This window comes from Phyllobates terribilis, unplaced genomic scaffold (genome assembly GCF_046119375.1).
Source record: "Phyllobates terribilis strain yellow unplaced genomic scaffold, ASM4611937v1 Scaffold_2__4_contigs__length_985480577, whole genome shotgun sequence".
Classification (NCBI taxonomy): Eukaryota; Metazoa; Chordata; class Amphibia; order Anura; family Dendrobatidae; genus Phyllobates; species Phyllobates terribilis.
Window position 1 is genome coordinate 259,865,609 of NW_027362762.1, and position 144,179 is coordinate 260,009,787.

Sequence of the window (144,179 nt, forward strand, 5' to 3'; positions counted from 1 at the left end):
TGCATCTACCGCTGTTACATCGCCGCTCAGTTTGACTCCCTGGGCACGGACCGGGTCACCGCCACGAGACTACAACCCTCAAGAGATCCGGCTCCGGGTAAGCTCCCGCGTGCGCAACGCAGCGCGACACAGGCCCAGGGGCGCGTCATACACACCACAGTATATTCAAGGTAGCGATGTACCTATGCGGGCAAATGTGGATCCTGATGATTTTATTCATTTTGATACATAGTAAATATCATGTATATTTTACTCAATTAATGGACTTTTGAATCGGCGTTTTTCTTTGTTTAGGTTTCATGTTTATTGTACATACCAACCTGTCCAATTGGTGCTGCATTGTCCAATATTGTACATATATCTCACGTGTTAGACTTTTCTATGTACTTAATGCAAATTCCCATGCATTGAAATATATATTTTTTCTTTTGTTCTCTCTGTCATGTGCATGTATGTAGTGGGTAGGTCTTTATATGCTCATCTTCTCTGGGATCCAGTGCCATTCTGCTCCTCTTCTCAGTGATGTCACTACTCTTCAGTCTAGCCGGTTCACTCCATGCTCTGTGTGTGCAGGAAATCTCTTTTACAGTGTACATCTTTGTAGCCTCATTCTGTTGCACCATAGAGGATCGCAGAGCAGTGCAACAGGTATACTGACTGGCACTGCTGATTTACAGGCAAGCAGGCACTGGCAGATACTGCAGGTATACAGGCAGGCAGGTGCTGGCGGGCACGGCTGATATACAGGCAGGTGCTGGCAGGCACAGCTGATATACAGGCAGGCAGGTGCTGGCGGGCACAGCTGATATACAGGCAGGCAGGTGCTGGCGGGCACAGCTGATATACAGGCAGGCTGGTGCTGGTGGGCACAGCTGATATACAGGCAGGCAGGTGCTGGCGGGCACAGCTGATATACAGGCAGGCAGGTGCTGGCCGGCACGGCTGATATATAGGCAGGTAGGTGCTGACGGGCACAGCTGATATACAGGCAGGCAGGTGCTGGCGGGCACGGCTGATATACAGGCAGGCAGGTGCTGGCAGGCACGGCTGATATACAGGCAGGTAGGTGCTGGCGAGCACGGCTGATATACAGGAACGGGTAGGATCCAGTTCAGACTGGGCGAACAGGAACAGCTTCAGGAAGAACTAGGTCTCTGGCAGTGGAGGTACTTAACTGCAGGTGTGGACAGGCAGGGAACTGCAGGTGCGGACAGGTAGTGAATCGCAGAGTCTGTAATGGTAGTTCTTTTTGCACCACTCTACAGGTCCCTCCCATGTTACCATGGAGGTAGGGTATCGCTGGTGCGGACAGGCAGGGAACCGCAGGTGTGGACAAGAAGGGAACTGCAGGTGCAAACAATCAGGGAACCGCAGGTTCCCACAGGAGAAGCAGGACTTTGTTCGCATGCAACAGACAGGGTCAGGTTAGCACAGGACAATTACAAGTACACACCGGACAGACAGAGCCAAGTTCACACAGGGTACTTACAATGAAGTAGCAAATATACACACTAATCACTAATGTTACACAGCGACAACAGATAGAGATAGGTGCTGATTTAGACTCCTCTGGTTTAGGAAAGGGAGCTGCTACAGCAGGTTAAGAATAGGGACTACTGCAGACAACAGGTTTGGAGGAAGAAACTGAATCAGACACAGCTGGTGTGGAAACAGGTGCTGATTTAGACGCTGAAGGATACAGAGACAGGTTCAGATACTGGCAATACATACAGGGAAAGATATAAACAGGATAAGGGTCAGGTCCTAATTCCCACTACATCAGACACAGGTACAGATTCATGGTTTAGGCCTGACTATACAGCCCCCAGGGTGGCAGACTCAAACTAGATCAGACATGGGTTCAGGGTTCAGGGTTCAGAGCTGGGCATACAGACCCAGGGAAACAGGTTCGGGCAAGGAGTGGATCTAACAATGGACTTAGCAGCTTACAGGCAAGCTAGACACTAAAGGCCATGATGTTGAACAGGCACCTCCCAATGGGGGGTGCCTTAAGTACCAGATTCCTCCCAGGTATTGGCTGGGGACATCAAAGGAGAGCACACGCTACCCCTTTAAGAACCAGGAAGTGCACTTATGTGCGGCCTAAGCATGCTGCCAGGAAACTTGCACAGCAAGCAGAGGACAAGGAACTCACTCACCAACCCTGGCCGTGCAGTAAGTCAGTGTCCCTGCATGGGAAGCCATGCAGGGACACAGGCAGTGACGTTACAATTTACTTACAAAATCTTTTACACAGTAGCTCCTGGAATGGATAGAACTAAAAGGAAAAAGGAGATGTTTGCTGGGAGTCAAGAGGGAAATTTTCATACCCTTCTAACCTGATCAATTGGACAACTAGTAAACGCTATAACTTCTTTAATAAAGATAATGTTTTCCATAGAACAGAAAATATATTAAATTGGGAAGCAGAAAATATTCTTACAGAACTCACATCAAAAATTCTAAAATAGATGGCCTTCATGTAGGGGCATACATAGAAATCATGGGGCCCCATAGCAAAAGTTTGAATCAGGGCCCCTTACAAAAGTATTAGGAGGGGTCATGGTGCATACATGTATATGCAGATGGCCCCACTTACCAACTTTTAAACACAGGAAGAGGGACATGTGCTTTGGCACTTATACAGAAATAGTGCTTCTGCTGAAACCGCATAGTGTTCATGCCCACTGTGATACCCTTCCATAGCTTCCCTAGAATATGATGCCCCCCAAAATGCCCCACACTATGATTTCCCCACAATATGATGTGCCAACAGTTCCCCTCACACAGTATGAATTTTCCAAAGTTCCCCCACACAGTATGATGCACCCATAATTCCCCTATCACAGTGCCCACACAATTGTTATGTTACAACAGCCCCACACATAGTATGATGGATCCAACAGCCCTCCACACAGTATGATGCCCCCACAATCTCACACATAGTATTATGGATCCTACAGCCACCACAGTCCGATGGATCCCACAACCCCCCCATACAATATGATGGCTCCCTCAGGCCCCATACAGTATGATGGGCCCTACAGTCCACATACAATATGATGTCTCCTATAGCTCCCCACATGATATGATAGCATCCACAATCCCCATACAATATGATGGTCGCTATTATACCACACACTGTATGATTGCCCCATAGCCACCCGCATAGTATGCTGGTACGTGCTGCCCCCATATAGTATGACATTTAATTAAAACGTACCAAAAAGGGAAGGGAAGCGAGGGGTGGTGCTAACTCACTGATCCCATTGAGGCCACGTGGTCTGCCACTATGGGCGGTATGTCAATGTCTCCATAGAATTCCCTCTACCCATAATCCCTAATTTATACGGCTATATAATTCTGTTTTCTTTCTCAAATTTACATAGGTACGGAACAAGTTTATTCTGTAGTAAGCACAAAGCAATTATTTTTACTGCTATGGTTATTATTGTATATTTGTTTCCTCCCGCTCCCTCCCACTATCCCCTTACCCTACCTTTTACCCATCCTTCCTCTTCCTTCTTATAAAATTACAACAAAAACCTATTAGAACTAAAGGGAAATGTTGGCGTTTGTGGTGTTTTTTTCCCATAGGCTTCCTTTTCTTTTCCGCATGTGTTAATGTGCATTGTGTTTTTGATACAATTTTTCTCATCTTCTTGACGTTACGAATTATGTGATTTCAAGAGGAAACTTGGAGTCATTTGGTCTATAATTCTCATATTAATCATATTTAAGGTTTCATGTTGAAATGTACAAGCCTTTTTGGCTTTTTTTTCCCATTTTCTGTCTGTTTTTGACATTTTTAACATGTGGAAATAAAGTTAGACCAGTTTATTAACAAAACTACAGAGTTATGCTGGACCTTTTTTTAATGTTACAAATATCACAAGGTAAAAAAGCCCGACCCAAAAGTGAATTTTTTTTTATAAGCTATAACGCTATGAAAATGCTTAAAATTTATTAACAATGTAAATGATGATAACTACATAAAAAAATATGTAAAAAGGAGGGCTTACATAAATAGTTTTATTAGGAGTCCTCATAAACTCTATCACATTTTCTCAGTAAATATATGGTCTATTACAGTAATAAATGACTTTTTAAAACAGGAGACCATGAGTCACACTCAAACTTTATCTCATCCTATTTACTTTACATTACCGCGCTCATGTATTAGATTGTTTAAATGAAGATGTTAATCAAGCATTCTCATTTTCTTAATAATATCTTCAGAGCATGACCCCCCGTGATTATTTACCCAGTCTTTCTGAATATTGCTCAGTCCATTAGGCTGGAATATTAAATACTGCACTCGTCTATGCTGTTTGCTCACCATTATTGACTGTTTAAAAACAGCTTTGTAGCAAAGCAAATTGTTCTTTATCCACCTTATTGTTATTTGTCCCCTGGTGAATGAATGGAATCAACCATGCAGCCAGAACAGGTTCATCAACTAGACTGTAGACATGGATTAACTGTCTGCATACTAGTGTCTGTTAAAAACGCTGGCATTAAAGGAGATGGGTGGGGAAAGACATAAAATTCATTCTATTTTGTACTTTAGGAAGCCTTATTTTAGTTGCATGTACATAAATGTAATAAAATAATATATTGCACTGTGCTTAACTCTCTCGCTTTTACAGAGACCAAGTTTATCAAAATTTTATATTAACCCCTTAACGACATATGGCGTACATGGTACATCATTTGTCGCCTCCCTGACTTTGATGTGGGCTTGCAAGCCAAGCCTGCATCTGTATCGGCAGATGATGGCTGATTTAATGAGCCATCAACTGCCTCGAACTGTTAACCTGTCAAATGCCACTGTCAATCTGTGACTGTGGCATTGACAAAATGGCGGCTAGGGGACACGCTGTTCTATGCGTCGTGGCCGTGATGTGATCGCAGGGCACCGGTGGGATGCCATGATGGCCAGGGGACTGCTGCTGCCTGTCATGACGGTACTCCTATGAAAGCCAGCCCATGACTGGCGTTCATAGGATACTGTGATTTTTGCTATATACAGCTTATATCCTTAAGGTAATACTCTCCTGAATATACACTTATGATCATTGAATACTATATGTATCTGGGAATTCATACTTGAACCTTGGTTAATCCTAGGTGTATGATATTGGGCGTACATATGCCTGTGTATACATTTATATATTTAAGTGAGCTATAAGTGGCACATTTGATGTTGTACCTTATTCTTTGCCATACTTCTCATTGTCTTAACTATATGTATCTGATTATTATGTATTATGCATTATACCTTACAATTTTTTAGATTTATTAATGTAATAATAATATTATTATTAAGATGTATTTATTTATTAATATATTAAGATTTATAAATGTGTAATATACAGTTATATGAAAAAGTTTGGGCACCCCTATTAATCTTAAGCTTAATGTTTCATAAAAATTGGTGTTTTTGCAACAGCTATTTCAGTTTGATATATGTAATAACTGTTGGACACAGTAATGTTTCTGCCTTGAAATGAGGTTTATTGTACTAACAGAAAATGTGCAATCTGCATTCAAACAAAATTTGACAGGTGCATAAGTATGGGCACCCTTATCATTTTCTTGTTTTAAATACTCCTACCTACTTTTTACTGACTTACTAAAGCACTTTTCTTGGTTTTGTAACCTCATTGAGCTTTGAACTTCATAGCCAGGTGTATGCAATCATGAGAAAAGCTACTTAAAGTGGCCACTTGCAAGTTGTTCTCCTGTTTGAATCTCCTCTGAAGAGTGGCATCATGGGCTCCTCAAAACAACTGTCAAATGATCTGAAAACAAAGATTATTCAACATAGTTGTTCAGGGCAAGGATACAAAAAGCTGTCTCAGCGATTTAACCTGTCAGTTTCCACTGTGAGGAACATAGTAAGGAAATGGAAGAACACAGGGACAGTTCTTGTTAAGGCCAGAAGTGGCAGGCCAAGAAAAACATCAGAAAGGCAGAGAAGAAGAATGGTGAGATCAGTCAAGGACAATCCTCAGACCTCCTCCATAGAGCTGCAGCATCAACTTGCTGCAGATGGTGTCACTGTGCATCGGTCAACTATACAATGCACTTTGCACAAGGAGAAGCTGTATGGGAGAGTGATGCGAAAGAAGCCGTTTCTGCAAGCACGCCACAAACAGAGTCGGCTGAGGTATGCAAAAGCACATTTGGAGAAGCCAATTTCTTTTTGAAAGAAGGTCCTGTGGACTGATGAAACCAAGATTGAGTTGTTTGGTCATACAAAAAGGCGTTATGCATGGCGGCAAAAAAACACAGCATTCCAAGAAAAACACTTGCTACCCACAGTAAAATTTGGTGGAGGTTCCATCATGCTTTGGGGCTGTGTGGCCAATGCCGGCATCGGGAATCTTGTTAAAGTTGAGGGACGCATGGATTCCACTCAGTATCAGCAAATTCTTGACAATAATGTTCAAGAATCAGTGACAAAGTTGAAGTTACGCAGGGACCTGAATATCATTGAACATCTGTGGGATCATTTGAAGAGGGCTGTCCATGCTCGGCGACCATCCAACTTAACTGAACTGGAATTGTTTTGTAAAGAGGAATGGTCAAAAATACCTTCATCCAGGATCCAGGAAATCATTAAAAGCTACAGGAAGCGACTAGAGGCTGTTATTTTTGCAAAAGGAGGATCTACTAAATATTAATGTCACTTTTCTGGTGAGGTGCCCATACTTATGCACCTGTCAAATTTTGTTTGAATGCAGATTTCACATTTTCTTTTAGTACAATAAACCTTATTTCAAGGCAGAAACATTACTGTGTCCAACAGTTATTACATATATCAAACTGAAATAGCTGTTGCAAAAACACCAATTTTTATAAAACATTAAGCTTAAGATTAATAGGGGTGCCCAAACTTTTTCATATAACTGTAGATGATCTATCATTGACCTTCAAGATTTAGGATATCATACTTATTATAATTTGAGTAGCATATTCACACACTTTTTCCAGATGTATGCATCTTTAAGTCCCATCTGTGCTATCTCATTAACTTTTTATGAAATTTGCTTATTTACATTATTGGTATAAATAAAATGATTGCATATTTTACTTGGCCTGAGCAAAAGTTTTTGCTTTATTGGAGTTATTTATAATTATGCTTTTTGTCTCATTTACATGGATTGTGGTTTTAGGTTTTTCTTTTGATTATACTATACAGTTAGGTCTAGAAATATTTGGACAGTGACACAAGTCTTGGAATTTTAGCTGTTTCCGAAAACATATTAAAGATACAGTTCTATAATCAATATGGGCTTAAAGTGCTAACTCTTAGCTTTAATTAATTACAGCGCTCTAATATGTAGCTGCCTCATTTAAAAGGGACCAAATCTAATTGGACAATTATCTCAAAAGCTCCTTAATGGGCTGAATAGGTTATACCCTCATTAATCCATCATCAGTTAAGCAGGTAAAAGGTCTGGAGTTGACTCCAGGTGTGGCATTTGCATTTGGAAGCTGTTGCTGTGAACCCACAACATGCGGTTGAAGGAGCTCTCAATCAAACAGAAACAAATTATCACTAGACTGAAAAAAAGAAGAAATCCATCAGAGAGATAGCAGAAATGTTAGGAGTGACCAAATCAACAGTTTGGTAAATTCATTGGTGAATTTGGGACCTCAAAAAGGCCTGGATGTCCACAGAAGACAACAGTGGTGAATGATCACAGAATCCTTTCCAGGGTAAAGATAACCTTCACAACATCCAAACAAGTGAATAACACTGTCCAGGAAGTAGGTGTCTACTATAAAGAGAAGAGTTCATTACAGTAAATACAGAGGGTTCACCACAAGGTGTAATCCATTAATAAGCCTAACAAATAGAAAGTACAGATTAGACTTTGCCAAAAACATCTATCTAAAGAAGCCAGCCTAGTTCTGGAAAAGCAGAATGATGGGAAGAAGAAATTATGGAGAAGACTTGGAACAGCTCATGATCCAAAGCCCACTACATCCTCTGTAAAACATGGTAGAGGCAGTGTGATGGCATGGGCATGCATGGCTTCCAATGGGACTGGGTCCCTAGTGTTTATTATTGATGTGACTGCAAACAGAAACAGACGGATGAATTGTACAGGGTGATACTTTCTGCTCACATTGAATCAAATGTAGCAAGTTTGATTGGACGGCGCTTCATAGTACAGATGGACAACGACCCTAAATATACTGCGAAAGCAACTCAGGAGTTTTTAAGGCAAAGAAATGGACTATTCTGCCATGACCAAGTCAGTCACCAGATCTCATCCCCATCCAGCATGCATTTCACATAATTAAGACAAAACTTAAGGCAGAAAGACCCGCAAACAAGCAGCAACTGAAGTCAGCTGCAGTAAAGGCCTGGCAAACATCACAAAGGAGGAAACCCAACGTTTGGTGATGACCATGGCTGTAGATTTCAGGCAGTCATTGCCTTTAGAGGATTCTCTACAAATTATTAAAAATGAACATTTTATTTATGATAAAGTTAATTTGTCCAATTACTTTTGTGCCCCTGAAATGAGGAGGCTTTGTAGAAAAATGGTTGCAATTTCTAAATGTTTCATAGAATATCTCAGTTGTTTCTTCTTAAATAAAAAATAATGGCATTCAGAGCCCAAATCACAAAGATATGGTCACTGTCCAAATATTTCTGGACATAGCTTTATACAGTACCTCAATACCACAGTATTGCAGTATATAGTTAAATTCTAGGGATGAGCTTCACAGTAATATCTAGATGGCAGTGACAGGAGCCTTCAGCTGCCCCCAGCTGCTAGGAAACCCATCAAAGCCCTGTGATAGCATCATGGGAGGCCGATGGGAGCTGCACCAGAGAGCGTTCCATATAAATGCCACTGTCATAGAATAACAGTGGCATTTAAGTGGTTAACCCCAGCGATTGGAGTTAACCTAGATGCTAGATACAGATCCTAGCCCGATTACAACAGTCTATGATTTTGAGTTAAGGGGTTAAGTAGACTTACATTTACAAACTTCACACAAAGTTGCCAGCTTTTAGACTCATAGTTTAGAGATATTTTTTCCCACTGACTTAAATAAGATGTAAAATATAGCAGGGAAAACAGGTCATTCTGACTCACCATGGCACTTGACTATGCACACTCACTATGCTAAGTCTTCACTCTGACACTCCATAGTCCATAGGCCACTGCAAAAATAAGGATCCCAATGCTGGTCACATGGACTAGTAATCCACAGAACAGTAAAAAAATAGATTTTTTTAACTGAAAATTATTGTAGAATGATTTAAATTGCTTTATGATAATAATACTAATCATTACTTACATTACTTACCACGGTGGTTCAGTGGTTAGCACTGCAGCCTTGCAGTTCTGGGGTCCTGCATTCAAATCCCACCAAGGACAACATCTGCAAGGAGTTTGTATGTTCTCCCAGTGTTTGTGTGGGTTTCCTCCGGGTTCTCTGGTTTCCTCCCACACTCCAAAAACATACTGATAGGGAATTTAGATTGTGAGCCCCAATGGGGACAGCAATAATAATGTCTGTAAAGCGCTGCGGAATATGTTGGCGCTATATACAAATAAAGATTATTATTATTATTATTATTAAAGCGCTGTGGAATTAATGGGTTATATAACTGAGTAAAATGAATGAATAAAATAAATGCTTATATAGCACTCACATATTTCGCATAACTTACAATTGGGAAAGTAGAAAACAAAAACACCCAAAACATTTGATAAGTTCAAGATGAATAATAATAATAATAATAATAATAATGTGATTGTATTAATCAATTTAAAAGACATGATATTAAGACAACAAAGACTTGTATATAAAATCGGAAACATATATAGCAATATCAGTAAAATGCTGAAGAAAAGAAAAAAGGAAATGTAGGCTACCTGCATACATATAAATAGGTTTATGTCAGTAAGACACTAATGGACCTTTAACACGTGTCCCCAATACAATGCGAGTGGCTAACAAGAGTATTACGACAAAAAATCCCTAATACGCAAGTAATGTAAATCAAGTGATGAAAGTGAAATTTCTTTTCCAGCAAGAGTGGCTGCCTGCATAGTAGGTATTTTTTGTGGTAATATTTGTGATTTTTCTTCTCTTAAAGGGAATTTGTCACCACTTTTGACTGATCTAAATTATTAATATGGGCATACAGGTTATAGACTGCTGAAGAGAGTGATACCTGTATGTCTCATATCAGATGCCTGGTTGTTGATAAATCATCTTTTATCACTCTAAATAAATGACCTCTCCAGGCTATGGGGAGGATGTTGTCTGGAAGATAACTCTGTCTCCAGAGCTTGTTTTAAATAAAAGATGGTATTACCAGTGTGATGTGTAATGGTTACCAGTGTGATGTGTAATGGTTACTAGTGTGATATGTAATGGTTACCAGTGTGATGTGTAATGGTTACCAGTGTGATGTGTAATGGTTGCCAGTGTGATGTGTAATGGTTACCAGTGTGATGTGTAATGTGTGACCAGTGTGATATGTAATGGTTACCAGTAGTGTTGAGCGAGCATGCTCGACACTGCTCGTTACTCGCCCGAGCATCTCACTACTCGGGATGTTCGGCGAGCACCGAGCATTTCCGGGTTACTCGGAAAAATAGAAGTGTGGTTTTGCAGTTGCACTGGTCAATTCTCAGCATTATCCTGCTTTTGGCATTTTTTTCCGCAAAAAAAAACTGTAATAGTGTCTCCCTGACTGGTCACACACCAATATATCTGTTTAATAGAGTCTGGTGTAGGCCAGAGAAATAGAACTGTGGTTTTGCAGTTCCACGGGTCAAATCTCTGTATTATCCTGCTTTTGGCATTTTTTGCCGTAAAAAAAAACTGTAATAGTGTCTCCCTGCCTGGTCAGACACCAATATATCTGTTTAAAAGAGTCTGGTGTAGGCCAGAGAAATAGAACTGTGGTTTTGCACTTCCACGGGTCAAATCTCTGTATTATCCTGCTTTTGGCATTTTTTGCCGTCAAAAAAAACTGTAGTAGTGTCTCCCTGCCTGGTCAGACACCAATATATCTGTTTAAAAGAGTCTGGTGTAGGCCAGAGAAATAGAACTGTGGTTTTGCAGTTCCACGGGTCAAATCTCTGTATTATCCTGCTTTTGGCATTTTTTGGCCTAAAAAAAATGTAATAGTGTCACCCTGACTGGTCAGACACCAATATATCTGTTTAAAAGAGTCTGGTGTAGGCCAGAGAAATAGAACTGTGGTTTTGCAGTTCCACGGGTCAAATCTCTGTATTATCCTGCTTTTGGCATTTTTTGCAGTCAAAAAAAGCTGTAATAGTGTCTGACTGGTCAGACACCAATATATCTGTTTAAAAGAGTCTGGTGTAGGCCAGAGAAAGAGAACTATGGTTTTGCAATTCCACTGGTCAAATCTCTGTATTATCCTGCTTTTGGCATTTTTTGCCGTCAAATAAAACTGTAATAGTGTCTCCCTACTGGTCAGACACCAATATATCTGTTTAAAAGAGTCTGGTGTAGGCCAGAGAAATAGAACTGTGGTTTTGCAGTTCCACGGGTCAAATCTCTGTTTTATCCTGCTTTTAGCATTTTTTGCCGTCAAAAAAATACTGTAATAGTGTCTCCCTGACTGGTCAGACACCAATATATCTGTTTAAAAGAGTCTGGTGTAGGCCAGAGAAAGAGAACTATGGTTTTGCAATTCCACTGGTCAAATCTCTGTATTATCCTGCTTTTGGCAGTTTTTGCCGTAAAAAAAAAACTGTAATAGTGTCTCCCTGACTGGTCAGACACCAATATATCTGTTTAAAAGAGTCTGGTGTAGGCCAGAGAAATAGAACTGTGGTTTTGCAGTTCCACGGGTCAAATCTCTGTATTATCCTGCTTTTGGCATTTTTTGGCCTAAAACAAATGTAATAGTGTCACCCTGACTGGTCAGACACCAATATATCTGTTTAAAAGAGTCTGGTGTAGGCCAGAGAAATAGAACTATGGTTTTGCAGTTCCACGGGTCAAATCTCTGTATTATCCTGCTTTTGGCATTTTTTGCAGTCAAAAAAAGCTGTAAAAGTGTCTGCCTGGTCAGACACCAATATATCTGTTTAAAAGAGTCTGGTGTAGGCCAGAGAAATAGAACTGTGGTTTTGAAGTTCCATGGGTCAAATCTCTGTATTATCCTGCTTTTGGCATTTTTGCAGTAAAAAAAACTGTAATAGTGTCTCCCTGACTGGTCAGACACCAATATATCTGTTTAAAAGAGTCTGGTGTAGGCCAGAGAAATAGAACTGTGGTTTTGCAGTTTCACTGGTCAAGTCGCTGTATTATCCTGCTTTTGGCATTTTTTGCCGTAAAAAAAACCTGTAATAGTGTCTCCCTGACTGGTCAGACACCAATATATCTGTTTAAAAGAGTCTGGTGTAGGCCAGAGAAATAGAACTGTGGTTTTGCAGTTCCACGGGTCAAATCTCTGTATTATCCTGCTTTTGGCATTTTTTGCCGTAAAAAAAACTGTAATAGTGTCTCCCTGACTGCTCAGACACCAATATATCTGTTTAAAAGAGTCTGGTATAGGCCAGAGAAATAGAATTGTGGTTTTGGAGTTCCATGGGTCAAATCTCTGTATTATCCTGCTTTTGGCATTTTTTACCGTCAAATAAAACTGTAATATTGTCTCCCTGACTAGTCAGACACCAATATATCTGTTTAAAAGAATCTGGTGTAGGCCAGAGAAATAAAACTGTGGTTTTGCAGTTCCACAGGTCAAATGTCTGTATTATCCTGCTTTTGGCATTTTTTGCCGCAAAAAAAAACTGTAATAGTGTCTCCCTGACTGGTCAGACACCAATATATCTGTTTAAAAGAGTCTGGTGTAGGCCGGAGAAATAGAACTGTGGTTTTGCAATTCCACGGGTCAAATCTCTGTATTATCCTGCCTTTGGCATTTTTTGCCGTAAAAAAAAAACTGTAATAGTGTCTCCCTGGCTGGTCAGACACCAATATATCTGTTTAAAAGAGTCTGGTGTAGGCCAGAGAAATAGAACTGTGGTTTTGCAATTCCACGGGTCAAATCTCTGTATTATCCTGCTTTTGGCATTTTTTGCCGTCAAATAAAACTGTAATAGTGTCTCCCTGACTGGTCAGACACCAATATATCTGTTTAAAAGAGTCTGGTGTTGGCCAGAGAAATTGAACTGTGGTTTTGCACTTCCACGGGTCAAATCTCTGTATTATCCTGCTTTTGGCATTTTTTGCCGTAAAAAAAAACTGTAATAGTGTCTCCCTGCCTGGTCAGACACCAATATATCTGTTTAAAAGAGTCTGGTGTAGGCCAGAGAAATAGAACTGTGGTTTTGCAGTTCCACGGGTCAAATCTCTGTATTATCCTGCTATTGGCATTTTTTGACCTAAAAAAAATGTAATAGTGTCACCCTGACTGGTCAGACACCAATATATCTGTTTAAAAGAGTCTGGTGTAGGCCCGAGGAATAGAACTGTGGTTTTGCAGTTCCACGGGTCAAATCTCTGTATTATCCTGCTTTTGGCATTTTTTGCAGTCAAAAAAAGCTGTAATAGTGTCTGACTGGTCAGACACCAATATATCTGTTTAAAAGAGTCTGGTGTAGGCCAGAGAAATAGAACTGTGGTTTTGCAGTTCCACGGGTCAAATCTCTGTATTATCCTGCTTTAGGCATTTTTTGCCATAAAAAAAAACTGTAATAGTGTCTCCCTGCCTGGTCAGACACCAATATATCTGTTTAAAAGAGTCTGGTGAAGGCCACAGAAATAGAACTGTGGTTTTGCACTTCCACGGGTCAAATCTCTGTATTATCCTGCTTTTGGCATTTTTTGACGTAAAAAAAAACTGTAATAGTGTCTCCCTGACTGGTCAGACACCAATATATCTATTTAAAAGAGTCTGGTGTAGGCCAGAGAAATAGAACTGTGGTTTTGCAGTTCCATGGGTCAAATCTCTGTATTATCCTGCTCTTGGCCTTTTTTGCCGTAAAAAAAAGACTGTAATAGCGTCTCCCTGACTGGTCAAACACCAATATATCTGTTTAAACGAGTCTGGTGTAGGCCAGGGAAATAGAACTGTGGTTTTGCAGTTCCACGGGTCAAATCTCTGTATTATCCTGCTTTTGCCATTTTTTGCCGTAAAAAAAAACTGTAATAGAGTCTCCCTGACTGGTCAGACACCAATATATGTGTTTAAAAGAGTCTGGTGTAGGCCAAAGAAATAGAACTGTGGTTTTGCAGTTCCACGGGTCAAATCTCAGTATTATCCTGCTTTTGGCATTTTTTGCCGTAAAAAAAAACTGTAATATTGTCTCCCTGACTGGTCAGACACCAATATATCTGATTAAAAGGGTGTGGTGTAGGCCAGAGAAATAGAACTGTGGTTTTGCAGTTCCACGGGTCAAATCTCTGTATTATCCTGCTTTTGACATTTTTTGCCGCAATAAATAACTGCAATAGTGTCTCCCTGACTGATCAGACACCAATATATCTGTTTAAAAGAGTCTGGTGTAGGCCAGAGAAATAGAACTGTGGTTTTGCAGTTCCATGGGTTAAATCTCTGTATTATCCTGCTTTTGGCATTTTTTGCTGTAAAAAAAGACTGTAATAGTGTCTCCCTGACTGGTCAGACACCAATATATCTGTTTAAAAGAGTCTTGTGTAGGCCAGAGAAATAGAACTGTGGTTTTGCAATTCCACGGGTCAAATCTCTGTATTATCCTGCTTTTGGCATTTTTTGCCGTCAAATAAAACTGTAATAGTGTCTCCCTGACTGGTCAGACACCAATATATCTGTTTAAAAGAGTCTGGTGTAGGCCAGAGAAATAGAACTGTGGTTTTGCAGTTCCACGGGTCAAATCTCTGTTTTATCCTGCTTTTAGCATTTTTTGCCGTCAAAAAAATACTGTAATAGTGTCTCCCTGACTGGTCAGACACCAATATATCTGTTTAAGAGAGTCTGGTGTAGGCCAGAAAAATCGAACTGTGGTTTTGCAGTTCCACGGGTCAAATCTCTGTATTATCCTGCTTTTCGAATTTTTTTCCGTAAAAAAAACCTGTAATAGTGTCTCCCTGACTGGTCAGACACCAAAATATCTGTTTAAAAGAGTCTGGTGTAGGCCAGAGAAATAGAACTGTGGTTTTGCAGTTCCACGGGTCAAATCTCAGCATTATCCTGCTTTTGGCATTTTTTGCCGTAAAAAAAAACTGTAATATTGTCTCCCTGACTGGTCAGACACCAATATATCTGATTAAAAGGGTGTGGTGTAGGCCAGAGAAATAGAACTGTGGTTTTGCAGTTCCATGGGTCAAATCTCTGTATTATCCTGCTTTTGACATTTTTTGCCGCAAAAAATAACTGCAATAGTGTCTCCCTGACTGATCAGACACCAATATATCTGTTTAAAAGAGTCTGGTGTAGACAAGAGAAATAGAACTGTGGTTTTGCAGTTCCATGGGTTAAATCTCTGTATTATCCTGCTTTTGGCATTTTTTGCTGTAAAAAAAGACTGTAATAGTGTCTCCCTGACTGGTCAGACACCAATATATCTGTTTAAAAGAGTCTTGTGTAGGCCAGAGAAATAGAACTGTGGTTTTGCAATTCCACGGGTCAAATCTCTGTATTATCCTGCTTTTGGCATTTTTTGCCGTCAAATAAAACTGTAATAGTGTCTCCCTGCCTGGTCAGACACCAATATATCTGTTTAAAAGAGTCTGGTGTAGGCCAGAGAAATAGAACTGTGGTTTTGCAGTTCCACGGGTCAAATCTCTGTTTTATCCTGCTTTTAGCATTTTTTGCCGTCAAAAAAATACTGTAATAGTGTCTCCCTGACTGTTCAGACACCAATATATCTGTTTAAGAGAGTCTGGTGTAGGCCAGAAAAATCGAACTGTGGTTTTGCAGTTCCACGGGTCAAATCTCTGTATTATCCTGCTTTTCGAATTTTTTGCTGTAAAAAAAACCTGTAATAGTGTCTCCCTGACTGGTCAGACACCAAAATATCTGTTTAAAAGAGTCTGGTGTAGGCCAGAGAAATAGAACTGTGGTTTTGCAGTTCCACGGGTCAAATCTCTGTATTATCCTGCTTTTGGCATTTTTTGCCGTAAAAAAAACCTGTAATAGTGTCTCCCTGCCTGGTCAGACACCAATATATCTGTTTAAAAGAGTCTGGTGTAGGCCAGAGAAATAGAACTGTGGTTTTGCACTTCCACGGGTCAAATCTCTGTATTATCCTGCTTTTGGCATTTTTTACCGTCAAAAAAAACTGTAGTAGTGTCTCCCTGCCTGGTCAGACACCAATATATCTGTTTAAAAGAGTCTGGTGTAGGCCAGAGAAATAGAACTGTGGTTTTGCAGTTCCACGGGTCAAATCTCTGTATTATCCTGCTTTTGGCATTTTTTGGCCTAAAAAAATGTAATAGTGTCACCCTGACTGGTCAGACACCAATATATCTGTTTAAAAGAGTCTGGTGTAGGCCAGAGAAAGAGAACTATGGTTTTGCAATTCCACTGGTCAAATCTCTGTATTATCCTGCTTTTGGCATTTTTTGCCATCAAATAAAACTGTAATAGTGTCTCCCTACTGGTCAGACACCAATATATCTGTTTAAAAGAGTCTGGTGTAGGCCAGAGAAATAGAACTGTGGTTTTGCAGTTCCACGGGTCAAATCTCTGTTTTATCCTGCTTTTAGCATTTTTTGCCGTCAAAAAAATACTGTAATAGTGTCTCCCTGACTGGTCAGACACTAATATATCTGTTTAAAAGAGTCTGGTGTAGGCCAGAGAAAGAGAACTATGGTTTTGCAATTCCACTGGTCAAATCTCTGTATTATCCTGCTTTTGGCAGTTTTTGCCATAAAAAAAAACTGTAATAGTGTCTCCCTGACTGGTCAGACACCAATATATCTGTTTAAAAGAGTCTGGTGTAGGCCAGAGAAATAGAACTGTGGTTTTGCAGTTCCACGGGTCAAATCTCTGTATTATCCTGCTTTTGGCATTTTTTGGCCTAAAAAAATGTAATAGTGTCACCCTGACTGGTCAGACACCAATATATCTGTTTAAAAGAGTCTGGTGTAGGCCAGAGAAATAGAACTGTGGTTTTGCAGTTCCACGGGTCAAATCTCTGTATTATCCTGCTTTTGGCATTTTTTGCAGTCAAAAAAAGCTGTAATACTGTCTGACTGGTCAGACACCAATATATCTGTTTAAAAGAGTCTGGTGTAGGCCAGAGAAAGAGAACTATGGTTTTGCAATTCCACTGGTCAAATCTCTGTATTATCCTGCTTTTGGCATTTTTTGCCGTCAAATAAAACTGTAATAGTGTCTCCCTACTGGTCAGACACCAATATATCTGTTTAAAAGAGTCTGGTGTAGGCCAGAGAAATAGAACTGTGGTTTTGCAGTTCCACGGGTCAAATCTCTGTTTTATCCTGCTTTTAGCATTTTTTGCCGTCAAAAAAATACTGTAATAGTGTCTCCCTGACTGGTCAGACACTAATATATCTGTTTAAAAGAGTCTGGTGTAGGCCAGAGAAAGAGAACTATGGTTTTGCAATTCCACTGGTCAAATCTCTGTATTATCCTGCTTTTGGCAGTTTTTGCCATAAAAAAAAACTGTAATAGTGTCTCCCTGACTGGTCAGACACCAATATATCTGTTTAAAAGAGTCTGGTGTAGGCCAGAGAAATAGAACTGTGGTTTTGCAGTTCCACGGGTCAAATCTCTGTATTATCCTGCTTTTGGCATTTTTTGGCCTAAAACAAATGTAATAGTGTCAACCTGACTGGTCAGACACCAATATATCTGTTTAAAAGAGTCTGGTGTAGGCCAGAGAAATAGAACTATGGTTTTGCAGTTCCACGGGTCAAATCTCTGTATTATCCTGCTTTTGGCATTTTTTGCAGTCAAAAAAAGCTGTAAAAGTGTCTGCCTGGTGAGACACCAATATATCTGTTTAAAAGAGTCTGGTGTAGGCCAGAGAAATAGAACTGTGGTTTTGAAGTTCCATGGGTCAAATCTCTGTATTATCCTGCTTTTGGCATTTTTGCAGTAAAAAAAAAACTGTAATAGTGTCTCCCTGACTGGTCAGACACCAATATATCTGTTTAAAAGAGTCTGGTGTAGGCCAGAGAAATAGAACTGTGGTTTTGCAGTTTCACTGGTCAAGTCGCTGTATTATCCTGCTTTTGGCATTTTTTGCCATAAAAAAAACCTGTAATAGTGTCTCCCTGACTGGTCAGACACCAATATATCTGTTTAAAAGAGTCTGGTGTAGGCCAGAGAAATAGAACTGTGGTTTTGCAGTTCCACGGGTCAAATCTCTGTATTATCCTGCTTTTGGCATTTTTTGCCGTAAAAAAAACTGTAATAGTGTCTCCCTGACTGCTCAGACACCAATATATCTGTTTAAAAGAGTCTGGTGTAGGCCAGAGAAATAGAATTGTGGTTTTGGAGTTCCATGGGTCAAATCTCTGTATTATCCTGCTTTTGGCATTTTTTGCCGTCAAATAAAACTGTAATATTGTCTCCCTGACTAGTCAGACACCAATATATCTGTTTAAAAGAATCTGGTGTAGGCCAGAGAAATAAAACTGTGGTTTTGCAGTTCCACAGGTCAAATGTCTGTATTATCCTGCTTTTGGCATTTTTAGCCGCAAAAAAAAACTGTAATAGTGTCTCCCTGACTGGTCAGACACCAATATATCTGTTTAAAAGAGTCTGGTGTAGGCCAGAGAAATAGAACTGTGGTTTTGCAGTTCCACGGGTCAAATCTCTGTATTATCCTGCTATTGGCATTTTTTGGCCTAAAAAAAATGTAATAGTGTCACCCTGACTGGTCAGACACCAATATATCTGTTTAAAAGAGTCTGGTGAAGGCCAGAGAAATAGAACTGTGGTTTTGCAGTTCCACGGGTCAAATCTCTGTATTATCCTGCTTTTGGCATTTTTTGCAGTCAAAAAAAGCTGTAATAGTGTCTGACTGGTCAGACACCAATATATCTGTTTAAAAGAGTCTGGTGTAGGCCAGAGAAATAGAACTGTGGTTTTGCAGTTCCACGGGTCAAATCTCTGTATTATCCTGCTTTTGGCATTTTTTGCCATAAAAAAAAACTGTAATAGTGTCTCCCTGCCTGGTCAGACACCAATATATCTGTTTAAAAGAGTCTGGTGTAGGCCAGAGAAATAGAACTGTGGTTTTGCACTTCCACGGGTCAAATCTCTGTATTATCCTGCTTTTGGCATTTTTTGCCGTCAAAAAAAACTGTAGTAGTGTCTCCCTGCCTGGTCAGACACCAATATATCTGTTTAAAAGAGTCTGGTGTAGGCCAGAGAAATAGAACTGTGGTTTTGCAGTTCCACGGGTCAAATCTCTGTATTATCCTGCTTTTGGCATTTTTTGGCCTAAAAAAAATGTAATAGTGTCACCCTGACTGGTCAGACACCAATATATCTGTTTAAAAGAGTCTGGTGTAGGCCAGAGAAATAGAACTGTGGTTTTGCAATTCCACGGGTCAAATTTCTGTATTATCCTGCTTTTGGCATTTTTTGCCTTCAAATAAAACTGTAATAGTGTCTCCCTGACTGGTCAGACACCAATATATCTGTTTAAAAGAGTCTGGTGTTGGCCAGAGAAATAGAACTGTGGTTTTGCAGTTTCACTGGTCAAATATCTGTTTTATCCTGCTTTTAGCATTTTTTGCCGTCAAAAAAAATACTGTAATAGTGTCTCCCTAACTGGTCAGACACCAATATATCTGTTTAAAAGAGTCTGGTGTAGGCCAGAGAAAAAGAACTGTGGTTTTCCTCTTCCACGGTTCTAATCTCCTTTTTATTACCCTTTTTCCATTGATAGTGCCATTGATAGAGAAATAGAACTGTGGTTTTGCAGTTCCACGGGTCAAATCTCTGTATTATTCTGCTTTTGGCATTTTTTGCTGTAAAAAAAAACTGTAATAGTGTCTCCCTGCCTGGTCAGACACCAATATATCTGTTTAAAAGAGTCTGGTGTAGGCCAGAGAAATAGAACTGTGGTTTTGCAGTTCCACGGGTCAAATCTCTGTATTATGCTGCTTTTGGCATTTTTTGGCCTAAAAAAAATGTAATAGTGTCACCCTGACTGGTCAGACACCATATATCTGTTTAAAAGAGTCTGGTGTAGGCCAGAGAAATAGAACTGTGGTTTTGCAGTTCCACGGGTCAAATCTCTGTTTTATCCTGCTTTTAGCATTTTTTGCCGTCAAAAAAATACTGTAATAGTGTCTCCCTGACTGGTCAGACACTAATATATCTGTTTAAAAGAGTCTGGTGTAGGCCAGAGAAAGAGAACTATGGTTTTGCAATTCCACTGGTCAAATCTCTGTATTATCCTGCTTTTGGCAGTTTTTGCCATAAAAAAAAACTGTAATAGTGTCTCCCTGACTGGTCAGACACCAATATATCTGTTTAAAAGAGTCTGGTGTAGGCCAGAGAAATAGAACTGTGGTTTTGCAGTTCCACGGGTCAAATCTCTGTATTATCCTGCTTTTGGCATTTTTTGGCCTAAAACAAATGTAATAGTGTCAACCTGACTGGTCAGACACCAATATATCTGTTTAAAAGAGTCTGGTGTAGGCCAGAGAAATAGAACTATGGTTTTGCAGTTCCACGGGTCAAATCTCTGTATTATCCTGCTTTTGGCATTTTTTGCAGTCAAAAAAAGCTGTAAAAGTGTCTGCCTGGTGAGACACCAATATATCTGTTTAAAAGAGTCTGGTGTAGGCCAGAGAAATAGAACTGTGGTTTTGAAGTTCCATGGGTCAAATCTCTGTATTATCCTGCTTTTGGCATTTTTGCAGTAAAAAAAAAACTGTAATAGTGTCTCCCTGACTGGTCAGACACCAATATATCTGTTTAAAAGAGTCTGGTGTAGGCCAGAGAAATAGAACTGTGGTTTTGCAGTTTCACTGGTCAAGTCGCTGTATTATCCTGCTTTTGGCATTTTTTGCCATAAAAAAAACCTGTAATAGTGTCTCCCTGACTGGTCAGACACCAATATATCTGTTTAAAAGAGTCTGGTGTAGGCCAGAGAAATAGAACTGTGGTTTTGCAGTTCCACGGGTCAAATCTCTGTATTATCCTGCTTTTGGCATTTTTTGCCGTAAAAAAAACTGTAATAGTGTCTCCCTGACTGCTCAGACACCAATATATCTGTTTAAAAGAGTCTGGTGTAGGCCAGAGAAATAGAATTGTGGTTTTGGAGTTCCATGGGTCAAATCTCTGTATTATCCTGCTTTTGGCATTTTTTGCCGTCAAATAAAACTGTAATATTGTCTCCCTGACTAGTCAGACACCAATATATCTGTTTAAAAGAATCTGGTGTAGGCCAGAGAAATAAAACTGTGGTTTTGCAGTTCCACAGGTCAAATGTCTGTATTATCCTGCTTTTGGCATTTTTAGCCGCAAAAAAAAACTGTAATAGTGTCTCCCTGACTGGTCAGACACCAATATATCTGTTTAAAAGAGTCTGGTGTAGGCCAGAGAAATAGAACTGTGGTTTTGCAGTTCCACGGGTCAAATCTCTGTATTATCCTGCTATTGGCATTTTTTGGCCTAAAAAAAATGTAATAGTGTCACCCTGACTGGTCAGACACCAATATATCTGTTTAAAAGAGTCTGGTGAAGGCCAGAGAAATAGAACTGTGGTTTTGCAGTTCCACGGGTCAAATCTCTGTATTATCCTGCTTTTGGCATTTTTTGCAGTCAAAAAAAGCTGTAATAGTGTCTGACTGGTCAGACACCAATATATCTGTTTAAAAGAGTCTGGTGTAGGCCAGAGAAATAGAACTGTGGTTTTGCAGTTCCACGGGTCAAATCTCTGTATTATCCTGCTTTTGGCATTTTTTGCCATAAAAAAAAACTGTAATAGTGTCTCCCTGCCTGGTCAGACACCAATATATCTGTTTAAAAGAGTCTGGTGTAGGCCAGAGAAATAGAACTGTGGTTTTGCACTTCCACGGGTCAAATCTCTGTATTATCCTGCTTTTGGCATTTTTTGCCGTCAAAAAAAACTGTAGTAGTGTCTCCCTGCCTGGTCAGACACCAATATATCTGTTTAAAAGAGTCTGGTGTAGGCCAGAGAAATAGAACTGTGGTTTTGCAGTTCCACGGGTCAAATCTCTGTATTATCCTGCTTTTGGCATTTTTTGGCCTAAAAAAAATGTAATAGTGTCACCCTGACTGGTCAGACACCAATATATCTGTTTAAAAGAGTCTGGTGTAGGCCAGAGAAATAGAACTGTGGTTTTGCAATTCCACGGGTCAAATTTCTGTATTATCCTGCTTTTGGCATTTTTTGCCTTCAAATAAAACTGTAATAGTGTCTCCCTGACTGGTCAGACACCAATATATCTGTTTAAAAGAGTCTGGTGTTGGCCAGAGAAATAGAACTGTGGTTTTGCAGTTTCACTGGTCAAATATCTGTTTTATCCTGCTTTTAGCATTTTTTGCCGTCAAAAAAAATACTGTAATAGTGTCTCCCTAACTGGTCAGACACCAATATATCTGTTTAAAAGAGTCTGGTGTAGGCCAGAGAAAAAGAACTGTGGTTTTCCTCTTCCACGGTTCTAATCTCCTTTTTATTACCCTTTTTCCATTGATAGTGCCATTGATAGAGAAATAGAACTGTGGTTTTGCAGTTCCACGGGTCAAATCTCTGTATTATTCTGCTTTTGGCATTTTTTGCTGTAAAAAAAAACTGTAATAGTGTCTCCCTGCCTGGTCAGACACCAATATATCTGTTTAAAAGAGTCTGGTGTAGGCCAGAGAAATAGAACTGTGGTTTTGCAGTTCCACGGGTCAAATCTCTGTATTATGCTGCTTTTGGCATTTTTTGGCCTAAAAAAAATGTAATAGTGTCACCCTGACTGGTCAGACACCATATATCTGTTTAAAAGAGTCTGGTGTAGGCCAGAGAAATAGAACTGTGGTTTTGCAGTTCCACGGGTCAAATCTCTGTATTATCCTGCTTTTGGCATTTTTTGCCGTGAAAAAAAAAACTGTAATAGTGTCTCCCTGCCTGGTCAGACACCAATATATCTGTTTAAAAGAGTCTGGTGTAGGCCAGAGAAATAGAACTGTGGTTTTGCAGTTCCACGGGTCAAATCTCTGTATTATGCTGCTTTTGGCATTTTTTGGCCTAAAAAAATGTAATAGTGTCACCCTGACTGGTCAGACACCATATATCTGTTTAAAAGAGTCTGGTGTAGGCCAGAGAAATAGAACTGTGGTTTTGCAGTTCCACGGGTCAAATCTCTGTATTATCCTGCTTTTGGCATTTTTTTTGCAGTCAAAAAAAGCTGTAATAGTGTCTGACTGGTCAGACACCAATATATCTGTTTAAAAGAGTCTGGTGTAGGCCAGAGAAAGAGAACTGTGGTTTTGCAATTCCACTGGTCAAATCTCTGTATTATCCTGCTTTTGGCATTTTTTGCCGTCAAATAAATACTGTAATAGTGTCTCCCTGACTGGTCAGACACCAATATATCTGTTTAAGAGAGTCTGGTGTAGGCCAGAAAAATCGAACTGTGGTTTTGCATTTCCACTGGTCAAATCTCTGTATTATCCTGTTTTTGGTATTTTTTGCCGTAAAAAAACCTGTGATAGTGTCTCCCTGACTGGTCAGACACCAATATATCTGTTTAAAAGAGTCTGGTGTAGGCCAGAGAAATGGAAACGTGGTTTTGCACTTCCACGGATCAAATCTCTGTATTATCCTGCTTTTGGCAGTTTTTGCCGTAAAAAAAAAACTGTAATAGTGTCTCCCTGACTGGTCAGACACCAATATATCTGTTTAAAAGAGTCTGGTGTAGGCCAGAGAAATAGAACTGTGGTTTTCAGTTCCACAGGTCAAATCTCTGTATTATCCTGCTTTTGGCATTTTTTGGCCTAAAACAAATGTAATAGTGTCACCCTGACTGGTCAGACACCAATATATCTGTTTAAAAGAGTCTGGTGTAGGCCAGAGAAATAGAACTGTGGTTTGAAGTTCCACTGGTCAAATCTCTGTATTATTCTGCTTTTGGCATTTTTTACAGTAAAAAAAAACTGTAATAGTGTCTCCCTGACTGTTCAGACACCAATATATCTGTTTAAAAGAGTCTGGTGTAGGCCAGAGAAATAGAACTGTTGTTTTACAGTTCCACGGGTCAAATCTCTGTATTATCCTGCTTTTGGCATTTTTTGCCGTAAAAAAAACTGTAATAGTGTCTCCCTGACTGGTCAGACACCAATATATCTATTTAAAAGAGTCTGGTGTAGGCCAGAGAAATAGATTTGTGGTTTTGGAGTTCCATGGGTCAAATCTCTGTATTATCCTGCTTTTGGCATTTTTTGCCGTCAAATAAAACTGTAATATTGTCTCCCTGACTAGTCAGACACCAATATATCTGTTTAAAAGATTCTGGTGTAGGCCAGAGAAATAAAACTGTGGTTTTGCAGTTCCACGGGTCAAATCTCTATATTATCCTGCTTTTGGCATTTTTTGCCGCAAAAAAAAACTGTAATAGTGTCTCCCTGACTGGTCAGACACCAATATATCTGTTTAAAAGAGTCTGGTGTAGGCCGGAGAAATAGAACTGTGGTTTTGCAATTCCATGGGTCAAATCTCTGTATTATCCTGCTTTTGGCATTTTTTGCCGTAAAAAAAAAACTGTAATAGTGTCTCCCTGACTGGTCAGACACCAATATATCTGTTTAAAAGAGTCTGGTGTAGGCCGGAGAAATAGAACTGTGGTTTTGCAGTTCCACGGGTCAAATCTCTGTATTATCCTGCTTTTGGCATTTTTTGGCCTAAAAAAATGTAATAGTGTCACCCTGACTGGTCAGACACCAATATATCTGTTTAAAAGAGTCTGGTGTAGGCCAGAGAAATAGAACTGTGGTTTTGCAGTTCCACGGGTCAAATCTCTGTATTATCCTGCTTTTGGCATTTTTTGCAGTCAAAAAAAGCTGTAATACTGTCTGACTGGTCAGACACCAATATATCTGTTTAAAAGAATCTGGTGTAGGCCAGAGAAAGAGAACTATGGTTTTGCAATTCCACTGGTCAAATCTCTGTATTATCCTGCTTTTGGCATTTTTTGCCGTCAAATAAAACTGTAATAGTGTCTCCCTGACTGGTCAGACACCAATATATCTGTTTAAAAGAGTCTGGTGTAGGCCAGAGAAATAGAACTGTGGTTTTCAGTTCCACAGGTCAAATCCCTTATTATCCTGCTTTTGGCATTTTTTGGCCTAAAACAAATGTAATAGTGTCACCCTGACTGGTCCAACACCAATATATCTGTTTAAAAGAGTCTGGTGTAGGCCAGAGAAATAGAACTGTGGTTTGAAGTTCCACTGGTCAAATCTCTGTATTATTCTGCTTTTGGCATTTTTTGCAGTAAAAAAAAACTGTAATAGTGTCTCCCTGACTGTTCAGACACCAATATATCTGTTTAAAAGAGTCTGGTGTAGGCCAGAGAAATAGAACTGTTGTTTTACAGTTCCACGGGTCAAATCTCTGTATTATCCTGCTTTTGGCATTTTTTGCCGTAAAAAAAACTGTAATAGTGTCTCCCTGACTGGTCAGACACCAATATATCTATTTAAAAGAGTCTGGTGTAGGCCAGAGAAATAGAATTGTGGTTTTGGAGTTCCATGGGTCAAATCTCTGTATTATCCTGCTTTTGGCATTTTTTGCCGTCAAATAAAACTGTAATATTGTCTCCCTGACTAGTCAGACACCAATATATCTGTTTAAAAGATTCTGGTGTAGACCAGAGAAATAAAACTGTGGTTTTGCAGTTCCACGGGTCAAATCTCTGTATTATCCTGCTTTTGGCATTTTTTGCCGCAAAAAAAAACTGTAATAGTGTCTCCCTGACTGGTCAGACACCAATATATCTGTTTAAAAGAGTCTGGTGTAGGCCGGAGAAATAGAACTGTGGTTTTGCAATTCCATGGGTCAAATCTCTGTATTATCCTGCTTTTGGCATTTTTTGCCGTTAAAAAAAAACTGTAATAGTGTCTCCCTGACTGGTCAGACACCAATATATCTGTTTAAAAGAGTCTGGTGTAGGCCGGAGAAATAGAACTGTGGTTTTGCAGTTCCACGGGTCAAATCTCTGTATTATCCTGCTTTTGGCATTTTTTGGCCTAAAAAAATGTAATAGTGTCACCCTGACTGGTCAGACACCAATATATCTGTTTAAAAGAGTCTGGTGTAGGCCAGAGAAATAGAACTGTGGTTTTGCAGTTCCACGGGTCAAATCTCTGTATTATCCTGCTTTTGGCATTTTTTGCAGTCAAAAAAAGCTGTAATACTGTCTGACTGGTCAGACACCAATATATCTGTTTAAAAGAGTCTGGTGTAGGCCAGAGAAAGAGAACTATGGTTTTGCAATTCCACTGGTCAAATCTCTGTATTATCCTGCTTTTGGCATTTTTTGCCGTCAAATAAAACTGTAATAGTGTCTCCCTACTGGTCAGACACCAATATATCTGTTTAAAAGAGTCTGGTGTAGGCCAGAGAAATAGAACTGTGGTTTTGCAGTTCCACGGGTCAAATCTCTGTTTTATCCTGCTTTTAGCATTTTTTGCCGTCAAAAAAATACTGTAATAGTGTCTCCCTGACTGGTCAGACACTAATATATCTGTTTAAAAGAGTCTGGTGTAGGCCAGAGAAAGAGAGCTATGGTTTTGCAATTCCACTGGTCAAATCTCTGTATTATCCTGCTTTTGGCAGTTTTTGCCATAAAAAAAAACTGTAATAGTGTCTCCCTGACTGGTCAGACACCAATATATCTGTTTAAAAGAGTCTGGTGTAGGCCAGAGAAATAGAACTGTGGTTTTGCAGTTCCACGGGTCAAATCTCTGTATTATCCTGCTTTTGGCATTTTTTGGCCTAAAACAAATGTAATAGTGTCACCCTGACTGGTCAGACACCAATATATCTGTTTAAAAGAGTCTGGTGTAGGCCAGAGAAATAGAACTATGGTTTTGCAGTTCCACGGGTCAAATCTCTGTATTATCCTGCTTTTGGCATTTTTTGCAGTCAAAAAAAGCTGTAAAAGTGTCTGCCTGGTCAGACACCAATATATCTGTTTAAAAGAGTCTGGTGTAGGCCAGAGAAATAGAACTGTGGTTTTGAAGTTCCATGGGTCAAATCTCTGTATTATCCTGCTTTTGGCATTTTTGCAGTAAAAAAAAAACTGTAATAGTGTCTCCCTGACTGGTCAGACACCAATATATCTGTTTAAAAGAGTCTGGTGTAGGCCAGAGAAATAGAACTGTGGTTTTGCAGTTTCACTGGTCAAGTCGCTGTATTATCCTGCTTTTGGCATTTTTTGCCGTAAAAAAAACCTGTAATAGTGTCTCCCTGACTGGTCAGACACCAATATATCTGTTTAAAAGAGCCTGGTGTAGGCCAGAGAAATAGAACTGTGGTTTTGCAGTTCCACGGGTCAAATCTCTGTATTATCCTGCTTTTGGCATTTTTTGCCGTAAAAAAAACTGTAATAGTGTCTCCCTGACTGCTCAGACACCAATATATCTGTTTAAAAGAGTCTGGTGTAGGCCAGAGAAATAGAATTGTGGTTTTGGAGTTCCATGGGTCAAATCTCTGTATTATCCTGCTTTTGGCATTTTTTGCCGTCAAATAAAACTGTAATATTGTCTCCCTGACTAGTCAGACACCAATATATCTGTTTAAAAGAATCTGGTGTAGGCCAGAGAAATAAAACTGTGGTTTTGCAGTTCCACAGGTCAAATGTCTGTATTATCCTGCTTTTGGCATTTTTAGCCGCAAAAAAAAACTGTAATAGTGTCTCCCTGACTGGTCAGACACCAATATATCTGTTTAAAAGAGTCTGGTGTAGGCCAGAGAAATAGAACTGTGGTTTTGCAGTTCCACGGGTCAAATCTCTGTATTATCCTGCTATTGGCATTTTTTGGCCTAAAAAAAATGTAATAGTGTCACCCTGACTGGTCAGACACCAATATATCTGTTTAAAAGAGTCTGGTGAAGGCCAGAGAAATAGAACTGTGGTTTTGCAGTTCCACGGGTCAAATCTCTGTATTATCCTGCTTTTGGCATTTTTTGCAGTCAAAAAAAGCTGTAATAGTGTCTGACTGGTCAGACACCAATATATCTGTTTAAAAGAGTCTGGTGTAGGCCAGAGAAATAGAACTGTGGTTTTGCAGTTCCACGGGTCAAATCTCTGTATTATCCTGCTTTTGGCATTTTTTGCCATAAAAAAAAACTGTAATAGTGTCTCCCTGCCTGGTCAGACACCAATATATCTGTTTAAAAGAGTCTGGTGTAGGCCAGAGAAATAGAACTGTGGTTTTGCACTTCCACGGGTCAAATCTCTGTATTATCCTGCTTTTGGCATTTTTTGCCGTCAAAAAAAACTGTAGTAGTGTCTCCCTGCCTGGTCAGACACCAATATATCTGTTTAAAAGAGTCTGGTGTAGGCCAGAGAAATAGAACTGTGGTTTTGCAGTTCCACGGGTCAAATCTCTGTATTATCCTGCTTTTGGCATTTTTTGGCCTAAAAAAAAATGTAATAGTGTCACCCTGACTGGTCAGACACCAATATATCTGTTTAAAAGAGTCTGGTGTAGGCCAGAGAAATAGAACTGTGGTTTTGCAATTCCACGGGTCAAATTTCTGTATTATCCTGCTTTTGGCATTTTTTGCCTTCAAATAAAACTGTAATAGTGTCTCCCTGACTGGTCAGACACCAATATATCTGTTTAAAAGAGTCTGGTGTTGGCCAGAGAAATAGAACTGTGGTTTTGCAGTTTCACTGGTCAAATATCTGTTTTATCCTGCTTTTAGCATTTTTTGCCGTCAAAAAAAATACTGTAATAGTGTCTCCCTAACTGGTCAGACACCAATATATCTGTTTAAAAGAGTCTGGTGTAGGCCAGAGAAAAGGAACTGTGGTTTTCCTCTTCCACGGTTCTAATCTCCTTTTTATTACCCTTTTTCCATTGATAGTGCCATTGATAGAGAAATAGAACTGTGGTTTTGCAGTTCCACGGGTCAAATCTCTGTATTATTCTGCTTTTGGCATTTTTTGCTGTAAAAAAAAACTGTAATAGTGTCTCCCTGCCTGGTCAGACACCAATATATCTGTTTAAAAGAGTCTGGTGTAGGCCAGAGAAATAGAACTGTGGTTTTGCAGTTCCACGGGTCAAATCTCTGTATTATGCTGCTTTTGGCATTTTTTGGCCTAAAAAAAATGTAATAGTGTCACCCTGACTGGTCAGACACCATATATCTGTTTAAAAGAGTCTGGTGTAGGCCAGAGAAATAGAACTGTGGTTTTGCAGTTCCACGGGTCAAATCTCTGTATTATCCTGCTTTTGGCATTTTTTGCCGTGAAAAAAAAAACTTTAATAGTGTCTCCCTGCCTGGTCAGACACCAATATATCTGTTTAAAAGAGTCTGGTGTAGGCCAGAGAAATAGAACTGTGGTTTTGCAGTTCCACGGGTCAAATCTCTGTATTATGCTGCATTTGGCATTTTTTGGCCTAAAAAAATGTAATAGTGTCACCCTGACTGGTCAGATACCATATATCTGTTTAAAAGAGTCTGGTGTAGGCCAGAGAAATAGAACTGTGGTTTTGCAGTTCCACGGGTCAAATCTCTGTATTATCCTGCTTTTGGCATTTTTTTTGCAGTCAAAAAAAGCTGTAATAGTGTCTGACTGGTCAGACACCAATATATCTGTTTAAAAGAGTCTGGTGTAGGCCAGAGAAAGAGAACTGTGGTTTTGCAATTCCACTGGTCAAATCTCTGTATTATCCTGCTTTTGGCATTTTTTGCCATCAAATAAAACTGTAATACTGTCTCCCTGACTGGTCAGACACCAATATATCTGTTTAAAAGAGTCTGGTGTAGGCCAGAGAAATAGAACTGTGGTTTTGCAGTTCCACGGGTCAAATCTCTGTTTTATCCTGCGTTTAGCATTTTTTGCCGTCAAAAAAATACTGTAATAGTGTCTCCCTGACTGGTCAGACACCAATATATCTGTTTAAGAGAGTCTGGTGTAGGCCAGAAAAATCGAACTGTGGTTTTGCATTTCCACTGGTCAAATCTCTGTATTATCCTGTTTTTGGTATTTTTTGCCGTAAAAAAACCTGTGATAGTGTCTCCCTGACTGGTCAGACACCAATATATCTGTTTAAAAGAGTCTGGTGTAGGCCAGAGAAATGGAACTGTGGTTTTGCACTTCCACGGATCAAATCTCTGTATTATCCTGCTTTTGGCAGTTTTTGCCGTAAAAAAAAAACTGTAATAGTGTCTCCCTGACTGGTCAGACACCAATATATCTGTTTAAAAGAGTCTGGTGTAGGCCAGAGAAATAGAACTGTGGTTTTCAGTTCCACAGGTCAAATCTCTGTATTATCCTGCTTTTGGCATTTTTTGGCCTAAAACAAATGTAATAGTGTCACCCTGACTGGTCAGACACCAATATATCTGTTTAAAAGAGTCTGGTGTAGGCCAGAGAAATAGAACTGTGGTTTGAAGTTCCACTGGTCAAATCTCTGTATTATTCTGCTTTTGGCATTTTTTGCAGTAAAAAAAAACTGTAATAGTGTCTCCCTGACTGTTCAGACACCAATATATCTGTTTAAAAGAGTCTGGTGTAGGCCAGAGAAATAGAACTGTTGTTTTACAGTTCCACGGGTCAAATCTCTGTATTATCCTGCTTTTGGCATTTTTTGCCGTAAAAAAAACTGTAATAGTGTCTCCCTGACTGGTCAGACACCAATATATCTATTTAAAAGAGTCTGGTGTAGGCCAGAGAAATAGAATTGTGGTTTTGGAGTTCCATGGGTCAAATCTCTGTATTATCCTGCTTTTGGCATTTTTTGCCGTAAAAAAAAAACTGTAATAGTGTCTCCCTGACTGGTCAGACACCAATATATCTGTTTAAAAGAGTCTGGTGTAGGCCGGAGAAATAGAACTGTGGTTTTGCAATTCCACGGGTCAAATTTCTGTATTATCCTGCTTTTGGCATTTTTTGCCGTCAAATAAAACTGTAATAGTGTCTCCCTGACTGGTCAGACACCAATATATCTGTTTAAAAGAGTCTGGTGTTGGCCAGAGAAATAGAACTGTAGTTTTGCAGTTCCACTGGTCAAATCTCTGTTTTATTCTGCTTTTAGCATTTTTTGCCGTCAAAAAAAATACTGTAGTAGTGTCTCCCTGACTGGTCAGACACCAATATATCTGTTTAAGAGAGTCTGGTGTAGGCCAGAAAAATCGAACTGTGGTTTTGCAGTTCCACGGGTCAAATCTCTGTATTATCCTGCTTTTGGCATTTTTTGCCGTAAAAAAAAACTGTAATAGTGTCTCCCTGACTGGTCAGACACCAATATATCTGTTTAAAAGAGTCTGGTGTAGGCCAGAGAAATAGAACTGTGGTTTTGCAGTTCCACGGTTCTAATCTCCTTTTTATTACCCTTTTTCCATTGATAGTGCGAGTGTAAGCTATTTTACTTCATTTACAATGGGCAAGGTGCGTGGCAAGGGACGTGGAACTGGACGTTCTGGAGATGGTACATGTAGAGGACGGGGCCGTGGCCAAGGTGAAAATGTGCCACAACCAACAGTCACATCTTCTCGCTCCCACTTCTTGACCGAATTACTAGGGAAGCACACTACAACACCAGTATTGCGAACTGATCATTGTGAACAGGTTATTAATTGGATAGCAGATAATACTTCCAGTTACCTGGGCACGACCACCTCCGGTCTGTCTTCCACACGGTCAAGCTTTAGTAGCCGTGAGTCTCGACCGCATACTCCTCCTCACCCTGATGCTCCTTCCTCCCACCATGCCGAGTGTCGTCAGACAGCAACTGATCCCACACTTGAACACTCTGAAGAGCTGTTCACTGGTCTATTTCCATATTTGTGCCCCTCGCCTGCTCCGCTTGAAGTGGTGGAAGAGGAGATCCCATGTAGCGATGCCCAAATATTTGAACAGCCACGGCCACAGGAAGTCGACGCTGGCAATTTGTCACAAGAGGTGGACGATGATGAGACACAATTGCCACGAAGTGAGGAGGAGGATCGTGGTGCGCAAGTGGAAGAGGAGGAGGTCGTGGATGATCTAGTAACTGACCCAACGTGGCAGGAGGACACGCAGAGCGAGGCCAGCAGCATACAGGGGGAGTGAGGCAGAATACCACAACAGGCTGGAAGAAGCAGTGTGGTGGCTGCACACAGAAGGCGGGCAACAGTTCCCCGTAACACCAACACCAGGGACATTACCAGTACAACCGGTAGGTCTTCCAGAGTCTGGAATTTTTTTAAAGACTCTACTGATAACCCCAAAAAGGCCATTTGTACCACCTGCCATGCCAGCATCAGCAGGGGTGACAAAACTACCAGCCTGACCACCACCAGCAAGATCAGGCACAAGGCAGTAAAGCACCCTACTTTGTGGGGCGAACCCCAGGGTCCACGACCAGTGTCATCCGGTGTCACCACTGCTTCTTCCGCTGTTGTGCGTGTAATAGAACCCCCTGTTGCACGTGCAAGGCAATCCCCTGTCCATACTGCATGCAAAGATGCCCCCTCCTCTCAGTCTTCACTTGTTATGGCAGTTTCTCAAGAAACAGCATCAACGTCCACGTCCACGTCCCACCGCAGCGTTCAATTGTCCATATCCCAGACCATTGAACGAAAGCGCAAATTCGCAGCCAACGCCCCACAGGCCACAGTCCTAAATTCGCACATTTCACGACTGCTTGCGTTGGAAATGCTGCCTTTTAGGCTGGTGGAGATGGAATCCTTCCGCAACCTTATGGCGGTGGCCGTCCCTCGGTACTCGGTCCCCAGCCGACACTATTTTACCCGGTGTGCCATCCCCGCACTACACAAGCACGTGTCCCAAAACATCTGCCGTGCCCTCAACAACGCAATTACTGGGAGAGTCCACCTGACAACGGACACGTGGACAAGTGCTTGTGGCCAGGGACGGTACATCTCCCTGACGGCACACTGGGTAAACATAGTGGAAGCCGTGACCCAGTCGGACCTTGGGACAGAACACATCCTTCCCACACCGAGCATTGCGGGCCCTATGTCAGTCAGAGTTGCCCCCACAGTGTACAGCTCCTGCGCATCATCCTCCTCCTCCTCCTCATGTTCAGCCTCCATCTCAGATATCACCACATCAGTTACAAGCTGGAAGCACTGCAGTACTGCCTCAGCCAAGCGGCAACAGGCTGTGGTGAAACTCATAAGCTTAGGTGATAAACCTCACACTGCTTGTGAGTTGTGGACAGCTGTGAAAGAGCAGGCAGATCTGTGGCTGAGACCGCTGAACCTACATCCAGGCATGGTCGTGTGAGACAATGGCCGTAACCTGGTGGCGGCTGTGAGGCGAGGCGAGATCACACACGTACCATGCCTGGCTCATGTGCTTAACCTCGTGGTTCAGCGGTTTCTTAAATCATTCCCCAAGTTGCCAGATCTGCTCTTCAAAGTACGCCGCCTGTCAGCTCATTTTCGCAAGTCAGTTACAGCTTCCGCCGCCCTTGCTGTTTTGCAGCAGCGTTTGCAGCTTCCAGCACACCGCCTGGTGTGTGATGTCCCCACACGTTGGAACTCTACCCTCCACATGTTGTAAAGGATTTGTGAGCAGAAAAGAGCTGTTGGGGAGTACCAGCTGCAACAAGGCCGTCGATATTCAGGTCAGACTCCACACATAAGACTTCAGGAGTAGACCTGGATGTCTGACATATGTACCATCCTGACAAACTTTGAGGAGTCCACCAAGATGGTGAGTGGCGATGACGCCATCATTAGTATCAGCATCCCACTTGTCTGTCTTTTGCAACGCTCTCTGCAGAGAATTAAAGAGGAGGCATTGCAGCCAGAGTATGATGTGATGGATCAAGAACCCGTAATGGGCGATTACACACAGCCCAGCCTCATCTCATCCCATCCCAACGTGCATTGGGGGACAATGAGGGAGAGGAGAAGGAGGAAGAACAGGAGCTGGTATCATGCGCTGTAGACGGTAGTACCTGTACAACTGTCATACAGTCGGTTCAGCATGTGTGTCCTGAGGACAGGGGAGGAGGAGGAGAGGATGGTCAGTCGTCATCTTGATGAGGACACGGAAGTCTTGCCCGTTACCAGTCTGGCACGCATGGCTGACTTTATGTTACGCTGCCTTAACCGTGACCCTGGCGATGTCAAAATGTTGGGTGACAGTCATTACTGGTTGGTGACACTTTTAAACCCCCGCTACAAGAAGAACTTTCACTCATCTTATTCCTGAGGTGGAGAGGTCTACAAAAATGGGGCAGTACCAGAAGGCCCTTGCTGCAGAACTGTTAAAAAAATTCCCATCTGAACACGCTAGCGGCAGAGGTCACAGTTCGTTGACCAACCAAGGCGTACAGGTGAGAGAGACGCAACTCCAATCCAGCAGAGGCAGGGGAACACTGTCAACATTCTGGGATTGTTTTCTGAGACCCGCCCAGCTTACAGGCCCTGAGGCACTCACAAGGAGTGGAAAGTTTCAAAAGATGGTGAGGGAGTACCTTGCCGACCGTACCACCGTTCTCCGTGATTCCTCTGTGCCTTTTAATTATTGGGTATCCAAGCTGGATACTTGGAATGAACTCGCTCTGTACGCCTTGGAGGTCCTGGCATGCCCTGCCGCTAGCGTGTTATCGGAGCGTGTTTTTAGTGCCGCTGGGGGAATTATAACTGATAAGCGCACTCGCCTGTCAACTGACAATGCTGACAAGCTGACCCTTATCAAAATGAACAAGGGCTGGATTGGGCCAGAATTCTCATCACCACCAAATGACAGCAGAGTAACATAAAGTCAAATCCACTGTGTTATTTCGGGAGGTGTATTCCCATGCACCGCTTCACACCCACACATGGGTATACGCTTCCTCATTTCGGCAGTATTTTGCTCTTCTCCTTATTCTCAGCCTCCACCACCACTATACCACCAGGGTGACCGTGGTCCATGTTGCCAGCATTGCAAGTTCCTCCGTCCTAATTTTTGGCAGCTTTTGCTTGGAAGGCATAGGCAAAGACTATGGGAGACCCACTCCCCAATAATGGGAATAATGTATTTAATATGCTGTACTGCATGGCTCTTGTAAGGGGCATGAAAACCATCTTGTTAAGCTACTGCGACCTCCACCACTTTTCCAAGGGGCATTGATATTGTCTTTTTATTCCACTGCAACCTCCACATCTCTTCCAAGGGGCATTGAAACCATCTTTCTAAGCTACTGCGATCTCCACCACTTTTCCAAGGGGCATTAAAACCGTCTTGTTAAGCTACTGCGACCTCTACCACTTTTCCAAGGAGCATTGATATTGTCTTTTTGTTCCACTGCGACCTCCACGTCTCTTCCAAGGGGCATTAAAACCGTCTTGTTAAGCTACTGCGACCTCCACCACTTTTCCAAGGGGCATTGAAACCGTCTTGTTAAGCTACTGCGACCTCCACGTCTCCTCCAAGGGGCATTAAAACCGTCTATTAAGCTACTGCGACCTCCACGTCTCTTCCAAGGGGCATTAAAACCGTCTTGTTAAGCTACTGCGACCTCCACCACTTTTCCAAGGGGCATTGATATTGTCTTTTTATTCCACTGGGACCTCTACCATTCTTCCAAGGGGCACTAAAACCGTCTTGTTAAGCTACTGCGACCTCCACCACTTTTCCAAGGGGCATTAACACCGTCTTGTTAAGCTACTGCGACCTCCACGTCTCTTACAAGGGGCATTAAAACCGTCCTGTTAAGCTACTGTGACCTCCTCGTCTCTTCCAAGGGGCATTAAAACCGTCTTGTTAAGCTACTGCGACCTCCACCACTTTTCCAAGGGGCATTGATATTGTCTTTTTATTCCACTGCGACCTCCACGTCTCTTCCAAGGGGCATTAAAACCATCTTGTTAAGCTACTGCACCTCCACCACTTTTCCAAGGGGAATTAAAACCATCTTGTTATGCTACTGTGACCTCCACCACTTTTCCAAGGGTCATTGATATTGTCTTTTTATTCCACTGCGATCTCCACGTCTCTTCCAAGGGGCATTAAAACCGTCTTGTTAAGCTACTGCGACCTCCACCACTTTTCCAAGGGGCATTGATATTGTCTTTTTATTCCACTGCGACCTCCACGTCTCTTCCATGGGGCATTAAAACCGTCTTGTTAAGCTACTGCGACCTCCACCACTTTTCCAAGGGGCATTGATATTGTCTTTTTATTCCACTGCGACCTCCACGTCTCTTCCATGGGGCATTAAAACCATCTTGTTAAGCTACTGCGACCTCCACCACTTTTCCAAGGGGCATTAAAACCGTCTTGTTAAGCTACTGCGACCTCCACCACTTTTCCAAGGGGCATTAAAACCGTCTTGTTAAGCTACTGCAACCTCCACGTCTCTTCCAAGGGGCATTAAAACCGTCTTGTTAAGCTACTGCGACCTCCACCACTTTTCCAAGGGGCATTGATATTGTCTTTTTATTCCACTGCGACCTCCACGTCTCTTCCATGGGGCATTAAAACCGTCTTGTTAAGCTACTGCGACCTCCACCACTTTTCCAAGGGGCATTGATATTGTCTTTTTATTCCACTGCGACCTCCACGTCTCTTCCATGGGGCATTAAAACCATCTTGTTAAGCTACTGCGACCTCCACCACTTTTCCAAGGGGCATTAAAACCATCTTGTTAAACTACTGCGACCTCCACCACTTTTCCAAGGGGCATTGATATTGTCTTTTTATTCCACTGCGACCTCCACGTCTCTTCCAAGGGGCATTAAAACTGTCTTGTTAAGCTACTGCGACCTCCACCACTTTTCCAAGGGGCATTAAAACCGTCTTGTTAAACTACTGCGACCTCCACGTCTCTTCCAAGGGGCATTAAAACCATCTTGTTAAGCTACTGCGACCTCCACGTCTCTTCCAAGGGGCATTAAAGCCGTCTTGTTAAGCTACTGCGACCTCAACCACTTTTTCAAGGGGCATTGATATTGTCTTTTTATTCCACTGCGACCTCCACCATTCTTCCAACGGGCATTGCATTTCCTCCTAATTTTAGTCAGCTTTTGCTTTTCAATGCATAGGTGAACCTAAGGGAGACCCACTCCCCAATAATTAGTAGAAGGTTTTTAGTATGCTGTAATCCACTTCTGTTTCAAGGGGCATTGCAGTTCCTCACAATTTTTGGAAAGCCTTCCATTCACTGCTTAGGCCAACAGTGCACAGGAGTCCCAGTTGCTATAAATAGAAAAAATGGTTTAGTTAAGGCCCTCTGATCTCCATGTCACTTCCAAGGGGCACTGGAGTGCCTCGAAATTTTTGGTAGGCATTGCACTCACTGCATGCCCTATAACTGTGTAGCCGAACCGCTCCTTTTGGTGCATAAACATATCCTACAAGACATGTGTGTTTGACTGGCCTGATATTGATGTGAATGGTCCCTTTTCCTCCTGCTCTTTCTCCTTTGCCACCACCTCATCCATCATTCATCACCTGAAGCTTTGTTTTAACAGGAGTCAAAGAACTGGTATAGTAGCAGGAAAACTTCCAGCAATCCTCGGAGGAGGTAGGATATGCGCCAAAACGCTGACCACCTCAGGCCTAGCCGCTACCACATACATGCGCTTTCATTCCAAGAAAACAAAGCAGATGCTAACTTCTATCATCATCATCATGCTCCTCACCTTGGCACTCTCAACTCCCCTGATGGAGAAGCCAGGGCCCGCCGGAGGAGTCTGGTTCTCTGGTGGGCTCGTCCAATGCTGCCCTAAAGCAGGCCAGGCTAAGAAAAGTGTGGGGGAAGTTCCAAGGAGAAATAGGGGCGGCTGGGGACCGTTTATGGACACCCGGCCGCCCCCTAGCGGCTGGGGACCGTGTGTGGACACCCGGCCGCGGGGTGGCTGGGGACCGAGTATGGACACCCGGCTACCCCCTGGCGGCTGGGGACCGTGCATGGACACCCGGTTGCCAGGCTGGGGACTGAGTATGGATACCTCGCTGCCGAAGCAGCCATGAGGTAGTGGCCAGCTTCGGCCTCCTTCAAACTAAAAGGCCCCATTTCAAGTGCAAGCTAGCAGTATGGTTTTGCAGCCTGGGGGTGGGTGGGTGGCAGGTTGCACACTTACGCTTGCATTGCAAGGAATGGGGGAGGTACAATTGAACACTGCCCTGGGACAAGGACTTGCACATGGATAGTTGCAAGTCTGCATCTTCTGATGCGTCAAGGATCACTTCTGATGGGCACACTTTTAGGCAGTGACCTGGGTGTCAGAGATGCTTCCAGGGGTCTTCCCCATGCTGTTCCCATGTCTTTTGTGGACTGTATGCATGTGTCACACAGCACATGGCCAGATAAGGTTGTAAAATGTTAAAATGACATTTCCCGGTGAATGCATTTGTCACGGTTGCAAGCAATACAAAAGTGCAAAAACGCATAAAAAATGCTACTTGTGAACATAGCCCAAGGTGTGGAGGAGTATTTTTGTTTTTGGTTATTTATTTTACCTTATACACAAGTCTTTACCCTGGAAAGGAAGTTCCTTAACATATTTCACAGGAAAACCGTTTCATTTTCGTTTTTGAACGTTTTATTGTGAGCCCGTAAAAGTGGCTTAATACCTCTGACCACATTGTTGACAGCAGTGACCTGGGGGTCAGAAATACTTCCTGGGGTGATGCGCATGCTGTCCCCATGTGTTTTGAGCACTGTCACTATCGTTTTGGGCACTTTTTAGGCTTTCTACCGACTGCCGGGGGTGCCGTCGCAAAAATGCTCGGGTCCCCCATAGACTAACATTGGGCTCGTTGCTCGGGTAGAGCACCCGAGTATCACGGTGAGCTCGGCCCGAGCTTCGAGCACCCGAGCATTTTAGTGCTCGCTCAACACTAGCTACCAGTGTGATGTGTAATGCTTATCAGTGTGATGTGTAATGCTTACCAGTGTGATGTGTAATGATTACCAGTGTGATATGTAATGGCCGCTCTCTGCTCTCCTGATCTCACTGCAGAGCTGTGTGTGATTATACCTGACACATCTGCAGGTTCCTCTCAGCTTCAGCCTCCAGCTCACAGGCAGACAGGGCTGTAATATTGTTGTAATACAGCAGAGCTTAGAGAGAAGCAAAAAATGTGTTTGTAAGAAGACAAAGATCATTTCTCCTGTTCTGTGTTAGTTACTTGTCTCACACTGGTAACTCCCCCTTCTATATAAAATAAGCTCCAGAGACAGTTATCTTCTAGGCAGCATCCTTCCCAGAGCCTGGAACAGATCATTTAAATATATAAAAAAAACATGGATTTCTCTGGAATAAGGTATGGGATTGCAGATATCAAGGTATCATTTTATTCAGCTTCCTATAGCCTACATGCCCATATAGACGGCTTAGGATGGCTGATCCTTCTGCAGATTCCCTTTAATGTGTGTTGTAGTCACGTTATATTGTATTGTGGACTACTCTTTTGTACATTTTGTTCAGCACCCTCTTTATCCTGTTATCCTGAATTCCCTGATTTCTTCTGAATTCGTCTGGTATTGCCTGTTATGTCTCTGATTTATATACGTTTTTTATTGTCATAATATATTTTAAATTGATTAATAAAATCAAGATTGTATTATTATTTTAAGTCTTGCACCTATCACTTTTTTTCATGATAAGTAAAAAAGAATCTAAATACTGGGGGGTTTGTTTGATTAGTGCAAAGTAAAAATCAAGTAAAATGTAAAAAAATAAGTAAAAAAAATAAAAGAACAGTGAGACAAAAGGAGAAAGGTCCCTGTCCAATGAGAGGTTATACTCTAAATATGAAATTGATTATTCATTTTTACTGCCCATTGCAATATCCCTTTACAAATGAAGTCAATGACAATGTACTCTGATACAAGAAGTAGTTTACAAGTCAAAGCAAATAGATTGAAACGGAAGTTTGGAAAGGAGGGGACGGCAGAGGAGGTAGTATTAGATCAGTCAACAGAGTAGACATGAATAAGTGTTTTGGAAACAAGCATTTTAGCTGATAAATATACATATTCGTTGTGAACTTTGTCACATGAACCTTATCTTGTAGATTTGTCCTACTGAGCTGAGCAGAGCTGATGAGTAAGGAAGATGGGCAATTTAGATAACCAACAAAGAACTGTAATGTCAATGACAAGGAGGTTTGTAGACAAAGTGAAAAAATACCACATGACCCAGTGAAAAAATAAAATAAGGCTATGTGCCCACGATGCAGAAATGCTCCGGATTTTTCGCTGAGTGTTTCTGCATCTCCCTGGCAGAAAAAACGCATGTGGATTGTACATGCGTTTTTCCTGCCAGGGACAAGCGGAAGTGAAGCGTTCTTCACATGCATTTCCGCATGCGGGTTGTCAAGCGCTTTTCAAGCGATTTTAGCATCACTTGGAAAGTGCTTGACAACTTGGTCACACTATATAAATCCATGCAACCGTCATGGATTTATATAGTGTGACCATAAAGAATGGTAAAAAATAAAAAAACAAATATATACTGTACTTACCTTCTGATGGCCCCCGGTGTGTTTATTCGATGCATCTCGGCTTGCCGGCAGCTCGCGGTACACTAAAGGACCTGCCGACGTCAGTGGTCGCGTGACCCGTCACATGACTAAATGACGTCACGGAAGGTCATTTTCAGAAAATCGCGAGCTGCCGGCAAGCCGAGACCCATCGCTAAGGACACTGGGGGCCATCAGAAGGTAAATATAATGTATATTTTTATTTTATTCTTTTTTTTACAGGTACTATGGTACCCGGGTACGGAGGAGAGTCTCCTCTTCTCCAAACCCGGGTACCATCCGCACATTGAAACGCATGGATTCCGCATCTGCAGATGCAGTGATGCGTATTCCATGCGTTCCAATGCAAGTCAATGGCAGCGAAAACGCAGCGTTTACGCAAAATAATTGTTAGTGCTACGGATTTTTCCGCAATGATAATCCGCAGCGGAAATTTCCGCAGCATGTGCACAGCACATGCGGATTATCATTGGAGAACATGGCAGACCTTCTACCAAACGTTTTTAAGCGTTTCTGCAGCGGAATTGCCGCTGCGGAAACGCTTAAAAAACGCATAGTGGGCACACAGTCTTAGACCATGTGAAAAAATAATTCTATCCCTTCTATGATTGTGAGAAGTAGACCAAGACAGGGGCTGGATATCTTCAAGACAGATATTTAATTATTTTATTTTTTTTACTAAATGGAAGTATCGGTGAATAAAAACAGCTCAACTACTAAACAAAAGACCATGAAACTCAAAGAGAAGGCCTTCAAGTGCTGAAGCACATGGTGTGTAGGAATTGCCTATGCTCTCTTGACTTACAAGTGCATCTCACTAAATTAGAATATCATCAAAAAGTTAATTTATTTCAGTTCTTCAATACAAAAAATAAAACTCCTATAATATATAGAGTCATTACAAACCGAGTGAGCTATTTCAAGTGTTTATTTCTGTTAATGTTGATGATTATGGCTTAGAGCCAATGAAAACACAAAAATCATTATCTTAGTAAATTAGAATAATTAACAAAAAACACCTGCAAAGGCTTCCTAAGCATTTAAAAAGGTCCCTTAGTCTGTTTCAGTAGGCTCCACAATCATGGGGAAGATTGCTGACTTGACAGATGTTCAGAAGGCAGTAGTGTTGAGCGAACATGCTCGACACTGCTCCGTACTCGCCCGAGCATCACACTACTCGGGATGCTCGGCGAGCACCGAGCATTTCCGGGTTACTCGGGCGGGAGCTCGGGTCTCCGCCCTGCATGTTTGGCGCTCTTTACAGAGCCAATGAACATGCAGGGATTGCCAGCCAGTCACTGTAATGCCGCAGCCATGTTGTTTGTGGGCATTACAGTGATTGGCTGGCCGCACAGCGTCACCTCGAGTATTTAAAACCGGGCGCCGCCATCTTGGACACAGTCACTCCGGATCAGACAGTGTAGGGACAGCGCTGCTGATTTAGGGAGAGATATATCCTGCAAAATAGTTAGTGTAGGGTCTGTAAAGGCTGCCAGATCAAACAAACAGTCCTTCTCAGGACTAATATCCATCCCAGGTATATCAGGCAGGCAGGCTGTATAGGAGATGCAGTGGTTATACCAGCAAACGCTGCATTACAGTCCTGTGTGCTGCTCCTGTTGCTGAAATTGCTGGACTTAGCTCCAGGTCCCGGGGGCCAGGAAAAATCTTTTTTTTTAATCTAAATCCTCTTTTTTTTTTCCTCCTTCACAATGTACAAATACCCATCTTATTAACCTTTTGGTGCCCCCCCCCCCCAAAAAAAAAGTGTGCCCCTGAATTTTCAGACACAAATACATCTGTTGAAAATAGTCTGGTGTAGGCCAGAGAAATAGAAGTGTGGTTTTTCAGTTCTATGGGCCATTTGTATCTAAAAAAAACTGTTTGAGTGTGTCGCTCAATGTTCAGCCGCAAATATATATATATTTTAAAAAGCCTGGTATACACCAGTAAATTATTACTGTGGTTTTGATGTTCCACGGTAAAACATCTCTATTATCCTGTTTTTGGCATTTTTTGCTGTATAAAAATAATAAGTGTCTCCCTGATTTTTCAGACACAAATATATCTGTTGAAAATAGTCTGGTGTAGGCCAGAGAGACAGAAGTGTGCTTTTGCTGTTCCACGGTAAAAAATCTCTATTATCCTGCTTTTTGCATTTTTTGCTGTAAAAAAAAAAAAATAGTGTCTCCCTGATTTTTCAGACACAAATATATCTGTTGAAAATAGTCTGGTGTAGGCCCGAGAAATACAAGTGTGGTTTTGCAGTTCCACGGTACAAACCTCTGTATTATCCACTTTTGGGCCATTTGTATCTAAAAAAAACAGTTTGAGTGTGTCGCTCACTGTTCAGCCGCAAATATATATATATATTTTAAAAAGCCTGGTATACACCAGTAAATTATTACTGTGGTTTTGATGTTCCACGGTAAAACATCTCTATTATCCTGTTTTTGGCATTTTTTGCTGTATAAAAATAATAATAGTGTCTCCCTGATTTTTCAGACACAAATATATCTGTTGAAAATAGTCTGGTGTAGGCCAGAGTGACAGAAGTGTGCTTTTGCTGTTCCACGGTAAAAAATCTCTATTATCCTGCTTTTTGCATTTTTTGCTGTAAAAAAAAAAAAAATAGTGTCTCCCTGATTTTTCAGACACAAATATATCTGTTGAAAATAGTCTGGTGTAGGCCCGAGAAATACAAGTGTTGTTTTGCAGTTCCACGGTACAAACCTCTGTATTATCCACTTTTGGGCCATTTGTATCTAAAAAAAACAGTTTGAGTGTGTCGCTCACTGTTCAGCCGCAAATATATATATATTTTAAAAAGCCTGGTATACACCAGTAAATTATAACTGTGGTTTTGCTGTTCCACGGTAAAAAATCTCTATTATTCAGGTTTTGGTAGTTTTTTCCGTAAAGAAAAACAGTAGTGTCTCCTGACTGTTGTGACACAAAAATATATCTGTTGAAAATAGTCTTGTGTAGGCCCGACATGCCAGTGTGGTTTCGCAGTTCCACGGGTCAAATCGCTGTACTATCCAGTTTTGGGCCTTTGGTATCTAAAAAAAAAGCAGTTTGAGTGTGTCGCTCACTGTTCAGCCGCAAATATCTCTATTTAAAAAAGTGTGGTATACCCCAGTAAACAATAACTGTGGTTTTCCTCTTCCACGGTTCTAATCTACTCTTTATTACCCTTTTTCCATTGATAGTGCAAGTGTAAGCTATTTTACTTCATTTACAATGGGCAAGGCGCGTGGCAAGGGACGTGGAAGTGGACGTTCTGGTGATGGTTCGTGCAGAGGACGGGGCTGTGGCCAAGGTGAAAATGTGCCACAACCAACAGCCACATCTTCTCGCTCCCACTTCTTGACCAAATTACTAGGGAAGCACAGAACAACACCAGTATTGAGAACTGATCAGTGTGAACAGGTTATTAATTGGATAGCAGACAATACTTCCAGTTACCTGGGCACTACCACCTCGGGTCTGTCTTCCACACGGTCAACTCTTAGTAGCCGTGAGTCTCGACCGCATACTCCTCCTCACCCTGATGCTCCTTCCTCCCACCATGCCGAGTGTCGTCAGACAGCAAGTGATCCCACACTTGGACACTCTGAAGAGCTGTTCACTGGTCCATTTCCATATTTGGGCCCCTCGCCTGATACGCTTGAAGTGGTGGAAGAGGAGATCCCATGTTGCGATGCCCAAATATTTGAACAGCCACAGCCACAGGAAGTCGACGTTGGCAATGTGTCACAAGAGGTGGACGATGACGAGACACAATTGCCAGGAAGTGAGGAGGAGGATCGTGGTGCGCAAGTGGAAGAGGAGGAGGTGGTGGATGATCTAGTAACTGACCCAACGTGGAAGGAGGACATGCAGAGTGAGGCCAGCAGCACACAGGGGGAGGGAGGCAGAGTACCCCAACAGGCAGGAAGAAGCAGTGTGGTGACCGCAGACAGAAGGCAGGCAACCGTTCCCCGTAACACCAACACGAGGGACGTTGCCAGTACAAGCGGTAGGTCTTCCAGAGTCTGGAATTTTTTTAAAGACTCTGCTGATAACCCCAAAAAGGCCATATGTTCCACCTGCCATACCAGAATCAGCAGGGGTGACAAAACTACCAGCCTGACCACCACCAGCATGATCAGGCACATGGCAGCAAAGCACCCGACTTTGTGGGGCGAAACCCAGGGTCCACGACCAGTGTCAGCGGGTGTCACCACTGCTTCTTCCACTGTTGTGCGTGCAATAGAACCCCCTGTTGTGTGTGCAAGGCAATCCCCTGTCCATACTGCATGTAAAGATGCCCCCTCCTCTCAGTCTTCACTTGTTATGGCAGTTTCTCAAGAAACAGCATCAACGTCCACGTCCCACCGCAGCGTTCAATTGTCCATATCCCAGACCTTTGAAAGAAAGCGGAAATTCGCAGCTAACGCCCCACAGGCCACAGTCCTAAATTCGCACATTTCACGACTGCTTGCATTGGAAATGCTGCCTTTTAGGCTGGTGGAGACGGAATCCTTCCGCAATCTTATGGCGGTGGCCGTCCCTCGGTACTCGGTCCCCAGCCGACACTATTTTGCCCGGTGTGCCATCCCCGCACTACACAAGCACGTGTCCCAAAGCATCTGCCGTGCCTTCAACAACGCAGTTACTGGGAGAGTCCACCTGACAACGGACACGTGGACAAGTGCTTGTGGCCAGGGACGGTACAGCTCTTTGACAGCACACTGGGTAAACATAGTGGAAGCCGGGACCCAGTCGGACCTTGGGACGGAACACATCCTCCCCACACCGAGGATTGCGGGCCCTATGTCAGTCAGAGCTGCCCCCACAGTGTACAGCTCCTGCGCATCCTCCTCCTCCTCCTCATGTTCAGCCTCCATCTCAGATATCACCACATCAGTTACAAGCTGGAAGCATTGCAGTACTGCCTCCGCCAAGCGGCAACAGGCTGTGCTGAAACTCATAAGCTTAGGTGATAAACCTCACACTGCTTGTGAGTTGTGGACAGCTGTGAAAGAGCAGGCAGCTCTGTGGCTGAGACCGCTGAACCTACATCCCGGCATGGTCGTGTGTGACAATGGCCGTAACCTGGTGGCGGCTCTGAGGCGAGGTGAGATCACACACGTACCATGCCTGGCTCATGTGCTTAACCTCGTGGTTCAGCGGTTTCTTAAATCGTACCCCGAGTTGCCAGATCTGCTCGTGAAAGAACGCCGCCTGTCAGCTCATTTTCGCAAGTCGGCTACAGCTTCCGCCGCCCTTGCTGTGTTGCAGCAGCATTTGCAGCTTCCGGCACACCGACTGGTGTGTGATGTCCCCACACGTTGGAACTCTACCCTCCACATGTTGCAAAGGATTTGTGAGCAGAAGAGAGCAGTTGTGGAGTATCAGCTGCAACAAGGCCGTCGATATTCAGGTCAGACTCCACACATAAGACCTCAGGAGTGGACCTGGATGTCTGACATATGTACCATCCTGACAAGCTTTGAGGAGGCCACCAAGATGGTGAGTGGCGATGACGCCATCATTAGTGTCAGCATCCCACTTGTCTGTCTTTTGCAACGCTCTCTGCAGAGAATTAAAGAGGAGGCATTGCAGCCAGAGTATGATGAGATGGATCAAGAAGCCATAGCGGGCGATTACACACAGCCCACCCTCATGTCATCCCAACGTGCATTGGGGGATAATGAGGGAGAGGAGGAGGAGGAGGAGGAGGAGGAAGAACAGGAGCTGCTATCATGCGTTGTAGACGGTAGTACCTGTACAAGTGTCATACCGTCAGTTCAGCGTGGGTGGCTTGAGGACAGGGGGGAGGAGGAAGAGGAGGAGGAGAGCATGGTCAGTCGTCATCTTGGTGAGGACACGGAAATCTTGCCCGTTACTAGTCTGGCACGCATGGCTGACTTTATGTTACGCTGCCTTAACCGTGACCCTCGCGTTGTCAAAATGTTGGATCACAGTCATTACTGGTTGGTGACACTTGTAGACCCCCGCTACAAGGAGAACTTTCACTCTCTTATTCCTGAGGTGGAGAGGTCTACAAAAATGGGGCAATACCAGAAGGCCCTTGCTGCAGAACTCTTAAAAAAATTCCCATCTGAACACGCTAGCGGCAGAGGTCACAGTTCGTTGCCCAACCAAGGCGTACAGGCGAGAGAGATGCAACTCCAATCCAGCAGAGGCAGGGGAACACTGTCAACGTTCTGGGACAGTTTTCTGACACCCGCCCAGCTTACAGGCCCTAAGGCGCGGGGTACTCTCACAAAGAGTGGAAAGTTTCAAAAGATGTTGAGGGAGTACCTTGCCGATCGTACCAGCGTCCTCCGTGATTCCTCTGTGCCTTTTAATTATTGGGTATCCAAACTGGACACTTGGAATGAACTCTCTCTGTACGCCTTGGAGGTCCTGGCCTGCCCTGCCGCTAGCGTGTTATCGGAGCGTGTTTTTAGTGCCGCTGGGGGAATTATAACTGATCAGCGCACTCGCCTGTCAACTGACAATAATGACAAGCTGACCCTTATCAAAATGAACAAGGGCTGGATTGGGCCAGACTTCTCATCACCACCAAATGACAGCAGAGTAACATAAAGTCAAATCCACTGTGTTATTTCGGGAGGTGTATTCACATGCACCGCTTCACACCCACACATGGGTATACGCTTCCTCGTTTCGGCTGTTTAATCTTCTTCTCCTTATCCTCAGCCTCCACCACCACTATACCACCAGGGTGCCAGCATTGCAAGTTCCTCCGTCCTAATTTTTGGCAGCTTTTGTTGGGAAAGCATAAGCAAATACCATGGGACACCCACTCCCCAATAATGGGACTTATGTTTGTAATATGCTGTACTGCATGGCTCTTGTAAGGGGCATTGCAAGTTGCTCCGTCCTAATTTTTGGCAGCTTGTGCTGGGAAAGCATAAGCAAATACTATGGGAGACCCACTCCCCAATAATGGGACTTATGTTTGTAATATGCTGTACTGCATGGCTCTTGTAAGGGGCATTGCAAGTTGCTCCGTCCTAATTTTTGGCAGCTATTGCTGGGAAAGCATAAGCAAATACCATGGGACACCCATTCACCAATAAAGGGACTTATGTTTGTAATATGCTGTACTGCATGGCTCTTGTAAGGGGCATTGCAAGTTGCTCCGTCCTAATTTTTGGCAGCTTTTGCTGGGAAAGCATAAGCAAATACTATGGGAGACCCACTCCCCAATAATGGGACTTATGTTTGTAATATGCTGTACTGCATGGCTCTTGTAAGGGGCATTGCAAGTTGCTCCGTCCTAATTTTTGGCAGCTTTTGCTTGCAAGGCATAAGCAAATACTATGGGACACCCACTCCCCAATAATGGGACTTATGTTTGTAATATGCTGTACTGCATGTGACGCGACCCCTGGGCCGTGTGTACACGTGTGTGGGATACCCGGTGCCGGGATTCTGGGGTCTGTAGTCTCCGTGGCGGTGACCCGGTCGCGTGGCTCAGGCTGGTCAAACCAGTGGCAGTCTTTCTTAGGTTTTGAGGTTAATTGTCCGACTGCGCCACCCGTGGATTGCGGTCAGGGAGTACCACCGCTGCGAGGCAGACCACTGAGGCTGGTGTTGTGTGCGCAGCAGAGAATGGGATAACTCCCCACGGGAGGAGTATAGCCTCAGGGCAGTGAGTGTGGATGATGGGGGTGATGGTGCACGAGCGCAGCAGGAACGACTCAGAGTCTTTGCAGTGCAGTTCAGGGTCTTTACTGATGATTATAAGGTAGACCCTCCCGGGAGTACTGGCTAGCATAAGAGACCTGGTCAGTCTGTGAGCAAGCAGGAGTTCCCCTGGCCAGGTGGAGTTGTAGGCCTCCCCGTCTGTCTGCACTCTTCCTGGCTACCTTGCTGTAAGCGGGAAGAAGTAGCCCACGTCCCTGAGTGTACCGTGTAGTGCTCACCCGTATGGCTGGTGACTTGGGGCCTTCTGTTAGCCTCCGCTCCACGACGGCGGTGCTGGTCCCTTGCTTGTGACTGAGCCTCTGGGCTTCTATGGCCAGAGGACTTGAAATCCCCTGCCGGCTGGTTTCTACTGCTGGATATATAAGTCCTCACAGCTTCGGACTCCTGTGTCCGGTTCCTATTGTCTTCTGCCAGGGCGAGCTCTGCTCAGCTTCCAGCGTCTGGTCTTTAGCTCCGAGCTCCTACAGAGCTCCTTGCTGTTACTTTCCCTTGCTCTCACTCTGACTCTGACTGTTCTCTGACTCACTCAACCCCGCTCCAGATCCAGTTTATAAGGGCAGAATTCTCCCCTCCCAGGACTGGGGCAGGAGGATGTTGCATGCTTAAGGGATCCTGACCAGGAAACCTCCCACTTGCTCTCCGACGTAATATCTCTATTACTGTGGTGACCAGACCCCTGGGGTGCCACACATGGCTCTTGTAAGGGGCATTGCAGTTCCTCATAATTTTTGGAAAGCCTTCCATTCACTGCTTAGGCCAACAGTGCACGGGAGACCCAGTTGCTATAAATCGAAAAAAAGGTTTAGTTAACGCCCTCTGACCTCCATGTCATTTCCAAGGGGCATTGGAGTGACTCGAAATTTTTGGTAGGCATTGCACTCACTGTATGCCCTATAACTGTGTAGCCGAACCACTCCTTTTGTTACAGAAACATATCCTACAAGACATATCTGGTTGACTGGCCTGATATTGATGTAAATGGTCCCTGTTCCTCCTGCTCTTTCTCCTTTGCCACCACCTCATCCATCATTTATCATCTGAAGCTTTGTTTTAACGGGAGTCATAGAATTGGGATAGTAGCAGGAAAACATCCAGCAATCCTCGGAGGAGGTAGGATATGCGCCAAAACGTGGACCACCTCAGGCCTAGCCGCTACTACATACATGCGATTGCATTCCAAGAAAACAAAGCAGATGCTAACTTCTATCATCATCATCATGCTCCTCACCTAGGCACTCTCAACTCCCCTGATGGAGAAGCCAGGGCCCACCGGAGGAGTCTGGTTCTCTGGTGGGCTCGTCCAATGCTGCCCTAAAGCAGGCCAGGCTAAGAAAAAAATGGGGGAAGGTGACAGGAGAAATCAGGGCGGCTGGGGACCGAGTATGGACACCTGGCCGCCACCTGGCGACTGGGGACCGAGCGTGGACACCCGGCCGCCGGGCGGCTGGGGACAGAGTATGGATACCTCGCTGCCGAAGCGGCCAAGAGGTAGTGGCCAGCTTCGGCCTCCTCCAAACTAAAAGGCCCCATTTCAAGTGAAAGCTAGCAGTATGGTATTGCAGCCTGCGGGTGGGTGGGTGGTTGGCTGCATATTTTCGCTTGCATTGCAAGGAATGGGGGAGGTACAATTGAACACTGCCCTGGGACAAGGACTTGCACGGGGATAGTTGCAAGTCTGCATCTTCTGATGCGGCAAGGAACACTTCTGATGGGCACACTTTTAGACAGTGACCTGGGGGTCAGAGATGCTTCCAGGGGTCTTCCCCATGCTGATCCCTTGTCTTTTCAGCACTGTATGCAAGTGTCACACAGCACATGGCCAGATAAGGTTGTAAAATGTAAAATGACATTTCCCGGTGAACGCATTTGTCACGGTTGAAAGCAATACAAAAGTGCAAAAACGCATGAAAAATGCTACTTGTGAACATAGCCCAAGGTGTGGAGGAGTATTTTTGTTTTTGGTTATTTATTTTACCTTATACACAAGTTTTTACCCTGGAAAGGAAATTCCTTAACATATTTCACAGGAAAACCGTTTCAGTTTCGTTTTTGAACGTTTTATTGTGAGCCCGCAAAAGTGGCTTAATATCTCTGACCACGTTGTTGACAGCAGTGACCTGGGGGTCAGAAATGCTTCCAGGGGCGATCCCCATGCTGCCCCCATGTCTTTTGAGCACTGTCACTATCGTTTTGGGCACTTTTTAGGCTTTCTACAGACTGCCGGGGGTGCTGCCGCAAAAATGCTCGGGTCTCTCATAGACTAACATTGGGCTCGTTGCTCGGGTCGAGCACCCGAGTATCACGGTAAGCTCGGCCCGAGCTTCGAGCACCCGAGCATTTTAGTGATCGCTCAACACTATCAGTCGTCATCTTGGTGAGGACACGGAAGTCTTGCCCGTTACCAGTCTGGCACCCATGGCTGACTTTATGTTACGCTGCCTTAACCGTGACCCTCGCATTGTCAAAATGTTGGGTGACAGTCATTACTGGTTGATGACACTTTTAGACCCCCTCTACAAGGAGAACTTTCACTCTCTTATTCCTGAGTTGGAGAGGTCTACAAAAATGGGGCAGTACCAGAAGGCCCTTTGTAGCATCGGCGTCTCTGCCCCGTTCTAGGCAGAGACGCCGTCCCTCTCACCTCCCCGCTCCTGGCGCGGCGTCCTCCAGCGCTGCTCTCCCCGCTGCTTCCGGCGCGCGCTCCTTCCCCGGCAGTGTGCTTAGGGCGCGCGTGCGCGCGCTCCCCCTCTCTTAAAGGGACCGCGCGCACCGTCCTAAGGAGTCCCCGGCCAATTGCCGGAGGACCTCCCATATAAAGGGCACCTCCTCCAAAATGGAGGTGCCCGAGCAATGTTGTTTGCACCTGTGTCTCACCTGTGCTTCAGCCCTCAGGTCCCGTTGCCAGTTACCTGCCAGATTCCTGCCAGCTTGCTGCCTTTGTCCTGCCTGATATCCAGTCACCTGCCTGCTAGCCTGAGGTCCGACGGTCTGCCTTCCAACTCCTGTCAGTCTGTCTATGGACCAGCTTGCCCACTCACCTGGGAGCGCACACCTGTTACCTGCCTGCTAGCCTACCTGGAGGCTCCGCCGTCATGTGCTGTGACCATCTGCCTTTTCAGAGACTCCTGCCCGCTCACCTGGGAGCGCACACCTGTTACCTGCCTGCTAGCCTACCTGGAGGCTCCGCCGTCACGTGCTGTGACCATCTGCCTTTCCAGAGACTCCTGCCCGCTCACCTGGGAGCGCCCACCTGTTACCTGCCTGCTAGCCTACCTGGAGGCTTCGCCGTCACGTGCTGTGACCACCTACCATTCCAGAGACTCTCGCTTGCTCACCTGGGAGCACACATCTACCATCTGCCTGCTAGCCTACTCGGAGGCTCTGCCATCACAGGTCGTACCTACCCTTTACCCAGAGACTGCCCCGGTCACTTGCCGTAACTCCCTGCCCGTTCATCCAGAGACTGCCCCGGTCACTTGCCGTAACTCCCTGCCCGTTCTTCCAGAGACTGCCCCGGTCACTTGCCGTGACCTCCTGCCCGTTCTTCCAGAGACTGCCCCGGTCACTTGCCGTGACCTCCAGCCCGTCCACTCAGAGACTGTCCCGGTCACCTGCTGTGACTGCCTGCCCATCATCCCTGATTGCCACCCGCTCCCTTACAAGGACCGCCCCCTTGTATAGTAGCTCAGAGGTTCCGCCTCCCAGACCCGTTACAGTTTGCTCGGGCCATGGAACCCGGTGGCACCCAAGCTCCCTCGCTCTCGGACCTGTGTCATGAACTGTCCCGCCAGAGGTCCCAACAGGAGTCCATCCTGGGTCACCTGCGGAATGTCAATTCTCGCCTGGACACTCTGACTGCTCCGCCAGCAACCTCCGCCAGCGCCATGATTCGCAATCCGACAGCTCCGCTGTCCACCAACACTATGGTATCCTACCCCGGACCCCGGCTTTCTGCACCTCCTCGCTTCGGAGGCGACTCCGCTCAGGCTCGGGGCTTCATAAATCAGTGCACCCTGCACTTTGAACTCCTGTCCCACCAGTTTAACTCCGACCGGGCCAAAATTGCCTTCATCATGTCCCATCTCACCGGAGAGGCTCTGGCCTGGCTAAATCCTCTATGGGAGAGAGGAGACCCCCTGGTGTCCAACTTGCCTGCCTTTCTCACGGCCTTCCGGAAAGTCTTCGACGAACCCGGACGGAAGACCTCATCTGCATCGTCACTGCTACGCCTCCGTCAGGGAAGCCTCACCGTGGGCCAATATGCCATACGGTTCCGTACCCTTGCCTCGGAGCTGGCCTGGGATAATGACGCTCTGGTTTCAGTCTTCTGGGAGGGTCTGTCCGGCCGTATTAAAGATGAACTTGCCGGTCGGGACATTCCTACCACCCTCGATGACCTGATAGCTCTTGCCACCCGGATTGACCTGCGGTTCCAGGAGCGTGCCAAAGAGGTCACCCGTGAGAGGAGGTTTCCACGCCTAGCTCCTACTTTTCAGCAACCCGTCACTCCCTCCGTCTCTCCTGAGCCTATGCAGGTCGACTAGACCAAGATGGTCGGTTCTCGCCAAGAATCTCGCCGAGCCGAGGGAAGCTGTTTCTATTGTGGCAGTAAGAAGCACTTCATCCGTTCCTGCCCGGAAAAGCCGGGAAACGCCAGTGTCTAGGACCACTCGGAGAGGTCGTCCTAGACAAAAGTAAGTCCTCTCCGTCTCTGACCTTACCGGTCTCTATTGCTTGGGGAGAAAACCGTCTCTTCGAACTCGCCCATCTGGATTCTGGAGCTGCTGGAAACCTCATCGCCCAGTCTCTGGTAGAGAGATACCATATTCCCACCAAGTCCCTGGCGGAGCCATTGTCAGTTGCTTCCGTGGATGGAAGACTTCTCTCGGAGACCATCCTGCTCGTCACCGAACCTATAACCCTACAGGTGGGAATGCTGCACTCTGAGGAGATCTCATTCCATGTGCTGTCCGGACTTTCTCACTCCTTGTTGCTAGGTCTACCTTGGCTCCAGACACATGAACCCGTATTGAACTGGCGGTCCGGTGAAGTACTCCGATGGGGTCCTGACTGCCATAGGACCTGCCTGGTTCCGGTCCGTCCACTTCGCCCTCAGCCTACTCCAGCTAATTTACCTGGTCTCCCGGCTCCCTACTGGCCCTATGCGGACGTCTTCGGTAAGAAGGAAGCTGAGACGTTGCCGCCCCATAGGCCATACGATTGCCCGATCGACCTGGTACCTGGCACCACTTCTCCCCGTGGGCGTATCTACCCGTTATCTGCAACCGAGACCCGAGCCATGTCTGAGTACATTGAAGAGAATCTGGCTAGGGGATTTATCCGAAAATCTACCTCCCCGGCTGGAGCCGGATTCTTCTTTGTCAAAAAGAAAGACGGCTCGCTACGTCCCTGTATTGACTACAGAGGACTCAATCTCATTACGGTAAAAAACAAATATCCCCTGCCACTCATCTCCGAATTGTTTGACCGGCTCAAGGGCGCCAGGATCTTCTCCAAGCTGGATCTTCGAGGAGCGTATAATCTGGTCCGTATCCGTCAAGGAGACGAGTGGAAGACGGCATTCAATACCCGGGACGGTCACTACGAGTACCTTGTGATGCCCTTCGGTCTCTGTAATGCTCCCGCGGTCTTTCAGGAACTAGTCAATGACATCTTCCGTGACCTCCTGTACTCCTGCGTAGTGGTATACCTGGACGATATCTTGGTCTTCTCTCCGGATCTCCCCACACACCGGAGGGATGTTCGTCAGGTCCTGCTTAGGCTTCGGCAGAACCACCTTTACGCCAAATACGAGAAGTGCCTCTTCGATCAGACCTCCCTTCCGTTCTTGGGCTATGTCATCTCCCAAACAGGTCTGCAAATGGATCCCGAGAAGCTCTCTTCCGTTCTAAAATGGCCTCGTCCTGAAGGTTTGAAGGCGATACAGCGATTCCTGGGCTTCGCTAATTATTATCGTCTTTTCATCCCACACTTTCCGTCTCGGACTGCTCCCATATCTGCACTTACCCGTAAGGGGGCTAACCCCAGGATATGGTCGCCTGAAGCCGAGGAGGCCTTCCTTTCCCTAAAGAAAGCCTTCGCCTCTGCTCCCGTCCTGCACCGTCCGGACTGTAATAAACAATTCTACCTGGAGGTTGATGCTTCCTCCTCCGGAGCCGGAGCGGTGCTCACCCAGAAGTCTTCTACCGGGAGAATGGTAACGTGCGGCTTCTTCTCCAAAATCTTCTCCTCGTCGGAGCGCAACTACTCCATTGGAGACCGGGAATTGCTAGCCATCAAATTGGCACTAGGAGAGTGGCGCTATCTGCTTGAAGGGGCTCTCTACCCGGTAATTATCTACACGGATCACAAAAACCTGGCATATCTCCAAAATGCCCAGAGGCTCAATCCTCGCCAGGCCCGGTGGTCGTTGTTTTTTGCCCGCTTCGACTTCACTCTTCATTTCCGTCCGGCGGACAAGAACGTCAAAGCTGATGCCTTGTCTCGGTCTTTCCTGTCCTCCGATCAAGAGGAGGAACCTACGCACATCATCGACTCCTCCAAGGTGATGAATGTGGCTCCCTTGGATCTAACTCGTCTTCCACCCGGTAAGACGTTCATAGCTGTGCCAGATCGGGAGAGGGTTCTTCGCTGGGGACATTCTTCTAAACTAGCTGGCCATGCTGGCCAAAAAAAGACCTTTCAACTTATTGCCCGGCATTACTGGTGGCCTACCCTACGTAAGGACGTGGTAGACTTCGTCGCGGCCTGTTCATCCTGTGCTCATAACAAAGTTCCCCGACATCTACCTGCCGGCCATCTCCTGCCCCTTCCCGTACCTGCTGCTCCTTGGCAGCACATCGCTATGGACTTTATCACCGACCTTCCAGTTTCTGCCGGTTGTACCGTCATTTGGGTTGTCGCTGACCGTTTTTCTAAGATGGCCCACTTCATTCCCCTGCCTGGTCTTCCGTCTGCACCCGAGTTGGCTAAAGACTTTATCCGCCACATCTTCCGTCTCCATGGTCTGCCCCTCCACATCGTGTCGGATCGTGGGGTTCAGTTCACCTCTCGTTTCTGGAGAGCCACTTGTAAGCTGCTGGACATTACCCTGGATTTCTCCTCCGCTTACCACCCTCAGTCCAATGGTCAAGTGGAGCGGATCAATCAGATCTTGTCCAGCTACTTCCGGCACTTCGTGGATGCTCACCACTCGGACTGGGTGGATCTTCTACCGTGGGCCGAGTTCTCTTATAACAACCATGAGAGCGAGTCCTCTTCCAAATCCCCGTTCTTTATAGTTGGTGGCCAACATCCCCGGATTCCACTTCCTGTCTCCGTTTCTGTGGACAACCCTGCTGCGGAGTCTCTTGTCAGCGAATTTTCTACTATTTGGGAGAGCACCAGGTCCGCTCTTCTTCTCTCCTCTGAGCGGATGAAGAGATATGCTGATAAGAGACGTCTGGATCCGCCCCAATTCCGTCCGGGAGACAAGGTTTGGCTCTCATCCAAACATGTGCGGCTCAAAATACCCTCCTACAAGTTGGGTCCTCGATTCATCGGCCCCTTCGAAGTCCTCAGGCAAATTAACCCTGTGGCCTACAAATTAAAACTCCCGGCCACCCTACGGATCCCCAACTCCTTCCACGTATCTCTCCTCAAACCCGTTGTCTTTAACTCTTTTTCCAAAAATCCAGGTGCCCCTCCTGCTCCGGTTTCCGCTGATGACATCTTTGAGGTAGAGAGTATTCTGGCCTCCAAGAGGGTAAGAGGAAAAACCTTTTTTCTGGTAGATTGGAAGGGGTTTGGTCCTGAGGAGAGAACTTGGGAACCCAGGGAGAACATCAACGCCCCGCTTCTCCTTGAAAAATTTCTTTCTGGCCTAAAAAAGAGGGGGCCTAAAGGGGGGAGTATTGTAGCATCGGCGTCTCTGCCACGTTCTAGGCAGAGACGCCGTCCCTCTCACCTCCCCGCTCCTGGCGCGGCGTCCTCCAGCGCTGCTCTCCCCGCTGCTTCCGGCGCGCGCTCCTTCCCCGGCAGTGTGCTTAGGGCGCGCGTGCGCTCCCCCTCTCTTAAAGGGACCGCGCGCACCGTCCTAAGGAGTCCCCGGCCAATTGCCGGAGGACCTCCCATATAAAGGGCACCTCCTCCAAAATGGAGGTGCCCGAGCAATGTTGTTTGCACCTGTGTCTCACCTGTGCTTCAGCCCTCAGGTCCCGTTGCCAGTTACCTGCCAGATTCCTGCCAGCTTGCTGCCTTTGTCCTGCCTGATATCCAGTCACCTGCCTGCTAGCCTGAGGTCCGACGGTCTGCCTTCCAACTCCTGTCAGTCTGTCTATGGACCAGCTTGCCCGCTCACCTGGGAGCGCACACCTGTTACCTGCCTGCTAGCCTACCTGGAGGCTCCGCCGTCACGTGCTGTGACCATCTGCCTTTTCAGAGACTCCTGCCCGCTCATCTGGGAGCGCACACCTGTTACCTGCCTGCTAGCCTACCTGGAGGCTCCGCCGTCACGTGCTGTGACCATCTGCCTTTCCAGAGACTCCTGCCCGCTCACCTGGGAGCGCCCACCTGTTACCTGCCTGCTAGCCTACCTGGAGGCTTCGCCGTCACGTGCTGTGACCACCTACCATTCCAGAGACTCTCGCTTGCTCACCTGGGAGCACACATCTACCATCTGCCTGCTAGCCTACCCGGAGGCTCTGCCATCACAGGTCGTACCTACCCTTTACCCAGAGACTGCCCCGGTCACTTGCCGTAACTCCCTGCCCGTTCATCCAGAGACTGCCCCGGTCACTTGCCGTAACTCCCTGCCCGTTCTTCCAGAGACTGCCCCGGTCACTTGCCGTGACCTCCTGCCCGTTCTTCCAGAGACTGCCCCGGTCACTTGCCGTGACCTCCAGCCCGTCCACTCAGAGACTGTCCCGGTCACCTGCTGTGACTGCCTGCCCGTCATCCCTGATTGCCACCCGCTCCCTTACAAGGACCGCCCCCTTGTATAGTAGCTCAGAGGTTCCGCCTCCCAGACCCGTTACACCCTTGCTGCAGAACTATTAAAAAAATTCCCATCTGAACACGGTAGCGTCAGAGGTCACAGTTCGCTGCCCAACTAAGGCATACAGGCGAGAGAGACGCAACTCCAATTCAGCAGAGGCAGGGGAACACTGTCAATGTTCTAGGACAGTTTTCTGAGACCTGCCCAGCTTACAGGCCCTGAGGCGCAGGGTACTCTCACAAGGAGTGGAAAGTTTCAATAGATGGTGAGGGAGTACCAGCGTCCTCCGTGATTCCTCTGTGCCTTTTAATTATTGGGTATCCAAGCTGGACACTTGGAATGAACTCACTCTGTATGCCTTGGAGGTCCTGGCCTGCCCTGCCGCTAGCGTGTTATCGGAGCGTGTTTTTAGTGCCGCTGGGGGAATTATAACTGATAAGCACACTCGCCTGTCAACTGACAATGCTGACAAGCTGACCCTTATCAAAATGAACAAGGGCTGGATTGGGCCAGACTTCTCATCACCACTAAATGACAGCAGAGTAACATAAAGTCAAATCCACTGTGTTATTTCGGGAGGTGTATTCCCATGCATCGCTTCACACCCACACATGGGTATACGCTTCCTGATTTCGGCTGTTTTTTGCTCTTCTCCTTATCCTCAGCCTCCACGACCACTATACCACCAGGGTGACCGTGGTCCATGTTGCCAGCATTGCAAGTTCCTCTGTCCTAATTTTTGGCAGCTTTTTCTTGGAAGGCATAGGCAAAGACTATGGGAGACCCACTCCCCAATAATGGGAATAATGTTTTTAATATGCTTTACTGCATGGCTCTTGTAAGGGACATTGCAAGTTCCCCCTTCCTAATTTTTGGCAGCTTTTGCTTGGAAGGCATAGGCAAAGACTATGGGAGACCCACTCCCCAATAATGGGAATAATGTTTTTAATATGCTGTACTGCATGGCTCTTTTAAGGGGCATTAAAATCGTCTTGTTAAGCTACTGTGACCTCCACGTCTCTTCCAAGGGTCGTTAATATTGTCTTTTTATTCCACTGCGACCTCCACCACTCTTCCAAGGGGCATTAAAAGCGTCTTGTTAAGCTACTGTGACCTCCACGTCTCTTCCACGGGGCATTGATATTGTCTTTTTATTCCACTGTAACCTCCACCACTCTTCCAAGGGGCATTAAAACTGTCTTGTTAAACCCCTCTGAACTCCACGTCTCTTCCAAGGGGCATTAAAACCATCTTGTTAAGCTACTGTGACCTCCACATCTCTTCCAAGGGGCATTAAAACTGTCTTGTTAAACCACTCTGAACTCCACGTCTCTTCTAAGGGGCACTAAAACTGTCTTGTTAAACCACTCTAACCTCCACGACTCTTGCAACGGGCATTGCATTTCCTCCTAATTTTTGTCAGCTTTTGCTTTTCAATGCATAGGCAAACACTAAGGGAGACCCACTTCCCAATAATGGGTAGAAGGTTTTTAATATGCTGTAATCCACGTCTGTTTCAAGGGGCATTGCAGTGCCTAATAATTTTTGGAAAGCCTTCCATTCCCTGCTTAGGCCAACAGTGTACAGGAGACCCAGTTGCTATAAATGGAAAAAACGGTTTAGTTAAGGCCCTCTGACCTCCATGTCACTTCCAAGGGGCATTGGAGTGCCTCGAAATTTTTGGTAGGCATTGCATTCACTGTATGCCTTATAACTGTGTAGCCGCTCCTTTTGGTACAGAAACATATCCTACAAGACATGTGTGGTTGGCTGGCCTGATATTGATGTGAATGGTCCCTGTTCCTCCTGCTCTTTCTCCTTTGCCACCACCTCATCCATCATTCATCACCTGAAGCTTTGTTTTAACGGGAGTCATAGAACTGGGATAGTAGCAGGAAAACATCCAGCAATCCTCGAAGGAGGTAGAATATGCGCCAAAACGCTGACCACCTCAGGCCTAGCTGCTACTACATACATGCGATTGCATTCCAAGGAACAGAAAGCTAAGGAGGTGGATGGCCTCATGATCATGAATAATTTACTCGTTGTGTAGAAGGCCGACCACTGCTGCTGTCTACCTTCTGAACTTTGTGTTGAAGCCTGTTTGACCCAGGACCCGCAATCCTCTATGTCTGGAGGACGTGTTGCATCCCAGTGTCCAACTGTGTCCCGGCTTCCACAATATTAACCCAGTTTGAAGGCGTCAGTGAGATGGACCATTCCTGGCCACATTCACTTGTCCACGTGTTTGTGGTTAGGCTGTCCTTCCCACTAAATGCACTGGGGAGGGCACAGGTAATGTTTTGGTATGCGCGCTTGTGTATAAGGCGCACCGGGACAAATAGGGGCGGCTGGGGACCGTTTATGGACACCCGGCCACCCCCACGCGGCTGGGGACTGTGTGTGGGCACCCGGCCGCGGGGCGGCTGGGGACTGAGTATGAATACCAGGCTACCGACGCAGCCATGACGTGGTGGCCAGATTCCACCTCCACATGCCTAAAAGGCCCAATTTCAAGTGCAAGCAAACTAGCAGTATGGTATTGCAGCCTGGGGGTGGGTGGGTGGCAGGCTGCATACTTGCGCTTGTATTGCAAGTTATGGGGGAGGTACAATTGAACACTGCCCTGGGTCAAGGACTTGCACGGGGATAGTTGCAAGTCTGCATCTTCTGATGCGGCAAGGATCACTTCTGATGGGCACACTTTTAGGCAGTGACATGGGTGTCAGAGATGCTTCCAGGGGTCTTCCCCATGCTGTTCCCATGTCTTTTTAGCACTGTATGCATGTGTCACACAGCACATGGCCAGATAAGGTTGTAAAATGTTAAAATGACATTTCCCGGTGAATGCATTTGTCACGGTTGAAAGCAATACAAACGTGCAAAAACGCATAAAAAATGCTACTTGTGAACATAGCCCAAGGTGTGGAGGAGTATTTTTGTTTTTGGTTATTTATTTTACCTTATACACAAGTCTTTACCCTGGAAAGGATGTTTCTTAACCCCTTTCCGACCTGGTCAGTAATAGTACGTACCAGGTCGGGAAGGCCGGTTCAGCGGGGGCTCCGGCGGTGAGCCCGCACTGAAGCGAGCACATGTCAGCTGATTATTGGAATTGCAATCCACCCGCGGCTGTTAACATGTTAAATCTCTGACAGTGGCATTTAACTCGCGCTTCCGGGAGTCCTAAGCCCCGCCCATCAGTGACCCCGTCACGTGATCGCGGGTCACCAATGGGTGGGCATGACAACTCAGGGTCTGCAGCAGACACCTGTGGTTGTCATGTCTCAATTGCTATGAGCGCAACCTAGTGGTCAGCGCTCATAGCAAGTGAGCATTTCTCCTGCATACAAGCGATCTGCTCATCGCTTGTATGCAGTAGAAGCAATCAGACAACTGCTGCTTCTAGTCTCCTCTGGAGACTATAGAAGCAACCAGAAAGTGTAAAAAAAAAGTTTTTAAAAAATAAAAAAAATAAAAAATATATAAAAGTTTAAGTCACCCCCCTTTCGCCCCATTCAAAATAAAATATATATATATATAAAAAAAAAAACACATACACATATTTGGTATCGCCACGTTCAGAATCGCCCGATCTATCAATATAAAAGAAGAATTAATACAATGAGTAAACGGCGTAACGAGAAAAAAATTTTAAACGGCAGAATTAAGTTTTTTTGGTCGCTACAACTTTGCAATAAAATGCTATAACGGGCGATCAAAACATCAGATCTACCCCAATATGGTATCAATAAAAACGTCAGCCCGGCACGCAAAAAATAAGCCCTCACCTGGCCCCAGATCTCGAAAAATGGAGAAGCTAAAGGTCTCGGAAAATGGCGTCATTTTTTTTTGTTTTTTTAGCAAGCTTTGGATTTTTTTTTCACCACTTAAATAAAAAAGAACCTATACATGTTTGGTGTCTATGAACTCGTAACGACCTGGAAAATAATGATGGCAGGTCAGTTTTAGCAATCTGTGAACGTGGTAAAAAAAGGACCCAAAAAACAACTGTGGAATTGCATTTTTTTTGCAGTTTCACTGCACTTGGAATTTTTTTCCCATTTTCCAGCACACGATATGGTAAAACCAGTGATAGTGTTTAAAAGTACAACTCGTCCCGCAAAAAATAAGCCCTCACATGGCCATATTGAACGAAAATTAAAAAAGTTCTGGCTCTGGGAAGAAGGGGAGCAAAAAAGGAAAACACAAAAACAGAAAGACCCATGGTCGTTAAGGGGTTAACATATTTCACAGGAAAGCACTTTCACTTTAGTTTTTGAACGTTTTATTGTGAGCCTGTAAAAGTGGCTTAATACCTCTGACCACGTTGTTGACAGCAGTGACCTGGGGGTCAGAAATGCTTCCAGGGGCGATCCCCATGCTGTCCCCATGTCATTTGAGCACTGTCACTATCGTTTTGGGCACTTTTTAGGCTTTCTACAGACTGCCGGGGGAGCCGCCACAAAAATGTTCGGGTCTCCCATAGTCTAACATTGGGCTCGTTGCTCGGGTCGAGCACCCGAGTATCACGGTGAGCTCGGCTCGAGCTTCGAGCACCCGAGCATTTTAGTGCTCGCTCAACACTAGAAGGCAGTCATTGACACACTCCACAAGGAGGGTAAGCCACAAAAGGTCATTGCTAAAGAAGATGGCTGTTCACAGAGTGCTGCATCCAAGCATATTAATGGAGGGTTGAGTGGAAGGAAAAAGTGTGGTAGAAAAAGTTGCACAAGCAACTGGGATAACTGCAGCCTTGAAAGGATTGTTAAGAAAAGGTCATTCAAAAATTTGGGGGAGATTCACAAGGAGTGGACTGCTGCTGGAGTCATTGCTTCAAGAGCCACCACACACAGACGTATCCAGAACATGGGCTACAAGTGTAACATTCCTTGTGTCAAGCCACGCATGACCAATAGACAACGCCAGAAGCGTCTTACCTGAGACAAGGAGAAAAAGACCAGGTCTGTTGCTCAGCGGTCCAAGGTGTTGTTTTCAGATGAAAGTAAATTTTGCATTTCATTTGGAAATTAGGCTATGAGCCCACGTAGCGTTCTTGTAGCGTTTTATGGGGAGTTTTTACGGCCGTGAAAATGCTTGTAAAACCGTCTGCCATGCAAAGCAATGTGAATTCGGATGTGCTGTGCACATGATGCGCTAATTAGCGCACCGAATTCGCATTGCATTGTAAAACGCAGCATGACCATTTCTACCGCGATTACACCGCAAATTCGTGGCCATTGAGGAACATTGAAACCCAGCAAACCCGCAGGTATATGTGGATTTGCTGCATTTTAATTAAATTCAATGGCCGCGAATTTGCAGCGTAATCGCAGTGTGTGTGGTACCCGGGATGAAGAGGAGACTACAACTCCTGTACATCCCGGCTACCATGCGGTGAAAAAAAGAAATAAAAAAGTTAAAAATAAAAAAAACCTGTATACTCACCTTTCCGATCTCCTCCCGGCGGCGTCCTCTCTCCTCGGCGTCCCATGGTGTACTTGCAGGACCTGCGGTGATGTCATTTAATCAGCTGATGGTCACGCGACCGCTGACGTCAGCTGATGTATTATTTATTTTTCCCAGTTTATATATTTTTCATTGTTATTTATTTTGGGATAAATATTCATCATGGATTGAGCCTATTTTGCGAATGGGGATGTATTTAATAATGCTTTTCTGTTATAATAAAATAATTAAGATTTTTTTCTATTATTTATAAAATCCAGATTTTTTGATGTGACATCAATTTTTTCTTTCTCTGTCTTGATACCCTCCTTATTGACCTTGGATTATTTTAATATTTTTTAATCATTTTGTAATGATTATATTCCATAATAATATTATATATTGTTGCATGTATTATTGAGTGATTTTGATTACTCCATTTTTAGCTCTTTTGTATATTTTCAAATTCTTGTGGGAGTGATTCACGCTGTTAATATCCCCTTGTGGATGTATATTGATGGAGGAACTATTTAGTTATCTTCCTGGCCAGGAAAAATAATTTGTGCTATGTCTATTCTATATTAGCAATACTGTAGTATTGAGCATTTTGTATAAGTGATCAAATGATAGCAGGTTCAAGTCCCTAAAGAGACAACAAAAATAAGAAAAATATAAAAATCAAATTACGCCTTCCCCACTAAAAATAAAGAAAATTAAAACATAAACATATTTGGTATTTCCACATTCTTAACCCTTTCATGCCGCAGCCCTTTTCCGTTTCTGCGCTTTCATTTTTTACACCTCTTATTCCCAGAGCCATAACTTTTTTATTTTTCCATCAATATGGCCGTGTAAGGGCTTGTTTTTTGTAGGACGAGTTGTACTTTTGAATTAGTTTTACCATATCATGTACTGGAAAACGGGAAGAAAATCCAAGTGCGGTGAAATTGCAAAAATGTGCAATTTCACAATTTTTTTTTTTTTTTACCATGTTCACTAAATGCTAAAATTGACCAGTCATTATGATTCTCCAGGTCATTATGAGCTTGTACATACCAAACATGTATAGATTCTTTTTTATCTAAGTGGTGAAAAAAAAAATCCAAAGTTTGTTAAAAAAAAAAAAAAAAGTTGCCATTTTCCGAGACCTGTAGCTTCTTCAATTTTTTGGGATCTGGGGCTGGATGAGGGCTTATTTTTTGCACGCCGAGCTGACCTTTTTATTGATACCATGTTGGGATAGATATGATGTTTTGATTGCCCGTTATTGTATTTTTTTGCAATGTTTCAACAACCGAAAAAACGTAATTCTGGCGTTTTGATTGTTTTTCTCGTTACGCCATTTACAGATCGGATTAATTATTTTTATATATTGATAGATTGGGCGTTTTTGAACACAGCGATACCAAATATGTGTATTTTTGATTTTTTTTTAAATTGTTTTATTTTGAATGGGGCGAAAGGGGGGTGATTGGAACATTTATATATTTTTAATATTTTTGAAAACTTTTCTTTTTTACTTTCCACTGGCTTCAATAGTCTACCCCATGGAAACTAGAAGCTGTGATCTTTCGATCGCTTGTGCTGCACATAGCAGAGCTTCAGCCCTACACAGTGCCAGTGCTCAATGAGCCCTATGCACTGTACAGAAACATCACGTGATTGCTGAGTGTCTGCTGGGCCTTAGCAGACTCAGATCAGCTCTGCCAGTGACTTCTATTACTCCAGTTGGCTGTTTTTCCCTGTCATTGGGGATAAAGGAGATAATGTTTTTCTCCAATAAAAGAGAAAAATGTTTCACAGAAATCTTTGATGATCTCCTTAGAGAGAAATGATGTAAAAAAAAACAATAAACCCATACATCTGCATAAAAAGTCATAATTATGTATTAAATAATAATAAAATAAAAATAATACAAAAGTAATAAAAAGTAAAGAGAAAAAAAAGAGAATTCATTCAAGAGGTTATTTGGAGTGAAACATGAACAATAGGAAATATAGAAAAAAAAAAGCTTTTTTTCTATATTTGCAAAAAAAACCCAAACATATAAATTGCACATCGATGGAAATACTTTTAAGCCTTTGTGCTCTGAAAGCTTGCAAATATAATTTTTCTGGTTAGCCAATAAAGTTATCACTCCTAGAATACTTTTGTCTTTTTTGGTCTTAAATGTATTTACTTCAATTTTTCTGGCTAATACGGAGCCACAATATATTCTCATATTGTACATCATGTAAATTACCTAGTAATTTATATGTACCCCAAAATTGTTTTAAAAACTAATGGAATTTGTCCCATTTTAAAAAGCCTCATACAGCAACATCAGTGAAATAATATGTTTTGGGGATATTTCTATGTGGTATGAGTCTTAAAATGTCCCATAAATGTCGATTGAAATTGAATTAAAGTTATGAATAACAATCATTACCATTGAAGAAAACTCATGACTGATATACCTCATTGCAACGTTCAGTGCAATAGTAACAAATGCTATAGCAATGGCAGGGTGAACTAAATACTTTAGGTTTAAAGTTTATATGGTTTTGTAATCTGCAAGCCTTTTTCAATCTTGATCTATATAATGATAGATTAAATTACATTATCCAGTGATTAGAAGGATTTACTTTAACTAATGGACAGAATGGAATGCATGTATAATAAAAACATTGCCGTCATGAATGCCAAGGGAACAGGTATTATTCATTCTGTTAATCTGATACGTGTGACATTTTATAGCATGCCACTGGAAAGCTGAAAAGCACTAAAAAAAAAACAGGAAACTGTTTTTAAAAGATTAATTTTTATTTCTAATACGTATCTTTTTGTGTAGATAACTAATGATGATATATTATGATCTCAATAACATTTAATGGTTTACACATTGAGCCATTGACTTCTTTATATCACACAACCTTTAAATCATTGAAATAAGGTATCATGCAGTCTTATAGGTTACATGGAACTAGCTATTATTGATATGTTACTTTAATGTGTATGAATCCTATTAGATATGTAGCCACTAGTGTTGAGCCACCCCCGTAGTGTTCGAGTTCGGTTCGGTTCGTCGAACACCCGTGTGTTCGCCGAACTGTTCGTCGAACTGTTCGTCGAACACCTTCGAACACCGTTAAAACCAATGGCAGGCAAACAAAAACACATAGAAACACATAGAAAACACCTTCAAAGGTGTCCAAAAGCTGACAAACTGCTCAGAAGACACAACTAACACATGGAAAAGTGACAAGTACATATAGTCATGCGAAAAGAAAAGAGGTGGAGGAGTAAAAGGAGGGGGAGACACAGATATAGGCATGTCATGCCCTTCTAAAATCCAAAAAGTGAGAAGCCGACACGTTCAGTCCGCTCCTGCCCGTGCCACCTCCGCGTCGCCGGGTTTGTGCCAGAGCCGCAGTGAACCCTGACGGCCAGCCCCCCTCTCCCAATACTGGTGCCTGTCCGCTGGTGGGTCGAGTGAGCCCCCCTGTGGTGGAGGCAGCTCTAAGCTTTTTAATTTAAATTGTCTCTCTAATTTGAATGAATACACTTTAAATCCATTTACAAGGATCTATTGGAGGGCAAGTCTCATGCCAGCAGCCACGTAATTCCAGCTCCAGTAGCATCCACTAAAGCTGCTGCAGTTAAAAAGCTTTTATAAGGATCGAGCTCGGCTGTCCACCGCAAGGCATCCTACTGCCAGTCCCAGCCCCTATGCCTTGGGGTGCCTCCTGATGCTCTTCACTGAGTATCCCGTGGTCCCGAAGTATTTCCTTTGAAAAAATTAAGTGTCCAAACTACAGGTGGTGTAGCTTGCTTAACAGCCGGGATAATCCGCTGACTAGCAGACACTGCTACTAGGCACAAAGTATTTCCTGGGCTAGATGCAGTTAAAAATTTGTAATTAGATACTCTCGTTGGATGCTGAGAAAGCATTCCATAGAGTCTCCTGGCATGCCATATATGATTCTCTTAAAAAGCTTGGGGTAGGGGTCTAGGGGACCCTTTTATAGCCAAAATCACGGCCCTGTATCGCAATACGTCACCTAGGCTGAAGATAAATGGAACTGTAGCACCCTGAGGGCTCGGTTGCTACAGAGGTATTGCACCTCACCCAGAGGTGTGATATCTCACTCTCAGGTAAGGATGTAGTGTGGATCAGGACCCGACACCTGCATGCATTACACCACATTGCCGTGGGGCAGGGCGACCAATATGCCCCTGAGATGGGCACGACAGTCCCTGTCCCTGGCTGGAGTGGGGGGAGGGAACACTGAGGAAGGGGAACCCTGTAGTGCAGGAGCAGGGAGGAAGCAGTTCCTGGGTGGAGCGGAGAAGAGGAGCGGAGAAGGCTCCAGGAACGAGGAATGAAGGGATCCCAGGGGTGCGGACGGGCGAGTCGCCACCGCACGCCCGAATCCACCTGCGTGGAGGGGTCAGGCCAAAGGGGGAGACCGGTCCCCGAAACTAGTGGAGGCAGGAAACGACCCTCAGCTAGAAACAGGAGGCTGTGACATTTTATGTGGCGCAGCCCCTCGCTACACCCGCTAGGAAGGCACCACATAGGGTCAGGGAAACTGGCGCCAAGTTTACCAAGAGGAGGCCCGAGGCAGCCGGACAGAAGGGTTGGTAAGAAAGGCCAGACAAAGGACACACAAAGGGGGTCCTGTGAAGCGCTCCAAAGTTATCTGGGAGTTGTCTGAGCCCCTCACCTGGTGAGCACAGTACGACGTGGGCAGCCGTTACCTGCAGACGTGGTCTGGATAATAAGAACTGTGAGTAAAGGCCCTGGACTGCATCACTGACTCCGTGTCGTTACTGCTGCTGCCCTGCACCATCACCCCCATCCTCCGCATACACTGCCCTGAGGCTATACTCCTCCCGTGGGGAGTTATGCTACGCTCTGCTGCACCCACAACACCAGCCTCAGCGGTCTGTCCTGGAGCGGCGGTTCACTCTGACCGCAATCCACGGGTGGCATAGTCGGACATTTAAACATCAAAACCACATAAATAGTTCCGCCACTGGTTTGACCGCCCTGAGCCACGGAACCAGGTCGCCGCCACGGAGACTACAACCACCAGCATCCACCAAAAAGGGTCCGGCTCCGGGTGTCCCAAGGCCCAGGGGGCGCGTCAGAACATTTTCATCACCTTTCACAATCACCAATGGGACAAGGCAGGGATGTTCTCTGTCCCCTCTCTTATACATCCTAGTGACGGAGCAGCTGCTCTCATCAATTCGCCATAACCCCAATATTAGGTGGATTGAGGTGGGAGGCACCGAGTACAAGTGCTCTCTATTTGCTGATGATGTCCTAGTATATATCACTCAATCACATATATCCATCCATGCTGTTATGGCTGAAATAGATCACTTTGTTACATGGTCAAATTTTAAAATCAATGCAGCGAAGTCTGAGGCCCTCGATGTCTCCCTCCCCAAATCCATATAGGATTCCATCCAGTCCAACTTTCCCTTTGCCTGGCCCTCACAGGGTATCAAATACTTAGGAATTCCTATTCATAGAGACCTCTGCCATCTATGTTATCTTAATTTTGGGCCCTTTATTGAACAACTGCATAAAGAACACGGTTGGCAAGTTAGAACTGTAAGATTCACTACGTGAACCACTGGTGTTTTGTGGAAAAGCACATGTACACTGTGTTCCAAATTATTATGCAAAAAGTGTTTAGGAGTGATAAGGGAAGAATTTGTTTGTTTGTCAGTTAAACTCATTGATGGTGATGTGTGTCAGGGCTCTTTATATCACTGTAAGCAATTGCAGACACCTGTGCTAATTAGTTTGGCAGGTGTGTCCAATGAAAGGCAAGACTACTTAAGAAGGCTGTCTCACATTATTAAGCAGCCTACATTTTCTGCCAAAATGGGAAAGAAAAAGGATGTGTCGGCTGCTGAGAAGCAACAAATTGTGGAGTGTTTAGGTCAAGGCATGACTACAATCAACATTGTGCGATGATCAGGATGAAGTGTCTTGGCAATCAAGAAGTATGTAGCTGATTCACAGTACACACGTGCTGATAAGGGCAAATTGAGGACTCTTTCCTACAGGCAATTACGTCAGGTTGAAAGAGCAGTGGCAAAAAAGCCTTGTCATAGCAGCAGACAAGTTTTTGAAGCTGCTGGTGCCTCCAACGTCCCCCGAACAACAAGATGCAGGGTCCTTCAGAGGTTTGCAGCTGTGCATACGCCATCCTGTCGACCTCCTCTATCCACTTCACACAAGCAGAAACGGCTCCAGTGGGCCAAACATTACATGAAGACTGATTTCAAAACTGTTTTGTTCACGGATGAGTGCCGTGCAGCGCTCGATGGTCCAGATGGATGGAGTGAGGATGGCTGGTTGATGGACACCCCACGCAAACACGGCTACAGCGCCAACAAGGAGGAGGTGGAGTAATGTTTTGGGCTGGAATCATGGGGAGAGAGATTGTCGGCCCCTTTAGGATCCCTGAAGGCGCTAAAGATGAACTCCATAATGTATGTGGATTTTCTCAAACAGCACTTCCTGCCATGGTTCAAGAAGAAGAACCGTGTATTTCACAGCAAGATCATTTTTTGCATGATAATGCACCATCTCATGCTGCACATAAAACATCTGCATCTCTGGCTGATATGGGCATAAAAGGGGACAAACTTATGGTGTGACCCCCATGCTCCTCTGACCTCTACCCCATTCAGAACCTTTGGAGCATCATTAAAAGGAGTGTCTATGATGGCGGGAGGCAGTTCACATCTAAGCAACAGCTCTGGGAGGGTATTCTGTCCTCATGCAAAACAATTGAAGCAGAAACCATCCAAAACCTGACAAATTCAATGGACGAGAGAGTTCAGAAGCTCCTTTCGAACAAGGGGTCCTATGTGAAAATGTAACATCACCTAGAATAAAGTTTTGAGTTGAAAACTGTTTGATTTCAGTTTCTAACAACCTGCTAATGCTTATAATTTCAAAAATGACCATTTTTTTGGTCTTTATTAAAATGAAAAGGTTAATCGAAAAGTTTTGGGGATCTAAGAGTGTGGCAACCCAGTAGTCATGATTACTTCGAATTCTGACAATATGAGGGTCATGCTGCAGGTAGTGCAGCAAGAAGGCACTTATGTGTCTTGCGCATCTCGGAGCCCCAAAATTATTTTCCGGGCTAGATGCAGCTAAAAATTATTATTAATTTTAAATCTGGTGAAGCTTTAGTATAGATGGCCTAATAGGATCAGTGCTGCACACTGCTACAAAGCCCAAATTATTTTCCAGTCAAGATACAGATAAACATGATTAGTAATTTTAAATCTGGTGGAGCTTATTATAGATGGCCTAATAGAATCAGTGCTGCACACTGCTACAAAGCCCAAATTATTTTCCAGCCAAGATACAGATAAACATGATTAGTAATTTGAAAGCTTAAAACGGTTGGTAGGGTGATTTTAACCAATCATCAAGCTTTTACTCTCCCCAGGATGACACAGGGGTAGAAAAGTCGTTTCGGATCCATGATTTGTTCATCTTTATGAACGTGAGTCTGTCTACATTATCAGTGGAGAGCCGCGTGCGCTTATGTGTCAGCACACCACCAGCAGTGCTGAACACACGTTCAGACAGAACGCTGGCTGCGGGGCATGACAAGATCTCCAAGGCGTAAGTGGCTAGCTCCGGCCATTTATCCAGATTGGAAGCCCAAAAAGAGCAAGGGTCCAGTGACACAGTCATGGCTTCAATGTTTACTTGGAGATACTCCTGTACCATCGTCTCTAGGCGTTGACTATGTGTCAGACTTCTTGTCTCCTGTGGCCTTGCAAAGGATGGGCTAAAAAAGTGGTGAAATGATTCCGCAAAATTGATGTTACCAGCAGATACTGTGGTTCTGTTACGGTTTGAGTGCTGAACACTTGACGGTCCCACGGTTGGCAAGTTGGAACTGTGAGATTCACTACGTGCACCACTGGTATTTTGTGGAAAAGCACATGTAAGATTCTGCAACAGTCTCTGCTGATACTCCTGCATGCGTGCATCCCTTTCTATGGCAGGAATAATTTCTGCAAATTTACTTTTGTACCGGGGATCTAACAGTGTGGCAACCCAGTAGTCAGGATTATTTCTAATTCTCACAATTCGAGGGTCATGTTGCAGGTAGTGCAGCAAGAAGGCACTCATGTGTGTTGCGCATCCAGGAGCACCAAGTCCCTGTTGTGTTGGTGGCGAGGTAACAATCATGCTTCCTTCCTCTGTCCTCTCCCCCCAACCTCGCACAACAGAAATGTGATCAAGGTCTCCCTCATCTGATGAGTCTTCCATCAGTTCGTCCTCCACTTCTTCCTGGGCTCCTGCACCTTCCTCACTAGTTTGGCTGCTACCATGCGCCCTGGTAAAATCATCTCCCCCACCCTCACATGCCTGCCGCCTTGGTGCTGCCGACCGTCTGGACCTTGCAGATGTTAGCCCTTCCGCATACAACTCCTCCTCCTCTACTTCCTCCACCTCCTCTTGTGCCACCACCTTACTCCGAATTCTGTTTAACATGTGCTACAGCATGTAAATCACCGGAATAGTCATGCTGATAATGGCATCGTCAGCACTAAACATCTTCGTCGCCATTTCAAAACTGTGCAGAAGGGTGCATAGGTCCCTGATCTGAAACCACTCCTCCAGCGTGATTTGCCCCACCTCTGGATCTCGTTGGCCCAGGCTATACGTCAGAACGTATTGCACCAGGGCTTGTCGGTGCTGCCACAGTCGCTGCAACATGTGCAGAGTTGAATTCCACCGGGTAGGCACATCGCATTTTAGCCGGTGAAGTGGCAGGCCCAACGACTTCTGTAGAGATGTAAGTCGCTGAGCTGGGGGATGCGAACGGCGGAAGTGAGCACACAGCGACCGTGCCCTCTGCAGAAGGCCATCTAGTCTGGGATAGTGGGCTAAAAATTGCTGGATAACCAGGTTCAACACGTGAGCCATACAAGGCACGTGTGTGACATTGCCCCGGCGAAGGGCCGCACCCAGGTTTGCAGCATTGTCGCACACGGCCTTCCCTGGTTTCAGGTCCAGTGGAGACAACCATTCATGAAATTGGTTCTCCAGAGCTGACCACAACTCCTCAGCTGTGTGACTAACATTTCCCAGACATTTCAATGTAAAAACCGCCTGATGACGTTGAGCCCTACTGCCAGCATAGTAAGGAGGTGTGCAGGATCCCTTCTGCGCAGTTAGAAAGCTTGTGGCATGACCAGACAGGCTTTGGGTGCAGGTGGAAGACCGAGAGGAGGTTGAGGAGGCAGAAGCAGTGGAGGAACTTTGACATAAAGAGGATTAACGCACAACTCGTGGGGACGGCAAGACTTGGACAGCAGCCCCTTGTCCTGCTGTCACCATAGTTACCCAGTGCCCAGTCAGCGACATGTAACGCCCCTGTCCATGCCTACTCGTCCAAGTGTCTGTGGTGAAATGCACCCTGTCACACACAGAGTTTCTCAAAGAAGCGGTGATGTTGTGTGCGACATGCTGGTGGAGCGCAGGCACACCTTTCTTTGAGAAGTAGTGCCGACTGGGCATCTGGTACTGGGGCACTGCGACGGACATAAGGTCTCGAAAATCCTCTGTGTCCACCAGGCGGAAAGGCAGCATTTCTGTAGCCAAGAGCTTGCAGATGGTGAAATTCAACCTCTTAGCTTTCTCATGGCTAGGAGGAAATGGTCTTTTACTTGTCCACATCTGAGGGACCGAGGGCTGGCTATTGTGCTTAGACGGGGTTGATAAGGGTGTCCCCGGCAAACTGCCGGTCTGTGAGGAAGATGCAGGTGGACATGTTAGGTTGCCTTGATCCAAAGGTGGTGCTATCGATGTCGGACAGCGCTCAACACCAGCTGGTGTTACCACCTCCAAAGAAAATGATGACCTGCCAATCACGCTGGCTGTTGCGGGTAAAGAGGTGGCAGGTCTGCGCCGCAAAACAGGTGTGACTGCTGTCCCCCCAGTCACAGAGGATGAAGAGGCCGCGGATGCACAAGATATGGCAGACGGTGGTTGGCCCGGCCGGCTAGGCCGCATTGTAGCACACTGAGCTTCCCACTGCAACTTATGCTTCATGTCCATGTGCCGGTTCATGCATGAAGTACTCAAACTATGTATTTTTTGGCCTCTACTTAGCTTTTGCTGACAAATGTTACAGATAACACGAGTTGGGTCATCTTTATCGATCTGAACAAATGCCCAGGCTATGCAAGGCTTAGCACCCATGCGACCTGAAGAGCCACCACGACTTGTGGTGAGAGGCAGAGTTGTGTTTGAGGATGCAGTTGTTGACGTGCTTCCAGTACTACGTTTCTGTCCAGGAAGGCGCAACCTGACCTCGTCGTCACTAGCATCTTCCTCCACCTCCTCTGCTGACCTCATCTCTTGGCTGACTGTGGGTTGACAGTAAGTGGGATCTCCAACCTCATCATCATCACCCTGTGCGTTATCACACCTGTCGTCCTCAGAGCCAACCTGTTCCTGCCCTGACAAAAAACTAAAGTTGTCGCTCCAATCAGGTATTTGAGTCTTATCATCGTCTTCCTCATTGTCTCCACCAACAGGAGTTACAGTTTGGGAATGAGGGTCTACATTATGGTCAGAACCTTCTGCGTCTGGTCCTGGATCCGACTCATAAAGATTCTGGGCATCAGTGCAGATCATTTCCTCGTCTGGATTCACAGAAGCGCTGGAGTCGACCTCTGATTCCCAGGCTATAGTATGAGTAAACAGCTCTGCAGACTCAACCATCAGTTCTACCTCATACTCAGACGGGCAGCTGGAGATTTGGGAGCTGTGAGGAAGCAAGTGCGATTGGGGTGACACCTTTGAGGACTGGAGTATTTGTGATGTTGAAGTTGATGTGGAGGAGAGCCCACTTAAAGGAGCACTTGATATCCATTGAAGCACCTGCTGTTTTTGTGCCTCATCTGGAATTTGTAGCGATTGGCGTGGCCGTAAGAAAGGGATCTTATCACATTGTCCGCTAAAAGAAGTAGACATTTTAGTTTGGCTGGAAGATGGTCTTTCTTCTGCAGATGTTACTGTTGCTTTAACACCTACCCCACGGACACAACCTTTTTTCCCCTTCCCAACACGCCTATTCCCCTTTCCACCAGCAGCAGGCCTTTTTCCACTCATTTTGTTGGTTAACTAATTCACAACTCTGGAGTTGTTTGCACAAAAAAACAATGGATGGGAACCGAGCAGAGCTGAGTGGCCAAACTGTGGTATTAGGCCAAAACTATTGGCTGGGTTAGATGCAGAAAAAAATTATATTCAATTTGCAACCTGATGGAGGTCAGTATAGATGGACTAATAGAACAAGTCCCACACACAGCTAGAAGTCCAAATATTTTTTCAGAGGTAGATGCAGAAAAATTTTTTATTCAGTTTGCAACCTGATGGAGGTCTGTATAGATGGATTAATAGAACAAGTCCCACACACAGCTACAAGCCCAATATTTTTTCAGAGGTAGATGCAGAAAAACAATATATTCAGTTTGCAACCTGATGGAGGTCAGTATAGATGGACTAATAGAGAAAGTCCCACACACTGCTAGAAGGCCAAATATTTGTTCAGAGCTAGATGCAGACAAAAAATTATTTTGAATTTGCAACCTGATGGAGGTCAGTATAGGTGGACTAATAGAACAAGTCCCACACACTGCTAGAAGGCCAAATATTTTTTCAGAGCTATATGCAGAAAAAAATTATATTCAGTTTGCAACCTGATGGAGGTCTGTATAGATGGATTAATAGAACAAGTCCCACACACAGCTAGAAGCCCAAATATTTTTTCAGAGGTAGATGCAGATAAAAATTATTTTTAATTTGCAACCTGATGGAGGTTAGTATAGATGGACTAATAGAGAAAGTCCCACACACTGCTAGAAGGCCAAATATTTCTTCAGAGCTAGATGCAGATAAAAATTATTTTTAATTTGCAACCTGATGGAGGTCAGTATAGATGGACTAATAGAGAAAGTCCCACACACTGCTAGAAGGCCAAATATTTTTTCAGAGCTAGATGCAGATAAAAATTATATTCAATTTGCAACCTGATGGAGGTCAGTATAGATGGACTAATAGAACAAGTCCCACACACAGCTAGAAGCCCAAATATTTTTTCAGAGGTACTGTAGATGCAGATAAAAATTATTTTTAATTTGCAACCTGATGGAGGCCAGTATAGATGGACTAATACAACAAGTCCCACACACAGCTAGAAGCCCAATATTTTTTCAGAGGTAGATGCAGAAAAAAATATATTCAGTTTGCAACCTGATGGAGGTCAGTATAGATGGAGTAATAGAACAAGTCCCACACACAGCTAGAAGCCCAAATATTTTTTCAGAGGTAGATGCAGATAAAAATTATTTTTAATTTGCAACCTGATGGAGGTCAGTATAGATGGACTAATAGAGAAAGTCCCACACACTGCTAGAAGGCCAAATATTTTTTCAGAGCTAGATGCAGATAAAAATTATATTCAATTTGCAACCTGATGGAGGTCAGTATAGATGGACTAATAGAGAAAGTCCCACACACTGCTAGAAGGCCAAATATTTTTTCAGAGCTAGATGCAGATAAAAATTATATTCAATTTGCAACCTGATGGAGGTCAGTATAGATGGACTAATAGAACAAGTCCCACACACAGCTAGAAGCCCAAATATTTTTTCAGAGGTACTGTAGATGCAGATAAAAATTATTTTTAATTTGTAACCTGATGGAGGTCAGTATAGATGGACTAATAGAGAAAGTCCCGCACACTGCTAGAAGGCCAAATATTTTTTCAGAGCTAGATGCAGAAAAAAATTATATTCAGTTTGCAACCTGATGGAGGTCAGTATAGATGGACTAATAGAGAAAGTCCCACACACTGCTAGAAGGCCACATATTTTTTCAGAGGTAGATGCAGAAAAAAATATATTCAGTTTTCAACCTGATGGAGGTCTGTATAGATGGATTAATAGAACAAGTCCCACACACAGCTAGAAGCCCAATATTTTTTCAGAGGTAGATGCAGAAAAAAATATATTCAGTTTGCAACCTGATGGAGGTCAGTATAGATGGACTAATACAACAAGTCCCACACACAACTAGAAGCCCAATATTTTTTCAGAGGTAGATGCAGAAAAAAATATATTCAGTTTGCAACCTGATGGAGGTCTGTATAGATGGATTAATAGAACAAGTCCCACACACAGCTAGAAGCCCAATATTTTTTCAGAGGTAGATGCAGAAAAAAATATATTCAGTTTGCAACCTGATGGAGGTCAGTATAGATGGACTAATACAACAAGTCCCACACACAGCTAGAAGCCCAATATTTTTTCAGAGCTAGATGCAGAAAAAAAATATATTCAATTTGCAACCTGATGGAGGTCAGTATAGATGGACTAATAGAATGATGCTATGCCCAAAAGATTTTACTTCACTAGGTGCAGTAAAAAAATTGGTATTCTATACAGAGGTGGTATATCTTGCAACACAGATAGGCTACTCCACTGACTAACACACTCTGCAATAGGCCAAAATGGATTAGCTTTGCTAGATTCAGCCAAATGCTGTGAAAAAAACTTGCACAGCACTGGCACAGACCTGCCTGGCAAAAACTGATAGGAACTGATGTAACCTAGTCCTGAAAAGGACTGCAATTACAATTAGTCTTTACTCCCACAATCTATCTATTTAAGAGCACAGACCTGCCTGATAAAAGTCGTAGGAAATGCTGTAACCTAGTCCTTAAAATGACTTCAATCACAACTATTCCCTACTCCCAAGCTATCTGTAGATTTGTGCGAAAATTGGCTTGAAATTAACAAGTTATAGCGCACACAGCAACAGCGGTGCCGTCTAACACGCAGCTGCAGCAGTGAGAAAATGGTGGCGACGGGGAAAATGGCTTGGTCTTACAGGGCAAGGACATGTGACATACACTGCCAATGACACATGCCCTTGCTTGTGTGAAAAAAAGCACTTCGCTCCGTGTGTGCGCTGCTGATAGGCTGACAGATTGCACCTCCCCACTGTAAATGCGGGAAAGAGAAAATAAAAATGGAGATCTTCATTGTTCCTGCAGAGATCCATCCCCTGCCCCTCCCCCCACCCCGCTGTACACTCAAACTGCGTATTAACATTAATTTTCATCATTACTGAGAAAAAATCCAGTTATGATTTTGGTGCACGAACAGTTATCGAACATAACCTCGAACAGCCGAATTTTTCTCAAATTGTTCGTGTACGCCGAACGGCTCGAACACCGCCCAAAACAGCTCGAATTTGAGATTGGCGAACAGTTCGAGTAGAACAACGCTCATCTCTAGTAGCCACATACACCACTCTATTAATCTATAGTACAAAGCTGAATAAATCCCTAGTCTCATATACTCATTTATTTGATTGACTTGTTCCCCTTTCTTGACAAATTAATCTTATATTTTGCTTCCAGGAATTGACCTTATCTTACAACAGCATAATTTATATTTGATTTTTATGTTCTCTTGAGTGAAGTGTTTTCTATTCTATTCAGCTATTTCAGCGACTGTAACCTATCTTAAAGTGGTTGTCCTATCTGACAAAATGATCAGATGTGTGCTGTTGGTATGTCTGCTGACGATTAGCTTCAGAGGTCATATTTGCCACTTACAGTAGCTCTTTAGAGACTATGGATGAGTGGAGAACCTCCTATAAGACATTAATATGCACTGATAGACATACGAAATGTTCTAAGCCTGTGGTGTGCAAACTGCGGCCTGTGGGCCACATCCGGCCCTCTGTCTGTTCCAGTAAAGCCTGAGGATCTAGACAGCCGAAGGGCTGAAACAGTGGCCCATGGGCTGCACCGTGCCCTCCCCCGGCCGCCATCCATCAGCCACCACCTTCACCGTTATCTGCATCCTTGAGATGCAGACAATTGTGAATACATTGGTGGAGGAACGGCCACCGGCCCCTTCTTCCACCAATCAGCGTGTGTGAGACAGCTCACGTGTTGATGTGATTTAATCACATCAACTGTGCACTGTGGCTGTGGAAAGACAGTGCACCAGAGACAGGAGCAGAGGTAGAGCGCCGGGGGAATGGGAGAGAGGTGAGTATGTGGTGTTTTTTTCATGTGTATGGGATGTATGTAGGAGGCTATATGGGGCTCACACTGTATATAGGATGTTATGTAGGATTCATACTGTATATAGGAGGCTATGTGGGGCACATACTGGTAATAGGGGGCTATGTGTGGTTCCTATTGTATATAGGAGGCTATGTGGGGCTCATACTGTATATAGGAAGCAATGTAGGACTCAATCTGTATATAGGAGGCTATGTGGTATTCATGCTGCATAAAGGAGGCTATAAGGGGTATCATACTGTATATAGTGGGCTATGTGAGGCTCATACTGTGTATAGGACCCTATGTGGGGGCTCATGCTGTATATTAAAGACTATGTGGGAAGGGAACTCATGCTGTATATAGGAGGCTATCTGGGGGCTCATGCTATATATAGGAGGTCATGTGGGGGCTCATGCTGTATATAGGAGGCTATGTGGGGGTTCATACTGTAAGGAGGCTGTGTGTGGGCTCTTACGGTATGTAGGGAGCTGTGTGTGGGCTCTTACGGTATATAGGGAGCTGTGTGTGGGCTCTTACGGTATATGGGGGCTGTATGTGGCTCATATGTTATATAGGGAGGCTGTGTGGGCTCATACTGTATATAGAAGGCTATGTGGGGGCTCATGCTGTATATAGGAGGCTATGTGGGGGCTCATATGGTATATATGGGGCTGTGTGCAGGCTCTTACGGTATATATGGGGGCTGTGTGCGGGCTCATACGGTGTATAGGGGGACATCAGCATACTTAATTCTTCTCAATATTAAGTTATACAATTAATATTAATATAAAATAATTATAATTAATATGTTAATATTAATATTGAGTAGAATTAATTTCAGCCTATTGGTTTGGCCCTCTACAACAGTCATTGTCTCTCATGTGGCCCCTTGGGAAAATGAATTGCCCGCCGATGTTCTAAGCTAAGCATTTGGATGAGTAGTCGATATTTTTGAATAAGGTTTTTTTGGAGGTCAGAGAAAACATAGACTGGAATAAATTTATCAATTCTTATTGGATATAGAGGTGCATGAGCCCTCCATTGGAGACATACAAATGCTTCCTTAGAAGAATATATCTGTACACATGGTCAATGCATTTCTGGAAGTGTATAAAGGTGTCACGCAAGATGTGTGAAAGACTAAGTGCAACACAAAGGGAAGGGAAAAGGGAGCCCAGAGTCTAGGGAAAGGGGGGGGGGAATGGAGACCTCCTAGACTGATCTGATATCACCCTTTCTCCACTAACGTCCCTATATTGGTTCCTCATGAATTGCCGCACGCGAACCTAAACCCTGTATTTCCCTTGCACTTGGCCCTGGATAGGAAAGGGGGATGAACACTAGTCGATCCCCACTAACGACTAACCATAACAAGGGAGACAAACACGGCGAAAGTAGCTTAGCTTTAGCCGACTTCAGAGAGATAACTCCAAGCGTCCTCTTAGCAACACAGATGAAGATAGCAGTTTGAGAGCTCCAAGTATTCACAAAGAAACATGTGGGTATCACCAGCACCTTCCTGCTCCAAAGTGAAACTATTTAAAGACCCAGGCCAGGGTGTCGATTAGCAGGAAGGAGGTAGCCGCAGGGTCCTAGAGTGAAACAGCTAAAAAAGTGTCTGTAATGCCAAATGAAGAGATCTTCTGCAACCAATTGCAGGGTGACTGTCACATCTGACACACCGTGATAGTACTCCTCCTCTACGAGTGGCCTCCGGACTCTCAGGACCAGGTTTCTCAAGATAAGAGGTGTGAAATGAACGAACCAACCTGGGTGCGTTCAACACTGATGCTGAAACCCACATCATCTTCTCTGGACCATAACCCTTCCAGTGCACCAAGTATTGTAGAGAACGATGTTGGAGACGGGAATCTACAATCCTCGAAATCTGGAACTCCAGATTACCATCAACCATTACTGGGGGCGGTGGTAGAGGTGAGGGCTCAAGAGGTTCCACATACTTTTTGAGTAAGGACCTGTGGAACACGTTGTGGACCTTAAGGGCCTGATGAAGTTCAAGACAAAATGCTGCTGGGTTAATGATGGCAGTTATTTTATAGGGACCAATAAACCTAGATTCCAACTTCCAGGAAGGAACTTTCGATCTTATATTCCTGGTAGACAACCACACAAAGTCATTCACATTTAGGTCTAGACCTGGCAAGCGTTTTCTGTGAGCCATATGGGAGACAGTTTAAGCCTGTCTCCCATGATCTTTAAATTACTCAGGACCCCTGCCATACCGAGGAGAGCGATGAAGCAAAGCATTCCTCCTCAGGAACTCCAGAAGCTCCTCCTCCACTAAAGGTACCAAACTGTGGATGCTAACCGTATGCACCAAAGAACGATGACCTGCCAGTGGATTCTTGACGATGCTTATTAATGGCAAATTCTGCCAGCGGTAAGTAGGATGCCCAATCCTCCTGATTTTTGGAGACAAAACACCTAAGGTAGGTCTCCAAATTCTGATTGATGGGCTCGGTGTGTCCATTCGACTGAGGGTGGAAGGCAGAGGAAAAGGACAACTGCACCCCCAGTCGAGAACAGAATGCCTTCCAGAACTTGGAAACAAACTGGGTCCCCTGATCTGACAACACATCGGAGGGAACCCCGTGAAGCTTCATGATCTCATTTATGAACATCTGAGCAAGTGGTTTGGCATTTGGAAGTACAGGTAATGCGACAAAGTGAAAGATTTTACTGAACCTATCTACAACCACTAAAACCACCATTTTGCCTGCAGAAACCGACAGATCAGTAATAAAATCCATGGACAAGTGTGTCCATGACCTACTAGGGATAGGTAGCGGAAGAAGAGTACCAAACGGATGGGTATGCGAAACCTTAGAATGCGCGCAAATACTACAAGCAGATATGTGTTCAATCACATCCCGATGCAACCCCAGCCACAAAAAATGATGAGAGAGGAGGTCCGCGTTCACCTTACCACCTGGATGACCAGCAAGCACAGAGTTATGATGTCCCTTAATTACTTTGCAGCGCAGATTAGATGGTACAAATAACCTTCCTGAAGGGCAGGAGGCATGGGCGTCCCCCTGAGCCTCCAACACCTCACCCTCCAGTTCAGGATATAATGCCGAAATGACTACCCCCTTCTGTAATATCGGGGCAGGGTTATCATGGTCACCGCCACCAGGGAAGCTCCGGGACTAAGTATCAGCCTTGACATTTTTGACCTTTGGATGAAAAGTGACAACAAACTTGAACCTAGTAAAAAACAGGGACCATGTGGCTTGCCTAGGGTTGAGACGTTTAGCTGACTAAAGATATGACAGGTTCTTATGGTCAGTAATAACAGTAATAGGATGGTCAGCCCCTTCCAACTAATGTCGCCATTCTTCGAATGCAAAAAAAAAAGCCTGGAGGGAGGCATCCGACCATTTGGAAAAATCAGACCCCTTCTTGTCATGTCAGTAAGGGGTTTCACAATTACTGAGTAATTTTGGATGAATTTCCGGTAAAAATTAGTAAAGCCTAAAAAACGTTGTAGAGCCTTCAGGTTCTCGGGACGGTCCCAATCAAGGACTGCATGGATATTCCCCGGATCCATCCGAAAACCCGAAGATGACAACAAGGACCCCAAAAACTTCACCTCCTGAATGGCGAAAACACATTTTTCTAGTTTGGCATAAAGTTTGTTATCCCTTAATATCTGGAGCACCTGTTTAACATGTCCCTGATGTGTCTCAAAATCAGATGAGTAAATCAAAATATCGTCCAGATAGACAACCACAAACTTCCCCACCAAACGATGGAAAATATAATTTATGAAATGCTGGAATACTGCAGCATAACGCAGCAAACTGAAAGGCATAACCAGACTCTCGAAATGCCCTTCAGGGGTATTGAACGCTGTTTTCGATTCGTCCCCTTCTCTTATTCTAACCAGATTGTAGGCTCCCCTTAAATCCAACTTGGAGAATACCATAGCTCCTACAACCTGGCTGAACAAATCAGGAATCAGAGGAATAGAGTATGGATCTCGAATGGTAATTTGATGTAATTCCCGGAAATCTAAACAGCGACGTGGACCGCAATCTTTTTTCTTCACAAAGAAGAACCCTGCTGCCACGGGCAAAGATGAGGGTCTGATATGTCCCTTCTCCAGACTTTCCGCAATGAAATCTTTCATGGCTTGTCTCTCAGGGCCAGAAAGATTATACAGTCTGGACTTCAGTAGTTTAGCTCCGGGGGTCAGCTTAATAGAACAGTCATATGCACGATGAGGAGGTAAATCCTGACGCCACCTCTCGGAAAAAACATCCTCAAAACCAGACAGAAAATCAAGTAATATTTCTGTAGAGAATGTAACAAGGGAAATATCTAAACAGTTCTTATGCCAGTAATCTCCCCATTTAATAATCTCCCCGGCTTGCCAATCTACCAACGGATTCTGTTTCACCAGCCAGGGAAGACCCAAAACAATTGGGGTGGGAAGACTGTCCAGGGACACAGCAAGGGATTTTTTCACAATGAACTGACTCCATCCTCAGTTTTACATTATGTACAATCTGAGGAAATGCTTTCTGTTCAAGTGGCTCTGAGTCGATGGCGAAGATGGAAATATGCTTAGCTAAAGTACAGCAAGCAAGATCATGAGTTTTCCCAAACTCAGCATCAATCATGCTGACTCCGGCTCCACTGTCATTAAACACAGAAATTTTCTCGGTTTTGCTCTCTAGCTCACCTCTGCTGTCAGGACAAACTGGGAACTGCAGGTAGGCGACAAATGCACACCTTGCTTATCCAACTCCAGACTACCAAGAGTTAATCGAGTCTCCTTTAAATTAGGAATTGAAAGACAGGTCCCAATAATGTCCCATTTTTCCACAAAAAAAAAATACGCCTTTTTTCTTGCGAATCTTTGGGGAAATGTATGATGTAAAGACACCCCCTAACTACATGGGTTCCTCCACCTCCCCCAGTACTGACTCACTGTCAGACCGCTCCCCCGGCAGAGGCACGTAACCCTGACAAGAAGGCCCCGGAGAAGGTGTTCTCACCCGTCTATCCCGAAGGCTTCCATCAAGACGTATGGCCAATGACATGGCAGCCTCCAAGGACTGAGGGATTTCGTATACTGCCAAGGCATCTTTCAATCTTTCAGAAAGACCCTCACAAAATTGACTTCCAAGGGCTGCGTCATTCCATTTAGAATCCGTTGCCCATCTACGGAATTCAGAACAGTACGTCTCTACTGACCTGGATAGGAAAGGGGGATGAACACTAGTCGATCCCTACTATCGACTAAAGACAACAAGGGAGACAAACACGGCGAAAGTAGCTTAGCTTTAGCCGACTTCAGAGAGATAACTCCAAGCGTCCTCCTAGCACCTCAGATGAAGATAGCAGTTTGAGAGCTCCAAGCATTCACAAAGAAACATGTGAGTATCACCAGCACCTTCCTGCTCCAAAGTGAAACTATTTAAACACCCAGGCCAGGGTGTCGATTAGCAGGAAGGAGGTAGCCGCTGGGTCCTAGAGTGAAACAGCTAGAAAAGTGTCTGCAATGCCAAACGAAGAGATCTTCTGCAACCAACTGCAGGGCGACTGTCTGTCACATCTCAATTGCAAAAAGAACTTCGTCACTCCATACATGAATATATAAGAAATATTGTATCTATACTATTTTCACTTTGAAAAATGAAGTTTTTTTGCGCATAATTTGGCCAATTTATGTGTGCCCATCAACCATGACAAGGTCACCTTCGTATGATGGCAAACTATGCTACGCTACCACTGGATATGCCACTCTTGGGCTGTAAGCCTGTATGAACAATATGTCTCTGTTTGGGCTTTTAACCTACAATGTATGGGCTGGTAGAGCTAGTTAAAACCACCTGTGACTGAATGGGAGGGACACATGGTCAGAAAAAAGGCTGTCAAACTTCTAATAGTGTGAACACGTACCTGCTGCAATGTTCCAGGAGCGGGATTCCAAAAATGATTAATAGAAAAAAGAGAGGGGTCGCTCACTGGTCTATTCGGGTGCTCTGAAGAATTAATTAATCTCAATTGCAAAAAGAACTTCGGCACTCCATACATGAATATATAAGAAATATTGTATTGTATTGTATTGTCTGACTGCTTAGGGTGGCGGCGCTGCTACTGCCTGATTCTTAAAGTTACTGTGTGCACACTCCTAATGCCTCCCCAGCCTATTGCTGTGTGTCACTGGATACTTAAACCCCCTCCACCCAGTAGGGGGTGCCTGAGCAACACTTTCATTCAGTGTGTTCTGTGCAACTGAGTTGCCAGGTCCTGTCCTGTATCTTGTCTGTTTCCGCCCCTGGGGGCTGTATACCCAGGCCTTTTACCTGTATCTGTGACTACTAGTCTGTCTCCGCCACCCTGGGGGCTGAGTTCCCAGGCTCGTTCCTGTATCTTATTCCTGGTTCAGTTCCTGTCTGAACTGTGTCCTAGCCCATTACCTGTTTCTCTCTATGTCCGAACCTTCCCTTTTCCTGCAGTGTCTGAACCTGCACCTAACTCCAACTTGTTGTCTCTGAACTTCCGTTTGTGAGTTTTGTGTACACTCGCTACTTCATTGTAAGTACCTTGTGTGCATCTGGTTCTGATTGTTCACCGCACCTGCGGTTTTGTTTTGCCCTGCTTGTTCACCGCACCTGCGGTTTCGCTCTGCTCTGCTTGTTAACCGCTCCTGTGGTTTCGCTCTGCTCTGCTTGTTCACCGCACCTGCGGTTTTGCTCCGCTCTGCTTGTCCACCGCACCTGCGGTTTCGCTCTGCTCTGCTCGTTCACCGCTCCTGTGGTTTCGCTCTGCCCTGCTTGTTCACCGCACCTGCGGTTTCGCTCTGCTCTGCTTGTTCACCGCTCCTGTGGTTTCGCTCTGCTCTGCTTGTTCACCGCACCTGCGACTTTGCTCTGCTCAGCTTGTCCACCGCACCGGCGATTTCGCTCTGCTCTGCTTGTTTACCGCACCAGCGGTTTCGCTCTGCTCAGCTTGTTCACCGCACCTGCGGTTTCGCTCTGCTCAGCTTGTTCACCGCACCTGCGGGATTTGCTCTGCTCTGCTTGTTTACCGCACCTGCGGGTTTTCCTCTGCTCTGCTTGTCTACCGCACCTGTGGGTTTTGCTTTGCTCTGCATGTTTACCGCACCTGCGGGTTTTGCTCTGCTCTGCTTGCCTACCGCATCTGCAGGTTTTGCTCTGCTCTGCTTGTCTACCGCATCTGCGGGTTTTGCTCTGCTCTGCTTGTCTACCGCATCTGCGGGTTTTGCTCTGCTCTGCTTGTCTACCGCATCTGCGGGTTTTGCTCTGCTCTGCTTGTCTACCGCACCTGCGGGTTTTGCTCTGCTTGTTTACCGCACCTGAGGGTTTTGCTCTGCTCTGCTTGTCTACCGCACCTGCGGGTTTTGCTCTGCTCTACTTGTCTACCGCACCTGCGGGTTTTGCTCTGCTCTGCTTGTCTACCGCACCTGCGGGTTTTGCTCTGCTCTGCTTGTCTACTGCACCTGCGGGTTTTGCTCTGCTCTGCTTGTCTACCGCATCTGCAGGTTTTGCTCTGCTCTGCTTGTCTACCGCACCTGCGGGTTTTGCTCTGCTCTGCTTGTCTACCGCACCTGCGGGTTTTGCTCTGCTCTGCTTGTATACCGCACCTGCGGGTTTTGCTCTGCTCTGCTTGTCTACCGCACCTGCGGGTTTTGCTCTGCTCTGCTTGTCTACTGCACCTCCGGGTTTTGCTCTGCTCTGCTTGTCTACCGCATCTGCGGGTTTTGCTCTGCTCTGCTTGTCTACCGCATCTGTGGGTTTTGCTCTGATCTGCTAGTCTACCGCACCTGCAGCTCCGTTCCTGTGTCCCAGTCTGTACTGGTCCCTATCCTGCCTGTGTTCCTACCTGCCTGTATCCGCCTGTCTGCATGCCAGCCGTGCTTGCCAGTGCCCACCTGTCTGCATGCCAGCCGTGCCTGCCAGTGTCCACCTGTCTGCATACCAGCCGTGCCTGCCAATACCCACCTGTCTGCATACCAGCTGTACCTGCCAGTACCCACCTGTCTGTATGCCAGCCTAACCTGCCTGTTCCTGCATTCCCCGGTGTGGGCCAACAGCTGTGACCGGGGTCTGACCTGGAGTAGCACCTGGTCCCTCTGCTCGGTTCCTCCCTTGTTCACGGAGTTGACTGAGCCACCGTGTGAACTTGGTCGGACCGAGTTGATACTTAGTTACGCCCCTCCAGGCACTCCTCGGTTCATGGTCCAGTGGGATTACTAATCATGCTCACACCAGTCAGTCCGGGCGTGTGCGTAACAGCACCAACAGTTGTCTCCTTCTCACCCAGCGTCTTACTTATGGTTTTGTAGCCCATTCCAGCTTTGTGCAGGTCTATGATCTTGTCCCTGACATCCTATACAGGTGACTATGTAAGAAAGCTGTCTTTAATGCAAGTAACGAGTTGATTAGGAGCGTCTAACTGGTCTGTAGGAGCCAAAACTCATAATGGTTTGTAGGGGATCAAATACTTATTTCTCACTGCAAAATGCAAATAAATTTATCTAATTTATACAATATGATTTTCTTGATTTTTTTGGGGGGATATTCTATCTCTCAATGTAAAAATTAACCTACCCTTAAAATTATAGACTGTTCATGTCTTTGTCAGTGGGCAAACTTACAAAAACAGCAAGGGATCAAATAATTATTTCTTTCACTGTACATGCAATTTATTAAGATGCGCAAGCAACTTAAATAATTAGGTGCATCTTACAACTTGTGTGCTCTGTTACTCAAGTCAGGTTCTGGTATAGATATCTGGTGTCATTTTGATGAATTTGTCAGGCTTCACCATGACCCATCTTGGCCCACTTTGATAAACACCAGAAAAATGACAAAAGTAGCAACATGTTTGTGCAAATTTATGACAATTCTAGGTGTTTTACGTATTCTGGTGTGCAAATATCCTCTTATAACTAGAAATCCAGTTGCACTTATTGAGGGTAGCAATCCTCAAAGTCAATATTGTCTCTTTAAAGAGCCTTGCCACATGACTTAACCCCTTAGTGATTGAGCAAATTATGTCCTTAATGACCAAGTCAAATTTTACAATTCTGGCCAGTGTCATTTTATGAGGTAATATCTCTGGAACACTTCAACGGATCCCACTGATTCTGAGATTGTTTTTTCATGACATATTGTACTTCATGATAGTGGTAAAATTTCTTCAATATGACTTGCGTTTATTTGTGAAAAAAACGGAAATTTGTCAAAAATGTAGAAAATTTAGCAATTTTCAAATTTAGAATTTTTATGCCCTTAAATCAGAGAGCATTATCACACAAAATAGTTAATAAATAACATTTCCCACATGTCTACTTTACATTAATGATGAGCGAGCATTAAAATTCTCGGGTACTCACTGTTCGAGTCGATCAAATTGAAATGCTCGAGTGATCGGTCCGAGTAACGAACCCAATGTAAGTCTATGGGAAACTTGAGCATTTTACCGACGGCTCCCCCCGGCGGTCTGTAGAGGGCCTAAAAATAACCCAAATCGATGGGAACAGTGCTTAAATGACATGGGAACAGCATGGAGAAGACCCCTGGAAGCATTTCTGACTCCCAGGTCACTGCTGTCAACAACGTTGTCAGAGGTATTACGCCACTTTGACGGACTCAAAATAAAACATACAAAAACAAAACCAAAATGGATTTTCCTGGGAAATATGTTAAGGAACATCCTTTCCAGGGTAATGACTTGTATATAAGGCAAAATAAAAAAACAAAAAGAAAAATGCTCCTCCACACCTTGGGATATGTTCACACGTAGCGTTTTTTATGTGTTTTTGCACTTTTGCATTGCTTTCAAACAAGACAAATGTATTCACCGGGAAATGTCATTTTAACATTTTACAACCTTACCTGGCCATGTGGTGTGTGAAACATCAACAGACACATCCTGTTTCATTTATGAAGGAGGGATTGTGAAAGTCACAAACCCTATTTTTACAGCCTTACTATTCTTAAAGGGCCAGCCGTTGGCCTTTGCTATGGTTAGAGAGCCATCAGTTGGCTATGCTTTGTTGTTCCCATTATAAACGAGTAGATCCGCTATACTTTTATTGCATATGCAGTGACTGCAAGGGCTGCCAAAAATTTGGACGCAACCCAATACCCCTTTGAAGAGACATCGAGGAGGGTCTCAGTAAAAAAAATGTTCCCATTATAAATGAGCGGGTCTCCTATAGTGGTAATGCCCATGCTGTGACTGCAAGGACTGCCAAAATTTGGGAAAAACCCCACTAACAATTCAAAGACACATAGAGCTGGGCCACAGTAACGACATGCTCCCATTAGAAAGGAGAGGGTCTGCTATTCAATTATAGGGTATGCAGTGAGTCCAACGGCAGCTAAAGTTTAGGAAAAACCCCACTAACAATTTAAAGACACATAGAGGTGGGCCTCAGTACCGACATATTCCCATTAGAAAGGAGAGGGTCTCCCATACTGTTTGACTATGCATTGCCTGCAAAGGCTGTCAAAAATTTGGAGGCACTCCAATGCCCCTTGCAAGAGTCGTAGCGGTCGGAGGGTCTCCTGAAAACAATGTTCGTATTATTAGGAAGTGGGTCTCCCATACTGTTTGCCTATGCAGTGAAGCAACGGCTGTCAAAAATTTGCAGGTACTCCAATGTCCCTTGCAAGAGACGTAGGTATGTTGATATGGTACATATGGTGGTGATATGGTGGTGGAGGATGAGGATGCGGAGAAGGAGGAGGACAAGAGCAAATAGACAAAATCAGGAATCATATACCCATGCCTGGGTGTGAAGACAGAGGTGCATGGAAATAGAATTAGACCTCCCAAAAAAAAAGACACTGTATTTGAGTTGATGTTACGCTGCTATCATTCGGTGGTGTTGAGAAGTCTGGCCGAGTCCAGCCCTTGTTCATTTTTATAAGAGTCAGCCTGTCAGCATTTTCAGTTGACAGGAGGATGCGCCTATCGGTTATAATTCCACCGGCGGCACTAAAAACCCGCTCTGAAAAAATGCTTGGATACCCAATAATTATAAGGCACAGAGGAATCACGGATGACGATGGTACGGTCGGCAAGGTACTCCTCAGCAGATTCCCAAACTTTGCACTCTATGTGAGAATACCCCACGCATCAGGGAGGGTCTGAGAAAACTGTCCCTGAACTTTGACAGTGTTCCTCTGCCTTTGCTCGATTGCATTTGTGTCTCTCTCACCTGTACTCCTTGGTTGTCCAATGAACTATGACCTCTGCTGCCAGCGTTTTCAGATGGGAATTTGTTAAATAAATCCGCAAAAAGGGCCTTCTCGTATTGCACCATTTTATTAGGCCTGTCCTGTAAGGGAATAAGAGACAGAAAGTTCTCCTTGTAGCATGGGTCTAGAAGTGTCACCAATCAATAATGACTGTCACCCAAAATTTGGACAATGCGAGGGTCACGGGAAAGGCAGCATAACATAAACTCAGCCATGTGTGCCAGACAGGCAAGATTTCCGTGTCCTCACCAAGAGGATGACTGACCATGCTCTCTTCCTCATCTTCCTCCCCCATCTCCCTGTCCTCAGACCATCCATGCTGAACAGACGGTATGACATTTGTGCAGGTAGTACCGTCTATAGCGCAGGAAACTAGCTTCTTTTCTTCCTCCTCCCCTCCTCTTCCTCATTGTCACCCAATCCACGTTGGGATGAGATGAGGCTGGGCTGCGTGGAATCACCCTGTATGGTTCCTTGCTCCATCTCATCGTGCTCCGCCTGCAATGCATCCACTTTAATTGTGAACAGAGAGCGTTTCAGAAGACAGAGAAGCGGGATCGTGACGCTAATTATAGCATCAACGCCACACACCATCATTGGCGGAGTCCTCACAGTTTTGGAAGATGGGACATATCTCTGACATCCATGTCCACTCCTGAGGTTTTATCCATGGAGTCTGACCTGAATAACAATGGTACATGTATGAGCTCGCCTCGCCTCAGAGCCGCCACCAGGTTCCGGCCATTGTCACACATGACCATGGCTGGCTGTAGGGTCAGCGTTGTCAGCCAAAGATCTGTCTGCTCTTTCAGAGTTGTCCACAACTCTTCAGCATTGTGCGGTTTGTCACCTAAGCATATTAGCTTCAGCACAGCCTGTTGCCGCCTGGCCGAGGCAGTGCTGCAGTGCTTTCAGCTTGCGACTGATGTGGTCATTTCGGAGATGAAGGCTGAAGAGGAGGAGGAGGAGGTCCAGGAGCTATAGAATGTGGGGGCAACCCTGATTGACCCAGGGCTCGCAATCCTCGGCGTCGGGAGGACGTGTTCCGTCCCAAGGTCCGACTGGGTCCCGGCTTTCACTATATTAACCCAGTGTCCCATTAGCGAGATGTACCGTCCCTGCCCCCAAGCACTTGTCCACATGTACGTGGTTAGGTGGACTTTCCCAGTAACTGCATTGTTGAGGGCACGTCTAATGTTGTTGGACATGTGCTCGTGTAATGCGGGGACGGCACACTGGGAGAAATAGTGCCGGCTGGGGACCGAGTACCGAGGGACGGCAGCCGCCATCAGGTTGCGGAAAGCTTCCGACTCCACGAGCTTAAAAGCCAACGCTTTGAGCGCAAGCATTCACAAAATGTGTGAATTTAGTAGTGTGGCCTGTGGGGCGTTAGATGCGTATTTGCGCTTGCGTTCCAAGGACTGGGGTAGGGACAACTGAATGCTGCGCTGGGACAAGGACGTGGATGTGCTTGCTGATGGTGCTAGTTCAGTGAAGTATTATCTGCTATCCAACCAACAACCTTTTGACACTGCTCTGGGTTCAATAGTAGTGTAATGCTGTCCACTAGTAATTGGAACAGGAAGGTCGAGCGACAAGATGTGGGTGTTTGTTATGGCACAATTTCAGCTTGGCCACATCCTTGGCCTCAGCCTCTCCATGCACCATCACCATCACGTCCACTTCCCCGTCCCTTGCCACGCACCTTGCCCATTTTTCATGGAGGACAATATTTTCCACGTTCACAAGAACTGGCTGATTTTGGAACGCAGTTATATGTGATACGTCTGACAGAGAACCACAATTTTAAATAGCAGGACTGTAATTTACTAATATTATTCCACACAGAGACCTAGTGTGAATAGCTTGACTGACACACTGCAACAGAATGGAAACGGAAGAAATGGCTGATTTTGGAACACTCTTATAGGTGTTATGTCTGACAGAGAACCACGGTTTTAAATAGCAGGCCTGTAATTTACTAATACTATTCTGCACAGAGACCTAGTGTGAATAGCTTGACCGACACACTGCAACGAAAAGAAAATGGAAGAAATGTCTGATTTTGGAACAGTCTTATAGTTGTTATGTCTGACAGAGAACCATGGTTTTAAATGACAGGCCTTTAATTTACTAATACTATTCTTCACAGACACCTAGTGTGAATAGCTTGACCGACACATTGCAACGGAATGAAAATGGAAGAAATGTCTGATTTTGGAACAGTCTTATAGTTGTTATGTCTGACAGAGAACCACGGTTTTAAATAACAGGCCTTTAATTTACTAATGCTAAAATGGCAAAAATGGCTAGAATCGAGAGAGGACGCCTTATGGCATTTGGAGAGTCCCTAAACAGTGGAAACCCCCCACATGTGACCCCATTTTGGAGACTATACCCCTCAAGGATTTTATCCAGGGGTATAGTGAGCATTTTGAACCCACAGGTACTGCACAAAATTTGATAACATTAGGTCATCATATTGAATTTTTTCATTTTCTTCATTAAAATTTAGATTTAGCCCCAAATTTGTAATTTTCACAATGGATAATAAGAGAAAACAGACCCCATAATTTGCTATGAAATTTCTCCCGAATGCAATGATACACCATATGTGGCCAAAAACTTCTGTTTAGCAGCATGGCAGGGCTAGGAAAGGAAAGAGGGCTATTTGTCTGGAATAAATTGTGAAGGCCATGTCACATTTGGAGAACCCCTGACATGCGAAAACAGCAGAAACCCCCCACAAGTGACCCCATTTTGGAAACTAGTCCCCTCAAGAAATTCATTTAGGGGTGTACTGAGCATTTTCAACTTTTAGGTGATTCACAAAACTTTATAACTTTCAGATGTAAGAACAAAAAATTAAAATTTTTCCACTAAAATTCTGTTCTAGCACCAAATTTATAATTTACCCGGAGGGTAATAAGAGAAAATGGACCCCATAATTTGTTATGCAATTTTTACCGAACACAGTGATACCCTATATGTGGTTGAACCCTACTGTTTGAGCACACAGCAGGGATCGAAGGGGAAGGAGCACTACTTGGCTTTTAAAATGCAGATTTCGTTTTAATAAATTGTGGGCTCCATTAGCTGAGCCCCTGAGGAGCCAGAACAGCAGAAACCCCTCCAGGTGACCCCATATTGGAAACTTCACTGCCTAAGGAATTCATCTAGGGGTGTAGTGAGTATTTTGAACCCATAGGTGCCTCACAGAATTTTATAACATTGTGACGTGGAAATATGTCATTTTTGTGGTAAAAATGTAATTCTTGTATTTGCTGCAAATTTGTCAGGTACACAAGGGTTAATAGGTGAAACTGGAACCCATAATTTATTGCACAATTACTCCTGAATGCAGAGATGCCCCATATGTTGTCATAAATTACTGTTAGGCCAAACATCAGGGCTGAGAATGAAGTAGTGCTATTTGGCTTTTGAAGCACAGATTTTGGTAGAATAGTTTGCGGGCAACATTTGCGGAACCCCAAATGTGCCAAACCAGCAGAAAAAAGTGATCCCATTGTAGAAATTGCACCTCTCTATGAATTCATCTACGGCTGCAGTGACTATTTTGTAACATCCACACCAGGCTTTTTTTTCTGGAGTATTGCAAATATGCCAGTTTAGTGCCCATACATTGTGCCCCTATACAGTGTAGTGCCCCCATATATTATAGTGCCCCCATACATTGTGCCAAGCTTGGGCTTCTGGAGACACACACACCGTAAATTAAGTGCGCAATAATACAATAATGCCAAACATGTAACCGTTTAGACACAGTGGGACTCGGAGGCAGGGGGACATTTGGATTTGGGAGCACAGAATTCTCTGGATTTTATTTGAGGGAGCGGTAGCCATGTCACTTTCCCAGAGTCTTTGTTCTACCAGTAACGTGGGACCCCCTATATTTCCAGTGACAGATAATGGACCTAAATGGGGGCTGGTTTTGTGTGGGATAAATTAGGGTTTTTATTGGTAAGATTTTGGGGTACATAATATTTTTCGATCGCTTCCAGAATAAGGCTGGATCACATTCATGCGTTCTACGCTAAGCACCTACGTCGGGGTTTCTATGTAAATCCAACAAAAATGCGATTCAGACAAACCTCCAATGGAACCACCCACCATAATGAGGCAGATGGAGACACTTTGGAGACCTTTGACATCTGCTCCGGTGGTCTCCATCTTTTTAGGCGTGCACAGATCTGTGGTCGTCCACACTTGTACGCTAAAAAGACGCCTAAAATGAACAGAGACCAGTCCAAAGTGACTCCATCTGCATAAGTGAGTGGCTCCATCTGGGGTTTTGTCTGAATCACGGTTTTGGGGAATTTAAACGGAAACCCCAGTGTAAGCGCTCAGACAAGAGCACAGGATAAATGTGAGCCGATCCTTATTTCGCTTTTTGGGAGGCAGAATGAACATATAGACAGCAGTACAAGGATAGTCTTTGTTTTTATTTTTGCGCGGTTCACCTGTGGTATAAGTGATAAGGCGGGTTTATTCTTCAGGTCGGTGCGATTACAGCAATACCAAATTTATATAGTTTTTCTTTTAGGTTTTGCTGCTATCACATAGTAAAAAAGCTTTTTTATAAAAAGTAGTTTTTTTTTTGTCACCATATTCTGAGCATTGTAACTTTTTGATTTTTTGGCGAGCAGAGCTGTGTGAGGGCTTATTGATTGCGGGACGAGTTGCAGATATTTTTGGTACACTTTTGGGGCATATTAATTTTTTATCATTTTGTATTCAGACACAGAATGAACAAAAAACAGCAATTCAGTTATGATTTTATTTTTTATTTTTTGCGCCGCTCACCGTTCAGTAAAAATGATAAGACCGATTTGTTTGTCGGGTCGGTACGATTACAGCGATACCAGATTTATATTGTTTTTTTGATGTGTTGCTATTTTTTCAGCCTAAAAACAATATTTTACAAAAATGAATTTGATTTTGCATCATCATATTCTGGGAGCAGCTGTACCTTTTTTATTTTTTTGCCGAATGAGCCATATTAGGGCTTGTTTTTTGCAAGACAGTATGGTGTTTTCATTTACACAATTTTGCTTTACATACAACTTTTTGATCACTTTTTATTCACTTTTTTTGTGAGTCAGTATGATGAAAAAGCGTTATTTTTGGCATGTTTTTTATTATTTTTATGACTTTTGGCATACGGAATAAATAATGTGGCAGTTTTATAGAGCGTGTCGTTCTGGACACAGAGATACCAATTATGTGCACTTTTTTATGTTTATTTTTGTTTTATCACAAAAGCTGCGTTTTGAGTGGCGAATCAGATTTTTGTGATTTGTGTGCACTTTTTTTTCACCTTTTTACATATTTTATTTCACTTTTTTACACTTTATCATCGTAGAACATGTATAATTTTTTTTCTGATCACTGATCTCATACACTGCAGTTCTCATGTACTGCAGTGCATGAGAGCAGTCACTGACTCAGCCAGACTCAGCCTGACTCAGCCTATGAGACCCAGCTTATAGCTGGATCTCACAGGCCATGTGATGACCTCAGGGCACCATGGTAACCATCGGGACCTAATGGTTCTCATCGCGGGGGTCCTATGGTTACTAGGGGGGTCTTGCGACCCCCTTGTAGCAACTTAAATACCGCTGTCACAATTGGGTTTAAGGGGTTAATTGGCCCCGATCAGCTTCAAAACCATCCGGGGTAGATACTGCATGGTGTCAGCTGTTACACAGAGCTGATACCCTCGGGAATTGCTGCTGCCGGGCAGCACTATTCACTTATTTCTCAGCGCCGAGAAAAAGGTGTATCGGCGGTCGTTAAGGGGTTAAGATAAAAAGCCAACCAGATACATGATTTTCAGACATATGTTTCAGGGTGTTGGCTTGACATCAGTGCAAAGCAGGAGGTCTGATTTGGCTAAATGAGAGGCCTCTGACAGAGGGTCTAAGGGGGAAAGCTACTCTTTGTGGAGAGTGCCAGGCTCGCGTAAAGAGACTTATAGGCCATGCAATGCTCCTCCAGAATATTTTATATACAAATATCTTCTTCACAAACACAAAGAACTAGACCTTTAAACACCTTGATGAATCAGGTCATAAATTAACTTATATAGCACATAAAACATTCCTACAATTTGTTGATGAATAGGATACAATAATAAATGCAAGGTATGAAATTAATATATTTGTTGTAAAACTGTTGGCAAAACATACTGTTAATTTGTGTATTTTTATCAATACACTTACTGTGTTAAGAGTAAAAGCAGTGCTGGAAGAAACAAAAGTGCACTGTGGTGCTATTACAGTGTAGTTATTTTTGATTAGCATCCTAAGTTTTCCAGAATGACTCAGTCTGCAGAGTGTGTAATCACATAGTTTCGGGTGGGTGCAGAAAGCAACACTTTGCTAGCATGTCAACGTTACATGTTATGCTGAAAAATATTGCAGACCAAAATAGATTGTAGACAACTAAATATTACACATTATATGAATTTTTGATTTGTCTATTACGAAAATATTTAGATTTTTATACAAAACTTTCAATAATGTGTCAATACTTAAAAAATACAAAAAAAAATTATTAGAAGTCAAGTTCACCTTCATGTAATCAGAGACTTAGCACTTCTGATGAAGCTTAGATGATGTAGGTCATCTAATATATACTGTGACTTTTCATTTTAAACGACCTTCATCTACAGACATACAATTGTCACACCAGTGTCACCCCAGTGCAGCAGAAGATGTGAAACTTGTAGTAGATAAAGAGCAACGTCGAAGATCTGCAGACACAGGTATAGATAGTACGCCTGATGATCTTACATATCAACTGCAAGTTCCACATCATTCTCTGCTTTTGTGTGGCCATCATATGTATGATAATAATTTGCCTACACTTAGTAAACTTTTTTAAGCTTTGGTGATGGCTTATCCCTCAGGTAACAAAAGGATGGACAGTCCAAAATCAGACATGCTAGATCCTTATCTTCCCCAATGTCATCTGCTATGAGATAGCCAGGACTACAGTACAGACCAAAAGTTTGGACACACCTCATTTAAAGAATTTTCTGTATTTTCATGACTATGAAAATTGTACATTCACACTGAAGGCATCAAAACTATGAATTAACACATGTGGAATTATATACTTAACAAAAAAGTGTGAAACAATTGAAAATATGTCTTATATTCTAGGTTCTTCAAAGTAGCCACCTTTTGCTTTGATGACTGCTTTGCACACTCTTGGCATTCTCTTGATGAGCTTCAACAGGTAGTCACCGGAAATGGTTTTCACTTCACAGGTGTGCCCTCTCAGGTTTAATAAGTGGGATTTCTTGCCTTATAATTTTGGTTGGGACCATCAGTTGTGTTGTGCAGAAGTCTGGTGGATACACAGCTGATAGTCCTACTGAATAGACAGTTAGAATTTTTTATTATGGCAAGAAAAAAGCAGCTAAGTAAAGAAAAACAAGTGGCCATCATTACTTTAAGAAATGAAGGTCAGTCAGTGTGAAAAATTGGGAAAACTTTGAAAGTGTCCCCAAGTGCAGTTGCAAAAACCATCAAGCGTTACAAAGAAACTGGCTCACATGAGGACCGCCCTAGGAAAGGAAGACCAAGAGTCACCTTTGCTTCTGAGGATAAGTTTATCCGAGTCACCAGCTTCAGAAATCGCAGGTTAACAGCAGCTCAGATTAGAGACCAGGTCAATGCCACACAGAGTTCTAGCAGCAGACACATCTCTTCAACAACTGTTAAGAGGAGACTTTGTGCAGCAGGCCTTCATGGTAAAATAGCTGCTAGGAAACCACTGCTAAGGACAGGCAACAAGCAGAAGAGACTTGTTTGGGCTAAAGAACACAAGGAATGGACATTAGACTAGTGGAAATCTGTGCTTTGGTCTGATGAGTCCAAATTTGAGATCTTTGGTTCCAACCACCGTGTCTTTGTGTGACGCAGAAAAGGTGAACGGATGGACTCTACATGCCAGGTTCCCACCGTGAAGCATGGAGGAGGAGGCGTGATGGTGTGGGGGTGCTTTGCTGGTGACACTATTGGAGATTTATTAAAAATTGAAGGCATACTGAACCAGCATGGCTACCACAGCATCTTGCAGCGGCATGCTATTCCATCCAGTTTGCGTTTAGTTGGACCGTGATTTATTTTTCAACAGGACAATGACCCCAAACACACCTCCAGGCTGTGTAAGGGCTATTTGACCAAGAAGGAGAGTAATGGGGTGCTACGCAAGATGACCTGGCCTCCACAGTCACCAAACCTGAACCCAATCGAGATGGTTTGGGGTGAGCTGGACCGCAGAGTGAAGGCAAAAGGGACAACAAGTGCTAAGCATCTCTGGGAACTCCTTCAAGATTGTTGGAAGACCATTCCCGGTGACTACCTCTTGAAGCTCATCAAGAGAATGCCAAGAGTGTGCAAGGTTGTCTGTAGTAGGATGAAGTAGGTGCCGGGAAAAAATCCACGCTCCTCCGTAGTGAAGAAATTTGACGAGAGATTGTATAATTAAACAATCTTGTAGTTTATTGCTTAAAGCTACGATTACTACGCGTTTCGTGGACGTCCCGTCCACTTCCTCAGGTACATAGCTGATGTAGACCGATTTATCAAACGGTCTTATATACATAACACCACACGTGGTAAAAAAAAAAAGCCCGCTGTTATTCTTGGCGCCAAGACCAACAAACGTTTACAGAAAAACAGTGAAATTATTTATAAATAGATTAAATGAAATTATTGATCGACTAATTACACTCTTATGGAAATAAAATGAAAACCATAGAACAAATAATTAAAAAGGACCTCTGAAATGTAATCATCCAAATATATAATTACATTTATATTACAGCACATAGGATAAAACATTTGTAGTTGATCAAGGACCGCAGTGTATGCGATCCCAAAGTCCTGGCTCTTTTGTATCATGTGTAAAAGATCAGAGCGTCCAGACCACTATGTCCGACCTCACACCTCGTCAGCTGACAGGCAGAAAGCCAAGAGCTGACGGAATGGCAGAAGGTGCAAGCCTACTTCTAGTGTATTAGGTATGAGGTGTTTGTCAGTAAAGAGAGGGGGGGAAAGGAGGGAGAAGGGGCATGGAGAGATAACTGTGGACTGCAATTTTCAAGAGTGTGCAAAGCAGTCATCAAAGCAAAAGGTGGCTACTTTGAAGAACCTAGAATATAAGACATATTTTCAGTTGTTTCACACTTTTTTGTTAAGTATATAATTCCACATGTGTTAGTTCATAGTTTTGATGCCTTTAGTGTGAATGTACAATTTTCATAGTCATGAAAATACAGAAAAATCTTTAAATGAGAAGGTGTGTCCAAACTTTTGGTCTGTTCTGTATATCAATGGGTTTGGCCGACTTCAGTCTAATGTGTATAGGGACCTAAAGATTCATCGTAAAACACTTTAAATGCCCCCTATGGGGACAAGTTGTAATTAATGCTAGTCCCTGAATAGCAATCAGAAGCATCCAGCTGAAGAAATGCTGGGCATTTCAAATATACAATAGCCATTCCCAGAATACTTGACGTTATAATATAGAAGTTTGTGTGGGTCTTTCCTCCAGTAATTTATACCATTGCTGAAAGGGGCCATTTCAATAAGACAGCCCATTTCCATATGCCCAACTTTGGCATATGAACATCTTGAAGGGGGGCTATCCCTCTCCAGATACGCTGCAAGTAGTTGACCATTAGAACAATTTATTTAAAAATGATGAAGTGTTACTTTAAGTTGAAGTTCATTGCCTTTGGTACTTGCTTTTTTTCCATGAAGATGTAAAATACCTACCAGACTTTGTCACGAACAATAAAATTTAACTATTTTCTGTAGGCGTGAATGATATACATATGACAGAAAACAGGTGATAATAAGGAGGAGGTTTCACAATTTTCACAACAGATGGCAGTCACAAGTTCTTTATTTGCTATGTGCACCATTTATGATAAAGTTTCCTATGGAAAACCAAGATGAAACACATCTAATTTGCTCGTTAGTAGTGATGGGCGAACCCGAACACTAAAGTTCGGGGTCCATACCGAACATCTACTGTTCAGGCTTGAACCCCGAACACGGACTTCCTCAGGAAGTTCGTGTTAATGTTCGGGTTCGGGTGTTTCCCACGCTGTAACTTGTGTGACAGCACAGGAAACACAGGCTGTGATCAGCGGTAATAGCATTACCGCTGTCAGAGCGCTGTGAGATCATGCTGACAGGTGTCAGCATGATCCCACAGCTGTGACAGTGACCCATGGTAAAAAGCTTACCGGGGGTCATAGGCGCCGGCTGATGGTACTAGTACCACCATCAGCCGACGCCTACTGCCATAGGAGACATAGTCTCTCACCAGCGGTGCCTGTGCTCAAAGTAAAAAAAAAAAATATTAAAATTAATAAAAAAATATTAAAATAAAAATTTAACACATTATACTCACTTACACCTTGTACCCGATGTTCTCCGCCCCTGCAAAAAATAAAAAAACACCATATACTCACCTTACAGCTAATCCCCGAAGCCCATGATCACCTGTAATAAATGTGGCACCCCAGTAGTCCGGTTGCCACATTGGCATTGCCTCCCTCACAGGGGGTGATGCCATGCCTGGAAGCAAGGAGGGGTCCCCTTATCAGGTAACACCAGCATCCAACACATTTCCTGGCTCCAGACCAGAAGGGGTAGCTCTAACCCGGTTTCAGGGGAGCTTCCCCTTTAAATTGGAGCCCGGAGGCGGGGGTTAGAAAAGTCAGTTGGAGTGAGAAAAGTGAGTTGGAGGAGAGAAAGACGAGGGAGAACATGGGGAGGGGAGCTGTGACCAAGCTCGCCCCAGAGAAAAGCGCCAGAAACCGGACACCGGAGTCCGTGGTTGCTCGGGTACTTAAGTCCCCGCAACTAAGTCCAGAGGGCAGGAGACTGCAGGTCTCCTGGCCCCACCAAACATCAGGCGGCTCAGCAGCATACTAGAGCCCTGAACCGCCACGAAGGAGCGACACCTGAAAAAGGCTCGAGCTGCCTGCCATATGGGCTAGGATTTAACGATCACTCAGGAAAGAGGGCCGCAGCATAGCTTTAGGCAGCAGGGCCAAAGAGGACAGCGCAGAAGGAAGGCCTACAACCCCACCTGTCGAGGTGGATCCCAAATTGCTTCTAGGCTGCCCAGATCTCCATTACCTTCTGTTACCAGTGCCCCGGTCTGCACCATCAAGCATCAAGTAAAGGTAGAGGAAACCGCCATTCTTGTGTCGTCTGGTCATTATCTGCACCCTCAGTCCTGCACCCCAACATCCACAATCCCCTACATAAACCGTACCGGTAGCCCTGGGGCTCCGCTCTACCAGTGGGGAGCAAATCCATTCCAGCTGCATCACCAATGGCCCCAGCGGTCTCTTTCAGCCGTGGTGGCCACATATAGCCACACACCACTGGTGGCGTCATGAAACTTTTCCCCTAAATAAACTGTCCTTTTTATTGACCGCCTAGGGCCCCGGACTGGGTCACGCCTCCGTGACTATCCCAAGGAACCGACCGACCCGGTGGCGAGTACCCCATGGTCCTAGGGGGCGCGTCATAAAGGTAAAATAATAAACCAACCTTATCCTCACCTGTCCGCCGCAGTCCAAATATCGAGGGTCCCACGATGATCCCATGAACAGAACGGCCACATTGTAAAATGTGACCGCTCTGTTCATTTGCCGGCAAAACACTGGCGCTCGGTGCCGGCAAATGAGGTCAGCGCATGCGCAGTGAGTATTTTCCCACTCAGTTCAACTCATTGAAGTCAGCGCAAGTGTGGGAAAATACTCACCGCGCATGTGCTGACCTCATTTGCCGCCACTGAGCATCAGTGTATTGCCGGCAAATGAACAGAGCGGTCACATTTTACAATGTGGCCATTCTGTTCATGGGATCATCATGTAACCCTCGATATTTGGACAGCAGTGGACAGGTGAGGATGAGGTTGGTTTATTATTTTACCTTTATTACAGGTGATCATGGGCTTCGGGGTTTAGCTGTAAGGTGAGTATATGGTGTTTTTTTATTTTTTATTTTTTGCAGGGACGGAGAACATTGGGGACAAGGTGTAGGTGAGTATAATGTGTTTTATTTTTATTTCAATATTTTTTAAATTAATTTTAACTTTTTTTTTACTTTGAGCACAGGCACCGCTGGTGAGAGACTACTGTTCCCATGCAGTGGTGCCTGCGCTCGCTATTTCCTATGGCAGTAGGCGCTGGCTGATGGTGGCAGGCGCCTATGACCCGTGGTAAGCTTTTTACCACGGGTCACTGTCACAGCTGTAGGATGACACCTGTCAGCATGATCTCACAGCGCTCTGACCGAGGTAATGCTATTACCGCCGATCAGAGCCTGTGTTTCCTGCGCTGTCACGCAAATCACAGTGTGGGAAACCAGGTATATTCGGCTCCCCCAATCACATGAATGGGGACCGTGTTCGTGTTCGGGGTTCGGGTACTACTCTGGTACCCGAACCCGAACTTTTAATAAACTCTCAATTAGCCGAACCCGAACAGTCACGGGTTCGCCTATCACTATTCGTTAGCTTCCTTACCACAACAAAATTTCATGGAAGTTTTTGGATTGTTGTAGATATTACATTTTTCACTTGACAATCTTATATGTATGAGAATAGACTATTAACTTACATTAAATGAGTTTTCCCATAGTATATTTTAATTAATAGATCTTGGAATAAAAATAAGCTCCACAATTGGATGTGTTTAATAAAATGTTCCTGTGCTGAGATAATCTTATAAATGTGCCCCTGCTGTCTACTGTGTAATGGTTGTGTCTCATTCTACAGGACATGGTCCACTCATAGCCAGTAAGAATTTCTGCTACACACGGGCGATCTGATCATCGTCTGTGTGTGGCAGAGGTGATCAGACAATCACAACTTCTAGTCTCCCATGGAGACTATTGAAGCATGTGTAAAGTAAAAAAAAATGTTTTTAAAAATATTCGAAAAATTAAAAAAATATAAAAGTTTAAATCACCCCCTTTTAGCCCCATTCAAAATAAAACAATAAAAAAAATCAAACATACACATATTTGGTATCGCCATGTTCAGAATCGATCTATCAATATATAAAAAGAATTAATCCAATTGGTAAATGGCGTAATGAGAAAGAAAATCAGAACCCCATAATTACGTTTTTTTGGTCGCCGCGTCATTGCAATAAAATGCAATAACGGGCGATCGAAACATCGTATCTACCCCAAAATGGTATCAGTAAAAACGTTAGCTCGGTGCCAAAAAAATAAGCCCTTACGCGGCCCCAGATCCCAAAAAATGGATCTCGGAAAATGGCGACTTTTTTTTTAACAAACTTTGGATTTTTTTCTCCACTTAAATAAAAAAGAACCTATACACGTTTGGTATCTACGAATGCACTTTTATTTGCAATTTCACCGCACTTGGAATTTTTTCCCGTTTTTCAGTACACGATATGGTAAAAACAATGGTGTCGTTAAAAAGTACAACTTGTCCCACAAAAAATAAGCCCTCACACAGGCATATTGACAAAAAAATAAAAAATCAAAGTCGATCGCAGCATTGCGGTGGCAAGGGGGGATGTGATTGCTATACTCACCTCTCCAGCCGGTGTCCAGCGATGTCTGCGGCGGCTTCCGCATGTTGTCATGACGACCCGATGTAGTCATGACAACATCCGGGTCACCAGGAGGCAGGACGTTACTTTGGTCATGCGCAGTGCATGACCAAAGTAATGTCTCCCCTGTGTGCTGCGCTGACAGGCTGCATGACAAAGGGAGCTGCTGCTCTCTATGCCATGCAGCCGATCAGGCTGCAAAAAGTGAAAGTCCTATAGTGGGACAATGTGTAAGAGTAAAAAAAAAAGTAGAAGAGTGAAAAAAAAAATTAAAAAAAAATTGTAAAAATATAAAAAAAGTGAAAAAAATAATCCCCCAAAAATAAAAACATATTGAACCCATAATATTTATTTATTATGAAAATAAAAATGATCAAATAAAAGTACACATATTTGGTATTGCCACGTCCGGAACGACCTGACCTATAAAACTGTCCCACTAGTTAACCCCTTTAGTGAACACGGTAAAAAAAAAAAAAAAAAAAAACGAAGCAAAAGACAATGCTTTATCATCATGCCGCCAAACAAAAAATGCAACAACACGCGATAAAAAAGACGAATGTAAATAAAAATGGTAATGCTGAAAATGTCATCTTGTCCCACAAAAAACAAGCCACCATACTGCTCTATCAGCCGAAAAATAAAAATGTTATAGCTCTCAGAATAAAGTCGCACAAAAAATTATTTTTCTAGAAAATAGTTTTTATTGTGTAAAAGCGCCAAAGCATAAAAAAACTATATAAATGCGGTACCGCTGTAAACATACTGACCCGAAGAATAACGCTGCATTATCAATTTTACCACACACGGAAAGGCATAAAAAAACCCCCAAAAAAACAATTCCTGAATTGCTGTTTTTTGTTTATTCTGCCTCCCAAAAATCGGAATAGAAAGCAATCAAAAAATGTCACATGCCTGAAAATGGTACCAATAAAAACGTCAACTTGTCCTGCAAAAAACAAGCCATCACATGACTCTGTTGGCCAAAATATGGAAAACTTATAGCTCTCAAAATATGGCGATGCAAAAACTAGTCTTTGCAAAAAAAGCATCTTTTAGTGTGTGACAGCTGTCAATCATAAAAACCCGATATGAATCTGGTATTGCTGTAATCGCACTGACACGAAGAATAAAGTCGTCTAATCACTTATACCACACGAGGAACGGTGTAAAAAAATAAACTCTAGGGTTAGGGTTGTGCTAGGGTTAGGGTTGTATTAGGGTTGAGGTTAGGGTTGTGCTAGGGTTAGGGTTGTGCTAGGGTTAGCGTTGGGCTAGGGTTAGGGTTGGGCTAGGGTTAGGGTTGGGGTTAGGGTTCGGCTAGGGTTATGGTTGGGCTAGGGTTGGGGTAGGGTTAGGGTTGGGCTAGGGTTAGGGTTGGGGTTGGGGTTGGGGTTGGGATTTTTTCAAAAGTAAAGAAAAAAAAAGTTGACAATATGGCGACCAGTGTTGAGCACAAGTGCTCCCTACTTGAGTTTGCATCGGGTGCTAGGGTATGCTCTGAGTATCTCTTGTGTTCGAGTGACATGCTCAAGTCTCTGCCCCATATGCTTTGCGGCCAAAGAAAACATTGCTGGGATCCCCTGCCATGCACGAGCGGTCCCCGCTTGTTTTTTTTTTGGGTGTCTAACAACCGTGAAAAAATGCGGGGCAGGGACTCGAGCATGTCACTCGAGCACCCATGATACATGGTGCATACCCGAGTACCCGATGCAAACTCAAGTAGCGAGCACTTGCGCTCAAGACTAATGACAACTTATTCAATATGATGACCTAACGTTATCAAATTCTGTCATACCTCTGGGTTCAAAATGTACACTATACCCCTTGATAAAATCTTTGAGGGGTCTAGTTTCCAAAATGGAGTCAATTGTGGGGGGTTTCCACTATTTAGGCACATCAGAGCCTTCCAAAATGCGACATGGCGTCCGCTCTTGATTCCAGCCAAATTTGCGTTCAAAAAGTCACACAGTGCTCCTTCCCTTCTGAACCCTGACGTGCGCCCAAACAGTGTATTTTCCCCACATATGGGGTATTGGCGTACTCAGGTAAAATTTCACAACAGTTTTTAGGTTCCATTTTCTCTTCTTACCCTTGTAAAACTAAAAAATTTGGGGCTAAAAGATCATTTTTGTGGAAAAAGTTAGATTTTTTTATTTTCACGGCTTCATGTTCTAAACTTCTGTGAAGCACCTGGGGGTTAAAGGTGCTCACCACACATCTAGATAAGTTCCCTCAGGGGTCTAGTTTCCAAAATGGTGTCACTTGTGGGGGTTTTCCACTGTTTAGGCACATGAGGGGCACATCCGCTAATTATTCAAGCAAATTTTACATTCAAAAAGTCAAATGGCGCTCCTTCCCTTCTGAACCCTGTCATATGCCCAAGCAGTGGTTTTCCCCCAAAAATGGGGTATTGGCTTACTCAGGAAAGATTGCACAACAAGTTGCATGGTGCAATTTTTCCTGTTACCCTTATGAAACTGCAAAACTGGGGGCTGAAAAACATTTTTGTGGGAAAAATGTGAAAATTGTATTTTCACGGCTCCATGTTATAAACTTCTGTGAAGCACCTGGGGGTTCAAGGTGCTCACCACACATCTGGATAAGTTCCCTGAGGGTCTAGTTTCCAAAATGGTATCACTTATGGGTGGTTTCCACTGGTTAGGCACATCCAGGGCTCTCTAAACGCAACATGGCGTCCGCTAATTATTCAAGCAAATTTTACTTTCAAAAAGTCAAATGGCGCTCCATCCCTTCTGAGCCCTGCCATGCGCCCAAACAGTGTTTTTTCCCCACGTATGGGGTATCTGCGTGCTCAGGGAAAATTGCACAACAAATTTTGGGGTCCATTTTCTCCTGTTACCCCTGCAAAAATAAAAAAATTAAATAAAGTAATATTTTTCTGAAAAAGTTAAATGTTCATTTTTTTCTTCCCCATTCCAAAAATTCCTGTGAAGCACGTGAAGAGTTAATAAGCTTTTTGAATGTGGTTTTGAGCACCTTGAGGGGTGCAGTTTTTAGAATGGTGTCACTTTTGGGTATTTTCTGTCATAAAGGCCCCTCAAAGTCACTTCAAATGTGATGTGGTCCCTAAAAAAATGGTTTTGTAAATTTTGTTGGAAAAATTAGAAATCGCTGATCAACTTTTAACCCTTATAGCGCACTAATAAAAAAAATGTTTGGTTCCAAAATTGTGCTGCTGTAAAGTAGACATGTGGGAAATGTTATTTATTAACTATGTAACATATGTCTCTGATTTAACAGAATAAAAATTAAAATTTTGAAAATTGTGACATTTTCAAATTTTCACCAAATTTCCAATTTTTTCACAAATAAACACAAGTGATATCGAAGAAATTTTACCACTATCATTAAGTACAATATGTTATGAAAAAACTATCTCAGAATCAGTGGGATCCATTGAAGCATTTCAGAGTGATTACCTCATAAAGTGATAGTGGTCAGAATTGTAAAAATTGACCTGGTCATTAATGTGCAAACCACCCTGGGGGGTAAACGGGTTAAAAGAGGGTTAGTGCAGGTTCTTTCTCATCAGAATTCAGAAACACAAGCCATGCTCACTTTTGTCTCTAGCTAAACTTGCATGTGAGTGTTGCACTCTGGACATTAGTGCTATACTTGTGAATGAGAACTAAGCTATACCAGTACTGTGTTTTGTACAGTTAGGTCCATATATATTTGGACAGAGACAACATTTTTCTAATTTTGGTTCTAGACATTAGCACAATGAATTTTAAACAAAACAATTCAGATGCAGTTGAAGTTCAGACTTTCAGCTTTCATTTGAGGGTATCCACATTAAAATTGGATGAAGGGTTTAGGAGTTTCAGCTCCTTAACATGTGCCACCCTGTTTTTAGAGGGACCATTCCAACTAGATGGGCACAGCCTCGCTTACAGTGTGCCAGAGGTGTATCTAGGTTTTCTGACACCCGGGGCAAGAATTCAGTTTGGCACCCCACGTGAGTTGTCACGTGACCGTAAGTATTAAAATTGCATATGAGTGAAGTGGCCATGAGATGACTGCTGGAACCAGCAAACAGCTGAATCCCGACAGTGAGTATATTACATGCTGTTAGGATTGGCTTGCTACAAGGTTTCATTTCATAAATAAAGGGCTTGTAAAGGTTTGAGATGAAAGTCTGCAGAGTCTCTATGTGACTGCAGGCTTTTGAATTCTCACAGCACATGCACTCCACACTTTTAGGATTCTCCCTTGCCGGTGGCAAGAGTGGATGGTTATGTCAGCACAAGTATGTGATTTTTATACTTCTGGCTACATTACGACTAGACGTGTCCGGCCTCACTCAATTGATTTTCATTGAGTGAGGCCATGCATGTCTAATCAGCACCAGAAAATCCTGACAGCGTGTAGTGTGCACTGTGAGAATTCAGACTTGGACAACCCCTTTAATGCTCTTAACATAACTTTTCTGTCACCTTATAGATGACGTTGTCTCTGGAGTCATTCTCTTTCTTCATCTTGTCCAGACTCCCTGATGACCTTTCTCATCCACACCTCGTCACAAAATATGACCCACACACTGTCCCTCTTACGGTACATGCTCTCCACACTGCCTCTCCTTTCCATACTGGGCCCTCTCCCCACACTGTGCTCTCACACTGTGTCCCTCCTATAGGGCCTAGTTTGTATACTGTGCCTCCTCATCATACTCCTCCTCCTTGGCATACTCTCCCCTCCTGGCTGTGCCCTTACACTGTTCCCCACACTACTCAGTCTCTATTCTGTGCCCACTCACACTTTTCTCCCCTCATACTGTCTCCTCACACTATCCTCACACTATTCCCCTTAATAGTCTCCTCACAGTTTCCCCTTCCCTCCTCATGCTGTCTCCTCTCACATCCCCCTTGCTAACTATACTGTGTCTTCACATATTTACCCCTTCGCTCTCCATACTTCCTCCTCATACATGCCCCGACTCCCAATACTGTGTCCGCACACATTCTATCACTCTCGCTCCCCATACTGTGTCTACACACATCCCACCACCCTCGCTCCCCATACTGTGTCGGCACACATCTCATCACCCTTGCTCCCCATACTGTGTCTGCACACATTTTTCCCCTCGCTACTCATACTGTGTCTCCATCACCCCACTCGCTCTCCACAGAATAAATCCCCCCTCCACACAGAATAAATCCCCATCCACACAAAATAAATCCCCCCTCCACACAGAATAAAATCCCCCTTCCACATAGGAGAAATCCCCCCCCACACACAGAATAAATCCCCTCCACACACAGAATAAATCCCCCCTCTACGCTGAATCTTCAATGTCTTCAGCTCCACAGACACTGGAGCACTTACCACCTCTCTTCTGCACGCCGGCGAGTGACGTTAGCAGCGTGATCACATGACCTGATCACGCTGCTGACATTTCTCTGACTTGGCGATCAGAGTTTCAATTGTACTCGCGTCTAAAAGATGCGAGTATAATTGAACACTGGGAGCCGGCGCGCTGCATGTTCTGTCAGCAGGCTGTCAGCTTCACAGCCAAATCCCAGTCCAGGGGGCAGCAGAATTCAGCCAGCTGCCAGGGGAGACACTTTAGACCACTGTATTAGGTGGCCTGATGGCGCCCCCTGCCGACTGCACCCAGGACACATGCCACCGACTGCCCCCCCTTGATATGCCTGTGCAGTGTGCACAATGTAAGGTTTCCCAAGTTTACAGTTTACATAGAGTGACTGCAGACTTGTAGTTTAACACTGGACAATCCCTTTAAGTTCCCTGCCTTGATATCATACCGATTCCTCAGCTCAGGTTGCAAGAAGTGTTCGTTAATGGTAAAACAAAGCCATCTTGTGTATCTGTCTCATATTCCTAGCAGGCCATGATGACTTATAGCTAGTCTACAGTCACATAAGGACACAGACTGTTGTCTCCCGTAAGCGCAGCACAGTCATCTCCAGGAGCTGCGAACATTTCTTTGATTTGGCTAATAATCATGGTTCACACAGGCAATCAGATGAAAATGTCATGCAAGACGAATATTATCATAGACAAATAGTTTTTGTGTTATTGAACAACGGGACTGTTCCTTAAGAAATATGACAGCTACTTTGTATGCAGTGACCGAAACCCTAAAGGCCTGTGTGGTAGCTCAGTCTGTTCTGAGAATGTGTCTTTATGACAAAGACCTTCCCAGCCTAAATGCAAACAAAAATATATCTGAGCACAACTTAATATCACATGAATAATAAGACGGGCAATGTTTTTGTTTTTATTGGTCATAATATAAGGCCCATTTCCATTTCATCCTTCAAAGAATCGGCCACTGTACAACCTTCTTCAGCTTTTAATGTTTTTGGCTTGTTATTTTCTTGCTCCCTGCAGCTTTCAAAGGGTGTAACATGAAGAAGACGGAGGTGGTCAGCCAGTCAAAATATGGCATATAGAAAAGGTTAAGATTTTGTGATAACAAGATGCAAATGTTAAATGTGTATCTTCATTCTTCCTAGTGCCATAACCAGACGCAAAATATTGATACCGGTTTATTCAATGCAGTCCATCAAATGTGCTGCACTTCCAGTGTACGGTTCCAATTCCAGATGATTATATGTTAATTACACTTATTTCTGTATGTCATTATTAAAAATGCTTCAAAGTCAATGAAAACATTTTTCAGCAAAAATTCTCATTTGATATTTTACTAAAGTGAATTCTTGGCATGTACTTGTAAAGACTTTGAGGGCTTCATTTTGGGTGTGTTTTAGGGGCATTGACATTTACAGCACAGAATAACATTCACCTAATTGGCTATGAAATTTGCTATTAGCTGTTCAGGCCATTTTTCATAGGTCGATAATCAACTCCTCCATGATCACATGCCTTTTTAAATATGGCATCGATCATCTGACAGAGGAACAAATACTTGCTTGTTGGCTGATTACCTTCTTGTATGCCTGTCTAAAAATCGTTATTGGAAGGACATCGCCTCTTCTGAACATTGGATGTGCTGCCAACAATAGGCAACACCCATGTGGACCAGATGAGGCACTAATGGTCATTCGTCCCTATACAGATTACATCACTTCATTTAATGGGGTAATAAATAAGCTCGAATCTACTTGGTTATATTTTCAATTTAAGATTATTATTGCCGGAAATCTGCCCAGGTAAATGTGCCCTTGGACTATACGTCATATAACTTTGGAGCAAGTTCACAAGAAAACTTTTATTCCTTATTGTACGTCATTTGTAGACATTATAAATCCGTTTGTATTTGTAAGAGGAAGTTTGCAATAATCCAGTAACTTATTTCCCCATCATAAAACCTACACAGGTCAAAAAAGCATAAACTAGAATATCTGATGTAATAAATAAAATAAAGAATACATCACTAGGTCAAACACCTCTCTTATATACCCGAGGACTTATATGTCTTTTGCAATAAGTGTAGTTGAAAATCTTTTTATAAATGGCTCTGTAGAAAAATGCTCAGCTCGTATATTGTCAGTGGAGCTCTGAGCCCTTTGTAATGTGTTTTTTTTTCTGAAATTCTCTACACACCAGTCCCTCTAGCCAGTGTGACTCAAATTTAATCTCTCTATCTAACACAAACACTAGAGACAATTTCACAGGAAATCAATTAACCTCATTAATAAGCTTTTTGAGTGTAGGAGTAAACTAGAAAAGTTATGCAAACACAAGGAGAACATTCAAAATCTAAGCAAATGTTGTCCAATCAATGAGAGGACTTAAGCCCCCTTACACATTACAAGGGTGTAGGCCGAACAATGCTTTGGCCTATCGTTCAGCCGACAGCCATGTCAGCCGACTCTCCCATACGCAGGAGCCCTCGAAGTGACTCCGGTGTTCTTTTTGAGTGGCTTATCTCTGGGAGAACTTTGCGATCTGCAATCTGAATTCAGACATGCCCAATCAACATCTCCTCCAACAATCAGCTGGTTAGCACCTCCATACACGTTAGATTGTCACCCGAACCCGTCGATATTGGCAGGCTCAATCCAACATTAGTCTAATGTTTAGGGGGGCCTTTAGAGTGGCTGGTAGTGGGGTCTGTATGAACAGGTTAATATAGAACTTCCGCCACATACTGAATATTTGCCTAGGCGAAGGTTATACCTGCTATACCTCTACCATGATCACAGTGCTGCAAGCCGAGGCTATGATTACATCGTGTTTAGGCATCCATGTAATTTACAGTATATATCCTGGAGTGCATGTTATTTGGATGTGTCCAGCAGATGAGGTACAATGGAATCGGGGACCATAGGATTCCATCATCCAAAATCATATAAATTTACCATCCCATGGTGACAGATTCCACTGTATGGTATCCATAGGACGCATCCATTGCATATAGTTAGTTAAATAGTTACATAGTTTGAAAAAAAGACATAGCTCCATCAAGTTCAACCTTTCTCCACCAGTAATACATTATCTAGCGATAGAATATTTTCAACCCACAATACCATTTGATATGAGAAAAGCATCTAGTCATTTTTTAAATGCTATTATAGTATCTGCAGCTACTAACTCTTTTGGTAGGGCGTTCCACAATCTGGCTGCTCTATCTGTAAAAAACCCTTTCCTATTTAGCAGCCAGAATCGCCTTTCCACCACGTGTAATGAATGTCCTTTGGTTCTTTATAAGGACCTTGGACCAATAAATCATGTGCCAGTTTCTTGTGTTGACAACACATGTACATGTAAAAGAGATTGCCTTTGTAATTCTTTTTTTCTAAGGCCCTGTTCACACTGTGTTTCTGCAGTAAGTCTAGGGGTTCCGCCTGACTCCCTGTAAAAGCGGGAGAAAATGCAGTGTAAATTGTTCAGGTCAAGTTTTTCTTATTTCTCATTATTAGGGTTCATTCGCATGTCCAATTTTTCCACGTAATTTTTCCACGTAGGTGTGACCTTTTAAGGGATTTCCATAGGGTTAATATTACATTTAGATCACAGGTTTTTATCTGCTACTCAGTTTACATATAGGCAGATTGCTAAAGTTCTTTTCTGCAATCCCTAGTATATTTCTATTTAATGCACAGTGGGGAAAATAAGTATTTGATACACTGCCAATTTTGCAAGTTTTCGCATCTACAAAGAATGTAATTTTTATCATAGGTACACTTCAACTGTGAGAGACAGAATTTAAAAATAAAAACCAGAAAATCACATTTTATGATTTTTAAATAATTAAATTGCATTTTATTGCATGAAATAAGTATTTGATCACCTACCAACCAGCAAGAATTCTGTCTCTCACAGACCTGTTAGTTTTTCTTTAAGAAGCTCTCCTACTCTGCACTGATTACCTGTATTAATTGCACCTGTTTAAACTCATTACCTGTATAAAAGACACCTGTCCACATACTCAAGCAATCAAACTCCAACCTCTCCACCATGGCCAAGACCAAAGAGCTGTCTATGGACACCAGGGACAAAATTATAGACCCGTAGATGGGCTACAGGATAGTAGGCAAGCAGCTTGGTGAAAAGGCAACAACTGTTGGCACATTTATTAGAAATGGGAGAAACACAAGATGACTGTCAATTGGTCTGGGGCTCCATGCAAGATCTTGCTTCATGGGGTAAGGATGATTCTCAGAAAGGTCAGGAATCAGCCCAGAACTACATGGAAGGACCTGGTCAATGACCTGAAGAGAGCTGGGACCACAGTCTCAAACATTACCGTTAGTAACACACTACGCCGTCATGGATTAAAATCCTGCAGGGCATGCAATATCCTCCGGCTCATGCCAGCACATGTCTAGGCTCATTTGAAGTTTGCCAGTGACCATCTGGATGATCCAGAGGAGGCATGGGAGAAGGTTATGTGGTCAGATGAGACCAAAGTATAACTTTTTGGTAACAACTCCACTCCCCATGTTTGGAGTAAGAAGAAGGATGAGTACAACCCCAAGAACACCGTCCCAACCGTGAAGCATGATGGTGGAAACATCATAATTTGGGGGTGCTTTTCTGCAAACGGTACAGGATGACTACGCCGTGCTGAAAGGAGGATAGATGGGGTCATGCATTGCGAGACAACAACCTTTTTCCCTCAGCAAGAGCATTGAAAATGGGTAGTGGCTGGGTCTTCCAGCATGCCAATGACCCGAAACTAAGGAGTTGCTCTGTAAGAAGCATTTCAAGGTCCTGGAGTGGCGTAGCCAGTCTCCAGATCTGAACATGAAAAATTTGGAGAAGATCTGTATGGAGAAGATCTGTATGGAGGAGTGGGCCAAAATCCCTGCTGCAGTGTGTGCAAACTTGGTCAAGAACTACAAGAAACTTCTGATCTCTGTAATTGCAAACAAAGGTTTCTGTACCAAATATTAAGTTCTATTTTTCTATTGTATCAAATACTTATTTCATGCAATAAAATGATGAAATGCAAATTAATTATGTAAAAATTATGCAATGTGATTTTCAGAATTTTTTTTAAGATTCTGTCTCTCACAATGTACCTACAATAAAAATTGCAGACCTCTTCATTCCTTGTAGATGGAAAAACTTGCAAAATCATCAGTGTATCAAATACTTATTTTCCCCACTGTATATGCAGAAATATGATCACTCTATCCTAGGTGCATTACTTTACATTTATCAACCTTAAAATTTATCTGCCATGTTTTCGCCCATGCAACCTGTTTACCTAATTAACCCCTTTCTGACCTTGGACGTACTCAGTATGTCCTGGTTAGGAAGTGCTTCCCGATCTTGCATGTACTGAGTACATCCAGGTGATTTTGCATGCACAGGGTGTGCCAGCTGACTGTGATCAGACTGCTGAAAGTGAAAGTCCCAAAATGAGACTAAGTAAAAAAGTACAAATTTTTTTAAAAAAATTTTACAAATATTTTTGTTAAAAAAAAAAATCACAAAATAATAATAAAAATATATATTATACCCATAAATAAATATTTTTATGAAAAAGAAAAAAAATACACATATTTAGTATTCCTGTGTTTGGAACAACTCGACCTATAAAACTGTTCCACCCTTCAGTAAAAAAGAAACAATGCTTTTTCATCATACCGCCAGACAAAAAGTGAAATAAAACGTGCTAAAAAAAGACAAATGCAACTAATAAAATTAGTATCGCTGAAAATTTCATCTTGTCCTGCAGAAAACAAGCCGCCATACAGCTCTATCAGCGAAAAAATAAAAAAGTTATAGGTTTCAGAATAAATCAATGCAAAAATAATTATTTTTCTATAATATAGTTTTTATTGTGTAAAAGCGCCAAAACACCAAAAAACAATATAAATTGGTATTGCTGTAATCATACTGACCCGAAGAATAAAGCTGCCTTATCAATTTTACCACATGGGGAATGGCATAAAAAAATCCTATAAAAACAATTCCTGAATTGCTGGTTTTTGTTCATTCTGCCTCTCAAAAATCAGAATAGAAAGCGATCAAAATATGTAATGTGCCCAAAAATGATACCAATAAAAACATAAACTAGTCCTGCAAAAAACAAGCTCTCACAGGACTCTGTCGGCCAAAATATGGAAAAATTATAGCTCTCAAAATATGGCTATACAAAAACTAGGTTTTGCAAAACAAAGCGTTTTTTAGTGTGTGACAGCTGCCAAACATAAAAAAAAATATATAAATCTGGTATCGCTGTAATTGCACCGACCCGAAGAATAAATTAGTCTAATCAATTATACCGCACGAGGAACGATGTAAAACATAAATAAAACCAAATTTTCATCTGCTGTTGATTTGTTCATTCTACCTACTAAAGATCGCAGTAAGGCTCGGCTCACATTTATCCTGTGCTCTGTGCTGAGCGCTTGCACCTGGGTTTCCGTGTAAATCTCTGAAATATGTGATTCAGACAGAACCCCCTGTGGAAGATTCCATATAATGAGGCAGATTGAAGCACTGTGGACGTCGTCTGAACAATGATCTAGCGGTGCCCGTCTTTTTATGTGTGCATAAAAGTGCCGTTGGCCACAGTTTTCTGCACTTCTGAAAAGAAGGATACCGCTGAACAGAGGCCCGACCAGGTCCAGAGTAACTCTGCTGCCTCATTATAGTGAATGGATCCCTGAGGGGTTTCATCTGAATTATGGCACTTGGAGATTTAAATGGAAACCCCGGTGTAAGTGCTCAGCGTAGAGCGCCGGATAAATGTGATACCAAACATTATGTAAAATGTTCCCAATAAAAACTTCAAGTCAATCCACAAAAAAAGCCCCAACTCAGGTCCGTCATCTGTCAATGGAAATATAAGGGCTTCCATGTTATTGTTAGTACAAAGGCTCTGGAAAAGCAAAATAACCCTTGACCCTAAAAGAAAATCAGGAAATTCTGTGTTCCCAAACGCAAATGCCCCCCCTTCCTTCTGAGCCCCAGTGTGCCTAAACCACATTTAGTGTCCATATGTTTGCATTTCTGTCTAATTTACAGGTGCATGTCTCCAGAAGCATGAGCTGAGCACTACAACGTATTGGTCACTACAACGCACTTGTCACTACAAAATACTGGTCACTACAAAGGCAGTTTACAATTTTCACTCAGCAACATCCACTGATGCTTGTTTCTGGGAAACACCCATGAGTCAAAATCGTCACTACACCTGTATATAAATTCCTAAAGGTGTATAATTTCCAAAATGGGGTCATTTGAAGGGGGATTCTGCTCTTCTAGCACTTAAGGGCTCTGTATATGGTGTTTGCAAACTATTCTAGGAAAATCTGAGCTCCAGGAGGCAAATAACGCCTCCCGAGTCTCACCATATGGCTAAGCAGTACTGTACAGCCACATATGGGGTATTTCTGCATTCAGCAGAAATTGTGGGAGAAATTTTGGTGCCATTTTTATTAATTTCCCAGTGTGAAAATGTAAAATCTAGGGCAAAAACAAAATTTTTGTGGTAAAAGTGTAATTATTTTTTTTTCTTCACTGTCCAATGGTATAAAATTCAGTGGCCCACCTGTGATGTCAAAATGATCACTGCACCCCTAGATGAATTCATTGAGAGTTGTAGTTTATAAAATGGGGTCTCTTATGGGGAGTTCTGCTGTTCTGGCGCCTCAGGGGTTCTGCCAATGTGACATGACATCCTCAAACCATTCCAGCAAAATCTGAACCCCGAATATGGCGCTTCTTCCCTTCTGAACTTTGCACTGTGCCTCAAAAGTAGTTTTCAACCACATATGGGACATCAGTGTACGCAGGAGAAGTTGCACAATAAATTTTGGAGTACATTTTCTCCTGCTATCCTTGAGGAAATGAAAAAATTTGGGGCTAAAACAACATTTTTGTGGGAAAAATATATATTTTTTCATTTTTACAGATCAACATTGTAAAATTCTGTGAAGCACTTGTGGGTTCAAGGTACTCACCACATATCTAGATAAATTCCTTGAGAGGTCTAGTTTCCAAAATGTGGTCATCTGTGGGGGGTTTCCACTTTTTAGGCACATCAGGAGCTTTCCAAATGCGACATGACACAGGCAGACCATTCCATCAAGGTCTGCTTTCCAAAACGTCACTCCTTCTTTTCTGAGCCCTGCCGTGCACCCAAACAGTAGTTTACCCCCACATATGGGCTATCTGCATATTCAGGAGAAATTGCACAAAAAAATTTGGGCTCCATTTTCTCCTGTTACCCTTGTGAAAATTAAAAATTTGGGTCTAAAATAAAATTTTTGTGAGAAAAATGTGATTTTTTAATTTTCACTGCTCTACGTGATAAACTTCTGTGAAGCACCTGAGGGTTCAAGGTGCTCACCACACATCTAGATAAATTCCTTGAGGGGTCTAGTTTCTAAAATGGTGTAACTTGTGGGGTTTTCCACTGTTTAGGTACATCTAAACACGACATGGCATCTGCTAATGATTCCAGGAAATTTTGCTTTCAAAAAGTCAAATGGCACTCCTTTGCTTCCGAGCCCTGCCGTTCACCCAAACAGTGGTTTCCCCTCACATATGTGGTATCAGCAAACTCAGGAGAAATTGCACAACAAATTTTGAGGTCCATTTTTTCCTGTTACCCCTGTAAAAATAAATAAAATTTTTTGTGAAAAAAAGTTAAATGTTCATTTGTTCCTTCCACAATGAACTATTATACTAAAGAGTCTGCCTATGGGGAGGGAGGGAGCATTATACTACAGACTCTGCCTATGGGGAGGGGGGAAGCATTATACTAAAGACTCTGCCTATGGGGGACATTATACTACTGACTCTGCCTATGAGGGGGGGAGCATTATACTACAGACTGCCTATGAGGAGGGGGGGGAGTATTATATTACAGACTCTGCGTATGAGGAGGGGTGGAGCATTATACTAAAGACTCGGGCTATGGGGGGGCATTATACTTCAGTCTCTACCTATGGGGGGGCATTATACTACAGACTCTGCTTATGAGGAGGGGGGAGCATTATACTACAGACTCTGACTATGGGGGGAGCATTTTACTACAGACTCTGCCTATGGGGGTGCATTATACTATACGAAGGACTATGGGGAGTGCATTATACTATATTGAGGACTATCTGGTGCATTATACTATATGTAGACTATTTATACAGTGTGGGAGATAATGTGGGGTCTTTGCACAGTGTGGGGGCCATCATACAGTGTGGGAGATAATGTGGGGTCTTTGCACAGTGTGGGGGCCATCATACAGTGTTGGAGCCATCAGCTTGGGGGCTACTAAGGGGTCAGTATACTGTGTGGGGGTACTATACAGTGAGGGGGACTTATATTGTGTATAGGAGAACATCATACTGGTTAGATGGGAGCTCTACATGGGGGGAGACTCAGGACATTATTAAATCTTAAGTGGGTACTTATTGTTATAGGGGAACTCAGGTTATCGTGACTGTCAAAAGGGCACTATTACTTTCTAGGGGGCACAATGTGGGCACTGTTTTCTAAGACACTTGCACACGGTATTACTAGATTTTAGAGGTTTGTTTTACCATCTAGAGGGCACACAGTAGGTGCAGTAATAGGGACACATTTTGCAGCAGAGGCTCAGTATTGGGGTATCAGCAGGCTGAGAAATTTGTGCAGGTTGGGAATAGATGTGGTCAGTGCCTGAAATGTAAGGAGTCAAATGTGTCTTTGTTGTGAACTCTGCAGACCTGAGACTCTGAGCCCTGGCTGGAGAAGTTGTCGTGTCGGTCTGGGCCAGATGGAAAAGACTGGAAAAGTGAACAATTTAGTCAGAAAGAACGTCAGCTGTAAGGTACTATATATAACTGTGCTGTGATCTCTTATATGTTCTGCAGGATTGGCATCTATCAATATATGTCACCATATGGCAGTAATATCAGTGCTGGTCTTTGTATAGAGATTACTTTTAGTAACAGCGCGGTCATCTGCTGAGGTTCTCCTACATCCACTATCTGGGTGCGACACCCTAGCTGTAATCAGTGTTACCTGGTTAGGGACCCACTCAGAAGTTTTGCCCCCCTTGAACCAAAACCCTAGCTACGCCTCTGCCTTCAGCCATAAAGAGTTTCTCTTTATAAGACATCACCTGTAATGAAAACAAATGGCTTAGAAATAATTTGGAAAATCAATTGCACTGATACTATGGACAAACCAATACATTAAAATGCAGAGCAATGAACTACTATGGACTAAACCTCATATCACACTAAGAGATATTTAGGGTAAGAGAAAGAGGTTGTATAGGAAAGGGATGCTATAAAGGCATGGCTCTTTCAGTATGCTTTTCCTATTAATAACATGTCAAGAACAGCCCTACATCAATACAACTACTAGTTAAAGTCCAATAAAAACTTCCTTTTCTAAAAGAGAGCAACACATTCAATGCCAGCACTAATATACAGTTTATATGACCATTTCTAAATATTCAAATGTATGTGGCTATTTTTCAATTTAAGATTTCAAGATAAGCGATGATGGAGTCAACGAATAGAAACTATTGCAGAAATGGACTAAACCCAACCTCAGACTCACCTGCAAAAACAACCCTTATATCTCAAATTCCTGTGAGAGATCCATATAATTATACTATTCACAAATATTTTACTATTTTTCTAACCTGATATTTGGAGATATGACATGTTAGTACCGTAGCCAGCACCATTATGGAAAGAAGAAAAAAATAAATGTTGAAGATTAATAAAAGACAATAAAATCATTAGTTCAGCCATTGCTATAGACTTGCATTATGCTGGAAACTATTGTTCTCATTGCTAATTTATTAACGGCCATAAAATAAAAAAAAACCCTTAGATTAGCTTTGCATATTGGAAATATGGAATCTTGGAATGGGCATCTTGCATAACTTTGTTTTTTTTCCATAGAAATTCTTTGACAATACTGACAGCCTCATTAAAATGACCCCGATTTGTCAGAAAGCCAACTGTACCAACATCCTCTCATGTATGAGACATACAAATTTTAAACCTGTTCAATGGATCCTAGATAAATCTATCTAGTAGTTAACTTGGGAGATATTTTGCATACAGTCCAATAGTTCTGAAGTATTACTCATTTGCAGCTATCGCGGCAATTTAGTGAAAATATAAAAGACGCATATTAGAGTTTCAGAACTTCTAGGTGAGGTTAGGATAATATATTGATATTGCATTTTTGTATGCAATTATATTCAGGAATGCTGGAAGGTATACCATTGTGGCCTATGAGAATGTCCTGTGCCCAGCTCCCAAGATAACAGTTACATACTGACAGGCTGGGAGTTCAGCCAAAAACTAGTCAATTCTTTTCTATAATATATTGAATTGTCATAAAAGTAGATAGACAATGAAGAATGAGGTAAAGTTAATTATAAATACATATACTATATATGTGTCACGGGTGTGTCAGAAGTGACAGTCACCCTGCAGTTGGTTGCAGGAGATCTCTTCGTTTAGCATTACAGACAGCTTCTTAGATGCTGTATCTCTAGGACCCAGCGGCTACCTTCCTCTGGTTAATTAACACCCTGGCCTGGGTGTATAAATACCTGCTGTGTGCCAGAGGGAGGTGCTGGCGATTTTCATTACTCCTTGTGAAGGCTTGAGCAAGAGCAGTACTTTTTCCTCTCTGGTGCTAGAGGACCTGTGCGCATTTGTCTGGAGTCGACTAAAGCTAAGAGATTTTCCCTTGTTTCTCCCCCCTTCATGTCTTTAGTGTTCAGTGGGAATCGACTAGTGCTCATCCCCTCCCTTCCCTAGCCTGAGCCTAACGCTAGGGAAAGACAGGGTGAGGTACGCGTGCGGCGATTGGGACATTAGTGGAGACAGGGTGACACTAGATCAACCTAGGAGGTCTCCACTCCCTCTTTTCCCTAGAGTCTGGGCTCCCTTTCCCTCTTCCATTTGTGCTGCACTTAGTCTTTCCCACACCTTGCGTGACATTATCGCTGACTGAGCACATTTTGAAAAAGAAAAAAAAACCCTGATACTTTGGATTTTTTTTTCTCTGTGTGTTTTATGGCGTGGACCTTTTTTTTTCCTTTCTCCTTTCTCCTTGGTATGGGTTCAGTTGCAGAGCTTGCAGTGCAGTTCCGCTGTCTGTCTCTGGAGATGAATGACCTCCACTGTGAGGTTCATCAGCAACATCAGCGGCTGCAGGTCGCCAATGTGGCGGTCTCTGCAAGTAGACCTGTCCAGCCTAATCCCAAGGTTGCCCTCCCAGATAGATTTTCAGGAGGTAGGAACAAGTTTTTCATTTTCAAGGAGGCCTGAAAACTGTATTTTAAACTTCGTCCTTACTCCTCTGGAAATGGGGAGGGACGGGTTGGAATTGTGACCTCTCTACCGCAGGGAGATCCTCAGTCATGGGCGTTTTGTTTACCGCAGGACTCGGTTTGTCTCCAGTCTGTGGAGGGTTTTTTCGGGGCTCTGGCTCTCATCTATGATGACCCTGACCTAGTTGCCTTAGCTGAGTCTAGGCTACGCCGCCTTCAGTAGGGGAATCGGTCAGTGGAGACGTACAGTTCGGAATTCTGTAGATGGGAACAGATTCCAAATGGAATGACTCAGCCCTTAGAAGTCAATTTTGTGAGGGGCTTACTGAAAGGTTGAAAGATGCCTTGGCAGTATATGAAACCCCTCAGTCCTTGGAGGCTGCCATGTCATTGGCCATACGTCTTGATAGACGCCTTCGGGATAGACGGGTGAAACGACCTTCTCCGGAGCCTTCTTGTCGGGGTTGTGTACCTCTGCCGGGGAGCGGTCTGGGGATGAACCAGTACTGGGGAAGGTGGGGGAACCTATGCAGTTAGGGAGTGTCTCTGCATCATACATCTCCCCAGAGGTTCGCAAGAAAAAAGGCGTATGTTTTTTTGTGGGAAAAAGGGACATTTTGTTGGGACCTGTCCTTCAATTCCTAAACAAAAGGAGACTCAATTAACTCTTGGTAGTTTGGAGTTGGATAAACAAGGGGTGCATTTGTTGCCAACCTGCAGTTCCCGTTTTGTCCTGACAGCAGAGGTGGTGCTAGAGAGCAAAACCGAGAAAATTTCTGTGTTTGTTGACAGAGGAGCCGGAGTCAGCATGGTTGATGCTGAGTTTGTGAAAACTCATGGTCTTGCTTGCTGTACTTTAGCTATACCTATTTCCATATTCGCCATCGACTTGGTGCCACATGCACAGAAAGTATTTACTCAGATTGTACATAATGTAAAACCAAGGGTGGGGTCAGTTCATTGTAAAATAATCCCTTGCTATGTTCTGGACAATCTTCCCACACCTATTGTTTTCGGTATTCCTTGGCTTGTTAAACATAATTCTTTGGTGGATATGGCAAGCGGGGAGATTTTTGAATGGGGAGAATACTGCCATGAGAACTGTTTAGATATTTCCCTTGCTACTGTCTCTACAGAAATATTACCTGCTTTTCTGTCTTGTTTTGAGGACGTTTTTTTCTGAGAGGGGGTGTCAGGATTTGCCTCCTCATCGTGCATAAGACTGTCCTATTAACCTGACCCCCAGAGCTAAACTATCGAAGTCCAGACTGTATAATTTTATGGCCCTGAGAGACAAGCCATGAAGGATTTCATTGGCCGAAAGTCTGGAGAAGGGACATATCAGACCCTCATCTTCGCCCATGGCTGTAGGGTTCTTCTTCGTGAAGAAAAAAGATGTCGGTCTACGTCGCTGTTTAGATTTCCGGGAATTACATCAAATTACCATCCGAGAGCCATACTCTCTTCCTCTGATTCCTGATTTGTTCAGCCAGGTTGTAGGAGCTAAGGTATTCTCCAAGTTGGATTTAAGGGGAGCCTATAATCTGGTTAGAATAAGCGAAGGGGACAAATGGAAAACAGAGTTCAATACCCCTGAAGGGCATTTTGAGAGTCTGGTTATGCCTTTCAGATTGCTGCGTTATGCTGCGGTATTCCAGCATTTCATAAATTATATTTTTGATCATTTGGTGGAGAGGTTTGTGGTGGTCTATCTGGATGATATTTTCGTTTACTCACCTGATTTTGAAACACATTAGGGGCATGTTAAGCAGGTGCTCTAGATATTAAGCGATAGCAAACTTTATGCCAAACTGGAAAAATGTGTTTTCTTTGTTCAGGAGGTGCAGTTTACTGGGGTAATGGGTACTTGTTGTCATCTTTGGGTTTTCGGATGAATCCTGAGAAGATCCATGCAGTCCTTGATTGGGAACGTCCTGAGAACCTGAAGGCTCAATAACGTTTTCTGGACTTTACTATTTTTAACCGGAAATTTATTCAAAACTACTGAGTAATTGTGAAACCCCTTACTGACATGACTAAGAAGGGAACTCATTTTTCCAAATGGTCGGATGCCTCCCTCCAGGCTTTTTCTTCCTTAAAGAATCATTTTGCCACTGGACCTATACTCAGTCAACTCGACGTTTCCCAACCTTTTATTGTGGAGGTTGATGCATCGGATGTTGGGGCTGTGTTGTCTCATGCTCTGTCTCCTGGTAAATGGCGTCCATGAGCTTTCTTTTCTCAAAAATTGTCTTCGGCTGAGAGAAATTATGACGTGGGTAATAGGGAACTTTTGGTGATCTAATTGCCGTTCGAAGAATGGCAACATTTCTTGGAGGGGCCTGTCCATCCTATTACTGTTATTACTGACCATAAGAACCTGTCATATTCCAGTCAGCTAAACGTCTCAACCCTAGGCAAGCCAGATGGTCCCTGTTTTTAATAAGTTTAATTTTGTTGTCACATTACGTCCAGGGGTCAAAAATGTCAAGGCTGATGCTTTGTTCCGGAGCTTCCCTGATGGTGGTGACCATGAGAATCCTGCCCCGATTTTACAGAAACGGGTAGTCATTTTGGCACTTTATCCTGAACTGGAGGGTGAGGTGTTGGAGGCTCAGAGGGATGCCCCTGCCTCCTGCCTCCTGGAAGGTTATTTGTACCATCTAATCTGCGCCGCAAAGTAATTAAGGAACATCATAACTCTGTGCTTGCTGGGCATCCAGGTGGTAAGGCAACCATGGACCTCGTATCTCGTCGTTTTTGGTGGCCGGGTTTGCATCGGGATGTGATTGAACACATATCTGCTTGTAGTATTTGCGCACATTCTAAGGTTTCACATACCTGTCCGTTTGGTACTCTTCTACCGCTACCTATCCCTAGTAGGCCATGGACACACTTGTCCATGGATTTTATTACTGACCTACCGGTTTCTGCAGGGAAACAGTGGTTTTGGTGGTAGTAGATAAGTTCAGTAAAATGGTTCACTTCGGGGGACCCAGTCTGTTTCCAAGTTCTGGAAGGCATTCTGTTCTCGACTGGGGGTGCAGCTGTCCTTTTCCTTTGCCTTTCTCCCTAAGTTGAATTGACAGACCAAGCGTGTCAATCAGAATTTGGAGACCTGCCTCAGGTTTTTCATCTCCGAAAATCAGGAGAATTGGGCATCCTACTTACCGCTGGTTGAATTTGCCATTAATAATCATCGTCAAGAATCCACTGGCAGGTCACCATTCTTCGGTGCATATGGTTATCACCCACAGTTTGATACCTTTAGTGGGGGAGGAGCTTCAGGAGTTCCTGAAGAGGAACGGTTTGTTTCGTCGCTCTCCTCGGTATGGCAGGGGTTCTGAGTAATTTAAAGATCATGGGAGACAGGTATAAATGTATGGGCGACAGAGTACACTTGCCAGGTCCGGATCTGAATGTGAATGACTTTGTGTGGTTGTCTACCAGAAATATAAGATGGCCACTCATTTTTCTTTATTTAGCTGCTTTTTTCTTGCCATAATACAAATTCTAACAGTCTATTCAGTAGGACTGTCAGCTGTGTATCCACCAGACTTCTGCACAACACAACTGATGGTCCCAACCCCATTTATAAGGCAAGAAATCCCACTTATTAAACCTGACAGGGCACACCTGTGAAGTGAAAACCATTTCCGGTGACTACCTCTTGAAGCTCATCAAGAGAATGCCAAGAGTGTGCAAAGTAGTCATCAAAGCAAAAGGTGGCTACTTTGAAGAACCTAGAATATAAGACATATTTTCAGTTGTTTCACACTTTTTTGTTAAGTATATAATTCCACATGTGTTAATGCATAGTTTTGATGTTCATTCCGTTAGGCTGTTTTGTATCCAAAGCAACAATCTAGAATGCCTCCCTCATAAATAACTTATGTTGTCAGCTACCATTTTGTTTGGGAGTTTTAATCTTTTCTATGCCAGAAAAACAAAAACTCTCTTGGCCAAAATATCGACTAATACTTCACTTATTGTATATATGCATTTTTGCACTTTTTTATTCCAGGGTGCAGCCAGGCCCATCAGTGCTGGCATTGTAAACTGGGGTGTCTGTTCCCATGGGGTGCACTTGGATAGTACCGGGTGGCCTGCCTGATCTAATAGTATTGGCGTAACTAATAGGCTGTAAGCCGGATACTGTGCTCTACCCAAGTGTGGACTGCACCCTATATAAGCCTTTTTTTGTGCAATTCAAATACTAAGCAGTCACCCCCTCCATGAAATGGTAAGTTGTGAGTGATAGTCTCATCAGTATTTTGCACCTGTGTAGCTGCCATCTTTATATTGGTTTGCTGCACTGTGGTAGTGCATTTAGGTCTGAAGATCTGAGCAGGTAAATACTGCGGCTTATTTTGCTGTGTTTTTTTCTTGAATCTTGGGGGAAATTTAATTCTTCTTATTGTGGCTTTGCTTTTTGTACAAGAACTGGGGTACACAAAAATGGCATCAGGTGTTCTGCACTGATGAGTCAAAATTAGAAATATTTGGTTTTAGCAGAAGGAAGAAAGGGCCAAAGGGCTAGAAAGCAGTACAATAACAAATACCATATTTTTAGGACCATAGGAAGCACTTTTTTCACCCAAATTTGGGAGGAAAATGGGGGGTGCGTCTTATGGTCCGAACGTTGCGTACCTGCAGTGGTGGTGGAGCGGGATCACGGGGCCTCCCTCCTTCAAGAACCCGGCGGTGGTGGTGGCAGCAGCAAAGGAGGAGGAGGTGAGATGCCGCTGGTGTCTGGCTGGGGGTCAGCGCGGGTTGGACTGGATGCGGGCAGTGTCTGGCTGCGAAACCGGTGAGCGGCGCAGGTTTCCGCTGTGCGCGGCCATCTTCTTGAAGCTGTGATCCACAGGAAAATGGCCGCCCAAGCCGGCGCATGCGCTGACTTGTGGCTCGGGCGGCCATTTTCCTGTAGATCACAGCTTCAGGAAGATGGCCGCGCACATCGGAAACCTGCGCCGCTCACCGGCCCAAGCCCACAGCCCGACATTCCCCACATCCAGTCCAACATGCGCCGGCCCCCAGCCAGACACCCGCAGCATCTCACCTCCTCCTCCTTTGCTGTTGCCGCCGCTGCCACCACCACCGGTCCCGTACCCCACGCAGGCCTAGGCGGCACGCTGCCATACCCCTGTCCCAGCCCTCAGGCAGGCCCCGATCGTCAAACACCGGCCACGGCCCTCAGCCAGGCCAAGTGCCCGGGCCCCCAGCCAGGCCCCAGGCCGCCAGCCATGCACCGGGCCTCAGCCAGGCCCCCAGTCCTCAGCCAGGTCCCGGGCTCCAGCCAGGCACCAGCCCCCAGCCAGGCACCGGCCCCCAGCCATCTCTTCTGCTGCAGCCGCCAGGTTCCTGAGGGAGGGAACGGAGGCCCTGCAATCCTGCTCCATCGCAACGCCCCGCTGCTGGAGCACCGGATTCCTGAAGGACCCTGCCTCCTGTGACCCTCACTCCACCGCCCCCCAAGTAAGATACTGTACCTATTAAAACTATAAGACGGACCCCTATCTTATAAAAAAATATATTTTTCTATATTCCACCCCAAAATTTGGGATGCATCTTATGGTCCGGTGCGTCTTATAGTCCGAAAAATACGGTATCTGTTGGCAACAGATATTTGCAACATACAACATGGTGGAGGTTGCTAGCAAGTTTGGGGCTGCATTTCAACAGATAGAGTTGAGTATTTAGTTAAAGTTGTGTCCTCAATACTGAGAAATACAGGCAGATCCTTATCCATCATGCAATGTGATTAAAAAGTTGTCTTATGGCCTGCTTATTTATTTTGCAGCAGGATAACAGCCCCAAACATACAGACAGTGTCATTAAGAACTATTTTCAATGTAAAAAAGAATAAGGAGTCATAGAAATGATGATATGTCCCCCACAGAGGCCTGATCTCAACATCATCTAGTTAGGCTGTAATTACAGAAGAATTTGCACAAGCCTACATCCACAGAGAATCTGTGGTTACTTCTACAAAAGTCTTGGTACAATCTACCAAGTTCTTCCAAGTTTTTTTTGTGCAAGTGTGCCTCGAAGAGTTGATGCTGTCTTGAAGGGAAAGAGTAGTCAGACCAAATGTTGATTTGATTTAGATTTCTAATTGCATTTTGTTAATTAATAAAAACAAGCTATTTACCTTTTTATTTTTGAAAGCATTCTTAGTTTGCAGCATTTTTTCCTCACCTACCTAAAACATTTGCACAGTACTGTATTTAAACTTTACTAAGCATTAAAAATATATTAATATTAATATTTTTTGGATCAATATACAGTAATTATATCTGAGTGTTACCTCTTTACAATAACAGATACTTTTTAACAATTATTGAACTAAAGTTCCCCTTACACATTAGACTAATGCCAGCCAAACTCTCCGATATTGGCGGGTTTAGCCGACGGACTAATAATTATGTGGACCTCCCAACTGTCCCCCAATAGTTAATGTTGGGAACAGATGTATCTGAAATGTCTATTTTTGAACTGACGATGCTGTTGTTCTCTAAGAGATAAGCTGTCGCTAAAGTTGTCTAGCTGCTCCTCTCATATTGTTGGGAGGAGATAGCTGCCGGACAAATGATTGGCCAAATAATTGGGTAAACTGGGTGGGCTAAACTCTCCAGGATTTTCCCTATTAAGGCTCATATGTGTATTTGATGATCTTATTTTTCTCACTGTTAGATTGATAGACTGTATTGTATAATCAGCCTGCAGTTGATGCAATGGAAGTCAGCATTCTTTAGACTGACCACCTGGTGAGTCTGTGATGAGCTCAATCTACTCAGTCAGAGGGGGCAGAGCTGCAAATAGGAGGTGCGGGAGAGTGCGGCTGCCTGAACCAATGTTGAGAAATGAGGTGTGTCTTAGACACCGTCTCTCTATAGTCAATTGTTAGGGAGCCAGATGGGCCTCTCAAGCTTTAAATCTGAAATTTCCCTGCTTGTGTTAGGTTTAAAGGTTAAAATGGTGGTTCCTTGGGCATTTCACAGGCAGACTGTAATCAAATTACCTGCTTTAGCACAGCACCAGGGACCTCCTTGCAGTTCTTCTTAAAACATGGAAACTGGTGGTCCAGGCTGAATGCCTAAAAGTCCAATCTCATGTCACTCATGTCTTTTTTTTCCTGCAGTCACAGCCTTACTTGACAGTGCTGCTCCAGACATAAGCCCCCTTGACAGAATTATCAGAGCATGACCAACTTAACTCCATACCTCCACCGTACATAAAGTAATCATTTTATCTGGTCCATCAGAGGTTTGAGTAAATTCTGTATAACCCTTGCGTGATTACGCTTTCACATAACTATAAGCCAATCAATTGCCACCCTAATTTACAGCCTTGCATTGGGTGATGACCTTCCTTATTCACGCTCTCAAAACCATGGCCTAAACTTCTTGTAGATACACCAGTGCCTTGTATAATATCACAAGCATAAAATATGGCAGTCAATTTTAATTTACAACTAATAAATTATATGAACTCTCTCCTTCTCAGCCCATCCTTTTTATTTGAAAAAAACAATAGTTTGCCCTAAAATAAATGTTTTTCTATTGTTTTTAAATATGATTATTTTTTTTTAAATAGCAGCCTTCCGGGATGTAAAAGGCCAAAATCTCATGTTTGTTCGAAATTCTCATTTGTGCCATCTTGTCATGTTCTGCAGACTTCACTTGTTTAGTTAAAGCCATAAGATCCATATGTTGCATTAGCTGCTTGTGAGAAGGTTCGGGGCATTGTGGGATTGCATAAACCAAATGTTTGGAGTTTAGACCTGACTTCTGCATGAGTATCAGGTCCTTTACATAGTGGTAAGCTGCCAGAAAAAGGATATGTGATTTGAGGTAACAAAATGTCTTTAAGTGTAGATTTCACTAGTCAAAAACAATAATTTTGTCACCACAGAACATTATCAGCATGGTCGTGATTATCTATGCTTCTATAAATGGCCTCAAGAAAGACAAAGGAGTTTTTTTCTGAACAAAATGTATTATGTGTGCTAAAACTAGGAAACTATTTTTTACCTTTTGTTATTTTTCTTTTCTTTCTTTTTTGATTTATTTGGCCTTTAAACTAACATTTGTTTGGACACTCCCAAGTGACCTTTTACTGTAAAATGTAAAAAAGACTTGGTAAATATCCTCATTAATGAAGCATGTGTGCTCACCTGTACGTGTACTTTTTATAGTGTTCTGTAAGGTGAAAATGTGAATTTTTCAAAAAAATTAAGCCAATATTGATAATCTACAGTGCAGAATAAACTCAAATTTTGAATTAAAAATCAGTTCATTACCTGTACATGGGGTAGAAAATATTCTAGTTACTTGCATTACAGAGGACCTGAAGCAAGCACACTTAGAAGTTTTTGGAGCTCCCATTTCCTTCCATAAGCACTATAAATTTGTCCACCTTTCCATTCCTGACAAAACTATTTGGCACCTATCCTATAGATAGGCATTGTGACCCACATCTATCAAACATTTATGGCATATCTTTTCAAAATACAATCAATATTCCAGATTTAACAAGCTCTTTAAGGGGGAGTGAGGATGAAAACTTCAAATTACAACATTAAATATGTTAATTAAATAAGTGTAGTATATACATGGACATACTGCATAGACTAGTACATAGCAAATTGGTTTACTACATAAACTATTACTTTCAGTAGATACCAGAACTGACTTCACTATATTTACACAGTAACAGAAGCAAACTCACTACATAGATACAGTATCAGAACTAAGTTTACAGCGTAGATACAGACCCTGAACCAAGTTTACTTTATAACTTTCGCATCAGCACGAGATTTACTGAATGCATATGTGGCACCCCGAGGGCTCGGTTGCTACAGAGGTATCGCATCTCAGTTAGAGGTGTGGTATCTCACTTCCAGGTAAGGATGGAGTGTGGATCAGGACCCTGACAGCTGCATGCATTACACCACATTTCTAGGGGACAGCTCGACGGTGCTCCCAGCAGAGAGCACGACAGACCATGTCCCTGGCTGGAGTGGGAGGGAGGGAACACCCAGAACAGGGGGAACCCAGTAGTGCAGGAGCAGAGAGGAAGCAATTCCTGGATGCACAGAGAGAGGAGTATAAAAAGGTGGGGGCCTTCTTAGGAGGGAGTTCTGTGAGAGGAGAAGGCAGGGAGCAGAGCTGCTGCATGGGCTCTGCTCCCTGGGCAGGCCTAGCACAGAGGCCGGAGCCTGAGGGAAGAAAGAAGGGGAGCAGGGAGGCTCCAGGAACACGGAGGAAGGAGGGACCCCAGGGGTGCAGAACGGTCAGTAGCCACTGCACGCCCGAATTCACCTGAGTGGAGGGGTCAGGCCGCAGAAGGGGAACTGGATCCCTAAACTGGTGGAGGAGAAACTACACTCAGCCAAGAACGGGAGGTTGCGACCATTCATTGGTGCAGCCCCCTTCTAAACCTGCTAGGAAGGCACCACATAGGGCCCAGGGAAAACAGCCGGCACGTTAATCCGACAAGGTCCGAGGCAGCCGGACAGAAGTGAAGTCACTGGTGGGGTATGAGAGGCCAGAAAAAGGACACATAAAGGGGGTCCTGTGAAGCGCTTCTAAATTACCTGGAGGTTGATCGAGCCCCTCACCTGGTGAGCGCAGCACGGCTCGGGTAGTCCTTGCTGACTGAAGTGACCTGGATAACAACTGTGAGTAAAAGACCCTGGACTGCATCATTGAACTCTGTGTGATTACTGCTGCACCTGTACCATCACTCCCATCCTCCCTACATGCTGCCCTGAGGCTACGCCCCTCCCGTGGGGAGTTATCCTATCCCTGTGCTGCACACCAAGACCAGCCTCAGCGGTCTGCCTTGCAGCGGTGATCATCCCTGACCGCAATCCACGGGTTGCGTAGTCGGACATTCAAAACACTGATAAATAGACTGCCACAATTTGGTCTGACCACCCTGAGCCACGGGATTGGGTTGCCATTACTACCCCCAGCATCGTACTGAAGCCCGGTTCCGGGTACCCCACAGCCCAGGGGGCGAATCAGCTTTGGCAAGGTCGGCAGGATTTCGTGCCCGCTACCACCGGGTACTGCGCGCCTTCAGAGACTGTATACTTACTGTGGTCAAGATTTTCCCGCCATTCGCTGTCGTTTTCCCGCCATCGTCCACCATTTTGGGTCGCCGCGCGGGAAGAAGAGGGGCGCGAGCACAGAAAACGCGTGAAGTCCAAAGCCCCGCCCCACGCGCTGACACCGCACAAGGTCCTAGAAGGAGCCCAGCGAGCGCTGACATCAGCAGCGCGCGACGCCAGGTCCTCAACGCAAACCATCGCCTGCGGAGCTGCGGCCTACGGAGGAGAAAGAAGAGAAGGTAGGCCACGGTTCACCAGGGGGGAGGAAGACGCCCAAGATGGAGGGAACTTCAGCCGCAGGCACGGCCGCTGCCACGGTAATGCCGTTCTCCATGCCGTGTACACCGGGGGCGGCGCTGCAAGTGATCGGCGGCGCCCAATCCCCGGCGAAGCTTCTCATGGATCGGGAGGTGATAGGCCGAGCTGAAGCGGTCGCAGGAGCAGGTAGGAGCTGGCGCTGCACCGTCCCTAGTTCCCCTGCCAGAACTGCTTATCCCGGGAGCTTGCGCCCCAAACCTGTACCCTGGTGATCACGTCATCTACACCAGGCACAGGGGTGAGAGGGGCTGCTGTGCCTGAATGTCCACAGGGTGGAGACAAAGAGCAGTTCTTCACCCTACAGCGCTGAAGACCCGGCTGGGCCAGCCTACAGTTGTTAGAACCCTCCTGTTAGTTTTTTCTATTTTGCTGGTCACATGACTTTTTGCCTATTTAATCCAGCTCCGCCCTCCTGGCCTTGCTGGACTTCAGTATTACATTTACTCTTAAGCTAGCCAGGTGCCTTGTACCTTTCTCTGTAGTTTGCTTGGTCTTTTGACCACTAGTACTTCTGTTTGTTTGTTTGTCTTTGCTCTGCTACAATTTCTGCTAGGAGGTGTCCAACTATATCCCAGTCCTTAGTTCTTGTAGGGACCCCTCCCTTATATCTATAGGTCTGCGTTCAGACTAGCTGAGGACTTAGGCGGGTCTGTTCACAAGGAACAGGTCCCCCGCTGCATCGTAGGGAATCAGCTTAGTCCTATTGTAGGGACAGTTTTCCTATCTTTCCTTAGTGTTTGTAGCAGTTCATAACAGTAAGTCCAGCCCAAAAAATCAAACACTCTAAGGAAAGAAATCCTGATTTCAGCATGGTGTCGGTTCAGGAGTTGGCTCAACGCCTTCAGGGACTGTCTTTGGAGGTGGCCGAGCTCCAGCAACACTTGAGTAGCTGTCCTGGAGCGCATTTTGTCAAACTGAAGGTAGGACTGCCAGATTTTTTTATGGTAAATGGCAAGATTTTTTTTCCTTTAAAAACGCTTGTTTATTACATTTTCGTTTAAGACCCAGATCCTCGGGGAATGAATCACAGCGCATTGGGTTTATAATGTCACTTTTGCGCAAAGAACCACAGGGATGGGCCTTTTCTCTACAACCTAATGATTTGTGTTTTAGATCTGTGGAAGATTTTTTTTCTGCTATGGGGTTGTTGTATGATGATCCTGATCGAGTCTCATCTGCTGAAACTGAATTAAGACGTTTGAAGCAGGGATCAGGTGATGTGGAAAATTATTGTACATACTTCAGAAGATGGTCGGCTGAAGTGCAATGGAATGACTCAGCATTAAAATGTTTGTTTCTTGATGGTCTAGGTGAAAGGGTTAAGGATCTGCTGATTGCCTTCCCAAAACCTGGAACCTTGCAGGAGGCAATGCAATTAGACGTACGTGTGGACAGGAGACTGCGTGCTAGGAGTAATGAAGAGAAATCTACTGCTATGGCAGCTCCTAGTTTTCAGAGGGTCTGTTCGGAGGGTGGAGAACCGATGGAGATTGGGGCGATGTCACCCCACTCTCAGGAAAAAGACCGCAGGTTTGCTAAAGGATTGTGTTTTTATTGCGGTAAATCTGACCACTTTATTAAGAACTGTGTGCTTCGTTTGAACAAAGAAAAAAAAAAAAGAGGTCAGTTACGCCCGCATGGCTTGTTTAAACTCAAAAGGAGTATTTCTTTCTGGAAGCACCTCATTCCAGGAGGAGCTGATTGAATTTCGGGTATTTGTGGATTGTGGTTTTACACTCAATGTGATTGATGATGGTTTTTTGAAAAAATTTAAATTAGAATCCAAACTTTTGTCATCTCCTATTTCTGTGGCTGCTGTTGATGGCTCTCCCTTGAAGGGTATTACTCACAAGGTTTTTGAATTTCCCCTCACCATTAATGGTATCCACCAAGAGAATTTGGATTTGGCGGTATTAAATAATTTGCCTTCTCCAGTGCTTTTGGGGTTACCTTGGTTAAAATTGCACAATCCTGTACTGGACTGGTCTACCAATGAAATTAAGTCTTGGAGTCCTAAGTGTTATGATAGATGTTGCAACGGTCGCATTGCTGCTGTGGAAAGAGGGGAATTACCTGTACCTATTCAGGATTTTTGGAAGGTTTTTTCTGAGGAGGAGTCGCAAGTTTTGCCTCCTCATAGGGACTATGATTGTACTATTGAGTTTGTCCCTGGAGCAACTCTTCCCAAGAGTCGCTTATTTAATCTTACTATCCCTGAGAGAAAGGCCTTGGAGGAATACATACAGACAAGCTTGGCCGCCGGTCACATTAGACCTTCTAAGTCACCTGTGGCTGTTGGATTCTTTTTTGTAAAAAAAAAGGATGGCGGTTTACGTCCATGCCTGGACTTTCGCGAAATTAATAAAATTACAGTACGCAATTCCTACCCACTGCCATTAATTCCTGACTTGTTCAACCAGTTAGTGGGGGCCAAGTGGTTCTCTAAGATTGATCTCCGGGGGGTATACAATTTGTTACTTATGAAGGAAGGTGATGAGTGGAAAACTGCTTTTAACACTCCAGTGGGTCATTTTGAGAATCTGGTTATGCCCTTTGGTCTTACCAACGCACCAGCGTTTTTTCAGAACCTTATTAATGACATCCTAAAACCGTTGATCGGTAAGAATGTGGTGGTGTATTTGGATGACATTTTGATTTTTGCGCCGGATCTGGAGTCTCATTGGCAGAGCGTACGTGAGGTATTGCAGTTGTTAAGCGACAATTCACTTTTTGCTAAGCTGGAGAAATGTGAGATCGCTGTGCTGAGAATTAGTTTTTTGGGCTACATTATCTCCAGTGAGGGCTTTGAGATGGACCCGGTGAAGGTTCAGGCGGTTCAGGAATGGCCTAGGCCTATTGGTTTGAAGCCAATACAGAGATTTTTGGGTTTCGCCAATTATTACAGAAAATTCATTAAGAATTTTTCTATAATTGTTAAGCCGCTGACCGATCTCACCAGGAAAGGTGCGAATACGGCCCAGTGGACTACTGAGGCCATTGAAGCTTTTGTGTCTCTCAAGGAGAGGTTCAGTTCTGCCCCCATCCTTATGCAGCCTGATGAGACCAAGCCTTTCTTGGTCGAGGTTGATGCTTCTTCGGTGGGGGTCGGTGCTGTTTTGTCTTAGGAAAACAAGGATGGAGTACATCCCTGTGCTTTTTTTTCAAAAAAATTTTCTGAGACCGAACTTAATTACGATGTCGGTAAACGGGAATTGCTGGCGATTAAACTCGCATTTGAACATTGGCGTCATCTCTTAGAAGGTGCTAAATTTCCCATTCAGGTTTTTACTGATCATAAGAATCTGATCTATCTTGATGCTGCCAAGCGCTTGAATGCCCGTCAAGCTAGGTGGGCACTTTTTTTTCGCGGTTTAATTTTTCTGTTACTTACTTTCCGGGTACCAAGAATGTAAAAGCTGATGCTTTATCTCGCAGTTTTTCTCCCATGGTTGGTACCGAGGAGGTGGAGAGCACTTTACAGGAAGGTGTTGTGATAGCAGCATTGGACTCCGTTTTGGAAGATGGGATTCTGAAAGCCCAGGAGGATGCCCCATCTAACACTCCCCATGGGAGGTTGTTTGTGCCTAGGAACTTTAGGAGAGATTTGTTTGAGGAGTGTCATGAGTCTCGGTTGGCAGGTCATCCAGGAATTTCGGAGACTAAGAGACTTGTAGGTCGCAGTTTTTGGTGGCCTGGGTGGCAGAAGGAAGTCATTAAGTGGGTGCGTCAATGTACTGTGTGTGCTAGATCTAAGTCTTCACATGCTCCTGCTGCGGGGTTGCTTTGCCCTCTGGAGGTTCTTAGTGCTCCTTGGATGCATCTTGCTATGGATTTTATTACTGACCTTCCTGCCTCTGAGGGTTTCACTGTTATCTGGGTGGTCGTGGACGGTTTTAGCAAGATGTGTCACTTGGTTCCCTTCATCAAACTGCCCTGCGCCAAGACACTCGCTAAGGTTTTTGTTAAAGAAATTGTCAGGCTCCATGGCGTTAGTACCGACATTGTTTCCGATAGGGGACCTCAGTTCGTGGCTCGTTTTTGGTGTGCCTTTTGTGACAGGTTGGGAGTCCATTTGTCATTTTCATCTGGTTATCATCCTGAGTCTAATGGACAGACAGAAAGAAAGAACCAGGATGTTGAACAGTTTTTGCGTTGTTTTGTGGCTGACAATCAAGAGGGGTGGTCTGAGTTTCTGCCACTGGCTGAATTTGCTCTTAACAACCAAACATCCTCTTCTGCTGGGTGTTCACCTTTTATTTGTTGTACTGGGAGACATCCGTTGTTTGGATCATTCTCCAAATTGGTATCGGCTGTGCCGGAGGAGGAGAATTTTTCCGGTGATTTGGAGAGAGTTTGGACTGATGTACGTCGTAACCTTCAAGAGGCTAACAAAAAATCTAAGAGGTACTTTGACAGGAAACGTCAAGAGGTTTTGTTTACTGTTGGTGACATGGTTTGGTTGTCCTCTAGGAATCTGCGGTTGAGGATTCCTTCTAAGAAATTGGGCCCGAAGTTTGTGGGTCCGTTTAAAGTGCTTCAGGTAGTTAACCAATCTGCTGTTAGGTTGGAGGTTCCTACCTCCTGGAAGATTAATCCGGTGTTTCATGTTTCCTTATTGAAAAAAGCAGATGTTTCTGATAGGGATGCCACTGTCTCTGTTCCTCCGGTGGAGGAAGACGGTGAATATGAAATTTCTCGCATTCTTAATTCTAGATGGCATAGAGGGAGATTGCAGTATCTCGTCGCTTGGAAAGGTTTCGGTCCTGAGGATAACTCCTGGGTAGGGACGGATGATGTCTCTGCCCCTAGACTTGTCGGAGCGTTTCACAGGAGGTTTCCTGATAGACCTGGGCCTGGAGGATCCAGAGGATCCTCATAGAAGAGGGGGTACTGTTAGAACCCTCCTGTTAGTTTTTTCTATTTTGCTGGTCACATGACTTTTTGCCTATTTAATCCAGCTCCGCCCTCCTGGCCTTGCTGGACTTCAGTGTTACATTTACTCTTAAGCTAGCCAGGTGCCTTGTACCTTTCTCTGTTGTTTGCTTGGTCTTTTGACCACTAGTACTTCTGTTTGTTTGTCTTTGCTCTGCTACAATTTCTGCTAGGAGGTGTCCAACTATATCCCAGTCCTTAGTTCTTGTAGGGACCCCTCCCTTATATCTATAGGTCTGCGTTCAGACTAGCCGAGGACTTAGGCGGGTCTGCTCACAAGGAACAGGTCCCCCGCGGCATCGTAGGGAATCAGCTTAGTCCTATTGTAGGGACAGTTTTCCTATCTTTCCTTAGTGTTTGTAGCAGTTCACAAAAACAGTGGACAAGAGCCTCCCCGGAGGGAGCACCGCTATCCTGAACCCTGCTACATGGAGGACCTGGACGAGCCTGAGGAGGATGAGGCGCAGGGAGACCGCTATTAAAGAACAACAGCAGGAACTGTAAATAGTTACCCGCCTGGGTGAAAAGTTAAAGAACATGCCATCTTCCGGAGTATGAGAAGTTTGCCGGATTACAGAAAAGTTTACCCGGTTAAGGGTTGTTGTGAACGTTTGTGTGTTTATTAGAGTTACCCGAAAAGGGTCTGTGAGTAGTAGCCGGCTGAGGACTGGGAGCAGCCTACTTTCTGTGAACTATCCGGCTGAGGACTGGGAGCAGCCACATCTGTAAATAGTTGCACTTCTTAAAGTGCCCTCTATTGGTTTTATATACACCTACCTCAAGAGATGCCTAAAGGTGTTTGTTGCACTTATAATTGCACCCTGTTACGGTGACATGGACGCCTGGTCACAACGGGAGCCGTAACCTAGTGGAGGACTCCGTCGTGAAAGTTGCTACTGAAATTTGTTTCATGTTGTATGACGCACCCCTGGGCCTGTGTCGCGCAGCGTTGCGCACGCGGGAGCTTACCCAGAGCCGGATCTGTTGAGGGTTGTAGTCTCGTGGCGGTGACCCGGTCCGTGCCCAGGGAGTCAGACTAAGTGGCGCTGTATCAGCGGTAGATGTAGGACGACTACGCCACCCGTTGAATGCAGCTATGGAGCTGCCGCTGCAGGGCAGACCGCTGAGGCCGGTGGTAGGATAGTGCAGCGTAGATGGTATAACCCCCAACGGGAGGGGTATGGCCTCAGGGCAGCCGACGTGGATGATGGGGGTAGCAGGAATCACTCAGAGACGATGCGGTGTGATTCAGGGTCTTTACTGGTGACAAAGATAGACCCTCCCGGAGTACTGGCTAGCGATCGGGGCCTGGTCAGTCTTTGAGCAGATGGGATCTCCCCTGGCCAGGCGGAGTTGTAGGCCTCCCAAACTGACTGTACTCTTCTGGCTACCTTGCTAGAGGCGGGTATAAGTAGCCCACGTCCCTGAGTGTACCGTGTGGTGCTCACCCGTATGGCCGGTGACTCGGGGCCTTCTAGTAGCTTCCGCTCCATGACGGCGGTGCTGGTCCCATGCGTGTGACCGTGCCTTCGGGTTTCTTGGCCAGAGGACCTGAAATCCCCTGCCTGACGGATTCTGCTGCTGGGTAGGAGTTAGTCCCCACAGCCTCGGACTCCGGGTCCGGTAAGAAATCTTCTCAGTCAGGGCGAGCTCTGCAGCTGCCAGCCCCTGACTCCTTGTAACACTGCTCCCACAGAGCTCCTGTTGTTTCTTCCTATGCTGCTTCTCTTCTCTACTTCTGGCATGGCCCAGGAGCTGGGCCCAGCCGGAGCCACAGCTCCCTGTCAGCCCTCCTGGCTGCACTCTCCCTCTGAACTCTCTAACCCTGCCTCAGCCCCAGGTTTATATAGGGGAAGTTCTTCCCCTCCCAGGACTGGGCAGGAGGTGTGGCATGCATAAGATCCCTGACCAAGAGACCTCCCACCTGCTCTCAGACATAATATTGTTATTATTGTGGAGACCAGACCCCTGGGGTGCCACATTGTATATCTGAAGAACTGTTTTCCATTGACGTTCCAAGGGTTATACTTAAAATGAAAATTATATGCATATAGTGAAAGTAAGGCTGATGATGTTGAGATAAGAAGGTTGTTTCCCATAAAGGGAAAGAAAAGTTGAATTGATTTTACATGTTTGCATTTAAAAAGTTTTTGCATGTCTTGAGGAAAAATGCTTTTTACTTTATTCCAGCTCGCGGACGTACTGTAATTTACCAGGGGGGAATGTGGCACCCTGAGGGCTCGGTTGCTACAGAGGTATCGCATCTCAGTTCACTGGTGGGGTATGAGAGGCCAGAGAAAGGACACATAAAGATGGTCCTGTGAAGCGCCTCTAAATTACCTGGAGGTTGATCGAGCCCCTCACCTGGTGAGCGCAGCACGGCTCAGGCAGTCCTTGCTGACAGAAGTGACCTGGATAACAACTGTGAGTAAAATACCCTGGACTGCATCATTGGACTGCTGCGCCTGTACCATCACTCCCATCCTCCCTACATGCTGCCCTGAGGCTACGCCCCTCCCGTGGGGAGTTATCCTATCCCTGTGCTGCACACCAACACCAGCCTCAGCGGTCTGCCTTGCAGGGGCGGTCATCCCTGACCGCAATCCACGGGTGGCGTAGTCGGACATTCAAAACACTGATAAATAGACTGCCACAATTTGGTCTGACCACCCTGAGCCACGGGATCGGGTTGCCACTACTACCCCCAGCATCGTACAGAAACCCGGTTCCGGGTACCCCACGGTCCAGGGGGCAAGTCACATACAGTAAAATAAAGATGCTTAAAGGGAACCTGTCAGGTCCCCCATGCCCCTAGAACTATCAACAGTTGGGTCTGCATATATAAACAGTCTCTGCACTTCCGATCATGCGTAGTGTGCCTCTCTGAAGCTGGCACGATTACACCTGACTTCAGAGGATCAATGATCAAAGGATTTAGCTGAACAAGGGCAGTGCCGTGGGAGAAGCTACTCACCACTACAAAAAAGAAATCAACAAATAATTTAAACGTGAGATTTATTTCCACCTTTAATTGTGAGTGGGACCCAATGAAAAACATCCTCAACAAGCATTGGCCTATTCTATTAACTGATCCAGTTCTTAGAAAGGAGATTCCGGAGGTCCCACTCATGAATGCAAGAAGCAGTAAAAATCTCCCTGACTATCTTGTAAAGAGCCACTATGTGGCGAAATAAAAAAATTACTTTGGGAACAATAAACAGAGGTGAGGATGCTTCCCCTGTGGTGACTGCCTCACCTGCACAAAAGGTAATATAATCAGAGCTAGCTCCTTCACTTCAGTTGATGGGACTCGGACTTTCGCGGTCACCAGCCGTATATCCTGCGGCACATCCTATGTGGTGTACTACAGGGTTTGCCCATGTGACAAAATCTACGTTGGGCTTACATCCAGAGAGCTACGCATTCGAACCCGAGAGCATTCTAGGGACAATATTGCGACAAGGGAGGTGGAGGACTTGGCGATGTTGAAAACTATCCCTAAGCATTTTAAGCTCTTCCACAACTCTGATCCCCGTGGTTTCAAAATTAGAGGGATTGACAGAGTCCATTGTGGAATCAGGGGAGGTAACACCAAAAAAGCTCTGGCTCAACTTGAGCTAAAATGGATTGTTAGTCTAGGAACCATGTCACCAATCAGATTAAACGAGAAACTTAGCTTGTCACCTTTCCTGTGATCTCTATTGTTTTAACCCTGATTTTATTATTTTTGTGTGTTTTTAATTTTCTTTCATTCTGCCACTATATCCTAGTAAGAATATTCTGTTTGCCTCCCTGTCACCCTATCGAAATCCGGATCCACCTACTTACTGGAGATATGCGTCCTGTCTCTTGGTGTGCTCGCTGCAGTTCTTTGGTACTTTTGTCCGGGACTGTCATCCCCTTTATCCAAAAAAAGAATGGAAATGTCGCCATTACATTCACCAACATTCTTTGATTTGGAAAATATCCCTTTGTATAATTATATGTGATATATTTTTCAATATATGTCTTGATATGCATTGTTTTAGATTGCTGTTTGTCTACATATTGGGTCATATACATGCTTTCTGGAGTACTATTTAGTGAACCGGTCTGCATACATTTAGTATGTCCAGCAAGCATGTTTTATGTGCTATTTGCTAAACGTCGTTGAGATATATGTGCATATGTGTACTATATATATATAATTTTGGGACAGGTCTACTTTCTTTTTATTGTAACATATTTGGAATGTATTGTAGCCTGTGTTGGAGAGCGCCGTGTGTGCTATACTTCTCCCTTTTGTGCGCTCACTGTGGGCTCTTATTTATAGAATGAATGTCCTTACCTTTCTTTATGTGTGAGTGCTGTGTGATTGACTTTGCAGAGGTGCTTCCCGGAATGGATGCTTGCTAGAGCGCACATTATCTGTGGTCATATAATTAGCTTAAGTCAGCAGTAGAATGTATGGAGAGATGGGACTCCGGTAGGATGACACCGGCAGACGCATTTGCGCTGAAACAGTTTATCCATGGACGGGCAAAGGCCTCCGTCACTGCCGGTGTGCACCTATGACGTCTGATGGGGATTTCCCCGGATGCATGCTGTGATGAACCTGTAGCCGCCATCTTGGTAATGATAAATCATATCCAGGGATGGCCACACTTCAGCAGCCCCCACCCTTGGGACCTTCTGTTAAAACGTCAACTAGATAGTTTCCCCCCATCCAGGCTCCTGTAAGATAAGAAGCCCCGGGGCCTACTTAACACTTGAATGCTAGGAGCTTCAAAGACTTCGAGAGGAAACACAGCCAGCAGGGGGGGGTGCTTCGTCCATCTGTAACTGACCATTTGTCCCATAGGACTAGTTTCTTTGTCTGTCACAAGCATGGAGGCATAAGATATAGAAACATGAAAAGTACACGCATGTTGCGTGGGATGGGCCAATAAAAAAATATCACGGTGTCCCGGAGCCATTGCGCACACAAGCCTCCGCGGTAGACGTTTGTACGTGCTCTGGAAGCCAAGATATAGCGCTGAGCCATTCCTGAGGACCGTATGGTATCATAATTGATATCAAAAGGTCGGTTACGGCGGCCCGAATCCGTGGGAACCCCTGTGGGTATCCTGAGACCATCCCAGAAGAAGTTATTGGGTTCCTTAGAATTTGGGCTTCTGATCGAAGTTAGACCTGAGGGTGGAGACTGAGTCAGCTGACCTCACCAGCAGTGGGCGGGACAGGGCAGGTAAGATAGCAGGACAGACAAGAGACAAGTCAGTCTTGACCCAAGAGTGGTGTGCTGAACATCTGAGCACCAGCTGAGGCCACCAAGGGGAGGAGCAGTTTGACCATGCGGTGGTAGGCCTCAGCCTGTAACAAAGAACCGTGCCTGCGATCGCAGAATCCTCTCCCTGCGTCACAAGAAAATCAAGAAACCGGTAACTGATATGCTGTGGTGATTCTGTGTGTTGTATTCCATTGTTGTATAGTTTAGCCTGACCTTATACCTGTGTATATTTAGTTGTATATCGTGTATCTAGTGTATTATTATAATCAATTACCTCAAGTAATTGTGGGCCTGCCTTTTATTCTGCATAACGAACGCACGTCCGTGTGAGCTCGGCTCAAGCCAAAAACGCTACCCAGGGTTGGTTCCTGACCCGATATAGGCCCATTCACGGACTGGGCGTATATCTAAAATAGGGACTGGTGGCAGCATACCAACTGGGGATTGGGGAAGGCTGGTAGTGACGGTCGGAGGTTCAGATATATATATTCCTGGCGCGGCCAAGGAAGATATATATACCGCCCTCACTACAGAGGGCCCCGATACCCAGTAGGTTACAGGACAGTCTCTCTGGCGACCGCTTATCCTAGGTGCAGTTCCTTGACTGACCTGAGGCTAAGAGGGCGCTAGCGAGTTGTGCTGTGTAGTGACGTTGAAGGGATAACACACTACCGTGTTCCCTGCGCTGGTTGCAGCTACCTGGCACTACTTTCTCTAGGTGCAGTACCTTGACTGACCTGAGAGGTAAGGGGGCGCCAGAGAGCTGCACCCACCGGCCGGCTTTCATCACATTGGTGGCAGAGCGGTGGGATTGCAGAATAATAGTGTTGTGGGACCCCTACTCCCAGGCACTAAAGACTGCCAGTGGTAACTTCCACTGCTGGAGTCTTAAGGTCAGCCCAACGTTAGACGGTCAGGCTAAAAGTATAACAAGGTGTGTGCAAACTCAGGGTTGCAGCGGTGTCGGTTACCAAGATGGCAGACGGCACCAGGAGCAAGACCCTGCAAGAGGCTAATGCTACGGTCCGTGTGGCAGGAGGGGAGGACATTGTTACTCATGGCGAGGAGGAGTCCAGCCCGGGCACCTCAGGGAGCCAGTCCCCAGTATACGGTCCCGCAGTGGGCTGCCCACCACCTACCCAGCCCAGCCTGTCCAGATCACAAGCCCTTTTACAAGCGGCTATGGCAAGTCTCCAGTCTCATGGCGATGCCGTCTACAAAACCCTCCTGGCAGCATCAGAGAAGGCAGCGGAGGAGGAGCGTGCAGAGCGGGCTGCGGAGCGGGCTGCGGAGCGGGCTGCGGAGCGTGAAGCTGCAGAGCGCCGGGAGGCTGCGGAGCGTGAAGCTGCAGAGCGCCGGGAGGCTGCGGAGCGTGCAGAGCGAGCTGCGGAGCGCCAGCACCAACTGGACCTGGCCCAGCGGGGGCTTCCGCTAGAGCAACCAACCCATCAGGAGACCAAGTCGTCCAAAGTCCGAGCTGAGGACTTCCCTCTACTGGAGAAGGATGGGGACCTGGACTCCTTTCTGGTGGCATTTGAACGGACCTGTCTTCAGCACCATCTGGCCCGGGATCAGTGGGCCAGATACCTGACCCCCCGTTTGAGGGGTAAGTCCCTGGATGCCTTGGGGGACTTACCTGCCGGGGAGGTACAGAACTACGACTGCATCAAGCGGGCCCTGATCCGGCAGTACAACCTCACTCCCGAGTCGTACCGCCAGAAGTTCCGGAGCCTGCTGCGTGGCCCCAAGGACACCTGGACCGATCATATGCGGGCGCTGTTGAGAGCCGCAGAGCACTGGACCTCGGGTCTAGCGCTTACTACCCGCCAGGAGGTCCAGGAACTGTTCGTCACGGAGCAGTTCTTGTGGAACTGCCCAGAGGACCTCCGACAGTTCCTCCGTGACCGAAAACCAACAGGGGCTTCTGCTACAGCCGCCCTGGCAGACGAGTATGCCAATAACAGGGCGCCTGAGCTGAAGAAGTCTGCCAGCAGCACCTGGAGAGGGGGTAAGCCCAGTCATGCCCCTGTTTCCCCGGCCCCTAGAACACAAGGGGTGTATCCCCCTGTTGCCCTCTCCAGGCAAGGACCAGACGTAAGACGTTGTCATCTATGCAACAAACCAGGACACTTTAGGGCTGAGTGTCCCCAGCGCCAAAAGACCCCATCCCAGTCCCAGAGAGCGCCCAATGTTTTGTGTGTGGGAGGGGGTGGTGGTAGGTCCCTGGACAACATCCAACCCGTCACCATAGGCCGTTCTGCGGTCATGGGACTGCGGGACACGGGCGCTGAACGAACACTGGTACGGCCTGAGGTGGTGTCCCCCCAGGACTTGGTACCAGGAAAGACTCTTTCCGTCTCCGGGGTTGGAGGCGTGGAGCCGGCACTTCCCGTTGCCATGGTGTATTTGGACTGGGGTGCCGGAAGGGGGATGCGGGAGGTGGGAGTAACGCCAAATATTCCCGCAAATGTTTTATTAGGGACCGACTTGGGGCGTCTAGTATCGCAGTATGTACCCTCTGAACCCCCAAGTTCGGCCCCCCAAGAGTGTATTGATTTGTCTGCTGCTAATGCCAACCATGTTGTATGTAGTGTGTGTCCTGCTGAGGAGGAGGGAGTGAAACCTGAGGGTAACACCTGCACAGACACAACACAAACAGGGTTAGTGAAAGCAGGTGGGGAGTGTGGGGATGCCCGCAGAGGTGCTCAGCCGGCGTGCCGTGACCTCTTGTCCTCCAGTGAGGGAGGGGGCGGGCAGGATTCTGTAGAGGGAAGCTCAGGGATGGAGAGGGGGGCAGCTACCGGCAGTGTAGGGCTCCCAGGGGTATCCAGGCTGCTGAGTATAGGCCCACTGCAGGGGGAGGAACAGGCCATGGGAGGTGGGGGTGTCCCAAGAGAGGAGCCGCCAGGTAAGACCCCAGGGCAGGAGTTCCCCACATCCGAGATGTCCAAAGGCCTAGGAAGCCTGCCTGATCGGGCGGCTTGGTCAGAAACAGAGGGGAAGCA